The sequence below is a fragment of the Mya arenaria genome, chromosome 12 (assembly GCF_026914265.1).
Source record: "Mya arenaria isolate MELC-2E11 chromosome 12, ASM2691426v1".
NCBI lineage: Eukaryota > Metazoa > Mollusca > Bivalvia > Myida > Myidae > Mya > Mya arenaria.
Genome location: NC_069133.1, coordinates 52779121 through 52892315, shown reverse-complemented (window position 1 = coordinate 52892315; position 113195 = coordinate 52779121). Strand labels below are relative to the sequence as shown.

Here is a 113195-nt window from a genome sequence, read left to right as displayed (position 1 = left end):
CCAGCCTTGACCGGCAAAAACATGTGTTCTTGACGCAAGCCTTTGCCGAGACAAAACATATGTTTCTGACGCCAGCCTTGACCAGCAAAAACATATGTACCTGATGCCAGCCTTGACCAGCAAAAACATATGTTCCTGGCGCCAGTCTTGACCGAGACAAAACATGTGTTCCTGACGCCAGCCTTGCCCGACACAAAACATGTGTTCCTGGCACCAGCCTTGGCCGAGACAAAACATGTGTTCCTGGCGCCCGTCTTAGCCGAGACAAAACATGTATTCCTTGCGCCCGTCTTGGCCGAGACGAAACATGTGTTTCTGACGCCCGTCTTGGCCGAGACAAACATGAGTTCCTGGCGCCCGTCTTGGCCGAGACATAACATGTGTTCCTTACACTAGCCTTGGCCGAGACAAAACATGTGTTCCTGGCGCCCGTCTTTGTAGAGACAAAACATGTGTTCCTGGCGCCCGTCTTGATCGAGACAAAACATGTGTTTCTGACGCCCGTCTTGGCCGAGACAAACATGAGTTCCTGGCGCCCGTCTTGGCCGAGACATAACATGTGTTCCTTACACCAGCCTTGGCCGAGACAAAACATGTGTTCCTGGCGCCCGTCTTTGTAGAGACAAAACATGTGTTCCTGGCGCCCGTCTTTGTAGAGACAAAACATGTGTTCCTGGCGCCCGTCTTGGCCGAGACAAAACATATGTTCCTGACGCCCGTCTTGGCCGAGACAAAATATGTGTTCCTGACGCCAGCCTTGACCGGCAAAAACATGTGTTCTTGACGCCAGCCTTGACCGGCAAAAACATGTGTTCCTGGCGCAAGCCTTTGCCGAGACAAAACATATGTTCCTGACGCCAGGTTTGATTGGCAAAAACATATGTACCTGATGCCAGCCTTGACCAGCAAAAATATATGTTCCTCGCACCAGTATTTACCGAGACAAAACATGTGTTCTTGACGCCAGCCTTGCCAGACACAAAACATGTGTTCCTGACGCCAGCCTTGACCGACACAAAACATGTGTTCCTGGCGCCAGCCTTGGCCGATACAAAACATGAGTTCCTTGCCCCAGCCTTGACCGAGACAAAACATGTGTTCCTTACACCAGCCTTGACCGAGACAAAACATGTGCTCCTTACACCTGCCTTGGTCGAGACAAAACATGTGTTCCTTACACCAGTCTTGGCCGAGACAAAACATGTGTTCCTAACACTAGTCTTAGCCGAGACAAAACATGTGTTCCTGACGCCCGTCTTGGCCGAAACAAAACATGTGTTCCTGACGCCCGTCTTGGCCGAGACAAAACATGTGTTCCTGACGCCCGTCTTGGCCGAGACAAAACATGTGTTCCTTACACCAGCCTTGGCCGAGACAAAACATGTGTTCCTGACGCCAGCCTTGATCGAGACAAAACATGTGTTCCTGACGCCAGCCTTGCCCGACACAAAACAGGTGTTCCTGGCGCCCGTCTTGGCCGAGACAAACATGTGTTCCTGGCGCCCATCTTGGCCGAGACAAAACATGAGTTCCTTGCGCCCGTCTTGACTGAGACAAAGCATGTGTTCCTTACACCAGCCTTGGCCGAGACAAAACATGTGTTCCTGACGCCCGTCTTGGCCGAGACAAATCATGTGTTCCTGGCACCAGTGTTGGCCGAGACAAAACATGAGTTCCTGGCGCCCGTCTTGGCCGAGACAAAACATGTGTTCCTGGCGCCCGTCTTGGCCGAGACAAAACATGTGTTCCTGGCGCCCGTCTTGACCGAGACAAAACATGTGTTCCTGACGCCCGTCTTGGCCTAGACAAATCATGTGTTCCTGGCACCCGTGTTGGCCGAGACAAAACATGAGTTCCTGGCACCCGTGTTGGCCGAGACAAAACATGAGTTCCTGGCGCCCGTCTTGGCCGAGACAAAACATGTGTTCCTGGCGCCCGTCTTGGCCGAGACAAAACATGTGTTCCTGACGCCAGCCTTGACCGACACAAAATATGAGTTCCTGACGCCAGCCTTGACCGGCAAAAACATGTGTTCCTGACGCAAGCCTTTGCCGAGACAAAACATATGTTCCTGACGCCAGCCTTGACCGGCAAAAACATATGTACCTGATGCCAGCCTTGACCAGCAAAAACATATGTTCCTGGCGCCAGTCTTGACCGAGACAAAACATGTGTTCCTGACGCCAGCCTTGCCCGACACAAAACATTTGTTCCTGGCACCAGCCTTGGCCGAGACAAAACATGTGTTCCTGATGCCCGTCTTGGCCGAGACAAAACATGTGTTCCTGGCGCCCGTCTTAGCCGAGACAAAACATGTGTTCCTGGCGCCCGTCTTGGCCGAGACAAAACATGTGTTTCTGACGCCCGTCTTGGCCGAGACAAACATGAGTTCCTGGCGCCCGTCTTGGCCGAGACATAACATGTGTTCCTTACACCAGCCTTGGCCGAGATAAAACATGTGTTCCTGGTGCCCGTCTTTGTAGAGACAAAACATGTGTTCCTGGCGCCCGTCTTGGCCGAGACAAAACATGAGTTCCTTACACCAGTCTTGGCCGAGACAAAACATATGTTCCTGACGCCAGCCTTGACCGGCAAAAACATGTGTTCCTGACGCCAGCCTTGACCGGCAAAACATGTGTTCCTGACGCAAGCCTTTGCCGAGACAAAACATATGTTCCTGACGCCAGGTGTGATTGGCAAAAACATATGTACCTGATGCCAGCCTTGACCAGCATAAACATATGTTCCTGGCGCCAGTATTTACCGAGACAAAACATGTGTTCTTGACGCCAGCCTTGCCCGACACAAAACATGTGTTCCTGGCGCCAGCCTTGACCGACATAAAACATGTGTTCCTGGCGCCAGCCTTGGCCGATACAAAACATGAGTTCCTTGCCCCAGCCTTGACCGAGACAAAACATGTGTTCCTGGCGCCAGCCTTGACCGACACAAAACATGTGTTCCTGGCGCCGGCCTAGGCCGAGACAAAACATGTGTTCCTGGCGCCAGCCTTGACCGACACAAAACATAATGTTCCTGATGCCAGCCTTGACCGTCAAAAACATGTGGTGTTCCTCACGCCAGCCTTGTCCGACACAAAAACATGTGTTCCTGCCGCCAGCCTTGTCCGACACAAAACATATGCTCCTGGCGTCAGCCTTGTCCGACAAAAAAACATCCGGTCATTGGGGTTTAGTGTTAAACTTTGGCATTGATGCATCAACACCCAGTACCCAGCAAACTGAAGAGTTTATAAAAGGCTCAGCATTCACGCATGTGAACACACAATTGCTAAATGCAGCTTAATTCACTACCCAACAAACTTCAAATGCCGTAAACAACACACAGCCTCGCTATGTACAAAAATCATGCATGTTGTCCTCTAGGCTGTACTTTGTACCTAATGCTACTCTATTCACAATTCAGCCACATACAGTTTATAATCAGTGGTAACCATATGTGTCTATTGCACGAAAGCCGCGGGCTCCAAGTTTATGACATGTAAAGGCGGCTTTCCAAATGGTATCGCACGCCCCCTCCCCCAGCCTGACTGACGGTCGGCTTTGGGTGTTAATTATTTCTGAAAAACAATCTCAGTGCTGTGAACTTGTATCGGTGTTTTTGTGTTTTACACTGTGAACGGTAACGAATCAAAAATATTTTTGAAAAGGAGCTATTGTTATACCTACAACCTTATATCTCACACGATCTCCTGTGATATGGTGTCCATTATACATCAAACAAATGAACCCATCGATACCGACAGTGTTTATATGTTAGGGTTACAATCGGTTTTAGGACGAATGCAGACATTCTCTTTATATAATATTCAATACATTTAGACATTTTATCGCAAACTATTCACTATTATCATAAAAGCTCCAATTTCTATTGAACAAATCTATGTATAATGAAAACAAATGCTTTAACAATCATCCTTATCGAATTTGTATGTAGTTTTAAAAATGTGCATTGCACGTGTACAGTATTAGTTTGCTCAATAATAATGTCGTATGGTAGGGCGGGGTATTTTGAATAATAATGATGTATGGTAGGGCGGGGTATTTTGAATAATTATTTGTTCCAATCAAAATACAAGTCTGATTTTAAACAGCCTCGTTTTGAGATGGATAAGGTTGAATATATGTTGTTTAAGGTTTAGTATAAAAATGTCCTTTAAAATACTAGAAGACGGTTGTTTTAAACTGAATCATTATTTTAGACTTACATGATCTAAACTGAGCATACATTTTCATGATAGAGATGAATTGTACATTCGTTACAAACATCATATATATTTTTATTACAAAATATAACATTGAAAATGGCATTGTGATTAGAAAAAAGACAAGAAAAACAAATAAAAAAACTAACTTTCTCTTATGAGGTCATTTTCAACAACTGGCCTAGAAGCAAAGCCACTTAAAACCTGCACTCTATTAACAGATTGAACGTTTTGACGTTTTTTTTTTATTTATTTGTCTTGGAACGAGCCAATTTATGCCAAAATGCATGGAAACCAGTGTTATAAGACTGCTGACAAAAAGATGATCGCAGATTTTTATATTCAAGTTCAAAAATTGATGTTTTATGCCTGTTTCTTAAAACGTTATTAACGCTTTTTTAGCCATACAATATTAATTTTCGAACAGAAATATGAAAATCTTCGATCTGATCTGTTGTTAGCCGTCGTTTATCATTGGTTTGCAGATATACGTGAAGAATTGCTCTTTCCAAGACAAAAAAAAGTTGTATAAATGGTTAATCTGTGAGAGTGCAGCTTTAAAGAATGACATGCGAAACAAAACCAAGTCAATGTTCACAAATGTACAATGGGTATGTTTTACTGTTTGAAACCAATGGGTGGGTGAAAATGAACGCATTTATTAGGACATTAGTAAAAATGTTTGTGTCCTCAAAATAAATTAGCTAAACTATTCAAACTCCATTTTATATCTTAAAACGTAGTTCTAAGTAGTAAAATGCCGTTTATTATAATAAGAGCGTGCATTTTCAGTTCTTCATGAAGTATAACTACTCAACTTAAATATGCATTCATATACATGGTATGCGAGATATTATAATTACTACAGAAAAATGTCTCTCAAAATGAGGTAATTTGCAACATTTGACTTTTAAGTTGACCTTGATCATGGACGTATTGTATAAGTAACCCTATTCAAAATTTAATAAATATTGCTTTGAGTTAGTAACGACAGATTTCCGATACATGAACTACACTAAAAAAATAACATTATTAGTATATTGATGTCAATATGAAAAACAACGGTAGCCATCTTGGACGCCATTAAGGATTTTTGCGAATCCTTAAGAGCAGAAATGATAGTATAAAAAACTATATCATTCCGGACTCCATTTGCTCCCTGGCGAGTTTGGCCTACTTCCAAATATGCTCTCGTCGCTGATTCAACAACTTGAACTACCTCATACATTCTCATAAAATCGTTCGCTTGTTTGTTGTTGCATTCGTTTATCTATGCATTAATTCGTGGTGCATTTGTTTGTTTCTTCATCATCTAAACCATCCATCCATCCAGCCATTCATCCAGCCATAGTTCTCTAAAGTACCAATCTGTGTTAATAATGTTATAGAGGTTTTTGTTTTGTTTGCCAATGTCGTTAGGTCTGTTGCGATGTTTCAACACAAATTAAGCAAAACGCGCAATGAAATAAAAACGCTGCCTTATATCGCGAACATATATGTCCGTTATTATATTTGTCGTCTGTATATGGAATTTAGCGTCCGTGCCTTGTGGATACTTCAAATACCGACATAAATATATACACAAGAGTCAGTCTGTGTATGTCATCTGCTTCATGACATGTTGCGGAACGCGCTTCCGGTCAGTGTCATAAAAAAAGATTAAGGATTTATGTGGTGCTAGCCAAAAGAAATAAACGAATCTACATAAACTCTTTTTAGCTGACTTGAATGCCTTTTAATCATTATATGTCAATATTGAATGCTAATATAATAGATCATATATGCATTGCGTTTCTTTTACGATCAATGATTTAGTAAGATCATGTGCAAAGATTATATGATTATTAAAGCTGCAATTGTATGCGTATTAAGGTTCAAACTGGGAGTAATTTTAAGGTTTTGTATTATTGGTCCCAGGTTCAAACGACAAACTATCTATCTATCTTTGAATACTGCCGAACCCCTCTTTCGAGTATTACTGGCAGGTGACCCGGTCCAAGTCGAACTCAAATGGTGTAAATGAAAAAAAGGCATTTATCCAAAATGCCATACTATTTCTCTCAAAATATTATAATCGTGTTATGCTTTACATAAGGATAGTATTTGTAATCACTGCGACTACATGTATCTAACATTTCAGCCTTTTTCCCAGAGAATGCAATAAAATATTCTTAGCATATATACATATATTATTTAAGCTACTTTTCAAGGTAATATTTCTGTTGAATAAAAATCTATACTGGTATTCATTCATGTACAATACATATAAGTTATACGTGGACCATAAAGTGCAATTAGTCTGACAGTGTTAGAAGAAATATCTGTAAGGTTTAATGGGAAATAATAATTGAATTGTTTCCTAAATTATTTTTTTAAATTCAACAGCGTGAAAATGCTTAAATCACCCTAAGCCACATTCAAAATTGAACACTTTATGTAATATGAATATATAGTCTATTTTTAAGAAGTGTATGATGCATTACACATTTAAATGCTATCGAACTTTTCCGTTTTTTTCCCCTGGTTTTCCTGGATTTCCGGGGAATAAACCTATCGCCTTGCGAATTCTACAACAAAAAATTAACACGGAAAATCCCGATCGATCTCGGTAACTTCCGTCAACATCGTAAATGTCAAAATGGCTGAGAAAAACAAATTAAATACATTTTCAACAAATTTAGACAATTTCCAATTACAAACACAATCAAAACTTATTTTGCTAGTGCTAATTTTCTGTTATTGTGCAATATCAAACGTTGAATGTGTAAACAAATGTGGTGACACTTTGTGTGAAAACGGAAGTTGTGAACAAAACAACACAGTTTGCGTTTGTGAACCAGGTTGGAGCGGACCAAGCTGTTCCCGTTGTGTGGGGAGAATAAGGTAACTATGTGTTTTAAACGGGACTACAGTTGATGATATTTTTATGCTGTCTGGGGCTCAAACCCTCAACTGCCAAAACTCTAGCGCTCTAATCAACTGAGAACTCCGGTTGGCTGGTTCTCCAGCTACAATGATGAGCGACCAGGGATACTTCTTTTATTATTTTGACATTTCTTATGTATCCCTGTAATATGCATTGATGTTGAATAATAATGACAAAGTTGTTCAATTTTTATCCGACAGTGATCTGAACTGGATTTAATTTGTCATTAGAGTTGTTATTTTCACATTAATATATTATGGGTCACGAATACCGTTTTACATGTACACAACCAGTCAGATTTGTCCCAGATTTACCGATATCGGGATACTTGATAAATAATCGACACTTGTAAGTGTTTTATGATAACTTAACATGTTTTTTGGGCATACTGACATAACTTAATATATGTGTTTAATAGTAGGCAATAATATTTTCGTAGAAATTTGAATTTATAACAGAGATAATTTCAAAATTGTGGCCGCGAGGATTCTCTACGCAAGATCCGCTTGCTACTTTTTGCTGGGATGGTGGACGTCACGAGTCTGCCTTTGAATTGATGGGAAAATAAACACCAATTGTGGTAAGAAAGGGTCTTGTGTCATGGCCGTGACTGGCAATGGTGAAGGAGTATGCTAGCTATCAAGTCAGACAAATATAAAAATGAGACAGTTAACTTCAAATAATTCCAATGTTGTGGCAGGGCCTCTGTTAATGGAAGTTTCGGTCAAAACAGTTGTCCCTGAAACCGTTAGATTAATTGTAAAAACAGTATGCTCTTTTATAAAAAATTGTTTTGGTACTGATGCAAACAGATATTTGATATTTTTGGTGCATTTTAAAGTGTATTAATGCCAATTATGATCCTTATCTGTAACTCTCATAATACTCCCAAAGAGAGGGTAAAACTTCCAAAAATACAGTCCTCCAAGTTTTGAAACCTTCTTTATTTTCTATTAGATTTCCAATTTAGTGAAAAAATTGTTAGTTCAAAATCTGGTGTCAATCTTATTTTTAATCAAAAACTTGTGTGAATCTGTCATGAATTGTTTGAATACAATTTTGAAGTTGGAAAGTTTAAGATGCAAATTGTATATTTTTTATCATAATTTTTGGATAGTTATGTGTTCTTGAGACTTAAACTACCACATTTAAGAGAAAAACTTCCAAACTTGATGGCAAGGAAGTTTATACATCAGTTTGAAATTCTAAATGGAAACCCTGATGTAGAGGTCAATAAACTAATGTGTGTGGCACTCAAGGATTCCTTTCTTCTTTGTTAAGATACATATTATGTATAATACATAGTTTAGAATACCCCAGATGTTTGATGTTTACTGAACAAAAATCCTGTGTAGCTGAAATTATTCGGTGTAATCCTGACATGGTCCAGCATGCCTAAATAATTTCCATATGCACTTGGGCACGAACATGCTTTTTATGGTGTGTAGGGCTTCCATTTAAGGAAGTTTGGAAGTATATTACTCCCTAAAAATGAGTTAAAACCTCCTAAATTGATTTCTTGGAAGTACAAAAACTTCCATAATTTTGAAGGAAACCAAAGTTGAATGCCTGGAAGCTCAAAAAATCAAACCCTGTTGACAAAATGACTTTTATAGTCACAATTCTGATCAGTCTTGATGTTAAATGAAGTATTATGATATAAATCTGTGAACTTTTGTATTGTGTTCGGGAGACTTTAACTTCCACATTTCAGTGAAAAACTTCCAATATTGATGGACAGGAAGTTCATACTTCCAGTTTCAAATCCTTTAAGGAAGCCCTGTTAAGTGCACCTTTAACCAGATGTTAATGTGTATGTGTATACTAAAATAAGATGTGTAGTACTAAAATGTAATTTTTTGAAACATTAAAAACAGAATACTTGCTGTCTTTAACCAGTGGTCGAAATTAACACAAGCACGCAAGCCCTGCACTGGTAAAATGTTGTCCAGGCTTGCTCAAATTCTGAATTTTATATTGCTAGGCTTATTCATCCGCTCATATCTCTTTTGCCATCTTTTCTTTGCCTTCCTTTCTGACATCAATTTCATTCGAAGGGCCTTCATCTGACGCTTTGAGCTTACCAAGGCTTTTGCTTTCGCCTTTATGGAACCAGAACTTCTCCGTTTTACAAATGGCATTGAAACTAGCATTTTCTTGCCTGCTGTTCTTGTTTGTACCGTGCCGGATGTAGAGGGTATTGGTGTTTCCGGAGTTCCATTTTGTTCCAAAATTCTGAATTTTATATAGCAGGGCTCGTTCAAAAATTTGATAACAAGCAATAGTATATGAATTCGGGCTTGTTCATCCAAAAGTCTAATTTCGATGACTGTTAAACTGATAAGTTTCATTTGTATAGGTAATTATTTGTCCTATACAAATGAAACTTGTGATGTAAGAGACAATACACCCATGAACAATAATCTTCTCAAAGAAGTACAGTTAAATAACCCCCCATAACTTGGCTTCAATGATTGTTGAGTTATGCCTTCTTTTACTGTTGGTGTTTGCTCTGTGGTGTTGTTGGCAACAACTTCTTGCTATATGGTTACATAAAACAATGCTTGTGTAACAGGTAGGTTTTTTATGTGCTGGTTTTGTTTTATATATATATATATATATGTCTTTGGAATAAAGTAACTTTTCCATAAATAGCTGGCATTTCATCTTGTACCACATTATTAATTATTCATGTAATGGACACCTCCGTTGTATGATAATTACCGTACATGTTACTGTAGCAATACAGCCCTCATGGATAGTCATATGCTGTTAAATATAAAATGCTGATGTCAGCCAACAATTTAAAAACTCAACCAAATAAACATAACAAAACTACATGTATCAGTGAATTTTGAATGAAATGTCTGTTATGTATGTTTTTCAAAAATAAATGAAATATTTCTGATATGACATGTATACACCTATGATAACTATCAATGTTCCTGTAGTAGTATTTTAATTAAATTTTGACATAATTTTATGGTGATGAACATGTTTTATATTTTATATATGATAAAGATTTCTTCCTCTATGGATCATTTATGGATTGAATTTATTTATTCTTATAGATTATGTCTTAAAATGTTGAGACTATTCTCGTTCTTTACATAGTTGTGTATATATATATATTTCAATACTCTTTTTGTCATGTTTTGTGACATGAGTTATACGAAATAAACTTGGAAACTTGGAAACTTTAAACGTAATCATTTTCCATGTTAGAAAAGATTTAAAAACTCTTGAGCATGTTTGCCTGCTTTAAGCTTTCACACATATTATTTATGATCTATAAATTGAAACTTCAGCACAGTATTTGGTTTGGCATTGCTATAATGGGTTATAAATATCCCAGCCAGTTATAAAATTAATCATTATTTTAAAAATCACATTAGAATGTTTCATTAATAGGAGACAATCATTGGTTTTATTTAGAAACAATTAATTTTGAGTAGGTTTTTTAGAAGCTGAAGGGAACGTAATGATCAGATAGTTGTGTCATTGTAAAATACTTAATGAGAGGAACTACAAATCAATGGCAGGTTATTCAAGCCATTAATTAATTCAAGTAACAGTACAAATGTAGGTTCATTTGTAGTTTGGAATTGTTAATAAAAAGTGCCTTTTTAGTGTTCATAGTGTTCATACTATTATGGAGTTAGATGTCTCTGCAAATAAATGTCCTTTCCTTAATTTTTAATACACATAAAGTAAATCATCTTTATTTAGAAAGCTCGGCTAGAGCACTGATGTTCTTTGCCTGTTATTTACATGTAAATGGAAGTATGAAAAAAACAATATTATTTTATCACATGAAATGAAACTTAGCTTGTCTGTTTTTTAAAGAAAAAAAAAGAATATAGCCTTGGTGTTGTTGTCATGGGCATATTTTGAAAGCACATTTATCTTTGCCCTAACTCAGAAAACAATGAACATGTTTGCTTGAAACTTGATGCACATGTTCAGGGCTTATCCTAGACAGAAATTTTAGGGAGAAGTGAGATCCGGGGGGGGGGGGGGGGGGTTTGGGACAGGGCTTTCCTGCAAGTCAGAAAATGTTGAGATTTTAAATGTCAAATGGTGGGTTCTGGTTTGTCCTGGACAACTTTTCTATGCATTCAAATAGGTGTTATTCTTGTTTTAAAATGGTCATATGGGTTCTTTTTGTTTTAGTTGGTATTAAACTGTTGTACATGTATTTACAAATGTACCTTTGAAAATAAAACAATGCAAGTTTCAAACATTGTATTAAATGCAAACCAATCATAGATAATATCCCATTCATAGAATAATATGATAGGGTAATTTTATCATTTGCATGCATTTATATAGCCACATAAATATATCAGATTTTAAATACTGCATTAATAAATCAAATAAGCTCATACAAACAGAACAAGCTCAATATTAAACAACATAACATCAATTGTGAAAAAACAAAACCATTCAATATATTATCACATCTTAGTACACAAGACAAGAAGCACTATACACACTCAATGCCTATGATGGTTGGTTGTTTTTGCTGGTTGGTCATGTCCACGGGTATAAGCGTTGTCTTACAAAGTAGCCCTTCTACACACTCTGCAGTGCCATTTCTTGTATTAAACTCTTCATCATTATATGCATTTACGTGATCTCTATGATTGAAGTTATTAAGTGTTGTTGTATAAAAAATAGTTAATTTTCTTGCTGATTGTGGCTTTCATCAGCCATTTTGTTAAAGATAAAATCTGAACACTTATTAATATATATATATTTTAATTTTTTTCGATGATCGATTATAGCCATAAACAATCGATTGTTGCCAATTTCAGGCCCAACTAATCAATTTTCGATTAAAATTGATCATCTGAACATCACTAGCTGTAAGTCAATCGCATTGAGAGTTGTGAGGCGGAGTCACACTGTTTTGACAAGCGGTAGCTCTGATTGATGTTGGGTGTATTTGAGAGCGATATTGGTTTTTTGATCCCTGAAAATGTCTGCGATTAGACTGCTTTGATCTAAGAAAATATCGAAGTCACCACCGGCAGGGCGATTTAATGGCCTAAGTCACCTGGCAGGATGAGCCCTGCATGTTGCAAGAGACGGATTAATCCGCACATGAATGTGTATCAGGTTCTACTACTCTGGCCTTAAGATATTGTTGAGATATGCTCTTTTTCAAATTAAAAATCAACAGATTTGTCAACAAACAGATTTTGTTTGTGAATGAAATATATTATGAACCAGCATCTAATCAATTTCAGGAATTATAATTTGTTTATTTTATCAATTTATCATTTTATTTCAGACTTACATCAACGAATGGCGTTGTCACCGATGGTTCTGGTAACTACTCAGTGGACAACAAGTGTATGTGGCTTATTGAGCCCAACCCCCCTGGCGCCCCCCTCAGACTCGCCACCCACCAGTTTGCCACGGAGTGTGGCTGGGACCACCTCTACATATTCAATGGGGATTCGGTGTTCTCTCCACTTATTGCTGCATACAGGTGAGCACTTCTCCCTGCCAGGGATGATACACTTCAGGAAAAAAAATAAATCAGGGTTAAAAGCTTTCAATTTCAGTTTGGGTTATTTCGTAATATTAAGTTTTGGCTGGACATTTTGCATTAAGAATGGTAATACAATTCAATATAAATAGCATTTAAAAGCCTGTAAACCCTTTTTGGGACTCGAATCGTACTCAAATAAAATGTTCAGGGTTTGTTATTATCACTATGTCGTATACATTATACTAATTGTGACTTGATCCAGATTTTAATCTTATTGCTTTTTGGTTTCATCAATTAATGTTGTATCAAGGTATGTCAGGGTGTGTTACATTACATTTTACTGAAAGGTTTGATACATGTATACAGCTAAAGACTGCCAACCTAAGGTTTAAAATCCCAACATTTTTGTGATTTAAAAAAAAATAAATATGTTTATACAATTGATCATAGAAATTTTCTGCCTTTGTTCCCATATAAAATACATACAAGTTCTCATAATATTTTGTAATATCTAAATTTTTCTTAGTGGCTGGTTTCTCCATTGAAATCAGCGACTTGGTCTTTCACCATAATGAAACTATTATCATCATCATAGACAACAGGCTGATTGCATCTTGGTGAAAAAATGTTGTTTATATTTCAGTGGGTTGGTATCCCAGGAGCTGGATGTGAACAACAGTTTCACGGAGTTGGTTGCAGACTCCGGGAAAGCCTACATCTATTTCTACAGTGATGCAGCCTATAACATGTCCGGTTTTCATCTAAAATACAGGTACATTGTGTATAGTGTTGGGAATAACACTCACAATTTACTCATGGAAAAAGTAAACGATGAATGATTGAATATATTATGCATGTAAATTACTAAAAAAAATATTTAATAACTATATTTTTCTAATAATTCACTATTAGATTTTCAATCCGAAGTGAACATGCAGGATATAATTGTAATTATTTAATGTCTAACACTCATTCAGACCATTGCAGTCCAAATCAAGCCTGTGATTGTAAATAAATCTTGATGTTATAATCTTCTCAAAATAGAATTTGGGCTTACTGAAGAAAATCTGAATTTCAATTGCTGCAAGACACACAATGTTTTTAACTAACATACATTTTAATCGTGCTTTCTCCACCTCCAGGGTTGGGGAGTGCCCCAAGAACTGTTCGGGCAACGGCCTGTGCAACAATGACACTATGCAGTGCATGTGTTTCCCGGGCTATCGAGGGGATCACTGTCACGTGGAGGAGTGCCCCAACAACTGCTCGGCCAATGGACGGTGTGAGGACTCAGTCTGTGTATGTGAGGATGGGTTTAAAGGTAGGATTTTTATGACCCATTGTAAAAGCAAGTCTGTTTTTCAAAGACAGAAAGTTGAGGTATTGTCCTCAAGCCTTGGTGTCATCGCCGACATTAACAAAATAACTTTAGTCATGACTATAGCAATGATGATAGTAGCAATCTCCTTTCTTTAATAAATGTTGTGTTATGTCTCGATTGAAAAAGGAACAACAGGTGGGCGTATCATCTGCTAGACATTCCCTAGTTCAGGGTTCCAATTTAACTTTGAGGAGCACTCGCAAAATTTTGTGGGTGCTGTTTGAGGCAACTTGCAAAATAAAAAATCAACTTGCAATTTTATTATTTTCTTTATTCCCTTATAATATTGTCTAATTAAAGTAGATATTTACAACTAAGACATATTATGAATATTAAAAGGATCCATCTTGAGTGACTCGACTACTATAAATTGTCGTTGGCTTATTCTTTTGGGGGGGGAGGGGGGGTACAGATGACTCATGGGATGCTGTGGCCGCTTTTTGATAACAAAGCTAAGCTGTCCAATAATTTGACATTGTTCACTTTGAGGGGGGTATATTTACCCTCGCCATTGGGTAATTCCCATTCGGCGAGAACGCTACAGATTTCATTAACTGATTAAGTCTATAAGTATTCAAAACAAAAACAGTATAAATTTAGAATAAATAAAAGCAACAGTAAATGTACCGTGGATGCTTTGGACTATAAAATATATCGGATGTCTATTCACTTTAACTGTTGAGCGGATATATTCATAGGTTGATGGGGTTTACGTATAGTGCGCGAAAGCGCTAAATTTAGCCAATGATTGAGCTAGGTGATTACGTCATGTCAACTCATTTGTTTTCACTTTGTATTATGCACGCCTCGGAGCATCCCCGGAAAGATTCGAGATAAAACTCGGCCTTTTCCGTAATTGTTCTATTTTTGAAAACTTACTAGAGCTTGACTCCATATTGTCGTCTCTTAACTGGTAGTGTAAACATGCCACTTATAGGTTGTTTGCACTCGACTTCGTAGAAAAGTTAAGTTCATGTTTATGCTACTTTCCTTTAAACATATTGTGGTCTAGAAAAAAACCACTCGCTTGCATTTTGCGAGAATAAATGTTGATATACAACTTGTCTTGGTGTCATAGTTGTCAGCATCATCATCCTGCAAAGGTTTTAACCTAGCACAAAACTCAATTACAAGCAAAACTTCAGCAAATAAAGGTAAAAAAGAGCACACTTTTATGACATGAAACACATGTAACAAGTGACAGTACTGATATGTTGCATTCTCATGAAACTTCAATTCAATGACATTACAAATATGTTGAGCACGATCCTTGCAAAAATAATTCAACCTGGTTATGTTGCATTTTGTTTGCCGCAAGGCTCCTGAAAAATTGAGTATTTGGGTGGAATGTTAAAGGGTAAAATACAAAAATATATATGTAATGTCTAGTTTTTTAGCAACTTTTTAAAAAGAACATCAGACCGGCTGTGAAGAATTGAAATATTATTCATTTGACAAAAAATATAAGGAAATGTGTTCAAATTAGAGGTGAAACGATTAATCGCGATGTGGATTGAACCGTGATTTTTTGGCCTCGATTCGATTCGATTCGATTCGATCCGTAAGGTGTCAGTTTCGGTTCGATTTTTTATTGTCAAATAGCTCGCAATATAATTATTTACTTGTCGAAACAAACCATTCAAATTCCGATGTAAATTTCTAGTCGGCTGCCAAAATAAACGGTATCGGGAGTATTTTAATAGAGGCGCAACGATTGGCTAAATACTTCTGTTCCAGCCAATCGTATCGGGCGTAACTCACGACGCTACTATTGATCGTCAAGGCGCTTGCTGTTATCTGATTTGTATTGCGGCGAGCGTCTGCGTGTTCATTCTTGATTACGATGTCGGAACCGACTGTAAAATTACGAACCGCTCCAAAAAAGTATCGTTCCAAAGTGTGGGAATACTTTGGATTCAGAGATGGAACGTCAGACGAAGATAATAAGCCGACGTGCAAAGTTTGCTACGCAGATATTCTGTGTAAATCTGGGAACACGACTAATATGACTATGAGAAGGAGCCTGTGGTATCCTTAAAGTCAGATCCACTCCAGTGGTGGAAAGAGAGAGCTGGTCACTATCCTATCCTCTCCAAGCTCGCCAGCAGCTATTTGGTCATCCCAGCAACATCTGTTGCTAGTGAACGGGTTTTCTCAACTGCTGGGGACATTGTGAATGCACAGAGGGGCACACTGAGCAGTGACAATATGGACATGCTAATTTTTTTGAAAAAAAATCTTAAGATTTCTGACCTAAATGAATAAAGTATTCAAATGGACCATAATGCTTTATTCCTGTAGGTGAAGTGGTTGTTCAAAGAATGTGCCTCTGTCCATTCACTATGTCAGCACTTCATTTGCTTTTGTTACTTGCTGTTAATAAATCTTATGAATGAAAGATATACTGAAGAAAAGGGCTTTTTGATTCAATTTCCTGAGGCTTATTGAGTGAAAATGTGGACATGTAATTGTTTTTAAAAAAGAATTTAAATATTTCAGATTTGAAGGTCTGAAGAATTCAAGTTCTTTTTCAAAAGTTGTTCCTGAATACATTCTGTTTAAGACTGTGACTAGGATACTCTCATTGCTCTGGCTTCTCACAAAAGTATGTTCACACTATTGTTTGTGCATTACTCTACTGATATTACAAAAACAAATAATGTTTACAACTTTGTCAATGCATTTTTTAACTTTAATTGAATCGAACCGAAAATAATCGAATCATGCTAACAAAAATCGAAATCGAATCGAATCGAATTTTTTTGAATCGTTTCACCTCTAGTTCAAATGAAGTAATCATATTAATTTTAAAGTTTAAAAAAATAAATATTGTTTTTAATATCTGAAAGCCCTCAATATTCTGTAAAGGCTGGTCTCCATGAGTGCAGAAACGTAAGACAAATAAGGGCAGTATGCAGCACCCTGCCATAACTCCTGCTAAAACCTTGATATCCAGTTATTCATACATATCAGTCGGAGAATTTTAAACTAGCCGTTCTATATGAGAGGACATGCATTTTAGATTTTTTGACATGTTTTATTTATAAAGTCTGGTTCATATTTTATATTATAAAGTCTGGTTCATATTTTTCTTCTTATTTTCTTGTTGATGATACTTCTAATAAAATTGTCTAAATTGCCACAATCTCATTATTATGATTTTGTGTTGCTTCTATTTGCAGACATTATTTCTTCAATCATATGTACTGGTAAATGTGTTTCATGTTGTATTGTATGACACACCTATGATTGGGTTATATTAAGGCTTTTTGAAGTAACTAGATGAGACTTCTCTGCATCATTATATTAATTACCGCAGTTACTGTAGAATGTCATGGTTTCCATTCTCGGCTACTTGCTATGGGAAATCAATAATGACAGATCTTGGTATTTCTATCATGTCTGCTCAGCAGAAGTCAGAAGTATGGTGTTAACTTCATGATGATTTATATGATGCATGCCTCTTTATTCACACAACGTCACATTGATACGATTTATAAAGAAAATGAAAGCTAAATTATGTTATCCTTGTCCTTGATAAAAGATTGGCTGCTATCCTTATTACATTTATGTCAATGATAACTTCTGTACATTTGTTCCTCATATTTGTCACTAGGAGAGGGTAACAGACTGCTTCATGGAAAACCATTGAAATGGGTCTCTGTTTATAATTAGAACAACTAGACTTGGGTTTCATAATTTTGTGGTAAATTTTGTTCAACCAACCCATGAGTGAAGAATCTTGTGTTTAAAATGCCATTAGAGAATAACATCTCTTTAATATTGAACATGATATTGAATGGGTTTAAACAAATTAACAATAATATGTATTTCTATTATCAAGTGAGAACACTAGCAAGTTCAGGGTGTGTCACTCTGTGTTAGACTCGTCGATGGAGCAGGCGTAAGCTGTCTTTTAAATACACTCATGATATTAAATGCATTATAACAATTTACATTCAAATGTATTTCTATGCTGATGAGTGGACTGAAGCAGTATGTTCAGCATCCTAGGTGTGGCATTTGTGTGCTAGACCAACTGACCGGGCAGGCATCAGCTGTCTCCTGAATAAAAACATAATTTTAGATAAATTAAGTCACCCATATTGCTATATTCCTATACTCAGGTGTGGACTGCAGCATTCCGTTGAGTTCTGAGTCCTGGATACGTCACTCTGTGTTAGATGCACCTGCAGGGCGGGCGTCGGCAGCTTCTATACTGGTTGGAGAGGAGCTGTGTGTTAGTGGCGGGTATGCCTTCGGGAAGGAGGTGGATTTTCTTGTGGGGTAAGTGAAGTATTTTTTAATGGTACTCTGTTGCCTTTAGTTCTATGGGTCAACATGCGTCTTGCTTTGATGTGGAATTCAGAGATGTTGTCTACTTTAAAAGTTTTGCAAATCTTAAAAAACAGACAAATCTTAAAGCTGCACTCTCACAGATTGAACGTTTTGACAACTTTTTTATTTTTTGTCTTGGAACGAGCCTTTTTTTGCGACAATCCAAGGAAACCAATAAATAAATAAGCTGACAAAAATTTAGATAGCATATTTTTATATTTAAATTCAAAAATTGATGTTTTATGCATTTTTCTTAAACCGTTAGTAATGGCAAAAATAAAAAAAGTTGTTAAAATGATATATCTGTGAGTGTGCAGCTTAAAGTCTGTATTCTATATTAAAACGCTTAGTTGATGTAAGAAGTTTGGTATTGAAGTGAGACGTCATGTTTGGTAATTTACTAAGAAATCTGACCAAAGTTTCTATAAATTGATACTTCATTATGGTGTCTTTGGATTTGATGCAGTTAAAACTAACTTGCAGTGGTTGAAATTAGCACAAGCCCGCAAGCCCTGCACTTGTAAATTGTCTTCCGGGCTTGCTCAAATTCTGAATTTTATATAAAAGGGCCTATTCAAAAATTTGATGCCAAGCAATAGAATAAGAATTCAGGCTTGTTCATCCAAAAGTGTAATTTCAATGACTGAACTTGTAAAACTGTTTATCAAATTTATCATACTTGTTTTGTTATTCAATGGAAATTAATATAACACTTAACATGTTTTAGTTACAACATCACATCCCATGAGTGGAAGAGACTTCCAGAATCGTCAACTGTAAATCCAAAATTCCTGTATGGTCATTCCATGGTTCGTTATAAGGTGAGGCTTTCATGTACCAGTCAGCATGTCAAACCATTGTAATTCCTCCTTTTAACAATTCTTTGTTATTACGATATTTTCTGTGAATTGTCTCTATTTTAAGAATATTGTTGATTTTAAATGAAGGCCATCTGCTCTTGCTGTTCTGAAGACAGTTTCGATAGTTGAAAATGTGTTACCAGTGCTATGAGAGGCTATTATATTCCATGTTATGCATCTATAGATAAAACATAGTCTGTTACTTGAGTATTATTACATAATAAATTATATTTATATTGCACAATGTGCTGTTATAGGATGCATCAACAATGTGGTACTATCAAGGAACATGCATTTAGTTTTCAATGAGCAAATCAATGATAAATTTTTAAAGACTTAATCATCTTGTAATAAATGATAGTAGTTATTTGTGCATGTTTAATCATTACAATTATTCTGTCTGTATTTCATGAACAGGATGAGCTATTCGTATATGGGGGTGTATCAAGCAAGCACATAGAGAGTTTTTTATGGACGTACAACATCGCCACATATATGTGGTCCTCACAGGACTTTAACGTGACTCGTGCAGTAGCGGGCCACTCTGCTGTACTCATAGGCTCCAAGATGTACGTTATCTTTGGGCATAGTCCCATTTACGGCTACATGAACAAAGTGCAGGTTATGGATCTAGGTATGTATTGTTGTTTCTTAATAATGGCTACTCAGTGTTCTCAATAAGAACCGACTGCCGGCCAAAATGGACAGTTCAAATGGCAATTGGGCCGGTTCAAATCTGAAAAAAAAAAATTAATATTAAGTAGAATAAGTAGTAGCCGTTTGGTTACTTTACTAATTGAGACAGTTAAACTGAAACTTATTGAGAACCCTGGCTACTGCACCCACTTACCCAGTTCTTGAAATTATATCCCATTGAATGTCTTTATTCAGGAGTTAATTGCAGACTGATCCCAAAGCTGTATATCCCATGTTGTGTGTCTCTATACAGGAGGGTATTTCAGATTTAACCAAATGCTTTTTATTTGTTGTCTATGGATTTATACAAAAGCTTTATATTTGATGTGTATCTCCACTCTGGAGTGTATTGCAGAATGGTCCCATAGCATAAAACAAACCTGAAACCCAAACATTTGCTAATGACCTTTTAATTTCATTTCTCTTCCAGACTCGCCTAACAGAACATTTACCACCGTACAAACACAGGGAGCCAGAATAAAGGGAGGATATGGACACACAAGTGTGCTTTATGGCGGGGAAATATACGTGTATGGTGGATACATTGCTGGAGTCTCCGGTACCCAGTATTCACTCACTGACAGGCTGTACTCCTTTAATCCAGTGAATTCTACTTGGTAAGTATTCCTGAAAGTGTTTGTGCATCACAATGTCAATCACTGCCCAACAATGTTAATCACTGCTCCACAATGTCAATCACTGCTCCACAATGTTAATCACTGTGCCACAATGTTAATCACTCTCCACAATGTTAATCACCGCACCACAATGTCAATCACTGCTCCACAATGATAATCACTGCATCACAATGTCAATCACTGCGCCACAATGTCAATCACTGCATCACAATGTCAATCACTGCTCCACAATGTCAATCACTGCTCCACAATGATAATCACTGCATCACAATGTCAATCACTGCTCCACAATGTCAATCACTGCTCCACAATGATAATCACTGCTCCAAAATGATAATCACTGCATCACAATGTCAGTCACTGCACCACAATGTCAATCACTGCATCACAATGTCAATCACTGCTCCACAATGTCAATCACTGCTCCACAATGATAATCACTGCATCACAATGTCAATCACTGCTCCACAATGTCAATCACTGCTCCACAATGTCAATCACTGCACAACAATGATAATCACTGCATCACAATGTCAATCACTGCTCCACAATGTCGATCACTGAGCCACAATGTCAATCACTGCTCCACAATGTCAATCACTGCTCCACAATGATAATCACTGCATCACAATGTCAATCACTGCTCCACAATGTCAATCACTGCTCCACAATGATAACCACTGCATCACAATGTCAATCACTGCTCCACAATGATAATCACTGCATCACAATGTCAATCACTGCCCCACAATGTTAATCACTGCATCAAAATGTCAATCACTGCTCCAGAATGTCAATCACTGCACCACAATATTAATCACTGCGACACAATGTCAATCACTGCTCCACAATGTCAATCACTGCATCACAATGATAATCACTGCACCACAATCTCAATCACTAGGCCACAATGTCAATCACTGCACAACAATGTCAATCGCTGCTCCACAATGTCAATCACTGCTCCACAATGATAATCACTGCATCACAATGTCAATCACTGCATCACAATGTCAATCACTGCTCCACAATGTCAATCACTGCTCCATAATGATAATCACTGCATCACAATGTCAATCACTGCTCTACAATGTCAATCCTTGGTCCACAATGTTAATCACTGCACAATAATGTTAATTTTTGCAGTACAATGTTAATAACTGCGCCATAATATTAATAATTGCGCCACAATGTTAATCACTGTGCCATAATGTTAATCACTGTGCCACAATGTTAATCACTGCGCCACAATGTTAATTTATGTGCCACAATGTTAATCACTGCCCCACAATGTTAATCACTGCGCCACAATGTTAAAAGAGAGAACATTGGGTGATTGCTTTCAGCAAATTCTGACACATTTCAATTAGCGGCAAAGCAACCAGCTGTTGCTATTGTAAACATAAACCATGTGCGATCAAACTTGATTTCTGCCAGGCAAATAAATTAAATAATAATTTTTATTCAAAATAATTTGTATAATTGTTCCCTTTCAGGAAAATCCTTGCCAGCAGTGGCTCTCCGAGGTACCTCCACTCTGCTGTGTTCCTGGGAGAATTGATGTTGATATTTGGAGGAAACACCCACAATGACACGTCCATCAGCTACGGGGCCAAGTGCTACTCCCCTGACTTCATGGCTTATGATCCCAGTATGTAATGACTATGGGCAGAAATATAGTGCACTAAAGTTGTGCTTCTGTGTTATTTGTCGTGTCTTATTGAAAGATTTTAATTATTGATGTAGTATAAGTTAAATAAAGCTTATATTTGCCTTAACTAAAAAATTTGAAGACATTCGCAGGAAACTTAGTACACAGTATCCATGACTGACGGTATGAATATGTGTAGCATGGCCAATAACACTGGCTTTAATTTTTGTTCATTTAATGCCTTAAAGAATGGAAAACTTTGGCATCCACTTGCAGTGTTTTGGTGTGACTAAGCAATGAAACTTAGATATGATACAACATGAACAGTGGTCTCTTATAGTACAAAAATGACCAAATACTTTATTACTGTTGATCGTTTGAATAATGCATGGGATAAATAGTCATCATTTTGCAAATTTATTAAAACTTTAAAACATATAACTACTATCGACATGCCGATTTTAAATACATGTGTCTAAATATTTTTAAAGGAATTTTGAACCTTGCATTGTTGGACAAAAATAGATTGCACAGAATTGACCTGCAAAGTTAAAAGTAATCTACGGGGTTAAACCAAAACTATGCAAATTACGCAACGTTGAATTTTTTTTGTTATGTTTACAGAGTGTAATTCCTGGTCATACTTGAACAAGGCTGAGCTTCTACCAGACTCTGCAAGATACGGACACATTGCCCAGCCATACACAGAGTGAGTACACAAATATCTACTTGCCATTTAGTTACAAACGATATTTAAAGGGAAAAGAATGTATGGATGAAATCTACAGTAGTAAACGTTAAGAAAACGGAAGGTATTATTTGCTCTCAAAATGTTATTTGTCAAATGTTTGCCTATACTTAAGGGAATATATTTGACAAATGAGCGTTACTTCCATTGATATTATTATTTCCATCCATTGCTATAGGGTCATATGATACATGTGATATTTGAGGATTGATCAAATTTTTCTTGTGTTTATGCCGTATGAAAGCAGCACAGCACTCTAGCACTTCTTGGTCATTTGCTTGCTTGCCCTACTGCGTTCATACAGCATAACGTGAGAAAAAATGTAATCATCACTTATATTTGCTTTTAAAAAAAAAAAATTCATTGTGATTAAACATTATCAGTATCTTCTGCAATTAAGTATTTGTTTTGAAAGAAGTGTAACAGACAAGATATGTTTGTATAAAAGAATAGCTGATTTTGTAACGTCATAAATCATTGGTTAAATGACGTCACAATTATCCAATTGCAGTGCAATATTAAAATAAACAATGATGTCATAACACATTGCGTGTTATACAATATAAACGTCGAGTTTTATCTACAAAAAGGACTAGGCGAACCTGTATAATATTATATTTAAATATATTACAGAACAGAACATTATTTTACTTTATGGCCAACCATAGCAGCAAACTAAGTAGTACATATAGGTGTATTAAAGAAGTTTCAAATCACTATATATAGTCAATTACACACTCTAGTGAGGCCGGTGCGGAGAAGATGCTGATATTCGGAGGGTTTGACGGCGTTATGCTGAATGACATAATGGAGTATGAATCAGGTCGGCTGACTTTGTGTTAGATGTAAAATGTGTAGAGAACATGATCATAATTATGATTATCTTAGAAATAAACTTATTTGTGCTGTTTTGTATATATCCGATAAATGTATAGTGAAAATGTTGCTGCTGTGATTTTCTTCATTTTACTGTTGTACTTCAGAAAGTAAAAAATCAATTTTATATTCTGTTTTTGTACAGGAACCTGTTCCCTTGACAATGGCACTGTGTGTTCTCCCGATATCCGGGGTCGTGTGTGCGTGTGTACCTACAATTCCAGCACTCTGGTCGGAAGAGAGGACAGAAAGATAGCTGAACAGTTGAAGAGCTCAGAATTAATTACTCACTATGTGGAGCCACAATGTACTGTTGCATCAGGTAAGCCTTCTGGTTTGTTTTCTTGTCCGAGTTGTAAGCGTAACAAATGAATTTAAGGAAAAAGCATTTCCTTTTCCCAATCATGTAAATAATCTTAATACGGAACTAAATGTGGTCAAAATTAGCACAAGCCCGCAATCCCTGCACTGGTTAAATGATTTCCAGGCTTGCTCAAATTCTGGGTTTTATACAGCAGGGCTTGTTAAAAAATGTTATGCCAAGAAGTGATATATGAATTCGGGCTTGTTCATCAAAAATCTAATTTCTATGACTGAAAAAAAATGGTGTAAACTCTTTTAAGGTATTTTCAAATGTATGGGCAGAATTAAATACTTTTTTTTGACACTTGATGGCATAGGGTTTACTCAGATTTTATTGTTGTAATTTGATTTCCTGCAGGACGGGAGGAGTTTTGTCGACGCCAGAATCCCTCGTGTGGGTCCTGTCTGTCCTCACCATACGGATGTAAATGGTGCTCTAATAACTGTACAACCGTTTGTCCAGAGGACACCAAGGTATCACTTTCTTTTAGATTGAAAAGAAAAAAAAATCTGCAGGTATTGTCATTGCCTTGATCTTGTTATTGTAAATGGCAATTACATCTTGTCCTTAAAAAACATTTGACGCTGGACGTAACTTGAAAATCATTCAAAGTCTTAATATTGGACATACCTTTAATCATGGACATAACTTAAATATCCTTAAAAGCCTGTAATCTTGGACATACCTTAAAACTCCTTTAAAGCCTTTAACATTTGGTTTACATTAAATATTGGACTTAAAGGTAACTTAAAAATCCTGCAAAATCTTTTACATTGGCCTTAACTTAAAAGTGTTCAAGACATTGACAAAAATCTCTGTTACCAGGACTTCTAAAATCTGACAATGTGAGAAAAATTGATGAGCATCGGCATCTGCATATACTTTATAATTTTTCAATAATATATATCTGCTGTCCAGTGTACAGCCACATTCAGAAACCTGTTTGTAAGCATGAACAACTATCATTCAGGCCAGAAATAAAATACAGGAGCATAGTGGGTAATTGTATGGCCCTCTCTATCTTACACTTAAGGACAGCGCCATTTATACCATGACTGTAACCTTTTCCCTCCCTTTTCATTAATCTATTTATCTTACAGTATGAGGTTACAAATGCGAGCGAGTGTCTGTCCAAGTACAATAACCTGTGTTCAAGTGTGAAGAACTGCCACGCATGTAGCGAGCTGGAAGATTGTCGCTGGAGCAAGGACAAGGACTGCTTTTATAAAGACAGGAGTTCTTTTGAAGGTTGGTACACAAACCCTTGTTAAATTTGATGTGTCACTTTGTCTCCACATAAAAACAAATCATATGATGTAGGTTAGTTATAATTAGGACTTTGGGTAAACTCGCATCAAAAAGGAGGTACGTAATTCAGCCAAATGGCAGTGTACTCAGGCGAGTAATATAGGGCCAGCTTGGCACTCTAATGGTCTAACAAAACATTCCGGCTAGGTATTTTTAATCGGTAATAATTTTTATTTCTAATACAAATTCAATGCTAAAAGGTGTTTACCGTATTTGTGACAAATTCTGCGACCTACATACATGTATTTGCCTTTTAAGTGTTTGTAAAGATTCTTAGAACATTTTGTTGTGCTTGGTATCAAAATTAAATGAACAATATTTTGTGAGCACTTTACTATCTTATTGTGAAAATATTTGTGCTTTTGATATGAGATATGTGTGTACTGTTTTCTGAATGATCCCCTGGTGGTAGTTGTGCCCTTGTTCTTTTGTTGTAGCGTACAGTTAATACTCGCTATGTTGAAGTTAAGGATCTTTGGAAATACTTCGAGACAATGAACATTAGATTTTACCCAGTGGTCGAAATTAGCACAAGCCTGCAAGCCCTGAACTGGCAGAATGTCTTACGGGCTTGCTCAAATTCTGAATTTTTATAGCAAGGCTTGTTAAAAAAAAATTGATGCCAAGCAATAGTATAAAAATTCGGGCTTGTTTGTCTAAAAGTCTTATTTCGATGACTAATAATCGAAATGCAAAAAGTGTATAACTTACCCATCACATTAAAAAAAAGTTCGCCATAAACAGAACATCGAGGCAACAGAATTTGACTAAGCAAGTTTTGACTGTATTTGAAATTCAAGGGCATTACATTTATGTAAGATTAAGTAAGAGCTCACCATAGTAAGTTTAGGTATCCCAAGTTGCAATGTTAAATTTTGGAACCTGGTGACCCAGTATAGTTTTGCTGTCATCTTTATGCACACAACTTGCTGATTCCTGTCGAAACCTATTTTGTCAAAGTCATTGAGACTTAGAGAAATACTTTGAGATAATGAACATTTCACATAATCAAAATACAAAACATGTAGCACCAAACCCCATACATAAGAGTACAAATATATATATACTATGAAATCATTAATGTTCGTGGGGCATTAATGTTCGTGGTTTTCGTGGGTTGGCTGATCCACGAATTCAAGTTCCCATGAAATATAGACCCTTTATTCACTTTTTCAATTGCATGTTATGTACATGCTCAAGTATATTCGTTACAGAGGCCGCAGATTACAGTGTAAATATCCGTCTTACTGTACATCTTACTATCATTGTTCCGTTAATATATTATATCTGCCTATAACAAATAATAGACCAAATTATTTATATGTGTTTTTATGAACGAAATAACAGAAGCACGTGTGCTGTTCATCAAAATCTCCAGGTTTACAAGATGTGAGTGATGAGTGGCGGTTCTCGATTTTTTTCTTTTATGAAATAATTAATCGATTACATTGGAGGTTACTGAGCACCGAATGTAACAATGTACAAAACAACGCAATCAATAGTAAACAAAAACGTGTGAATAGATGAAATGAGATGACATTCAAATGTACCGGTAATTGAATTTGTAAACATCAGCTATCTTTTGGGATTGTTTTCTAAAGATACGGACCTTCTCGGTGTTTTCACAGTTTGCAAATCTTTTAAATGGCATTCAACGGCTTCGCCTATCTGTATTAACGATCAGGGTACATCTTCTTTTTATGGCCTTAATTTCCAATTAAATCGATAGTTGACAAGGGTATATGCACTAATTTGGCATGTCGTTCCACACTAGCAAGTGTCATAAACAGAGTGACGTAGAAGACGGAATCATGGGCCAGCGCATGGAGATATTGCAGACGATCTAGGACGATTGCAGTTTCGATTTGTTTTTTTTTAAATTTAAAAACCACGAATTCAAGTACCCACGAAATTGTAATTTTTTGGCAAACCACGAAATTTCATGCCAACGAATATAAATGATTTCACAGTATATACATACAAAAAATACATTTATTGCAATTTATGAATTTATTTCAACTCCAGTCAGATGCAAAAATGACATATTTTTAGTGCCAAAATCTTATTTGTGATATTTTTTAAATGATATTTTTTAGTTTTTCATCGCAATAAACCCTTTTTAATGATACCAAAATAATATTGGGGTCACAATGCATCCAAAACTCACATACTTGTAGACGGGATACTTTAACATGATTCTACATTGTTGTAGGTGTTTCCACACTTATGGAGTTTCATGAGAAAATGACTGAAAATGGTGAGTCTTAAAACTAGTGCTTACCTGAGCTTTCGGCTGGTAAGGTCTGTAAGGAATGATATTTAGCTTGTCTGATTTTCAAGAATGAACAGTTGAGGTATTGTCATAGAGCTTGATTTTGTTATTGCTCCTTATGCACCAGTCAATTGTAACCAGATTTCAGGTGGCTCCGCAGTGCCGGGTGAATGTGATGGTTTTGTCTTTGCTTTAAATATAGCGGGGAATGGGCCTTACCTACGGTCCCTGGGCTGCGGGGGAATTTGGCAGGGATTTTACCATCTGTTTGTCCCCGCAGGGCGGGGATTTTTGCCTGGGTTGGCTGGACCGAAAGTCAAAGTCCCCGGAACTGGGGGGGGGGGGGGGGTTATAATTGACTGTTGGGCATTATCAGTTTGTGAAAAATTATTGGGGTAAGTCTTAGCACACATGTACCAAACAGGAATAATAAAAATCACGATTAACCCTGAAAACTGGATTGAAAGCTTATTTTCAGTTTACCATACAGCTGTAACTGCTGTTTGTTGGACATTTGCATTTAAATAGTAAGAAATACCTTGAAATGAACATAGAAGGCGTTTTATTTGTTTTCAATGTACAGTAGATCTAAGCCGCCTAAACCCTCATACTGTATTCGCACTTAATTTATGTAAAATGCCCACACAACTTTTAGAAGAAAGCTTTATTTGAGATACCCAACCCCATCCATGTCCAAATACTCTCCAATGGGAGAGAACTCATGAAACAAGTGAAAGCACTGAAAGCACTCATCAGTACAGCATGAACAATTTCCTGGATTGGGATTTTCGTTCTGTTAAAATCTGGGACAAATAACAGTGTGAGTATGTGTAGTAAGTCTAATAATTACCTTGCAATTATTAATTATTTGTTGTGGAATGTCTCTGAAAAAACAACAAGACTGGTGTATTTTGTTTGTGCTGCTGTTTTTTTTTCCTTAGCATTTTTGTTTCATTGGATCAAGCATGTTTGATATTAACCTGGCAAAGATTAGGTTTCAGTTTAGTAAAAATGAATAGAAATAAAGAGAATATAAAACACCAGTTTATTGATTATATCATTAAATTTCTGTGATGATATCTGACTCCATCTATCATTTGCCTGGTATATATGACCAACATTTGCCCCTGTGGTATTTTTTGGACGTATTTATATGACCATTGAAAATTAATACAAAGCCAATAGTTTGTGTGGGAAAAATACATGCAAGGTATTGATAAAACTATTTTGTGATAGAAATATGTATATTCAATACTATTATTTTACAGTAAAGGTAGCACACCTCTAATGAAAACTTCCACTTGAAACTCATCAATTTTAATGCTTTAGCCTATGTTGTTAAGCACAGGACTACAAATTGTTCGAAGATTTCAAGGTGGACCAGGAGGTTTAAATCCATCCAGAAGCACAAATATTAGTTTTTATTTTTATTATACCCCCACAAACGAAGTTTGAGGGGGTATATAGGAGTGAGCTTGTCGGTCGGTCGGTCGGTCTGTCGGTTTTCATGGTTTCCGGACGATAACTCATGAAAGGCTAGACAGATTTGAAAATTTTTTGGTACACAGGTGTAACATCAGAAGATACAGGTCAAGTTCGATATTGGGGCTGGTGGGGCCAAGGTCAAGGTCACTGTTACTAAAAATAGAAAACGGTTTCCGGACGATAACTCATGAAAGGCTTGACAGATTTGAACAATTTTTGGTACACAGGTGTAACATCAGAAGATACAGGTCAAGATCGATATTGGGGCTGGTGGGGCCAAGGTCAAGGTCACTGTTACTAAAATTAGAAAAACGGTTTCCGGACGATAACTCATGAAAGGCTTGACAGATTTGAACAATTTTTGGTACACAGGTGTAACATCAGAAGATACAGGTCAAGTTCGATATTGGGGCTGGTAGGGCCAAGGTCAAGGTCATTGTTACTAAAAATAGAGAAACGGTTTCCGGACGATAACTCATGAAAGGCTAGACAGATTTGAACAATTTTTGGTACACAGGTGTAACATCAGAAGATACAGGTCAAGTTCGATATTGGGGCCGGTGGGGCCAAGGTCAAGGTCACTGTTACTAAAAATAGAAAAACAGTTTCCGGACGATAACTCATGAAAGGCTAGACAGATTTGAACAATTTTTGGTACACAGGTGTAACATCAGAAGATACAGTTTGGTACACAGGTGTAACATCAGAAGATATAGGTCAAGTTCGATATTGGGGCTGGTGGGGCCAAGGTCAAGGTCACTGTTACTAAAAATAGAAAAACGGTTTCCGGACGATAACTCATGAAAGGCTAGACAGATTTGAACAATTTTTGGTACACAGGTGTAACATCAGAAGATACAGGTTAAGTTCGATATTGGGACTGGTGGGGCCAAGGTCAAGGTCAAGGTCACTGTTACTAAAAATAGAAAAAACGGTTTCCGGACGATAACTCATGAAAGGCTAGACAGATTTGAACAATTTTTGGAACACAGGTGTAACATCAGAAGATACAGGTCAAGTTCGATATTGGGGCTGGTGGGGCCAAGGTCAAGGTCATTGTTACTAAAAATAGAAAAACTTAAGTAACATCATTCTGTAGAATATTTAGATAAAGTAATATCAAGGTCCTGTATCCATTCACTTACTGCAATACTGTAACAGAAAAAAATCAATTCTACCTGTTTGCTTTACTGCCGGAATGTTTTGAAAACACAAAAGAATCTAGAATGTTTTTAAAATGCATTAAGTAAATTGCAATTGTCAAAATATTTGATTTTCACAAGAATATCAATTTGAGTAGTTTATTTTCTGCTAGTGTCACCCACATTTTGTGTAAACCTGTTCAACTATGCATGTGTATGTGAAACTCTTTGGTTTAACTGTTTAACCTAAATATATATAAAAAAAAAAAACCTGCCCTTTTTAGACACAGCAGAAAATAGTAATGGTAAGTGAGTGTCACAAATGTATTTAATTTCACATGCAGCTATATAATAATAAAACATAACAAAAATTTAAGCTTACATATCTGCATTTTCTTATGTATTAACCTTTTGTGTCGGCTCTAGGGCAACATATGGTTATTACTTTTGTTTAAATAATTTAAATGCTTGTGATATGCTCTAATAGAAGCTTGCTTTGTGTATATGGTGTAGTGATATTTGAAAATATGCTATATAGAAAATTATGACAGATGAATTAACCATAACACAACTTTATCAGAAATTGAATGTCTATGCCAGAAGGATAATTTAATGCCAGAAGGTAGGTTAATGTCTATGTCAGAAGGTTAACATCTGTGTCAGAAGGTTAATGTCTATGTCAGAAGGTTAATGTCTATATCAGAAGGTTAATGTCTATGTCAGAAGGTTTATGTCTATGACAGAAGGTAAACATCTATTTCAAAAGGTTAATGTCTATGTCAGAAGGTTAATGTCTAGGTCAGAAGGTTAATATCTAGGTCAGAAGGTTAATGTCTATGTCAGAAGGTTAATATCTAGGTCAGAAAATGTTTAGGTCAGAAGGTTAACGTCTATGTCAGATGGTTAATGTGTAGGTCAGAAGGTTAACGTCTATTTCAGAAGGTTAACGTTTAGGTCAGAAGGTTAATGTCTAGGTCAGAAGGTTAATGACTAGGTCAGAAGGTTAACATCTATGTCAGAAGGTTAATGTCTAGGTTAGAAGGTTAATGTATATGACAGAAGGTTAATGTCTATGACAGAAGGTTAACATCTAGGTCAGAAGGTTAACGTCTAGGTCAGAAGGTCAATGTTTAGGTCAGAAGGTTAATGTCTATGACAGAAGGTTAATGTTTAAGTCAGAAAGTTATTGTCTAGGTCAGAAGGTTAATGTCTAGGTCAGAAGGTTAATGTTTATGTCAGAAGGTTAATGTCTAGGTCAGAAGGTTAATTTCTATAGAAGAAGGCTTGTGTCTATGACAGAAGGTTAATGTCTAGGTCAGAAGGTTAATTTCTATAGAAGAAGGCTATTGTCTATGACAGAAAGTTAATGACTATTTCTTTGACAGAACATTAATGACAAAGGCAGGTTAATGTCAATGACCGAAGCTTAGTTATTATAGCAGAAAAGTAATAACTATGACAGAAGTAAATGGCTATGATAGAAGGTTAATGTCGTTGTCTTCATCTCTAATCTTAAATATTTTGAAAGCTTAACACTTGTTCGTATTTGAGATACCACTGTCTGTCCAATTTAAACTGAGACTAGATTTGGAATGTTTGATAATAGGGTGACAGATTTTAAGACAGCGGTACTATTGTTGTGTTTTAAAAGAAGATTCACCTAATTTCTTTCTTTAGATGTATCTGATTATGTGTTTAAACGCCGCATTATCCTTGAAGGGCTGTAAAAACTGAACCAGTTATCAATATATTTGATCTATTTTTCAGACACACTGTCGGAGCCAGTTTGTGATGCCCCATGCTACACGTACAACTCGTGTGAGAACTGCACAAAGAACACCTGTATGTGGTGTGGTTCACAGGAGCGGTGTGTAGAAACAAACTCCTATGTGGCCTCGTTCCTGTACGGCCAGTGTCAGGAGTGGGTCACCAGCAGCGTCAAATGTACATGTAAGTACTGTATATATTTTCTATGAATTGAGTGGTCTTTCATTCATCATGTGTTGAAACAAACTCCTATGTGGGGTCCTTCCTGTACAACCAGTGTCAGGAGTGGGGCACCAGCAGAGTCAAGTTTACATAAGTACAGTAATTTTTTCTTTTGATTGATTTCTTTCATGGTGCGTTGAAACAAACTCATGTGACTTTCTTCCTGCACTAAGGGTGTATGAGGTGTCCTCGTAAAGTTATTTGGAGAGTTTACTTTTTTCTGTTTTAGTCAGCATGTGCTTGTTGACTAAGACATGATTAATATACCCTTGTTCATGAAGGTGAAAACAAGTGGTTGGTGGTTAAAATTCATGCAAAACACCAGTCTGTGCTTGTAAAGTTGAAATAAATATTCCTTATTTTCTTCATACTGCTTAATATGAAGAGTTTTAACTACAAATGAGTGTAAAAGAATGAAATACTTTGATAAAGCCTTTAATGGCCTCGCAAATTCTGTGAATTTACAAGTATTACAAGTAAGAATTTATAAGTATCGACATAAAAATGATTTGAGTATCCAACTGTGGGTTTTGCTTTCCCCAGCTACACGGTGCTCAGACCTCCACACGTGTGAGGATTGTAAGACCAACCCGGCATGTGGCTGGTGTAACGACGTCAGTAACACCGGGCTCGGCAAATGTGTCCAGGGCTCTGCCCGTGGTCCTGCCACCCTGAACAATGTTACCCTAGAGTACGAGCTCAACAGCAACACTTGCCCAGCTGAGAGGTGGTTCTTTATTGAATGCCCATGTAAGTGTTCATGCGATGGACTAGTTGTATGTTTGTTTTAACATTTCACATCTGAGGTTGTAAATCATGTAAGAAGAAGTATCTTTAAGAATTATCTTTGTAGGTTAAAATGTTTTAATGACAAATGTTGATTACCTGAAATTTTCTGAGCAAGACAGCAAAACATTTTAAAGGACAATTTTTATCAGGGAATGATTTACCCATTATTAAGCATTTGCGGTGAAATAAAAACTAAATCGTTTTATGTGATTATATTGTTTTAGATATTTCATTCAAAGGGAACAAGCATAACATAATTTCAAATTAAGGTCAAAACGATACAGCTAAGGCCACTCCAAGTTGATTATTTGTTAAGGGTCATTGGATGGGTTATGTTTTCAGCCTTTTCAGCAGCTAATTGTATAAAACTAATCAATTGTCCACTGGTTATTGTTTGGCTCATTTACATATTAAAATGATTTGATTGGTTAGTTGTTATTATCAGAGAAATATTGACCAGTCAATAAACATTTTGGATAACTTTGACTAAACTGAAAACTTAACTGGTAATACATAATTGGTTACAGAAGGATTCAAATTAAGCTAAAAGATAGCTTTTATAGGACTAAATCATTAGTGGTATTAGAATGGTTTGAGTGCAGGAATGTATGATGTTATAAGTTTAATGTTGTGTATGATGTTTATGATACATAATGATAATTATTGGTGAAATCTAAGATCAGGTTTATTTTCTAGTGGGGAAAGGAGGTTTTGAAATTTAATTAGAACCTGATGCTAAACAATAAAACAACTTTGTATCTGAAAGTCTTATTTAGAAAATATTTCAGAAAGATTTTGTTTTTCATATTTTAGTATGTCAGTGTAATGGTCACAGCTCCTGTACAAATGTTTCTGACCAATGTGACGCCTGCCAGAACCTCACAACAGGAGACCACTGTGAACAGTGTATCCAGGGTTACCATGGCAACCCAAGGAATGGCGGAAACTGTACTGGTATGACTAAACCTATTTTGCTCCAATCTTTGTGTTTTAGAATTTCATACTTGTTTGAGTCAGTTTTTCGAAATAATCATTTGGGATTAAGTTTGTTAAACAAATTCTCTTTTATACTGCCAAAACAGTTTTAATACATGCCAAAAAATGGATTTATTTCATATTTTCTATATCCAATCTTATTTACACACAGACTTTTATTCAGCAATGAAACACCTTATTGAGTTCCAGGAAATTATTTTAATTTTGCGTAATCAAATGACCTGGTTAGTGGGCGTTGGCAGTGTTGCACATATCATAAAGAACTGATAATGAACAGTTTCACTGGCAATGAATCCTATGACAATGAATCTCGATCCAACTGTCAGAGACTGCTGATTATTCCTTGGGTGTGTTTTATGCAATATTTAGTAGAAGATCATATAGTAGTTAATGCTACAATTCTGTTTCCAGCTTGCAGTTGTAATGGCCAGGCAGAAAATTGTAATTCAGAAACTGGCGCTTGTTTCTGTCGCACACGAGGAGTAAAGGGACATAACTGCAATGTGTAAGTTAGGGAATATTGAAATATATTTATTTTTACTGCTTTTTGAATGACTTATGAATGAGAGGGTTTGAATAAGAGGTCATCGTGTGCATTCAAAAATACAGCTTCACTTCATGTCACAAACAAGAATGCTCTATTTTACCGAAAAATATCAGTTTCCAGGATGATATTTTTCATTAAAATCTAGCTATTTTCTTAAACTATATAAAACAGCAAACAAGTAATCCAGCGGGGACATTATACTGAGAGGACAGTGATTATATCAGACATGAAGGTGAGGAGGGAGCATAGTATATTATATTGATACAGTTTTTACGGTTTAGTTACTCTTTTTTGCAGATGTGATACAGACAACAACTACTTTGGAAATCCCAACAATGGAGGCACTTGTTATTGTAAGTTCTAACTTATTATTTCATGTATACACATATTTGAAGTCCAAATTAAAAAAACAAAACAACGAAACATCAACAATGAAAATTAAACCAGTCTAAAGATGTAAATAATGGAATGAGAAAGGTATTCCAGTCTCTCAGCTTTCCCTTATATACAATGTATTCTCTGTACATGGTAGAAATGAATAAAATGGAAATTTTGTCCAATTAAAGGGAAAAACATGCTAAAAAGCTTCAATTCGTAAATGAAGAAACTGTTCCAATCATTATTGACTTAAAACATTATTGCTTGTGCATATATCATGTCCATTGTAACCTAAATCTTCAGCCTAAAGTAGAACATATCGTTACCTTAGTGCAATAACTCAATAACTGCTATATGACATATGAGGGCGCTTGATGCTAACTTTAACATATACGTGTACTTCATTGTTCTAGATGACCTCAGAACGGACTACCAGTTCACCTTCAATCTGTCCAAGAATGATGACAAACATTACACTGGAATCAACTTCATGAACATACCTCAGGCTGTGAGTATTATTTCATATGAATCAACTTCATGAACATACCTCAGTCTGTAAGTATTATTACATATGAGTCAACTTCATGAACATACCTCAGGCTGTGAGTATTATTTCATATGAATCAACTTCATGAACATACCTCAGTCTGTAAGTATTATTACATATGAGTCAACTTCATTAACATACCTCAGGCTGTAGGTAGTATAACATATGAATCAACTTCATTAACATACCTCAGGCTGTAGGTAGTATTACATATGAATCAACTTCATGAACATATAACATATGAATCAACTTCATTAACATACCTCAGGCTGTAGGTAGTATTACATATGAATCAACTTCATGAACATACCTCAGGCTGTAAGTAGTATTACATATGAATCAACTTCATGAGCATACCTCAGGCTGAAGGTAGTATTACATATGAATCAACTTCATGAGCATACCTCAGGCTGAAGGTAGTATAACATATGAATCAACTTCATTAACATACCTCAGGCTGTAGGTAGTATTACATATGAATCAACTTCATGAACATATTACATATGAATCAACTTCATTAATATACCTCAGGCTGTAGGTAGTATTACATATGAATCAACTTCATGAACATACCTCAGGCTGTAAGTAGTATTACATATGAATCAACTTCATTAACATACCTCAGGCTGTAAGTAGTATTACATATGAATCAACTTCATGAACATACCTCAGACTGTAAGTAGTATTACATATGAATCAACTTCATTAACATACCTCAGACTGTAGGTAGTATTACATATGAATCAACTTTATGAACATATTACATATGAATCAACTTCATGAACATATTACATATGAATCAACTTCATTAACATACCTCAGACTGTAGGTAGTATTACATATGAATCAACTTTATGAACATATTACATATGAATCAACTTCATGAACATATTACATATGAATCAACTTCATTAACATACCTCAGACTGTAGGTAGTATTACATATGAATCAACTTTATGAACATATTACATATGAATCAACTTCATTAACATACCTCAGGCTGTAGGTAGTATTACATATGAATCAACTTTATGAACATATTACATATGAATCAACTTCATGAACATACCTCATGCATTGAATATTATTGACAGCTGACACATCTAGAAAAACTATTTTGTTCGCCGCGAACTCTGTTTTGTTGGCCAATGACACATGCAGTGAGGTCTGTTCTGTTTTGTTGGCTGACGACACATGTATATAGTCTATCTTCCTGTTTTTTTTAACAGAATGACAGAGATGTGGATTTCACATTGAATTGCTCTGGAGCTGCATACATCAACATCACATACAAGTCAAGTAAGTCATACTTGCGGTATAAGGTGTATACTACTTGATTTAAGTAGTTTTTAGAACATTTTTACTCACAATGTTAGGTATTTAAGCATTGGGGATTTTGTCTGTCCATGCAAAAGCTGGGGTGGGGGATGGGGGGGGGGGGACATCACAGTAACCTGTAGGCAACCTAATAGAATAATTTCAAAATTCTGCCATAATGAAAACTTAAGTGTACACTCATTCTATGATGAACACTGGTTGTGAACTTGTCTTTAAATAATTTGAGATGGTACTTTAACTGTGTTTTGGTCAAACTGAGGGCAAGATTTGAAGCCTGGCTCAAAGATGCTGTTTTAAAGTGAAATTTTATTACCAGTACATCAGTAGTAATGTGCTACATGTTACTATTCTTGCTGCTATTTTCGGAGTCTAGTTCAAGGTTTGATGCAAATCCATTCTTGATGACTGATAATGGCAATCAGGGCTTCTAAAAACCGGCAATATGCCGGTCTGGACCGATTTTGACCAAGCCAGACCGATTTCAGTTTCAAAATGTGTAAAAAAATCGGTCCGAAATTTTCTCATTTGTTTTTAAATTTCGGTCCAAAACGACTAGGTCAGTAAAAGTTGTAGAAATTGTAATACACAAATATTTATGGGTCATTCACCCATTCAAAACTGCCCCATTCAAAACTGCCCCCAAAAGAGGGTCCGGACCAATTGAGGTTCCAAAATTTTAGAAGCCCTGATGGCAATGCTCCTCTTTTTAGGGTCACTTTGGTGATTTGGCCTACAAATGATATAATTGTCTTTACAATATTATGTTATTCCTTTAACCATCATGTTGAATGATTATTATACCTGGTGACCACATACAAATTCTGGTATCATTTGAAAAGAGTATTACATACTGATATATACAGATAAAGTAATTGGAGTTTCGAATTGTGTACTATATTAATTAAACTAAAACCAAATTAGAAATTACCTATTTTGTAATCTTTGAGTGAGTGTTGGTAATAATATATCTGGGTATTTATAACATATTCTTTCTCTTCCTGTTTAAAAAACAAATAATACTAGTATAATATGGGGTTTCCAGGCATCCAAAATTGACATAATTGAGTATTAGCTGCCTTATTGAACCTTGTTCTGTACTGCAGGGTCCCACCCCCAGGAGCAGTTCCTTACCAAGAACTACATGTGTACGCTGTTCCGCTCCAAGTTTGAACACAAGGATTACAACTTTGGGCCTGACGATAATGTCACCTTCTACGTCTATGTTTACGGCTTTGCCACTCCCTTCTGGCTTCAGGTTGGTGGATTAAGATATATGCCTTATTTCTTTTCGCCATAAATTGGCATGATCCACTTCGAAAAAGCGGGGTAATGCTTTGCACATGATTACTTAAGTGTTTTTGGGACTTAGGTCCCTAAAATTTGGTAGGGAGGTTGGTCAGGACCAGCAGATAATCCTTATTGATTTTAAGGTCAGTATGTCAAAGGTCAAAGTCACGGTGACCTTGGACACAAAAAAGCTTGTCAGATTTATAACCAGAATCTGCTTGGTCTAACGGACCTCATATTTGGTAGGGAGGTTGGTCATGATCAGTAGATGACCCCTTTTGAAAATGAGGTCAGTAGGTCAAAGAGGATGGTTGTAGTGACATTGAGCACAAAAATTGTCCAATTGATAACTCACTAAAGTATGCTTCGTCCTATGGTCCTTAAACTTGGTAGGAGGTTGGTCGTTACCAACATATGACTCATTGGTTACCTTTGACACAAAAAGCTTGTCTGATTGTTAACTAGAGTATGGCCTACGGTCCTCAAATTTGGTAGAGTGGTTGGACATTACCTCAAGATGACCCCTATTGATTTTGAGGTCAGCAGGTCAAAATTCAGAAAAGGTCCAAAAGACTTATTGGCTGCCATTAGGGGGTCATAGATGTTTTACAAACATCTCTTGTGCTTTAATAGTGGCTATCCGTCTGACAATGTCCCATCATGGGAATTTGTCACATGACTGTGATAGCTCTTGTTAATTCTATATTTTTATATAATCCCAAATTTGAAGACAAATATAAGAGTATATGAATCACTTTTGAGTCTGTTTCTTAGCACACACCAGAACCAGTCCTCATTCTTAAAGGCAGTGAGAAAGATCTCCTGGTCACATGTTGGGCTTGAACCCATGAATTTGAGATGAGAGGCAGACATCTATTCTACTAGACCTCCCTGACTTTCTTGCTTAAATTGAAATAGTTAAACATGTTCTAATTACTTCTCTTTGATAATTAAACCAATGTCTCTTAAAAAAAAAATTGAAATGTCCCTGAAAAGAAATCCGAATCGTTATCATAACATTTCTTATGCATAAACATGTGGTTTTTTTAACAAAACAAAACACCTGTTATTGTTTTCATAATTTCATAATTTGATTTTGTTCCTCTTTCAGATTTCTTTCTCCCAGTTTCCAAAAATAGATCTGGTCCATTTCTTTGTGACTTTCTTCAGGTAAGTGACATTTACACAATGCAAGTGTGTTGATGACTGACAGTTTTAAATGACAAAAGGTTAAAAAGTTATGTGTTAGTGGCTGACCATAATTTTTAGCTCGACTATTCGAACAATAAGGAGAGCTATACTACTCACCCAAGCGTCGGCGTCGGCGTCACCCCTTGGTAAAGGTTTTGCGTGCCAGCAGACATAGGTTAATATCTCAGCAACTACTTGAGGTATTGCATTGAGACTTTATACAATGGTACTCAACCATCCAACCTACTTAATTAACCAAGTTAGATAACTTTAGTTTGCATTTAATGCCAATAATAGGCCTTTATTATTTGACTTAAAAATACTGGTTAAGGTTTTGCGTGCAAGCACACATAGGTTAATATCTCAGCAACTACTTGAGGTGTTGCATTGAGACTTGATACAATGGTACTCAACCATCCAACCTACTTAATTAACCAAGTTAGATAACTCTAGTTTGCCTTTAATGCAAATAATAGGCCTTTATTATTTGACTTAGAAATTCTGGTTAAGGTTTTGCGTGCAAGCACACATAGGTTAATATCTCAGCAACTACTGGAGTTATTGCATTGAGAATCGATACAATGGTACTCTACCATCCAACCTACTTAATTAACCAAGTAAGATAACTTTAATTTGCATTTTATGCAAAAAATTGCCCTTTATTATTTGACTTAGAAATTCTGGTTAAAGTTTTGCATGCAAGCACACATAGGTTAATATCTCAGCAACTGCTTGAGGTATTGCATTGAGACTTGATACAATGGTACTCAACCATCCAACCTACTTAATTAACCAAGTTAGATAACTCTAGTTTGCATTTAATGCAAATAATTGCCCTTTATTACTCGACTTAGAAATTCTGGTTAAGGTTTTGCGTGCAAGCACACATAGGTTAATATCTCAGCAACTGCTTGAGGTATTGCATTGAGACTTGATACAATGGTACTCAACCATCCAACCTATTAAAATAATCAAGTTAGATAACTCTAGTTTGCATTTTATGCAAAATAATTGCCCTTTATTATTTGATTTAGAAATTCTGGCTAAGGTTTTGCATGTAACCACATTTAAGTTAATATCTCAGCAACTACTGGATGTATTGCATTGAGACTTTATAAAATGGTACTCAACCATCCAATCTACTTTAATAACAAAGTAAGATAACTCTAGTTTGCATTAAATTCCAATAATGTCCCCTTTTTTATTTGACATGGAAATTCTGGTTAAGGTTTTGCATATAACCACTTTTAAGTCAATACCTCAGCGAATACATCATGTATTGCATCGAAACTTTACACACAGGCTCCCAACCATTTAACCTTCTTATTTAATCAAGTTAGATAACTCTATCTTTCATATTATATATTTTTTGCCCCTTTATTATGCGACTTAGAAATTCTGGTTAAGGTCTTGCATGTTAGCACACATAGGATATTATCTCAGCAATTACTTGATGTATTGCATTGAACCTTTATACAATGGTATTCAACCACCCAACCTAATTGAATAACCAAGTTAGATAACTGTATTTTGCAAATAATGGGCCTTTATTATTACACTTAAAAATTCTGGTTAAATTTTTTCATGTAAATACATTTATGTTAATATCTCAGCACATCATGTATTCCATTGGAATCTAATCTAACAGTGATCCATGCATGTTTCGCCAAAACTTTTCAATCCTTACACTGAAAAGCGGCGGAATAGTCGAGCGCGCTGTCTCTGTGACAGCTCTTGTTAAGGTTAAAAATGTGTGTAATTGTATATGCCACATACATATTATGTTCATCATCCATTTTGTTTGAAGAATTTTGTAAGACAGGAATTGAAAACTTGCATTCTTTTGATTTTTTACAGGGGACTACTTAACTTTTTCAAGCGATCCTGAAGGGACACCAACATTTGAACTAAAGTGTCCCCTCCTGAAATCAAGAGTCCCCTTCCACTTTTACCTTTTTTTTTTACATGTTTTAATGTTTTAATATTAAATTCAACATACAAATGCTTTTTTTTTATTATTTAATTTGAAAATCCACTATACCGGTACACCATATTATACATGTTACATCAAGTAATGTCTTCGGTAGCTCATAGCACAATGTTACTGTAACATCTCTAAGGTCACATCATTAACTCATCATAGTTGGCTACATTTTTGGCCGATTCTGGCACATAAGCGAAATAATTCCACATATTGTACCAATAATAAATCGATGATGTGAACAACAAAATGTAAGTGTTAATCCATATGCATGCCCACAATTCTTAAATACAATGCCTAATAGTTAGCATGGCAACTTCAATATTGCGCACTGTGAAATGACCTGTCTATTTATAGATTCATGATGTAACTATAGTCACAAACAAAGTTAGCCATGCTTTTGCTTTGGTGTGTGCAGCCTATTATTAATGATAATATCATTTTTACATGCACTTTCAAGAAATGTAGACACTATTTCTTTATTCATATTAAGATTTATCGGCCAGAAATTTATGTGTCCCAACAGAATACCGGACTGAACCGAAGTTCAGGTGTCCTCTCTGAAAAATTGGTGTCCTCGGGATCCTGGGAACCCTTTAGTGTCAAACACTGTTATTTATTCACTAAGCAATTTTTTTGTGTGAGTTTTCCTGTGAACATATGTTTTAAATGTTTCTTTAACATCGCATCTGATGTTATGACAACACTTTCTGTGAACAAATATTTCTATGACATTGAATCTGATTTAATGACATCACTTCCTGTGAACATTTGTTTTTATGACATCATATTTGAACTATGACATCACTTTCTTTTTATAGCTGTTTCCTGTCACTGTTGATCATCGCCGCTGTGCTGTATAAGATCAAACACAAGTATGACAGCTACAGGCGAAGACAGGTTGGTTCAGTATTATATATGAGCTGAGGTTAAGTCCTATGCATTAAAACACCAAAATGTGCTTCAGAAACAGTAAACACAATAATATATCTGTGACTTGAGATTTTTCATTAACATAGTTCACAAGCACAAAATATTCTTTCCTTCTTAAGGTAATTGTCCCATAAGCATTTTTTTTGAGATGGTGATGCTAGTTGCCTTACTCTTCTTAGTTTTCTATAAACAAAACTCACAAGCTTGTTCAGTTTCTCATGGTTTGGATGTTAGAAATGGCCAGCTGTCAGTTTGCGACTTCTCTGCTCCAAATCAAACAGACATTGTATAAGCCCATTTCCATATCTATCAATATACATGTATCTCAAAGACCTTTGTTACAATAATGTTCACCTATTGTTACACTAATTTTAGCGCCTGATGGTTGAGATGGAAGAAATGGCCAGCCGTCCATTTGCCGCCACTTTGCTCGAGGTGGAGCAGAAATCAGATCAGGCCGTGGCAGAGAAGAAAGACACAGGCACTGAACTCAGGAAAAGGAAAAGGGTAACACAGTTTTCATGACTTGAAGTTTATTTCAAAAATTGTTGTTAGCATAAAGTTTAGACAAGTTAACTTTATTATAGAATATTAAGTGTGCTTAGGCCTTGGGAGTGGAAGATTGCATGAATATGAACAGTGTGATTAGGCCCTGGTAGTGGAAGATTGCATGAACATGAACAGTGTGATTAGGCCCTGGTAGTGGAAGATTGCATGAACATGAACAGTGTGATTAGGCCCTGGTAGTGGAAGATTGCATGAACATGAACAGTGTGATTAGGCCCTGGGAGTGGAAGATTGCATGAACATGAACAGTGTGATAAGGGCCTGGTAGTGGAAGATTGCATGAACATGAACAGTGTGATTAGGCCCTGGGAGTGGAAGATTGCATGAACATGAACAATGTGATTAGGCCCTGGTAGTGGAAGATTGCATGAATATGAACAGTGTGATTAGGCCCTGTGAGTGGAAGATTGCATGAATATGATCAGTATGATTAGGTCGTGGGAGTGGAAGATTGCATGAATATGATCAGTATGATTAGGTCGTGGGAGTGGAAGATTGCATGAATATGATCAGTATGATTAGGTCGTGGGAGTGGAAGATTGCATGAATATGAACATTGTGATTAGGCCGTGGGAGTGGAAGATGGCATGATGTTATCAGTGTGATAAGGCCCTGGGAGTGGAAGATTACATGAATATGATCAGCATGATTAGGCGGTGGGAGTGGAAGATTGCTTGAATTTGATCAGGATGGTTAGGCAGTGGGAGTAAAACAATGCATCAATATCATCAGTGCTAAAGGGTAAAACACAACAAAAGTTGGTAATTTGATTTCTAATAGTAAGAGGTGGTGTAGTCATGAAGTGACTGCTTGTTACGGAAGGGGTCATGAGTCATAGTCTCTCAAAATGGACAGCAGTACTAGTTTAGACCCAGGTCCACACATGAACCAATCAGCTTAAGACTTTTATAGCTGGAAAATCAGTATTAACTAGGGATGGCAACGAGTACCCGAGTACTCGATCGAACCTCTGAGTACTCGAGTACCAAATCACTACTCGAGTACTCGGAAAAAAAAATCTATAAAAATCACCAAATACACGATTTACAGATAAAATAGATCTGGTTAGTTGCCAAGAGGACAATTTACGGTCCCTCTAATCCCCGCTGTGTACACAATTGACCTCAATAAATTAGTTGACAGTTGTTGTGATAGTTGCAAAATGTCAACAAAGGACCCCTATTTCAAATTAGTACTGATGTCAATTAGCAAAGTTTTGATAGCGGTACTTTCACCTACACAATTCTATTGTATACCAATTAGTGACCTATCACCAAACAATGGACGCTAACGAGCGAAAGAGCATCGACCGTTACGAGAATTGATTTCTTAATGGGCGTATTTTAACTATTTTTGCAATGATTATCACAATTAATTGGTTGATATTTTAAATCAAGAATTATGAATATTAATGAGGTAAACAACAATTACACAGTACGAAAAACTATCATTTTAAAAAAATAATTTGTTGAGTAAACAACTGAACTTGAATTTCGTTCACTATTTTTATGTATGCTATTAATTTCCGTTCATTGTAATTCTGATTTTTGCAGTGCATACTTGTATATAGTAAAACGAATAAGCCTGAAACAACATTTGGTTTCTTTTTATTAGCTCACCTGTCACTTTGTGACAAGGTGAGCTTTTGTGATCGCCTTTTGTCCGGCGTGCGTCGTCCGTCAACAATTTACTTAAAAGACATCTCCTCCTTAACCGCTGGGCCAATATTAATAAAACTTCATAGGGATGTTCCTTGGGTGGTCTTCTATCAAAGTTGTTCAAAGAATTCAATTCCATGCAGAACTCTGGTTGCCATGGCAACCAAAAGGAAAAACTTTAAAAATCTTCTTCTCCCAAACCACAAGGCTTAGGCCGTTGATATATGGTAGGTAGGATCACCAAATGGTCCTCTACCAAGATTGTTCAAATTATGGCCCTTGGGTCAAAATTGGCCCCGCCCCGGGGGGTCATGGGTTTTCTCTATATGTTTATAGTGAAAACTTAAAAAATCTTCTCCTCTGAACTTACTTGGACTAGAGCTTAGATATTTGGCATGATTCATCGTCTAGTGGACCATTACAAAGATTGTTCAAATTATGGCCTTGGGGTCAAAATTGGCCCCGCCCCGGGGGGTCATGGGTTTTCTCTATATGTTTATAGTGAAAACTTCAAAAATCTTCTCCTCTGAACTTACTTGGCCTAGAGCTTAGATATTTGGCATGATTCATCGTCTAGTGGACCTCTACCAAGTTTGTTCAAATTATGGCTCTGGGGTCAAAATTGGCCCCGCCCTGGGGGGTCATGGGTATTCTCTATATGTTTATAGTTAAAACTTAAAAAATCTTCTCCTCTGAACATACTTGGACTAGAGCTTAGATATTTGGCATGATTCATCGTCTAGTGGACCTTTACAAAGATTGTTCAAATTATGGCCTTGGGGTCAAAATTGGCCCCGCCCCGGGGGGTCATGGGTATACTTGATATGTTTATAGTTAAAACTTCAAAAATCTTCTCCTCTTAACTTACTTGGACTAGAGCTTAGATATTTGGCATGATTCATCGTCTAGTGGACCTCTACAAAGATTATTCAAATTATGGCCTTGGGGTCAAAATTGGCCCCGCCCCGGGGGTCATGGGTATACTTGATATGTTTATAGTTAAAACTTCAAAAATCAAAAATCACCTCTAAACTTACGTTGCTTAGAGCTTAGATATTTGGCATGATTCATCGTCTAGTGGACCTCTACAAAGATTGTTCAAATTATGGCCTTGGGGTCAAAATTGGCCCCGCCCCGGGGGGTTAGGGTATTCTCTATATGTTTTTAGTTAAAACTTCAAAAATCTTCTCCTTTGAACTTACTTGGACTAGAGCTTAGATATTTGGCATGATTCATCGTCTAGTGGACCTCTACAAAGATTGTTCAAATTATGGCCTTTGGGTCAAAATTGGCCCCGCCCCCTTGGGGGGTCATGGGTTTTCTCTATATGTTTATAGTGAAAACTTCAAAAATCATCTCCTCTGAACTTACGTGGCTTAGAACTTAGATATTTGGCATGATTCATCGTCTAGTGGACCTCTACAAAATTTGTTCAAATTATGGCGCTGGGGTCAAAATTGGCCACACCCCGGGGCTGATGGGTTTTCTCTATATGTGTTATAGTGAAAACTTAAAAAATCTTCTCCGAACTCACAAAGACAAGTAACGTCTTAATTTAAACTGGATAACATATTTAGTACACAACCAATTTTCAATATGGGCCACATACAACAATTAATAACAAATATACATATATAGATACACACGTAAAATCAAGTAGTGACAAGAGCTTAGATATTTGGCATGATATATCATCTAGTTGACTTGTACCAATATTGTTCAATCTTTGGCCCTGGGGTCAAAAAATGGCCCCACCCGGGCGGACATCGGTTTCCTTATATATGTATATGATGAAAACTTAAAAATCTTCTTCTCCGAAACCAAAAGGCGAAGGCCTTAGATATTTGATATGAAGCATCGTTTATTGGACCACTATTAAGATTGTTCAAACTTTAGCCCTGGGGTCAAAATTGGCCATGCCCCATGTTCATAGGCTTAGGTTTTCAATATTTGTATATAATAGAAGCATTAAAAAAAATTCTCTCCGAATTCACAAGGACTAGAGCTATTTGGCATAATACATCATTAAGTGGACCTCTACCTTTATTGTCCAAACTTTGGCATTGGGGTAAAAAATGACCCAGACTTCTAAAAAACCTTAACTACTTTGAACCATCCAGATTTCTTATCAAACCAATGTGCAATATATGACAGGTGAGCGATTCAGGGCCATTTGGCCCTCTTGTATCATTTATTGTTAAAATACTTAATGAAAGTTTACATAAAAGGTGAAAATGAACAAAAATAAGACCAACGCACAATATATGTCATTAACGATACATGTATACACAGTCATGTCTTCGTGAACACATATTCAATTTTTCGGAGTAATCGAGTACCCGAGTACTGGATCGAACGATCGTCCGAGTACTCGAGTATTAATTTTACTACTCGTTGCCATCCCTAGTATAAACTAAAGTTATCAACTAAAGGCTGTTTTGTTTGAAACACTCTTAGACTACTACCGATGTTTGCCATTTGTATTATGTACTGCATAGAAAGATATAAATAATTCATTTTCAGGGAGCAAGTAAACCCAGCCAGATAGCGTTAGAGCCCTTACACAACCAGAAAGCAGCAGTCTTGTCCCTGTTTATTCAGCTTCCATGCGGGGATGAAGAGTGGGCCCCACCTGGAATTTCTGGCCTTTCCATTGGCAGTACTCTAATTTCAATAGGTAGGTTAAACCATCTCAGTAAGTGATAGTGTTGTCACTGGTTTATACAGTTTTAGAAAGGAAGACTGAGCTCCTCCTGAGAGCATAACCAAGGTGCTGTGTACAGAGCTTGACTGGCCACCTTCGAGTGAGCTGAACCAAGGTGTTGTGTACAGAGCTTGACTAGCCTCCTTCAAGTGAGCTGAACCAAGGTGTTGTGTACAGAGCTTGACTAGCCTCCTTCAAGTGAGCTGAACCAAGGTGTTGTGTACAGAGCTTGACTGGCCTCCTTCAAGTGAGCTGAACCAAGGTGTTGTGTACAGAGCTTGACTGGCCACCTTCGAGTGAGCTGAACCAAGGTGTTGTGTACAGAGCCTGACTGGCCTCCTTCGAGTGAGCTGAACCAAGGTGTTGTGTACAGAGCTTGACTGGCCTCCTTCAAGTGACCTGAACCAAGGTGTTGTGTACAGAGCTTGACAGGCCTCCTTTGAGTGAGCTGAACCAAGGTGTTGTGTACAGAGCTTGACTGGCCTCCTTTGAGTGAGCTGAACCAAGGTGTTGTGTACAGAGCTTGACTGGCCTCCTTCGAGTGAGCTGAACCAACGTGTTGTGTACAGAGCTTGACTGGCCTCCTTCGAGTGAGCTGAACCAACGTGTTGTGTACAGAGCCTGACTAGCCTCCTTCGAGTGAGCTGAACCAAGGTGTTGTGTACAGGGCTTGACTGGCCACCTTCGAGTGAGCTGAACCAAGGTGTTGTGTACAGAGCTTGACTGAACCAAGGTGTTGTGAACAGAGCCTGACTAGCCTCCTTCGAGTTAGCTGAACCTGACTTGCCTCCTTCGAGTGAGCTGAACCAAGGTGTTGTGTACAGAGCTTGACTGAACCAAGGTGTTGTGAACAGAGCCTGACTAGCCTCCTTCGAGTTAGCTGAACCTGACTTGCCTCCTTCGAGTGAGCTGAACCAAGGTGTTGTGTACAGAGCTTGACAGGCCTCCTTTGAGTGAGCTGAACCAAGGTGTTGTGTACAGAGCTTGACAGTGAGCTGAACCTGACTTGCCTCCTTCGAGTGAGCTGAACCAACGTGTTGTGTACAGAGCTTGACTGGCCTCCTTCGAGTGAGCTGAACAAGGTGTTGTGTACAGAGCCTGACTAGCCTCCTTCGAGTGAGCTAAACCAAGGTGTTGTGTACAGAGCTTGACTGGCCTCCTTCGAGTGAGCTGAACCAAGGTGTTGTGTACAGAGCTTGACAGGCCTCCTTTGAGTGAGCTGAACCAAGGTGTTGGGTACAGAGCTTGACTGGCCACCTTCGAGTGAGCTGAACCATGGTGTTGTGTACAGAGCTTGACTGGCCACCTTCGAGTGAGCTGAACCAAGATGTTGTGTACACAGCTTGACTAGCCTCCTTCCAGTGAGCTGAACCAAAATGTTGTGTACAGAGCCTGACTAGCCTCCTTCGAATGAGCTGAACCAAGGTGTTGTGTACAGAGCCTGACTAGCCACCTTCCAGTGAGCTGAACCAAGGTGTTGTGTACAGAGCCTGACTGGCCTCCTTCAAGTGAGCTGAACCAAGATGTTGTGTACAAAGTCTGACTAGCCTCCTTCAAGTGAGCTGAACCAAGGTGTTGTGTACAGAGTCTGACTAGCCTCCTTCTAGTGAGCTGAACCAAGGTGTTGTGTACAGAGTCTGATTAGCCTCCTTCTATTGAGCTGAACCAAGGTGTTGTGTACAGAGTCTGACTAGCCTCCTTCGAGTGAGCTGAACCAAGGTGTTGTGTACAGAGTCTGACTAGCCTCCTTCTAGTGAGCTGAACCAAGGTGTTGTGTACAGAGCCTGACTAGCCACCTTCGAGTGAGCTGAACCAAGGTGTTGTGTACAGAGCTTGACTAGCCTCCTTCGAGTGAGCTGAACCAAGGTGTTGTGTACAGAGCTTGACTGGCCTTCTTAGAGTGAGCTGAACCATGGTGTTGTGTACAGAGCTTGACTGGCCTCCTTGAGTGAGCTGAACCAAGGTGTTGTGTACAGAGCCTGACTAGCCTCCTTCCAGTGAGCTGAACCAAGGTGTTGTGTACAGAGTATGACTAGCCTCCTTTAAGAGAGCTTTACCAAGATGTAGTGTACAGAAGAACCTGGGGGACCTCCTTTAAGAGGGCATTATCAACATGTTGAGAATAGAGCCTGACTAGCCTCATTTAAGAGAGTTTAAATAGATATTGGTGTCAGGCAATAATGCAGCCATTGGGAATACAAACCTTCTTAACCTCTTGTAGCCAACAAAACTGCTCACAGTCAAAATGGTGATCATCGGATGTCAGTGGTCTATTCATCATATATTCATATACACATTCTAATATAAATCTGTTTACATTTTAATAAAATGGGAAGGATTTAGTTTGCTGTCGGTTTGTGTATTGGATCATCTTAACACCCACTTAACTTATTTTTTCAGGTCACCAGAGAAAGACCAGCGTAGAATTTCCAAAAGGAGATAAAACCAAACATCACAAGAAATTCAACATACATGACACCAATGTCTAGTACTTACTCATTCGTTGCTGTGTATATATGTATATTGTTATAGTTATTTTGTTCACATTCCTTTTGATATAATACAAGTTTGAAACTGTCTCAAGTCAAGATGGAACGATTATATGTTTAAGAGCTGTTTAAGCCAAAATTTTGAGATAAAGGTCTTGGTTGGTATTCCATTATGGTTTCAAACTTTCAATTTAAACTAGACCAGTGTAGCTTATAAGATTGTTTTGATTAAGTACTAGACATTTACAGAGAGTGCAGACTTTAGCTCATGGAATGACAAACACCCAGTTTGGAGAATTGTGCCTTCGTCACTCTGTAAAATATAAAACACAAATCTGAATTGGAACAAATACCTCAGAGGTAAAACAACATCAGGCTAGACTTTTCTTATATTATGATACATAAACAACAACAACAACAACAACATGTTTTCATTCAAGTTGTTTAAGGAGTATATACGAAGATTTGTTGTTAAGAATGAGAATATTTTTGAGAAAATAATCATGAAAAAAATTAAAAGAACATTACCGAGTATATATAAGTTTTAAAGAGCTGTACATTGTTTAAATTTCACAACGGTTTAATTTTCATGATTTTTCACTCATCCACCATGTCCTGAATTAAAACCTAACGAAATGTTCAATTTACTGCTGCTTTCATTTGTATAATTGATGGTGTCACTAATTTAAAACATCACGAAATTGGTCAAATCCATAAAATTGCGAAAAAAGGACCTTGAAATGAAGGAAATCTGCAATTTCATGTATTATCAGTAGGAAATATTAATGTATAAAATATCTGTTCATTTGATTTATCTTGGTAGCCTTTTTGACAAAATATCCTGTCATGTCTGTGTGCATTCTCTGTGTAACTGGTCACATTAGCTTGGGTGATTTTCGCTGGTAGACTTTCAATACTTGTTTTGAAATGTTGTAAATTTATTCAGGTTATGATTAAATGAATCAGTCCCACTTGATAATATGTCAATATCTCAGTTCTCATATACATACACATTTACATATGTATCTATACATCAAGTGTTTTAAGGCTTTATTCTGTTAGAACACAGCATGTATGGAAAACTAGTTTAATTTTAAAAGAATTTTTATGATTTAAACTTATAAGCCATTGTGACATAATGCTGAAAGGAAGAAATTCTTGCAATATCGCATGAGTTATTTTAAATATAGGCTGAAAAACTCCAACTATTAGAATTCTAAACAACTCTGGCATGAACTTATATCATTGCTAAGCAAATAATGAAAATTGTTTTTATTCATAAATAATTTGTTAAGCATTTCCAATTTTGAGTCATTGAATACATTTAAATACAATCAATGAATCTTATGAAAGATTTTTCAAAGCAATGTCTTTATTTCAACATCTCACTCATTTATCAATGAAATGAGCATGTATAATGGCATTTGTGTCAAATGTGGGACCCAAACTTCTGAGAACACCAGGGGTTAGCTGATCTGACAGAATATGACTTCACTTACATACTCATGAACAACCTTTTTACAATTAGTGTTTTTCACTCATGTGCTGTTATTCAAATACATGATTTATGTTGTGTGAGCTAATGCTTACCTTAATCAATTTCACACAATTTTCATTTTTGTTCAAATATAAAATTGTTTTGTATAATATATGTATATATTATATATATTTTTGTGTACATATTTTGCTGATATGCACAGATTCATAAATTATGTTACGACACTAAATTGCATTCTATATGTAACATGGAGAAATCAGAAAGCTTATTTTAAATTGAATAATTTAGAGCAAGTTAAAAAGTGTACTGTATATGTTATGACTACATGTACATGACCTTTGCATTGCTATTGGAAGTGCTACACAATGTGTATTTATTTAGATTTATTTACAGATGTTTGATGTCTATTACAGCCATATCATTCACAGTATCATTTCATATGGTTGTGATTTGACTCAGAATGGTTTTCCCCATGTTATTATACATGTAGTATTTACTAATGTAGACAAAGAGCTTATAGATCTATTTATAGTTTCACATATGTTTTTTATTATATGGCTTTAGTAGAATATCAGGTGTGTGCTTCCAAGCCATGTGTTCAAATATGATTTATGAAAGCATTTCATGTTTAGACTTTTTTATCTTGTGTGAGAAAAAAAAACTTGGAAGTTGGTAGTTTCATGATACTGTGAAATCATTCGTGGGACATTAATTTTCGTAGATTTCATGGGTTGACTTATTCACAAATTCAAGATCCCAACGAAATCTTGACCTGTAATTCTAAAATCATGCGGTCTAGTTAAAAGGCATACATGAATATACTTGGTCGCGATATACAATTTGTAAGTACCTAAATCATTGGTTATATTTAAGTTAAAGCCAATTATTAGTACTTGCATTCAGTTTTTTGTATGACATTGCCGGAACATTAAAACAAGCTGATTATCAACTTTAATTGGTTATTTCTGAGCTGAATTAATATTACATGCAAAGATAACGAGTGAAGGTAAAAAAGCAATCCAAGAATTTAAGTACCCACTTTATTTTTGGAAAACCACACAATTTTAAGCCCACGAACATAAATGACTACACAGTATAAGATTAAATGTACTGTAGTGGAGAAAAGTGACTGTGCATGATACCAAATCTATCTAAAAAAGGTCAAAAATGTAATGTTTTAAAAAAAAGGATCTTTTTAATGAAGCATTTGGCAATTTCCAGACTAAAATTATGTCAAAATGTTATTTCTGTGAGAGAAACAGTATTTTTAACTGTCACAATTACTTTATTCTGGAAGTATATATTTGTTAAAAGAATTTACCATCTTTCGATGGAATTCATGGCTTTTAAAGCATTAGTTTACCAGTTGGAAATGTAAGGGTATAATATTGAATGTATATTAAGCCATAGTGTACTGCGACATTCTACTACTGGTATAATGATAAAACACTCCATACAATTCTCATTCATATCCAAACTTAATTATATGGCAATATAATAAAAAATTAGCTTTGCCCTTAACATATATTTGGTATGATGTGTTTTGCTTTGTGCCGCCCTGGTATCAATGATGTGTACAATTTGTATTTTCATGTTATTTATCTGTAATTAAACACATATCAATGAATTTAAAAATCTGTATTAATTAAAATTGTATATTATGTGTAAACTCAATATCTTGATTATTGTCATAGTGTGAAAAAGCAGTATCGCTAGAAGCCTTAAATTCAACATTTTTGCAGAACCAGTTTCGTATGATATACTAATCTCAGCCAAAATCATTGGAAAGTTCATATTTTGTTCAGATAATAATACTAGGAAACTCAAATAAGACTAAGTTATCATTATTAAGTGTCCAAGTGATAAGTTAAAATAGTTATTTCATGTTATATTTTGTGTTAAACGTTTATAATGTGCAATTATGTAAACAAAAAATAGTCACACATGTTAGTTGCAAGATTGGTACCTTTGTATGTGTTGAAATGTATCTAAACGAAATTGCCTGTTGTTATATTAGTACGGTCGAACTCTGTTGGCTCGAACTCTCAGGGACTAGCAAAAATACCTTGAGCCTCGGAAATTCAAGCCAAGCAGAAATATTTACCTCGATAAAAAGAAATTTATCCTTCACATCTATTTCAAGTCAACGAGGAATTTGAGCCAATGGAGTTTGAGCCAATGGGGTTCAACTGTATTATCATTGTGTGTGCACTCTCTAGAACTTAAATTCTGCATTGCTATGTCTTTATAAATATAACTATTTTTTTTGTCAATCATATACCAATAGAATTCAGAAACATTATACTGCTCTGTTAAAATTTTAAGAAAGGTTCCTAGCTGCTGGTCAGCTGTGTTCTGATAAGCTTGTCTGTTTCTTGGAGGGAAAGTTGAGGTATTGTCGTAGCCTTGGTGTCATGATGGTCAGCAGAAGTGTGCAAAATATTTAAGCTTGCCCATAATTCAAAATCATTTAAGACGATCAAATGAAACTTGGTATACATGTTGCCAGAGACAATATGCTCACGTTTATCAAGGCTTGTAACTGCTACCAGTAATCATTGGCTCGATTGTTCAGAACTTGTTAAAGTTAACAACATGATTAACGACATCGTTGTTAACTTTCAAATCGTTACTACTCTGGAAGTTTGATGGATACACCCGTGATATGCAGTGTTCTCAACAATGTTTGAGATGACTTGTTTAAGATGAACTTGTTTTATTTGAATATATGAACACATCATGAAATAGTTTGAGTTTAAACTTTAACAACGATGTCGTTATTCACGTTGTTAACATTAACAAAGTTCTGAACAATCGGCCCAATAATTACAAGTTATTTCATTTTTTTCCTTGTTCAACTACAAAACAAACAGACTTGTGATGATGTTTACTCTGCAGTTCTCTTGTTGTATAAATACAAAAATGAAAACTGTCATTCCTGGAATTACTTTTGAGCAGTTTTCCCACTTTATTTGGTATGCATTATTTTTATTTTAAAAACCAATAAATAATGAATTGTTGATATCTTTCTTACATGTTTTAATAATTTCTTTGCTATATATTGTAAATTGTTATGTTGTTTTGTCAGGGAGAGTGTCTAAAAAGCTTGGCATATCTGTGACTTAAGTTGTTATATGGAGCATGAATGAACTTAAACTTTTAGCTCAGCATATATCTATGACTGATGTTGTTATATGGAGCAGGACTGATCATTTCAGCTCAGCATACAAGTTGCTTGTGATGATTAAGTGTTAGCTGAAACAAGTTTGAAATCCAAAGACTGTATATGAATTGGCATACAATGCAAGGATCTGAATAAAAGATAAAAAAAAGATTGTTTTGTGATTTATGCCTTTTTTTTGGCTCGATATCAATTCAGTAGCCTTATGAATCCAATGCATGCACATTTAGTGGTAGGACCTGTAGTAATATCAATTTCAATTTTTGCTTAAACTAAACAATGGGGCTCGACACCATTATTTCCACGAAACAAGCCTAGAATTGTCAATACCAGGTAGTATGAGGCCGACAGTACATCATTATACATGATTTAAAGAATATTTTGTCGATGTCTCAGCTGAGTTAACCCGTTTAAATATAAGATATAATGGTTTCCTAGTTTATCGCCATTTTCACGAAAAAAAAATCACTGTAAACAAACATGGTGGCCAATGGTGGCAGACGATTTTAACATTTTTTCATTGAGTTCTATAACAGATTAAAATGTTTTAAGTTTTACAAATATTTTTTGGTCTGCGTTTTATATTCACTAGCATCTTATAACCAGTCATTTACGGGACTCAAAGATTTTGAAATTTTACAGAAGTATTTGTTGTACATTTGTTTCCTTCATCTCCATGAACAAATGCCGAGGAAAACACATCACAAAACAGCACATGGGGGGGTTTCACATTTATTTCATCACAATTCATAATATCAGAAGTATACACTAACAAGGGGCAGTATAAAATAACTTTACTGGGACCATACATCTACAATTTTCATAATTCTTTGTTAATAACATATCATTGATTTCAAAGCTAAAATAATTACCAGAAAACAATTCAATCTAAATATTTGTAATTCAAATCATGAAGAAACGATATATAATATTGACAAAAAACAAAAGCTGTCGAAACACTGCATGCTGGTCTTACCCACTGCTTAAAGTCAATAATTATGCAAATTTAACGAATTTATTAAAACAATCTTTTTTATCGACAAACACATGGTAAATGCTATACATCTTTAAAATTTAAAGCACTGAATTGTTTACAAAAATCTGCAACTACAAACATATTGATCAAATTTTGCATTTGATGTTACTTGTAAACTCTCTTACATATAAACAAACACATGGTAAATGCTATACATCTTTAAAAGTTAAAGCACTGAATTGTTTACAAAAATCTGCAACTACAAACATATTGATCAAATTTTGCATTTGATGTTACTTGTAAACTCTCTTACATATAAATTATATTAAACCTTGAATATTTGAAAGTACCATGTACATTACGCAAACTATTCTCAGGGTTCATAAGTGTAAATGTCTTACAATGTGAGTATGAAACTACGAGTAGAAAGATATATCATAAAGCATGATCAGAACAGCAAAACAAATCAAAACTCTTTAACTCATAGTATTTAATATGTTTAGTTACATACGCATACATGTACATTGAAATTGAACTGGAGTCCACTGCAGTAGCCAGTTTTATAAAGCAAAAATTCAGACGATATGCAAATAAATTTGGCACTTGATGTTTTATGCAAAAAGGTAATATCTTAGAAATAAATAAAATATTCATAAAAAAGTATACCATAAATACAAACAGTTGGTATTCGGAACTCAATTTTTGCAGTTTTTTCCAGGATTTTAGCGTGGGGGCCCAGTACAAACCAACCAGAGTCCATTGACTCCATTCTATAATTATATTCTACTACATTTGTATTTTACTGAATTCATGATTAAAACCGTAAACACATTGTTTTTATGAAATGGCAGGTAGTATTATGAAAGTTCTATTGATTTAATGCAATCCCACCGAATACATTTATAAAAGTTTTCTAGCATGTTCAACCTGTATTAAACATATAGTAGTTTTTCATTGTACGGCTTGTGCTGTCTTAGTGAGAAAACCTGGTACAAATGAGTTCTGAATAACGTCTATGTCTAATGAGAATATGTCTCTTTAAGACAAAGTGAACATCTTGCATTATTTCCTGAGTTCTTTATGCAACAAAGCAAAATGAAGTTAGCACTTGACTCCACCAGCATATGAACCATTTAAATTATATGTTTACAAATAAAAGGCATTTAAGGCTCTTACAATGTGAAACTGTATTTGACGCAATATGCACATACCGGTAATGAGTGTAATCAATTGGTTGCCAAATAGATGTTTTCTGGCTACATGTATTTGCATAGAAATAAGAGGATTTACTTTTAAAGTACATGTATGTGTTGTAATAACTAGTTGCATATAATCGTTGCAAAATAAATAAGTTTAAAATAAACATATTTATATACATGCAGCGAGAGGCGATATTTATAAAACATCTTAATATTAAGTCTTTTCTTAATGTTAGTTGATATAGTTGTAAAATTTAAAGATAATATTTTTTATAGAATAAAAGTATGTACCGGTATATAACATAAAAGTAATAAAAATATAAAAATTGAGATTTTATAAAGTTCTTTTATGAAATGACGAACAATTACCTATCTTGGGTAAATGACATTAGTTAGGTAATGACTTAAGGTGATTCACAATGGTTTAGACATTCAGACATAATATATTAATTGGTAAGGAGACAAATAGCTTTATCAATACTATTCCATATCATTTTCAAAAGAAATTCCCATGATATCCCTGTATAATAATAGATCCTGAGGAACACTGAGTCACAATGGGCTGGGCTGTAACGCTATGTCCAGACCCCCCGGACCAACTGACACTCACACCCTCCTGCTTTGCTTCCTGCTCTTCTGGCTTCAGTTGTGCAAACATAGGCTGGACAACTGTAGGAATTGTCATAACATTCCCTTCTACTGATTTTGGTTGAGGTTCGCTCACTGCTGTCAATGTAAGCAGACCACCTTCATTAAGCTTTGGTAGAAAAGATGCAAGTTTTGAGTAGTCCGTAATTTCATCATCTTTGAATACCCACTGTCTTTGTAAGTCATCTGACTTGTCAGTATCAGCGTCTTCAGGCTGGTTATCCGGGAAGATAACCTGGATCCCAGCCGCAGCAGACGCACTGGCGAGAACGTCACAAGGGTTGATAGTGACTGTTGATGTTTGTAAGTTGCTAGGAGGCTCCATAGTTGTGTAGACAGATGTCTCCGGATCAACGTCGTCTGGCTCAGGACTTGGCTCACGCTGGGATATATTCACAGTGCTCGGTATGGGATATGAGGATATTGACACTGTCTGGCCATCGTTTATGAGCTCTATACCTTTCAGCTGCCACTGGTGTATTGTCTCAACAGCAGCTCTCTCTTGTGGATTCATAGATGGAATGTGCCAAACATCACTGCCTGCATCTGGTACCAGTAGATTACAGGGCTTTGACCATTCCACATCTTTTGCTGAACCAACTACTTGCTTCTGCTGTCGAGACGCATTTGTTGCTGATAAGCCATTATTGGCTAGAAGTTTATCTGATAGATCTATACATGAAGGTTCTCTATTTTCCTTCTTAGTCTTTATTGGCTGTTTAACTGTCTTCATGTTTGTATGGACTTTCAAATGCTTATCTAAATTACCTTTTATTGTAGAAGCGTATGAACATAAGCCACATTTAAATGGCTTTTCACCCGTGTGAATTCTCTGATGGTTTTTAAGCTCACTGTTCCGATAAAACACTTTATCACAGGACTCACACTGGATCCGTCGGTCATTCTGATGTCTACGCATGTGATGCTTTACTTCCGACCTCAACCTGAAGCTCTTACCACAAACTGGACAAATCTCATTTGCAGGGCCGTGTCTAAGCTTATGAATTTTCAGAACCCGTTCCGACTTGTAGGACTTATTGCATATATCACAAGTAAATGATCTGTCGCTCGAGTGAACGGTTTTTCTATGTTCATCATATGAGCCTTTGGATCGGAAGACATTTCCACAGAGATCGCACTGAAGACGTTTGACTCGCCTGTCTGGATGTGCAGTCTTTATATGATCATACAGCTCTGGACCTGAAAAATACACACTCAGTTTGAAGGAAACGAGACAATAACTCAGGAACATTTAAAATAGATTTGCAAAAATAACAAGATTGTATTTAAATATTGAAGGTAGATCTGCTCTACTCTTCCCAAATGTCAAATACAGAAAATCCTTTTAAATATCAAGTGAGCATTTAATTAAATTCAAGGGATGAAATTAGATTCAAAATTCAAGCTATATAATATCTTTCTCTTTTACCCCTTAAAGTAGAAGAACAGTTATTAGAGGTCTGTTTCAAGAAGGGTTTGAGTCTTCACTTCAAATCCTTAATTTGTAGAAACATGAATTATGACAAATTTTGATTTTTCCCATTTCCTCTTCTGGACGGTTCATTTTACACAAACGTTTAGCAAAACTACAACAAGAGGGCCCTGAAGGCCCTGAACCGCTCACCTGATCCAATAAAGATCATCAACAATAACATTCTGATCAAGTTCCATGAACATATGGTCATAAATGTGGCCTCGAGAGTGTTGAAATACTTTTCCAAATATTTGACCTCATGACCTAGTTTTTGACCACACATGACCCAGATTCAAACTTTGCCTAGAGATAATCAATATAAACATTCTGACTAAGTTTCATGGACATACAGTCATAAATGTGACCTCTAGAGTGCTAACAAGCTTTTCCTATGATTTGACCTAATGACCTAGATTTTGACCGCACATGACCCAGATTTAAACTTAACTTAGAGATTATAAATATAAACATTCTGACCACTTTTCATAAAGAAACATTTATAAATGTGACCTCAAGAGTGTTAACAAGCTTTTCCTTAAATTTGACCTGGTGACCTAGTTTTTGACCACATATGATCCAGATTCGAACTTGGCCTTGAGCTAATCAATATAAACATTCTGACTAAGTTTCATGAACATACAGTCATAAATGTCACCTTTAAAGCGCTAACAAGCTTTTCCTATGATTTGACCTAATGACCTAGTTTTTGATCACAATTGGCCTAGATTTAAACTTGCCTTAGCGATTGATAATATAAACATTGACCTCTAGAGTGTTAACAAGCTTTTTCTTAAATTTGACCTGGTGACCTAGTTTTTGACTGCACATGACCCAGATTCGAACTTGGCCTAGAGGTAATCAATAAAAACATTCTGACCAAGAGTCCGGATGATACAGTCATAAATGTGACCTCTAGAGTGCTAACAAGCCTTTCCCATAATTTGACCTTTTGACCTAGTTTTTGACCGCACATGACCCAGATTTAAACTTGACTTAAAGATAATTAATGTAAACATTCTGACAAACTTTCATGAAGATACAGTCATAAATGAGACATCTAGAGTGTATACAAGATTTTACTTCAATTTGACCTGGTGACCTAGTTTTTGATCGCACATGACCCAGAATATAACTTGGCCTAGAAAGTAATAATATTAACAATCTGGCCAAGTTTCCTGAAGATACAGTCATAAATGTGACCTCTATAGTGTTAACAAGCTTTTCCTTTAATTTGACCTGGTGACCTAGTTTTTAACCCCAGATGACCCAATATCGAACTCATCCAAGATTTTATTGAGGGTAACATTCTGACCAAGTTTCATTAAGATAGTGCCCAAATTGTGAACTCAAGAGTGTTAACAGTCAAATTGTTGACGACGATGGACGACGGACACAGGGCGATCACAATAGCTCACCTTGAGCACTTTGTGCTCAGGTGAGCTAAAATAGGACATTTAGCTAAGTAAAGTTACTGTACACCAGATTGGCACCCAATTATTTTTTTTCTGTAACGAATCTCAGGACATTTATATAATAAAATGTTTTACTCTTTGATATCATAATTGTAAAAAAATACCAAAATGTAAAAAAAAAAATGCGTCTGAGTCCGGGTTCAAGCAGTGTCGCCAAAATTGCAGTTCAGTGTTGTATCCACTGTGCTACCAAGGTTGACCCTATATGGTTGGAATATTTAAGCTATATATATATCTAACTTGGTAATATCACGTGATAACATCGACTAGCCAATCACACATGAGGAATGAATTCTATTAGGTAGACATACCTAGTAAAAAATTTAATAAAAAGATACGAAAAAACTGCGAAAAATAAATTAATTGTAAACTATGTGGTACTTCAGTCAGTAAGTTTCAATGCACTGGATACATCGATACCAAGATTATGTCAGTTTTCGACAATTTTTTCTTTTTTTTGCCATTTCATCATACGGAGTACAGTCCCTTTAACAAACAACTTATATCTTTATTTAAATGGGCCTTGGTCCTGTAAAAAGAATACAATAAAATAGTTTTTATTGTAGGTATTTATGTTAAAACTTACGCCTCTTGAAGTTAGCAGAACAATATTCGCAGAACATTCCTATGAATTTATTTGGATGAACTCTGTTGACGTGTTTCTTCAGATATTTTTCAAATGCAAACCGGCTATCACAGTAGTAGCATTTTATCGGCAAATCTTCATTCAAGAGCACAGGGTGTTTTCTTCTTGGAGATTTCTCGGGACTTTGTTCAATCTTGAGATCACTGAATCGTCTCAATTTGGTATAACGTGATGTTTTGTTCTGAAATAATTGTTTTGGGATTAACTGAACGCTTCAACAAGACGATCATTAGCAGAATCTTTTTTGTTATTATCAGTCAATAACGGGGCATAACTCAATGACTATTAAATCCAGTGTTTTGGGTCTTGCTACCAATGTGATGTTGTGCGAATTCTCTATTGCAACATGTGCACCATAAATTTAAGTTTCATGTAAATATTTTAATAAAATAGTTTATAGTTATGGCCAATAGTAAAGTAAGCAAGCTAACCATGATACCAAGGCCATACAAATTATATTCGAAGAAAAAGGAAAACTAAGAGAGAGAGTCACTTAAAAGGTTGCGGAGCATGCTGACTGTACCTTCATAACCACTGAGATTTCCTTATATGTTCCATCTCTCTCATCCAAATGTCCTCCTACAGGCAAACCTGAAATGAAAAATGAAAAAATAAATCTGTAATTTTCTATACAAAATTTGATTCATATACCTATATCTATCCAAACATGTAATCCCTTAATAGAATGTAGGCAATCTATCTAAACATTTGTCTTCAAATTGTTAATTCTAATGCAAAAGTTTATTTACGTCCACCGAGTTAGCTCAATTGGTAGAGCATTGGACCGTGAATCAGACAACCTGGGTTCGATTCTCGGGCGGACCAGGTCACTTGTTATGATTGGTTATGAAATCCTTTCTATGACCATTCACACTTTTACCACTGCCCCTGGCATGAACAGAAGTTGTCAGTTCCTTGCAGAGGTGAAGGCACCTAGTACTGGTTAACCCCCAGATAGTATAAACCACTAACACCACCACAAAAGTATATTTTCCACACATAACTAATGCAAGCCCAAAAACCCTGCATAAGTAAAATGATTGCAGAGCTTGCACACAATATAAGTTGTACATTGAATCAATACAACTTATTTGAAATTATCTTTGTTTTCCTTTTTTTTCAGTCCGGACAAAAAAATCTGCCATGCTGTGTGGCAAAAAACTCGGAAAGCCTCGTTTCCGGCTTACGCAGCGTGTCCTCGGGTCAGAATTTTCAATCCGTAACGGAAACACATGACATATACTTATATAATATATAAGTACCTGTCATGTGTTTCCGGAACGGATTGAAAGATAAGTTATATTTCATCATGTCATTTACCTTGTTTTTTTAATCTGAATCATATTTACCTTGATCTTTCTGTCCAACAGCTATTGAATTTTCCAAGTCTGAAATGAGGTTATCCACTGAATCAATGACTGTTGGCAAGTTCATTGAAGAGTGTGACTTTTTTATTTCACTTTCCTTCTTGATGTTTTTTCCTTTCTGAGATTTATGCCAACCAACATCGATTTCTTGCCAGCCATCCTCAGATTCCATATCTTCATCTTCCTCCTCCTCCTCATCACCTGGTTCAAACGATTGATCATTTACATCACTTTCTTCTTTGCATTCATCCATGTCATTGTCAATCAAGCTTTCAGGAAAATTCACCGGGACTGCTACCTGTATTTCAGCAGTAGCAGATCTTCTAGGTTCAATGTCTTTTAAAGTGATATCAGTAACAAAATTATTGTCTCTTTTCGCCTTTTTATGCCTAGCAGACCTTCTGTAGGGTTTTGTAGCTGCCCCAACATCTCTGGTTGCACTTTGTTCAGTGTGTTTACTTTCTGTTTCAGCTGCATCAGTAAGTGTTGTTTTAGAAAGTGTTCCTGCTAATACATCTTCAACAACTGAAACAAAGAACGTTTTTATTAAAAAGGTTTACGCCCATTTGCACACAGAAGTTTAGCTGAGTTTTGTAATGTTAACATGTCAGAGAACTAGCAGTGATTTTTTGTGCAGATTTTTGCCTTTAACTCCTGTTTCTCCTCACAAAAAGTGTCCATAATTCCCTAGAATTCATAAAAGTACAACACTGTGATGGACACTGTGTAAAAAATAAAATGTATTTCATGAAAAACAAGCAAGATCTTCACAAGACCAGCGATGACACAGTATTTTGTTTAAATAAAGTATATTTCCTATAACAACGCTTTAATACAAATTCCCTTACAGCATTGATAAAACGAAAGCGTGTTAATGGATGGAGCATTTTTTTTCCGAACTCTTAAAAGTATATAGATACCATAGAATGTCATTGTTTTGTGGACAAATGTAAAAACACTAACACAACTGTCGCCATAATAATAACAAAATGATGTTTCTGATTTGGAAAATTATGTCAATAAATGATAAACTAAAGACTTTTCGGCCATGTACTCGGCATCGTATCACAAAAGAGTTGCCATAATAGAAAAGAAAACAATACAATAATATACGGCTATCTATAAGCAAAAATTTAATACTAAATTTAACTATTAAGTTCCTTTGAATAATAAACACAAAATATTTGTTCACTTTATTTTTGGTTAAAATAAAGTTTGTTATAAACATGAACATCACTGCAAATTTATAACTAACAAAAAGAAAAGTTCCTTATATCCCGACAATGATATATCTGTTTGGGGTTTTAACATTGAATAAAGATGGACGAAAATCTGGTCAAAGATATTTGAAAAAAATAACAGAAATACTAATACTGAATAAAAACAGTTGTTCGGTTTATTTCTTACCTTGGCAAGAGAACGTCCATTTATTTTTATTGAAGAGTTTTCTCACAGCGTCTTCCTGCCTTTTGTTGACCTTTAGCAGAATGTGGTATTGACTTCCCATTGCAACTCTCCAGCTCCCTTTTCTGTGGTAAGATGAAAATATTAAATTATTTTGTTATGAAATAACAGCAAGAAAAGGCTTTATGTATGAACAGTACTGTATAAAAATTGAACAACTGCAACTGCTTTCGTGGATCCTGTATGCTTCTCCCTAAACTATGTTAATGAATATCACAGTTGATTCTGAATTGCTTCTGGATCAAGGTTAAAAACTGTAACCCAGACATCATAATGATCATTCCAAGATTTGTAATGCATCCTTATTGATTTACCAGCGCACGTATCTGTTATGCGGCACATAAAACATGAAGTCCCTGCCCACATATGGCCAGTTCCAAATTAATTGAATCAGGAGCTTGCTTTTGTACTCTCCAAAACATGTCAGGCCTCACCTCTACCTTCAATACTGTGTGCTAAGAGATGTTGTGAACATTTGGATTTTTATACATATATGTTTTTTAGAGTCTGTCAAAGAAAATCAGCAAAACAATCTTGATGGCAGCTTTTTAAAAGGACTTGTTCATGGTTTGTTAAATGCACTTTTTACTGATTTTTTTTACTACGACATAAAATGTGCCAAACCATTAAGAGTATTTAAACTAAGATACAGTACCCTTAATAAGTAAGACCCACTTTCCATTTCCCTCCACATATTTGCGCTGCCGCGGCCAACACAATGAATTTATAGACTATGTGTTCTGTCACTAGCTATTTTTAATCACCAATAGTAAATATGATATAATTTAACGCTTAATTGTATGGATCACGCACATTGCGTCAGAGGTCATGGTTCAGAATTGTGTAAAATGTAAATGATATTCAATGTTAGATTTTATCAAATTAAGATAATATTTATTTGTTGTTCACACACACAATGTGACATAAAGAAATAAACTGCTGGTAAGAACATAATGCAACAAACAATGTACATAAGGACAAAAAACCGAAAAGCTTATGAACAGGAAACAATATTTCTTGCTTATCTCATTGGACATGGCTTTCTGCGGGGTAATAAAATTGGACAAATTTCGATGCTACCTTTCATATTGAACTCTGCAAACCAGCAAGAGGAGATACTCAAAGGGTTTTCAGAGAGGGAGACAGTTTTACCCTTCAGAATGAGCAAGGACAGTGGGTCTTACACTGTAGAGGACGCCTAAAACCCTTCAACAAATGTTGATATATGCTCAAATGTAATGTAAAATTTAAAATTTTACAACAGGCAACAATGACAAATTGAAAGTATATGAGTGAAACTGAATGTAAACAAACAACTCCACAAGGGAGAAAATAACTTCATGAATATCAATGAATAATTTTAAAAATATTTGATAAATGCCAACAGCAAAGTTTTACAAGAACTTTTTAATTTATTTGTAATAATGATCAAAGGCAAACAAATATTACTACTTGGGAAATGGAAGAATAAATAATATTTCTCGTTTTGTCTGAGTCATTGCTGATAGTAAGCAATTCTTTTTAATTGACTTTGGGGGAAGGAAAGCCAATCAAAATGCATCAAACACATATTTTTCCTATGATATGTTGTTCTGCATACCAGTATGACATGACAGTGTAGCATAAGAATATGATGATTAATAAAATACTTCTGTATGTTCAAAAAGGTAAAGGTAGTCATAGCAATAAATACGTGTGAATACAATTTTTCGTACTTGCGTCCTACTCCCAGATGTGTCTTAATTTATTTGGATATTTTGCCGAAATAAACCCGCTAAAAAAATCCCCCTGAATACTACCAAAATTTCCCAGATTTGCAGCCTTTCTGAACAAATCCTCTTGAATGGTCTCCAGAAATATGGCATGTATGCACCACCATTGTCATTTCCTCTATAATATAATAAGAAATAACCATTTTTAGAGAACCTTTCAAGGCATTTCCCACAAATTTATGCAGACTATGATTACCATACATGTTAGTACAATTTTCAATTACCTTTTAAGCAAATATAAAAGAGGGGGGGGGGGGGATGTTTTGGCTGAGAAGTCCCTCCACTTGAAAACAAAATCTAAAAATTGCACAGTCCGCCATGAAAGTTCTGCAAAAATGACATATCAACTTTAGGGCAGCAGTGAATAATTTAATCTCTACTCTTAATGATACAAGAGCCGTCGTAAGACAGCACGCTCGACTATGCCGCTTTGACTTAGAATACAATAACGATGTAATAATACCAAGTTTGGTCTCTTTATGTGAAACCTAACTAATATTAATCGATACATAAGGTGACTTTGATGCTGCCCTCCCACCAGCCCGCCCAAACAATGACGCAAGTCATTCAAATAACTTGATTTCCAATTATGAAAATGTGGTTAAGAATATACAAATATGCCTTTCAAAGGAAATAAAAAAAATAAAAAAATCAAGGGCCATAATTTGTATTTAGGCCTAAAACGGAGTTATGTTTCTTGTTGTAAGATGGTCATAAATAATTTTGAATATTATTAAGTGCATTTAATGAAGGGTATAGAAGTTTTTTTATTAAAATCCCAACTTGCCCTTAACTTTTACTTGCCTTAAACTTTAACCTAAGTCAATCAGGGGCAATAACTTGTATAAAGGATATGGACCCTGCATTGGGTGATGGTCCTGAACAATTGTGTGAAGTATTAAGTCAATTGAATGAAGGGTATAGAAGTTATTAAACAATATCCCAACCTGCCCTAAAACTTTAACCTAAGTTCCATAGTCAATCAGGGGCCATAATTTGTATAAAAGATAGTATGGAGTTATCTAACCTCATTATGTGATGGCTTTGAACATATGTGTGAAGTATTAAGTCAATTGAATGAATGGTATTGGAGTTTTAAGTGAAAATCCCAACTTGCCCTAAAACTTTAACCTGCCCTAAAACTTTAACCTAAGTCAATCAGGGGCCATAAATTGTATTAAGGATAATATGGAGTTATGTAACCTCATTGTGTGATGGTCCTGAACAACTGTGTGAAGTATTAAGCCAATTGAACAAAGGATATAGAAGTTATTAATAAACATTCCAACTTGCCCTAAAACTTTAACCTAAGTTCCATAGTCAATCAGGGGCCATAATCTGTGTAAAGAATAATATGGAGTTATCTAACCTCATGGCCCTGAACAATTGCGTGAAGTATTTAGTCAATTGAATGTAGGGTATTGGACTTATAAGTGTCACTTATAAGTCCAATGCTCACTGTGAAAATCCCAACTTGCCCTAAAACTTTAACCGGGTGCCGACGCTGACGCTGGGGCGAGTAGTATAGCCCACCTATTCTTCAAAAAGTCGAGCTAAAAACCAATCAAGAATAGATACTCAAGGTATAAAAGTTTGAGGGATGATTTCATTTTTGATTTACAGTGTATTGATGTAACATGGTATTATATCCAAACAACGGAAATACACATGACAAATGGTGAAACCTGTCGCATCATTGATTGATTGTTTCACATCATCACGTGATGCTACCAAAGTTTTCAATAAATATCCCTGATCTTAGTTTGTATCTTTTCTATTTATTGTTTTTTTCTAAAAAAAATTACTGTAGCGCTGTTCATTCGCTCCCCACTACAACCTGCCATGCATGTGTTCAGTAAGCACATTTGCAGCGAATGTTTGCTGTTTAGTTCCTCTCTTGTTGTGTATGCCCTGCATAGCCACAATAATACTCGTACAGGGAACTTTTTTAACATTTGCATATTCATTTTGTTCCCTAAACGCCACAAGTCGACTGATTCATACTTATGTAAAACATATTCTTTAACTGTAACTCCACAATATTTAACGCTGCTGTAATAACTTAAGATTTCATAAGCTTTCCACACATTTATTCTCGACAAGCATCACAGTACAACTGAATACATTTAGACAATGCAAACCATAAGTAATATCAACCTATATATTTCACATTACTACATCCTTCCCCCCTAAATGAAGAGTTCATTCATGAATCCATTTAGAAGTTTTCCCTGAATTCCCATGAAATAAAACTGTCTTGTTTTGATAACCTTTGATAACATTTGTAAGTTGAATCCTGGGTTTGGCAATTATACTCCAATAACAGAACGTTATCAAGTTAATGTGGTTGTTGACTGATTAAAATGTCAAACACTCTGTAAATGTACATGAAAATAATAACCCAATAATAACCCTAGATTAGCTTTTTGTGAAACATAGTGTTTGGACATTCCAACGTTAATTTAAGTAGATAAACAAAGAAATGTTGATCCTTTCAAGCAATCATTCACAAACAAAATAAACATATACAGATGAATACATAGTTATTAATTATAATAGCATATACTAGTATATAAATATTGATATATACTAATTTTCTATCAATTTATGTAAGAAAATATCAGCTAAGTATTATACTTGACACTAACGGATGGTAAGGGATTATTATGCCCTTTTAACTCACAACCATATTGTAAGAATCTTTTAACACACGAATCCTTGTAACGAATTGGCGGTTTGCTCTCGTGTTGTGGTCGTTGATACTGCTGTTGTTGTAGCTGTAGATTTAGTGGTTGCTGTGGTTGTTCCGCTGCTATTGAAGTATCGGCGATGGTTGACGAATCCTGCACTTCTGGCATACTCTCGATTGTATCCTGCTGTTGCATGAGCATAGCTGGATTTGGAATTGGGTGTATAAATCCTCTGTAGGTCTCGGCAATTGACTTAGACCATCAACTTTGCCAATGCTTGGTCCTGCCTTGTATTGCAAAATATACTCATAACCCGTGCCAATGTCAATGCCCATCGCTGTATTCTTGTGGCTACCGTTGTTGGAATTTGTTTGTTTTCCTTCAGTAAACCCAGTAGCGGTTTATGGTCAGAAAGCAATACAAATTTGTTTCCTTTATACAAATATTGGTGAAATTTATTCACTCCAAATACCAATGCTAATGCCTCCTTTTCAAGAACTGAATAGTTTTTATCTGTACCGGATAGAGTTCTAGAAGCAAATGAAATCGGCCTCTCGGAACCCTCTTCCATATTGTGTGACAAAACCACTGCAACTCCATACGGCGATGCGTCACAGGCTAGCGGTAGCTATTTTTCAGGGTCAAAATCTGAAGATGCCAAAAGCTTCTTTGATTGCAGAAGTGCCTGATTTTCCTTCTCGCCCCAATGCCATGCATCTGTGATATGTTCTTGCGAAACATATGATAAAAGTTAATTATTCCCAGATAACTTTGTAGCTGCGTCTTGTCGCTGGCATTTCCTGTATAGCCTTTACCCGTTCTGGTAGTGGTACAACTCCCTTTTCTGTGAGTTTGTGTCCCAGATATATAACCTTGTTTGCTAAGAAGACACACTTGTTTCGGTTCAGCCTGACACCATTCCTTTAACCATTGTAACACACATTCCCAGTTAAAAAAGGGAACAAGAAAACAGAACTTTGTGGATGTAGCTGACGACACTGGTGCTTCAGCAACGATAGTTAATGGGGAGACTTGGGAAAGGTTGAAAAAATCTTCATCTCTTAAGAAAACTAAGGCAAAGTTGAAAACATACTCTGGAGAGTATTTAACAATTCTTGGGAAATGCAATGTCAACATGATTTTTTTTAGATTTTTGATATGGCAAATCCTTCACGTACAAATTGTTTAGTATCAAAAGTGGGTAGTTGTTCCAATCAGGATTCCGGGTTAAAGCATAAAGCGTCTATAAAATATCATAAAAACAAGAAATATTACCAGATAATGTTATTTTATATTAGTTCCGTACACAAAAAATAAATATCCAACTCATAATTATGAGTTGACGGCTTTTCTTCATTTCATTCTGTCAAAACATAACGATATATACATGAAGGGCACTGCAAGGCTCTAGGGCACAGTTTTAAATCGCTCGGAACATTTCGGCCATGGCCGAGTTGTTACGATTGTACGAGGTCTATCTCGAAGCTTTGTAGGAGGAGGCCGAGTTATTACGATTGTATCGAGTTGTTCCCTTTCGCATAATTGTTGTCTGTGTCAGTCAACTTTCGTTTTATTGGAAAGGTAAACAACTTGTTTTAATGCATTAAATGCTTGTTTAGTGCAAAATAACATTTCACTTACATGGTGAAATATGAATATAACTCTTTATGATCAATTTCAACCATAAAATACTTCACTTAAAACAATTTCAATATACCCCCGTTTTTTGCACATTCCCGTTTAGACGTTAGGGATTGGAAGAATCCCGTATAACACGTCTTATTATTTTAGACTATATGGACTAATGCCCTCCATTGAAACGAGGTAACAAAACAAAACAGTTTCCTAACGTTTGGTAAATGCTCGTCCTACTGAATGCATAGCAGATTGTCTTTTAAACCTCAATCGCTATACAAAAATAAATTGTAAACCTTCAAAAACCGGTTTACCCATTCACTGTCACCAGAAAGCAAATGTCAATTAACATGATTAAAGAACGATATGTTATCAAATTTCAAATTAATGTAACAAACTCCTCTACTTACAGTATGCGTATAAAGATTTTTGAAAGAGCATTTGTTTAGGGAGATTTTAGAAAACAATCTCAGATATGTTCATTTTTGAGCATAGAAGCATCGGTTGTTTTGATTAAGAATTAATCGATTAATGGTTAACAAAATACCGGCCGCACTACACTATTAGTTACAGGGGAGGAGGCAATCGGAACTCCTCGGCTAGTATCAAGATATGGCTCGAAGCTTGCCGGAGATGGCCGAGTTGTTACGATTGGGGAGGAGGTGCAATGTGTACACACCGGTCTCAAAAATAGTCAGTAAGACCGGTGTGTACACAATGGGAGGAGGTGAACTTGCATTCGGATTTCCTCGGCCATTTTCTATCGAAAACACCCTCGGATGTCTATGGCAGACGGTTTAAAATGTCAGAAATTTTTACATTTTAACTCTGCTGCAAGTACGTAGTAATTTCAATTAAGCTGTTAAACTTAATGACTTTACTCAGTCTCTTATGAATATTTATGCAATAATTCACTTCATTAATGAAACCAGTTTAAACGTATATCAGTACAACGAACATGTTAAAACACTACAATTAATTAATACTAGTATTCAAAAATTTACGAACTACTACTACTGATGTACCGGCATACATCCGAGGTTGTTTAACTTATCGAAGAAAATGGCCGAGGAGTTCCGGAAGGGGAACTGCACTACTTTTAAAGGGGCACAATATATAGTCTTGATGCCATCGATATTTTTTTTTTCAATTTTAATGCGTTATCGTGTTTAACTCATTTGACTTAATGATAAAAATATGCATACGACTAAGGTACAGATAAAAAAAATATTAGCGATGTTAAGGCGCTTTTTTAACTGGGGAATTCGTGTCTACGTAGCTTTCTTTTTTTATAAAGGCTATTTTTTATCTGTGCTTAAATCATATAATGGGTTTTATATCAATAAATTCAATTGAGTTAAAGATGATGATGCATTTCAATTGATTTTTTTTATCAACATATACTATGCTCCTTTAAAGTTTAGACATCTTAACAGCAAAAATGTAATCATGTTCATGATGCATACGATTATCAGTATTCAAGTTGTGGTTTTCAGTATCCTGTGGAGATGAATCTTTGAACTATACAAACCGAACAAAGTAGACGTGCAAAGAGCACGCCCGGTCTGTCAAAGTCACAGAAACAGAGGCTGATCCATCTTTCTTTCTTTTAACTTCACGTTTGACATTATTTAGCTGTTTATATACCATTCATCGTTGTGACACAGGCAGCAGTTACGTTGACAGGACCCACCCTATGGCCAACCCCCTTTAAAAAAAAATAGTAAAAAAAGTAAAAAAAAAACAAACAAATATTTAAAAAAAATGATTTCAAGACAAAAAATGATTGGAACATGATCATTTATCATAAAATTATAATTATGAACCAAAAACTCCACTATTTTTTTTCCAATATTTACTATTATTATAAAGTAAAGGTTGACATGTCAAGGCCCTCGAACTTAGGGTTGTGTTTTTGAAAAGCACATAACTAACTTATTTTTCAACCAATTGTCCCCAAATAACTTGTTTCTGTCACAGAACATAATAAAGTTTCAGTAAATGTACTACTTCAATATGATTTTACCAACAAAATAGACATTTTTAGCCCAAACTTCTTGAAAGCCCTGGGTAGGCAATTCATAATCACCATCTAAATATGTGTTTTCATCATAAATTCGCTCGTTTCGTCAAGTAAAACTAATGAAAGTGCATGAAAACTGAAGCAAGATATAAAACAAATGGTTACATCTTACCCACTGGTATAAATAATTCCTGATTCGCAACCAGGTAGGTATCCTGATATCCGTATCCGAATATGAGTATCCGAATTCAGGACAGTTAAGGTCGAAAACAAATTGACATAATACTGACCTGGTAGCGATTTTTGAATTATTTTTGCATGTGAGTAGGTTGTTACCGTTTGTTTAATTGCCTCCGACCGCTTTCATGCCCTGTCATCTGTTATATTTGGCGAAAAGGGCGATTTTTTTTTTATTGAAAACACAGATTCAGATGGTGATTATGAATTGCCTACCTAGGGCTTCTCGAAGTTTGGGCTTTAACTGTCAATTTAGTTGATGGTAATATAGTGATGCTGTACATTTTCTAAAACTTTATTATATTCTGAGAAGAATGCAAGTTATTTGGAGAAAATTGGTAAAAAATAAGTTAGTTGCATGCTTGACAAAAACACCACTGTCAGTTTGAGGGCCTTCACATGTCAACCTTTCTATAATAATAGTAAAATTTTGAAAAAAAATCATTGAATTTTTGGTTGATATTTAGTTTTTGTGATAAATATTCATGTTTCAATCATTTTGGTAATGAAAATAAAATCGAATTTTTTTTTGGGGGGGGGGCGTGGCCATAGGTTGGGTCCTGTCCACGTAACTGCTGCCTGTGCGTTGTGACACAACATCTTAATTGACTTTATTTGCAGCTTATGGACTGGAGATCATCTTATAAATATTAAACAATTAAGGAAATTTACACACCAACTTAAATTTCAGTGTTCAAGCGGAACCAACCTCGTCTCAGAGACGATTATGAGCTGGGAGCACACGGGCCGTGGTCGCCAATATTCTGCTCAGCAATGACAATTTGGGGGCAGGAAGGTTTTTCTCCTCTTTTCTCAATTTATAATTATAGTCTTTGAAAAGTGGTTGGTAATGCGCCAGCATTCTTGATACTGTCCAAAAGCGATGCAATCGAATACATATATATTTATGGTAAAATGGGAACCCCATTGTCATGCATGATTCCATCACGGGTTTCCTGTCATGTAACTTTCGTCGCATCGGAGTTAAAGAATATTGAGGACATGTAAGGAAATAAATAATAAAGACGACAAACACTGGACTTTTTGCAAATGTACATGCATTGTTATACATCAGTAAGAAAGTAGACTTTTTAATAGCTCCAGTACAAAAGTCCTAAGCAACCTTCGAGTGAGCATTTAACACATATACATATAGTTCTAACGCATCGTCAATATGTCAGATTCAATGTATTGTTTGTATTTATTATAGATAACCTTATATCAAGTGTCCATGCTTTTTTCTATATATCTATACTATGTCTGGTGCATATATATGTATTTGTAAAGCTATACTTCTCTTCACCTATGGAGGATAAACGGAATAAACTTACTACAACCAGAACGGCCATGATCATGTACACTTAGTCTAATAAAAATAAAACGGTAAGATCAAAACTCATTCAGTAAACCACAAAATTAAAAGATGAAGCTTATTCTGTCTTCAATGTTTATTTTATTTATGTTTTTAATTGAAATGGATGTAGAAATTAATTTCTCATAAATTATCAGATTACGGTCCTTCCCAGTTATTCTATGTATTTTAGGCTGGCGTTACCGTTACCCACATAAAGTATTACCGGCATCTTTGAAAACAGGTGCTTAAAAGAGCATGAATTTGCGTCTTTTATTACCAACTTATGTAATTGTTTCTTGGCTAGAGGAGTTAAGCCTCACTGAAGAGATTTAGTTTCGCCTCCGCCAAAGGTGATCGTTACATAGTTTAAACACTAAAATATGGCTCTTCAGTCCTTTTGACACTAAAATATGGCCCTTCAGTCCTTTGATATTTGTTCAAAAAGTAATAATATGACATTTCAATACAATTCTAAGAATTCTACTTGAAAAAAATATAGCATGTATGATACTTGTACTATGGCGATAGATAGAAGATATGTGTTGATTTCAGTGTACCGTCGTATTTCATTACATGAGTGTCATAGAAAAACATTTTTTTTCACGGGTGGCGAAGTGTATATATAAATGTATCAATAGTATAACAATATACAAATAGTGATATTGTGTTCATATATACGATCAGAACACCGTAAACTGAATCCCCGAGGGAAGACTAACTTCTTTATTCTCTTGAAATGTTGGATTCAGTGCTGCATTCGCCGGTTTCAGATTGCTTTACCACTTGCAGGGCCATGCCACAGCTCTTTGGCACATCGGTATCTGCAAATATCAGACACATAATAAAATGTATAAAAACGAATACAACTACCATCTACTACCTGTTGACAATCATTTGAGGCATACCCAACTACATTGTATATGTGTAGTCAGTCATAAATTAAGTTGATAACTAGTGCAAAATTCATGAATTAAAAGATTTTGAGGATAAAGTTGAGGAAAAATATAATCATGAATCAGCTTGAATTTTGTATCTGTATTTTTTTGGATATGTTGCAATGAGTTTCTAACAACTCCAATATTAAATCCCACCATGGACCTGTAAGATATATAAGGTTTAAAGGTCCGTGACCCCACTAATTGACTACAAAGACATATTTTGGAGGAGTCAAAATAACACATCATAGGCTATAAGAATCTCTTCTTACATAAAGACCAAATTCTAATTTTCGGAAGCGGTATGGAATTCCGGACATAACCAATTCTTTGAGCAGCACATATTCTTGTCTTTAAAAGTTCATCTAGAGATTCAGCAATCAGGCTGGCTACATTTTTTCAAATGCATTTAAATTATTATTCATACGGACTTAATTCCGAGTCGGAAGTCCGTATGAATAATAATTTAAATACATCACTAAAATAAATGATGCGAATCATAGAACAAGGAAACTATATAGTTCAAGGTAGATTATGCTATTTAAAACATAATAAACTGTATCCACGGTAATGATCTTTAGTAATTATGCAGTTAGCGGGCATGAGTCATATAGTGGGGGTTATAAATAACCGTTTCATCAGAATCTCTCGAGACTACACGCGCGAAAGCTGCACGATACTTAGTTTGCAATAAATAAAAAATATGTTATTTTTATGTACGCTGTCACAGTGCCGACTTCTCAGTTGTAAATGAAAAATGTCGGGCGTCCATCTTCTCTGTAACATTATCCTAATATTTTATGGTTGCTTGTAACCCACAGCTTCAGTACAGTATGGGTTTTCCCCCTTATTTACAAATTATGCAAAACATTCTTACATATAGTATTCGTGTTTTTGCAATCTTGGTCTTTTGCTGCATGCCCTATAATCGATCAATTTTATCGACGGTAAAGGTTCAGATTAATTAAGTTTTATTTTCTCGTCTTTTGCATTCACTTCAGAACGTAAATTCGCGAAGGCATGCAATTTTTTATTAAAATTTCTAAATTGAGCCTGCAGTGCTGCACTAAACAAATCAGAAGATCAATGAAAGATTCACTGGCTTAGCCTTTGACACAGGGGCAGGTTTCGTTGTTATGCCACCTCCTCTCCCTATCAATTTCCAAAAATGATAAAAATATCCCCTAGGCTTAAAGATGATGATTACAGAATTCATGGAATCTGAATAGATGGATGTTTAGAAGTTACCTTGACTGTTGTGTTAGTTTGATATTTAACGTAATGTTTAAAATTACAATCCAGTTAAAGGGATATTCTGTTAAGTAGACCCTTCATTACATATGACTATGTCATGTCCAAAAGGAATAGGATTATTGATTAACTGAAATGTAAGCCTAAGAAATAGCTAGATATTTTATTTTATCCCCAAAATTAAGTGTTTTACACGAAACAATTTGCGAACGCTATCAGGTTATCTTACGGCTGTACTAGCCACCATAACATCTTACCCTGGGTTATTGAAGATTGTGATGGCTTTGTTTGTGTTTCATGAAATACTTTTTCAAAGTCTTTAAAAGGCAGTCAATTTTACCAAGAAAAATCACTCCAGATATTCCTTTTGAAGATTGAAATAATGTACAGGGAAAAAGAAGATATAGTAGGAAAAAACCCATCTTATATAATAACGCATGAATATTTTATTGTTTTTTAGTTGAGCTGGACATTTAAATGATGAGCATGTACCTGATGATGCTGTATGTCACTGTGGAACAAGAGGTTGCTCTCAAGTCTTACTTCGGTGAGCAGGGCTGGTTCTTCAAGAAACCAGGTATTCTTTCAAAGATAAATTAAGAAAAAAATGTCCCAGTTTCTCGAAATAAAGTGTATACTCAACTGAGTTTATTATTTAAGGTGGTGGGATATGGTGCTCAACACATTTCGACGTCAAAAATGAAATATTTTCTAAATGTACTGAAAATTGGTCAGCATAAAGTGCTAAGCTTCTTTTAATTATTTATGTGAAATAAAATACCTTTCCAATGAAGGTTAGTGCAAAAACCGGCTATCTTATAAGACACCGTAATTTCTTTAATTTCGTCGTAAATCGCGTCATAAAATATTTAAATTTCATCGAAAAAACATGTAAATTACTATATATATATATATATATATATATATATATATATATATATATATATATATATATATACAATGAAACAAGCAGAATACATTTTCATTTTGATATTTATACACAAAAGAAAGATAAATTTGAAATATTAGAATAACTTGCAATTTTAACTTTCATTTTGTTTGTTTTTTAACGTACTCTTGCTGTATTCAACGTCAAAATAAGTGTTTTAGACGATGGTGGTCCCCCTGGCTATTTTTTGATGTATTATAGCCAAATGTTCAAACTTTCGAAATGTAAAATAAAAAATTGGGATTTTCGGACTAACTTTTGCATTATTTTTTCCTTTAAATTAATTAAATGTTGTTTTCTTACTGAAGAAAGTCACTATATATTCATAAACAGTTGAGTAGAACTTTGAGTCATAACTGTACTCAAGTTATTTCTTGCTTTAAAAGTAAAATTCTTTAAATCAACATGATTTATGGATATTCATTTAATATTGTGTGCATATGATTCAAACAAAGGAGTTCCAACCTTGCCAGGCTGTTATATGAAAAGACAATCACTTTTTGTTTTGTTTTGAATTATTGTCAATAACATTAACATAATACCAATTATGAATTTGTTAGTTTTGAACTGTATTATTTGAAAAAAGAAGCTACATTCTATTAAAAACATCTAAACAGCCTATAGATAGATGACTTCATTTTAGTATAGCTGTTGAAAGACTTGCAGGTTTGTTTGTCTCTCATATGTTTGTTCTATTACAGACATGTCAGTACTTACAGAGAATCTGGGTGGATTTGTTCAGACCACAATGAAAAAAGACATAACATGGCCAGTGGAATCTGACCAACATCCGATAGAGAGAATACTTAACCCAACAACAGGTGCTGTAGAATACCCAGAAATGTCATCCGTTAAGCGTAAAGCTCAAGAGGAAAGTATATCAACTCTTCAAGCAGCCAAACAAATTAAAGTTACCAATTCTAGTTCTACTATGACTTTTGAAGACAATTCCCTTCATGATGTTACAGAAAGTTTTGTTGATGGCCTTGTTCCAAAACTTGAACAGGAATTAGAGGAGATATGCAACAAAAATGATAGTGTTATGGACAATACAGTTGACAAAGCAAGTGATATAAACAATGGGTTCAGGACAGATGTAGGATTAATACAAACAATAAACAAGGAAGGAAAAAGGGTTACTGTTAAGGAAGAGCCAGATATTTCAGAAGATAATGACAATGTTGATGATAATGACATTCAAGTTGAAGTGATGCAAGGTGCTTCCGGTGATACCAATGATGAATTTGGACGGGCAAAGGAAAAACACACTAGCAATAGAAAAAAGAAAGAAGGGAGACCAAAGGTAAAGGTCTAACTCTTTTGACATTTTTTTAAATACAACATATATACAACATATACGGTGGCATATATATAGCATATAGCATAGCAAATAGCAGTCCCTTAAATCAATGGTGGAAACAGTTTAGCTAAAAAAACCTGCTCCTCAGGTTAAATGTTTGCTTGCACAATCTAGAAAGTTTGTCCTAGCACCAGGTAATTAATTAGATTAAGATTCAATATTCTATGAAAGCAGAAGCTCAAAAGCATCATATTATATGTGTTTATGCCATCGAAAGTGGGCACATTAATAACACCCTGTCTTTCAGTCCGTTCATGCTTTTAGTTCATCTGTTTGTCTGTCCTTCCGTTTATTCCGTGTCCGCGGCGTAACTTTGTTAGCATGATGTGATTTGGAAATAACCGGGCACAGATCGTGAACAAGAACAACCTCCCTACCCAGAATGTTAAAATCACTTTTAGAGGTTAATAAATATGTATTACTGTATTTATGCACATGAAGAGGAAGTGGTCATGTCTGGGCTGCAACTTTGAAATGCTCACGGGTATTTCAAAATATCTTTACACTGATGTTTGTCACATTAAGTCAACGTGTGTTGTACAAGACCCGATAAGCCCATGACTAGTAGGTTGTTATGTCCAGGCTGCAACTGTGTCGTGCAAGTGGGGATATTGAAATACATTTGTAACATGCCACATATGTTTGGCTCATAAAGGCGATATGTCAGGTGCAAGACACAGGTCCTTATCTCTGTACGTGTCTGAGATCCCTAACTCTTAGATTAACGCCCTGTCGATCATGAAGTTAACAATCATGGATCCTGCATATATGCCTATAGTTTATGTTAGCTCTTCTTGGTCTGTCCTGCACCTTGGGGGCATTCTTCATTTGCTCTTGTTCTATCCAATATTCTGTAAGTTCGATGATTGTTTCATAGAACTACCATGCTTTTATTATAATTCTGACATAATGATCATAATGCACCAGTCAATTGTAACCAGGCCCCCCCCCCAGGTCCGGGGGTATTCCGGGGATAGCCGGGGAAATGGGCCGTGTTTTTACCTTTCAGGTGGCCCCGCAGTGCCGGGTGAATGCGGTGGTTTTGTCTTCGCTTTGAATATAGCAGGGAATGGGCCTTACCTAGGGTCCCTGGGGTGCGGGGGCATTTGGCGGGGATTTTACCATCTGTTCGTCCCCGCAGGGCGGGGATTTTAGCCGGGGTTGGCTGGATTGAAAGTTAAAGTCCCCGCTATTCCCCAGACCGGGGGGGGGGGGCGTGGTTACAATTGACTGGTGCATAATTCTAGGATGTTTGTCTTTACAATATCGATACCTGATTTTTCATAATTTGTAATAAATCTAAACTTGTAGACGGTCGTCACTATACCTTGGAATTGAAAGGTTATTTTCATTTGTCATACTTAACGATTCTATTGCGCTTCTTTAGATTGACGCATATCCTTTAAATTGCATTCATTTTCCGACGAATGCAAAATCTCGGAATACCTTTAAAGAAGTTTGTGATTGGTCAAATGACGTTTATTCGCGGTAAAATGTTTGTGATGTCGAGGAAAAGAGCTATGTCATTAATGCCACATCGGTTCAGATAGCTTAATCAATGAAATGTAGCTTAATCTATGAAATGTTCTGTTGTCTTAGAAGCTTTTTTTAATATTGTTCTTTGATTGTCCTAGAGAACATTTGCAAATAATACGTATAAATATTATTTAAAGTCAGATGAACTTCAATACTAAAATGTTCAAGCCTTAAATTGATATATCCTAGAAATCATACATATGCTTCAGAACTTCATCATATATCAAACAATAAGCAGATAGTTATATGCATATACAAAGATGTGATAATGTTGTATTTTCTGACTTGAAACTAGTAAACATGATTTATTGGCGGGTTTCAGTCTGGTTTGGTGTATTGAAATAAAGACACTATCACTAGTGCATACAATTTACATGGCCAGATTTGGTCGACTCCTGGTGTCTACTGTGAAAGATATAAAATCAAGAATTTCAAACCATATGCAGGCATATTGACCATACATTAATGAATGGGCGTTGCATAATTCATTCATAACATAATGTATTACCGGGGTACATTCGTAATTAAGATAAAACTTCACATAAGAACATGAACTTGTTATTTAATGGTTATTTGGCTTACAGATAAAACCATTTCGGTTATTTTATTGCCGTATATATTGCTTTCCGTTTATTCCCCATACGGTAAGTCTGTTTTGTTTTGTTTGATTTTAGTGAATCCCGTGATACCATCGGTGGAGGCACAACTATGTGTTTCATACCTGGCAAAAAATACAAAACACCTAACTCCTACTTCCCAAATTTTCTCCAGTCTTATTATCAGCTTTAAATCTTATTTCATGAACGGGTTGAACATGAATTATGCAACGAAACAACCCTTAATGAATATAAGAAGTAAAATTATTTGTGATTCCAATTCACCCATGATTTTTTTCATGGTGAGAGATGTATGATTCTGATACATACACTGCACAGCTGTATTTATTGTTCAGATGATAGTTAGAAGCTAAGCTGTGTTTGCCATGTTAAATCTTATTTTCTTTTTTCGTTTTATCATTAGGTTAAAATGAGCAAGGATGATGCATGCATATGTGGATTTTGTGGCAAGAGACTGGCATCTAAGTCTAATCTAAGACAGCATGAGGCATCACGCCATGTTGCCAGCACAAAGGGATATCACTGTTGTGGGAAGACCTTCTATAGCAGGAGTAACTTTACACGGCACAGGTAAACAACTCCCTCTTTCAATCATTCGGAAATATCACTGAACAATTTTCATAGGTTGGGTGAAATGCATTTTTCTTTGATGCGCATATTATTTCTGAAGTTATTTTTTAATCGCGATGGTTTAAATGTCCGTGGGTTTTACACATATCAGTTCTAATATTTGGGTTTAATCACGGAGCTGTAATGGTTTAAAAGTCCGTGGGTTGTACACATATCATTTCTGATGTATGGTTTTAAATTGTAAGTAAATGTATATATTCATTACTCAATAAGTCTCACCCTAATTAAATATTTATGGCAGTGAATTTTATGATAACGGATGGAGTCATATAGTAGTAGCACTATCCGTCCATCTGTATGTGTGTATGTTGGTCCGTCTGTCCCTAACTATTGCTCCTCAGCTGTTACTTCAAAGAAATATACAATATCATCAGAGAGTGTGTCATGCATAGCATTTGTGCTCTTGTCTCAAAGGTCGAGCTAGCACTTGAAGTTAAATAGGCTATCATTCCGCCACGGCGAGACTGGTGCCATTCAGACTTCGAAATCTTTATTTTTATGAACGTGCCCAATTGGCAAGCATCTTCTAAAATGTACATTCCAGAATCCTTTTAAACTTGCCATAATAATATTAGGCAATAAAGATGTGTCAGCTTTGCTCAAAAGCCAGAAAGTGCGTTACAATGGATTTTTAAATCCAGGACTGAAATGTAAATTGCCTGCCCTGGAGGACATGATGTAATAACGGGGTGTTAACTTGCCCGACAGTTTTTCATTGTCCTGGGCTTTGGGAATGTTGTCTACTTCGAAGACTGGGCATTTGTCACATCATGTTTTATAGAAGAGGAATGGTAAAATGTAGTAATAAATATTTGATAACACAGAAACAATGCCATAACATGTAAGAAAGCGTACCATACATTGTTGTAGATGTCGTTGCACTGAGCTAAGATTGCAATTATTGTATGAAGAAGTAGGAATTATAACAGCAAGTGTTGTACTGTATGCAGTTGTAAAGTTATTTAATATAATTAATCAATTGAAAAGTTTCTTCGTTGTTTAAGATGCAGTCAGCATGGAGAAAAGAAGACTCACGGCTGTGCTAATTGCAGCAAATTGTTTGCAACAAATGCCGACCTAATGAGACATATGCGGAGGGAAGAGCGCAGGAATGACCAAGTATGTGACATCTGTGGCGCCGCTTTGGTTGACAAGGCAGACTTTGACGCACACATGGACAAACACAAAAATAATAAAAGCCAGATGTGTAACATTTGTCGAAAAACATTCAGACACAGGTCAAGTTTGTCAAGACATAGAAAAACACATGAAAGCAAATACAGTACAACTCCTGCAGAGTCAGATGAAACGTGAATTGACTGTGATGAGTTGCTTGTATTTTCGTAGGTAATGTGGTGTGTGATTTTAATGAATTTGAAGATGAGTATCACTTTAGTTCTTTTTGGGTAAGTGAACACTAGGCCCCAATTTCTCGAAACTTCTTAATCTTAACAGGCTTACGTAGCTTATTTCAATTACTCAAAATACATACTTGAATGGAATTTTGATAAATGAAAAATGGTTTAATTTAACTAACATTTAAAAAATTCTTATCTAAAGTATAAAACTCTTAATGAAGTAAATATTATCCAAATTTTTAAAAACAAAAATAGTGAGTTTAGCTTAATCCTGTTATAAGGGACTTGAGAAGTTTCGAGAAATTGAGGCCATATGTTAAAGCAAAATGATAATAAACGTTATTATAGAGTTATGATATAAAAATATATATTGGAATCATTAAGGATTCTATGTACTTCATTGATGAATATATAAACCAGATTATTATTTGGGACATTGTAATAAAAGTTGTTACCTTTAACATTTAGAATATTTAAGTCATGTTTTACGTCATGTTTAGATATTAAATACTATATATGTATGCAATCTGCATTAAAGTTATTAAACAATGAGTCTCTTGTTTTCAATGATTATTCTTAGAAATAAATACGCTTATGTAACTAGTACAATGTACATCGTGTATAACATATATATCAAGTTTTAGTGTTCAACGATTTTAACTGTTAATAACTTCTGCCATTTACGATTAATTTACTGCATACTCTAAACTAATATTTCATTCTTCACATATACCTATGTATATAAAGAGGATATCTATCAAGTTCACCATAGATACAAGTATTACATGTTTTTGGCCTAACATTGAACAGTCCCTTGCAACTTTCAGGTGTATTCTCTCTATTTATTTTGATTTAGAATTCCCCATATTTCACATGCATAATTTAAAACAGACAAAACAAAATCATCAAACAATTGGCAAAAAGGCTTTTTGGACTATTTTCATAATCTTTGCATTTCCAATTATATGTTCTTGATATATAAGGGGGAAACTTCCCTGTATAGTTGATAACAGTTCGAAGGTAGTTATCGATGACGTTTCCATTGTTGGCCCAACGTAAGGTGGCTTATAATCCACCACGTTTACGAAAACCCATATATTTTGTTTTATTGGTATTTACTTTAAGCCCCCATGTATTACAACAGTCGTAGTATGTGTCTAAATGATCTTGCACTTCTTTAGGTGTTTTACCGACAATTATCATGTCATCTGCAACAACATTAACATTAGTACTATATCAACCAGATTCAGCATTATTTTGTATATACAACTCAAAGTCTTCAACAAAGACAGAAAACAAAAGAGGGACCAATAACTCCCATTGGCTGAAGCCAACAACATAATTAAACTACTCAGAATAATTGCAACATGATTTGATACAGGATTTAAATCGTTGCTACATATCGGTATAATTCTAAGAAGCTTGCCGTATATTCCACACTCATACATGTAAGCCATACTGCATTTTTATATATGGAAACAAAATATTTCATCAATATTCAATAAAAGGACGAAGAACAATAGGCCAACTTTGAAACATATTTGAAGATATTCAGTTTTCAGTTACTAAATGTCTTTCTCAAACTTCTTATCTTTTTTGAGAGTTTGACAACATTTTTATTTTTTGTCTTGAAATGAACTAATTTTTTGCATTAAAATCAGCAAACCAGTGATATAAGACTGCTGACAAAAGATCAGATCGCAGATTTTCATATTTCCGTTTGAAAATTAATGTTTTATGGCTAAAACCGGTACTATCGGTTTATGGAAAATGCATAAAACACAATTATACTTAAATATAAATAAAAATCTGCTATCTTTTTTTTGCCAGCAGTCTTATACCATGAGTACAGTTTTGAAAGCAAATATTTTCCCCTGATGAACTTTACTTGGCACATATTAAAACAGTTCATGCAACTATCTGCTTACAAAACTTTATGTCCTCAGATGTTGAACCAGCTAACCCAAACACAAAACGTGAACTATATGTTTGTTGCCTATTATCCATACATACATGCTCTTGATTGAAAATGACCACAAGAGCCATGCCAGTAGAGCATAGGCCCTCATGGGCCTCTTGTTGTAAACGCACAAGTATTTGTATGACGATACAAAGTGTCGCAAATCACGAGGAGTGTTAAAACTAAAATACCAAAAGCTGAAACCCACCAACAAATTGTGATATTGTGAAGACCCCACTTTTCATTAGCGTAAATAACGCGATTAACGGCATGTTGTTGGGTGATTGGTTGATTGAAATTATCACGTGTGATGTTATCAATGTATTGTAAAAATGTCAAAATCTCACTTTTGTATAAATCCTGGTGGCCTTACGGTTAAGGTGCATGTTTATATTTTCTGTTTTTCTTGACTTGACTGGCGTTGTTTCGCACCCCAGTTAAACCAAACTACTTTTTGGGATTTTGTTACGACATCATAGAGTAAAATGATGTTAAAATATGTGTTTTCATATACATTACCGAGTAAAATAATCTTTGGGTCAAAATCATGAGTGAGTTCCCTTAAATGATTTGCAATGGCAGCACATTCTTCACTATATGACTGGCATACTTTCAGGCTCCATCGGAAGCGTTCTGTGTATGCCGCTTTTGTGGGAAGCAGTTTCGTAACAAGTCCACGTTTCGCCAACACGAGGCAAGACACGCAGGGACAACCCCATACAAGTGCGAGATATGTGGGAAACAGAACGTCTCAAAGACAGCTCACACACTTCACATGCAGAGGGTTCATATAAAAGAGAAGAAACATGTGTGTGATAAATGCGGTAAAGGCTTCACTACAGAAGTTGGTCTTAAACTTCACAAGGACAGGGAGAATAAAGTGTATAAATACAAGATATACAAATGTGATCTCTGTAAATTTGCAACTGAGAAGAAGTCAGACCTTGATGATCATTCGAGCAAGCATACAGGGGTCGGACATCATATGTGCAGAATGTGTGCAAAAACTTACCACTTCCGGGCAAGCCTGCGAGTTCACATGACGCGTGCTCACAAATTGGACAAAAATAAAACTTGACTTTTATGTTTTCCAAATAACTGCTTAACTTCAGGGGAGATTTGATATGTTGGTTGACTGTACAATGTATTCATTACTGAATAGTGATACAATACTGCTATTAAAATATTAGCTGTCTAGTACCTTTCCACGATCCATCATAGAAGTTGCCTTTACAAAAAAGGTTTATGTGGATATAAATCATATTTCAACGTTTTTAAAAAAGTACATGTATTTATAATCGATATAACAAACATTAACACTGAATGTTAAAGCTGCACTTTCACAGATGAAATGTTTTGACAACTTCTTTTATTTTTGTCTTGGAACAGCCAAATTTTGCGAAAATCCATGGAAACCTGTAAAATAAGATTGCTGACGTAAAATTAGATCGCAGATTTTTATATTTCAGTTCAAAAATTGATCTTTTATGCATTTTAGCTCTACTGGCCAAACAATTGCTTGTGGACACGATACAGTCTGCAATTTTGATTGTATCTCGATAATACTTGTACAGTATTTAGATATCTATTAGAGCTTGGTTCCTTTCGAAAACCAGCCAGATCCGCCCATGCATGCCTAGATTATGGGCCTTGTAAGTTTTAAAGAAATGCTCTTTTTAGCTAAACTATTTTTAGCAAAGTCTGCATGAGCGGACTGTGTATTTTTGGCCAAGTTTACATGTAATGTCAAGTCTAGTTGTAAAGGGAGACAACTTTCTTTTTTGGTTCTGCAGTTGATTTTGTGAATTACTCTGCCTTGTTCTTGTTGAAAGGTCGAATGCCATTATTTTAGCTGTATTGGCCAAAGCGTCTGTAGTTCGCATTTATCTAAACAAAATTGGTTGCGAATATTTGTTCAAATTATGCCTCCGGGGTCATTACTGGCCACGCCCCAGGGTTCACAGGTTTGGTATACTTAAATTGGGAAATGTTTGAAAATCGTTTTGTGTGTTTGCGCATCCATCTAAGCACAGAGTTTGTTCAAATTATGCCCCTGGGGTCATTCTGGCCACTCCCCGGGGTTTACAGGTTTGCTATACTTAAATTGGGAATGTTTGAAAATCTTTTTGTATGAACCAGCTATGCAGACACTTAGTATTTCGAATACGGCATAATATAGTGGTCGGCTACCATGGTTGTTCAAATTATGCCCCTGGGGTCAAAACTGGCACTGTCCCGGGGGGGTCACAAGTTTCATAGAGACTTATTTAAGAAATATTTAAAAAAAAATCCTGTTTCAAACCACAAGGCTCATACCTTTGATATTTGTTGTGGAGCATCATATGATGACTCTCAAGCAAAACAGTGCCCCAGAGTCCAAGCTGGCCCCACCCATTTTGACCTTTTATTTTTATTTTTAAAGCTACAGCAATGATATTTGGACCATGTGTACAGTTTTGCAAACTAGCATCAATGTTGTCCTCGGATGACCTTGATTTTGACCTTTTGACCAACTTTAATGCCCCCGAGGGTGGGCATATTAAAATCGCACCGTCTGTCCGTGTGTCTGGCTAAATAAATCGTGTCCGGGCTGTAACTTTCTCTGGTATGAACAGATTCTAAACTAACTTGCCACATGTGCTCGACATACAAAGACGATGTGTCGCGTGCAAGGCCCGTGTCCTTACCTCTAAGGTCAAGGTCACACTTAGTGTTTATTCACAATGGAGTGCTGCATATAAGGACATAGAGTATAGGTTGTCGTGTCCGGGCTGTAACTTTCCCTTGTATGGACAGATTTTAAACTAACTTGCCACATGTGCTCGACATACAAAGACGATGTGTCGCGTGCAAGGCCCGTGTCCTTACCTCTAAGGTCAAGGTCACACTTAGTGTTTATTCACAGGAATGCTGCATATAAGGACATAGAGTATAGGTTGTTGTGTCCGGGCTGTAACTTTCCCTTGTATGGACAGATTTTAAACTAACTTGCCACATGTGCTCGACATACAAAGACGACGTGTCGCGTGCAAGGCCCGTGTCCTTACCTCTAAGGTCAAGGTCACACTTAGGTGTTTATTCACAATGGAATGCTGCTTATAAGGACATAGAGTATAGGTTGTCGTGTCCGGGCTGTAACTTTCTCTTGTATGGACAGATTTTAAACTAACTTGCCACATGTGTTTGACATACCAAGACGACGTGTCGCGTGCAAGACCCGTGTCCTTACCTCTAAGGTCAAGGTCACACTTAGGTGTTTATTCACAATGGAATGCTGAATATAAGGACATAGAGTATAGGTTTTCGTGCCGGGCTGTAACTTTCTCTTGTATGGACATATTTAAAAATAACTTGCCACATGTATTTGACATACCAAGACGACGTGTCGCATGTAAGACCCATGTCCCTACCTCTAAGGTTAAGGTCACACATGTTTATTCAAAATGGAATGCTGCATATAAGGACATAGAGTGTAGGTTTTCGTGTCCGGGCTGTTACTTTCTATGGTATGGACAGATTTTAAAATAACTTGCCACATGTGTTCGACATACCAAACGACGTGTCTCGTGCAAGGCCCGTGTCCCTACCTCTAACGTCAAGGTCACACTTACATGTTTATTCACAATGGAATGCTGAATAAAAGGACTTAAGAGTGTTGGTTGTCAAGTATGGATGGTATATTTTTAGGTTCACAGGCAATTTAAAATAACCTGCCATATGTATTTGACACGTAACGGCAAGATCAACCTTTCATGTACTGACCTTGTTCATAGGTCAATGACACAATCGGGGGCATTCGTCAAATACTGTGACAACTCTTAGTTTTTTTAAAGCTACAGAAATGAAATTTTGACCATGAGAACAGTTTTGAAAGCAGTTTGTTTTTTGTCAGATGACCTTTACTTGGCACATATTAAAATACAGTCGAAACTCGTTGGCTCGATATCTCATGGCTCGATATCCTCGTTGGCTCGAACCAAATTAAAAGGACCGATTTTATTTACTCTTTGTTCATATAATTTTCGATCGGATGGCTCGATATCTTGAGGGTCGATATTTCTCCACGCTCGAAGTCGTTTTCGCGGTCCCAAACAAGAATTTCACACTTTGATTTGTTTGCTTGGGTCGATGTCATTTTCGCGGGTTCAGTTAAGAATCTCACACCTTGATTTGTTTGATTGGCTTCATTTAGCACAAGGCGCTAATCGATTAAAATTGCTTGACTGATATTATAATTATTATCGAATTTAAATGGTTTAACAGTTTGAATAAACATGCCATCACTTTAAGTTCTGTCTCTTATTGTTATCCATCCCTAAATTACTATGCATTTTGAAATAACTTTTAAGCTATGTTTGTGTTACCCACTATTTACAATTGCATAAATGTATTTTTATTATAAATAAAAAAATAAAATGATGTTTTTTAATAATCGAATAAGTCATATTACGAAATTAAGGGTGCCTTCCTTCTCTTGCGGAGATAGCGTAGCCAATAACAAACGAGGTAAATAAGACTTTATGTAACAAATGAAAAAATAACATTCTGTAAGCAATACCGCTTGGCTCGATATTCTCGAGGCTCGAAGTACTTTGGCCGGTCCCTAGAATATCGAGATATCGAGTTTCGACTGTAGTTCATACAAGTAATCTGCTTACAACACTTCCTGTCCTCAGATGTTGAACGTGCAACGTTTTCAGATAACTCAAACACAAAATGTGAACTATATGTTTGTTGCCTTTTACCTATACATACATGCTCTGTATTGAAAATGACCACACGCTAGTAGAGCATAGGCCCTCATGTGCCTCTTGTTCTTATACCGTTAGTAACGGTTAAGGCCATAAAACATAAATTTTTGAACGGAAATATGAAAATCTACGATCTGATTTTTTGTCAGCAATCTTATATTATTGGTTTGCAGATATTTACGCAAAAAATGGTCTTTCCAAGACAAAAAATAAAAAAGTTTTAAAAAATGGTAAATCTGTGAGAGTCCAACTTTAACATAAAGTGACCTGAATTTCTTTAATGGATCGATAACTCCGTCATGTCTTATGGAATTCAATGTACACTTAGCCTTTCATTTCATCAGGCCAGTGGAAGAAATGCTGAACTGGGATGCCTGGTGAACCCACCTAGAATTCTGATGTCATTTATTAGCTTGTTGACTGCAATAACACTTTTGGTTGAATTTGTACAGATTCCTATAACCTGCACAAAACCCTTTTACTTAAATCATTTAGAATGAATATCGGGGTCGTCCATAATATATGACATGAGTGTTTATCGGATACTTGTTACATATACCAATGATTTTTCTTCAAAATATCATTCGGAGCTCCTCGGCCATTTTTTCAAAAACAACATCGGATGTATTTGGACGGTTTACATACTAAAAAAGAGGAACGTTTAAGTCCGCTGCAAGTAGATCGCGTAGTGATTTTATTTAGCAGTTAAACTTTATGACTTTACTCTTGGAAATCTTAATTATGTTTGCAATAATATACTTCAATGGCAATCAGTTTAAACTTAGATCAATAAATACAATTATAAAACACTACATTTCTAAAATGATTTAATTAAAAAAATTACGAACTACTTTAACTGATGTACCGGCATACATCCGAGGTTGTTTTCGATAAAAATGGCCGAGGAGTTCCGAATGTCAAAATATGTGTTAGAAGTTACGGGTATTTAAATAATTGAATGACACTCGGCAGACCATATTGTCATCAACATTATACAAAACAAACACAGTACCATTGGGTCAAAACCCTTGTAAGAATTCATGCCTTCGCCTGTTTATCAAATGTTCAAGTAATCCACTTGGAAACGGCAGTTAACAACCGATTAAATGAATTGAAGTGTCAAGTATGTTATCTAGAATTACGATAACCGTCTTCCGGACTGCTGAGATGTACTAGCGAGATGGTTACATCTGTATGATCTCAAGACTTTTATTGAGTATACATGTTGCGCATGTCAATTATGTAACAGACAGTTTTAAAGCAACTCTGATTTAGATAACCATCGACATTTCAAGCCAATGAAATCGACTGTTTTGTGTGTGATACCTAAGCAATCACTGATAATAAAGCCAGTATGTTTACTACTGAAAATAATTATGTCAATGCCAAACACAGCGGATATATTTGAAAAGCTTTTTATTTAAGCTGTGAATGAGCATGACTGTTTAACATAAAATATTTTGGCAATGACAACCCAGTGCATTATGATTTAATGGTTTTCTCGACTGCTGTATGGGAAACAAGTCTGAGCTAAGATTTCAAAACTTCAATACACAACGGGAGTATTGTAATAACTCATCTGCGGTGCCATACCCAGTATATGGCCTGTGTATGGGGTGTGTATGGAGTGTGTATGGGATATTGTAATAACTCATCTGCGGTGCCATAGCCAATATATGGCCTGTGCATTGAGTATTGTAATAACTCATCAGCGGTGCCATAGCCAGTGTATGGGGTGTGTATGGGGTGTTGTAATAACTCATCTGCGGTGCCATAGCCAGTATATTGCCTGTGTATGGGGTGTTGTAATTACTCATCTGCGGTGCCATAGCCAGTGTATGACCTGTGTATGGGGTGTTGTAATAACTCATCTGCGGTGTCATAGCCAGTATATTGCCTGTGTATGGGGTGTTCTAATAACTCATCTGCGGTGCCATAGCCAGTGTATGGCCTGTATATGGAGTATTGTAATAACTCATCTGCGGTGCCATAGCCAGTGTATGGGGTGTGTATGGGGTGTGTATGGGATATTGTAATAACTCATCTGCGGTGCCATAGCCAGTGTATGACCTGTGTATGGGGTGTTGTAATAACTCATCTGCGGTGCCATAGCCAGTATATGGCCTGTGTATGGGTGTTGTAATAACTCATCTGTGGTGCCATAGCCAGTGTATGACCTGTGTATGGGGTGTTGTAATAACTCATCTGCGGTGCCATAGCCAGTATATTGCCTGTGTATGGGGTGTTGTAATAACTCATCTGCGGTGCCATAGCCAGTGTATGGCCTGTGTATGGAGTATTGTAATAACTCATCTGCGGTGCCATAGCCAGTATATTGCCTGTGTATGGGGTGTTGTAATAACTCATCTGCAGTGCCATAGCCAGTATATGGCCTGTGTATTGAGTATTGTAATAACTCATTTGCGGTGCCATAGCCAATATATGACCTGTGTATGGGGTGTTGTAATAACTCATCTGCGGTGCCATAGCCAGTATATGGCCTGTGTATGGGGTGTGTATGGGGTGTTGTAATAACTCATATGCGGTACCATTGTCAGTATATGGCCTGTGTATGGGGTGTGCATGGGGTGTTGTAATAACTCATATGCGGTGCCATAGCCAGTATTTGACCTGTGTATGGGGTGTGCATGGGGTGTTGTAATAACTCATATGCGGTGCCATAGCCAGTATATGACCTGTGTATGGGGTGTTTATGGGGTGTTGTCATAACTCATCTGCGGTGCCATAGCCAGTATATGGCCTGTGTATGGCGTGTGTATGGGGTGTTGTCATAACTCATCTGCGGTGCCATAGCCAGTATATGGCCTGTGTATCGGGTGTGTATGGGGTGTTGTAATAAATCATCTGCGGTGCCATAGCCAGTATATTGCCTGTGTATGAGGTGTTGTAATAACTCATCTGCGGTGCCATAGCAAGTATATGGCCTATGTATGGGGTGTTGTAATAACTCATCTGCGGTGCCATAGCCTGTATATGGCCTGTGTATGGGGTGTGTATGGAGTATTGTAATAACTCATCAGCTGTGCCATAGCCAGTATATAGCCTGTGTATGGGGTGTGTATGGAGTATTGTAATAACTCACCTGCGGTGCCATAGCCAGTATATGGCCTGTGTATGGGGAGTGTATGGGATGTGTATGGAGTATTGTAATAACTCATCTGCGGTGCCATAGCCAGTATATGGCCTGTATATGGCCTGTGTATGGGGAGTGTATGGGGTGTTGTAATAATTTATCTGCGGTGCCATAGCCAGTATATGGCCGGTGTATGGGGAGTGTATGGGATGTGTATGGAGTATTGTAATAACATATCTGCGCTGCCATAGCCAGTATATGGCCTGTATATGGCCTGTGTATGGGGAGTGTATGGTGTGTTGTAATAACTCATCTGCGGTGCCATAGCCAGTATATGGCCTGTGTATGGGGAGTGTATGGGATATGTATGGAGTATTGTAATAACTCATCTGCGGTGCCATAGCCAGTATATGGCCTGTGTATAGGGTGTGTTTGGAGTATTGTTATAACTCATCTGCGGTGCCATAGCCAGTATATGGCCTGTGTATGGAGTGTTCTAATAACTCATCTGCGGTGCCATAGCCAGTATATGGCCTTTATATGGGGTGTGTATGGGGTGTTGTAATAAATCATCTGCGATGCCATAGCCAGTATATGGCCTGTGTATGGGTTGTTGTTATAACTTATCTGCAGTGCCATAGCCAATATATGGCCTGTGTATGGGGTGTTGTAATAACTCATCTGCGGTGCCATAGCTAGTATATGGCCTGTGTATGGGTGTTGTAATAACTCATCTGCGGTGCCAAAGCCAGTATATGGCCTGTGTATGGGGTGTTGTAATAACTCATCTGCGGTGCCTTAGCAAATATATGGCCTGTGTATGGGGTGTGTATGGGGTGTTGTAATAACTCATCTGCGATGCCATAGCCAGTATATGGCCTTTGCATGGGGTGTGTATGGGGAGTGTATGGAGTATTGTAATAACTCATCTGCGGTGCCATAGCCAGTTTATGGCCTGTGTATGGGGTGTGTATGGGGTGTGTATGGGATATTGTAATAACTCATCTGCGGTGCCATAGCCAGTGTATGACCTGTGTATGGGGTGTTGTAATAACACATCTGCGGTGCCACAGCCAGTATATTGCCTGCGTATGGGGTGTTGTAATAACTCATCTGCGGTGCCATAGCCAGTATATGGCCTGTGTATGGGGTGTTGTAATAACTCATCTGCGGTGCCTTAGCCAATATATGGCGTGTGTGTGGGGTGTGTATGGGGTGTTATTATAACTCATCTGCGGTGCGATAGCCAGTATATGGCCTTTATATGGGATGTGTATGGGGTGTTGTAATAACTCATCTGCGGTGCCATAGCCAGTATATGGCCTGTGTATGGGTTGTTGTAATAACTTATCTGCGGTGCCAGAGCCAATATATGTCCTGTGTATGGGGTGTTGTAATAACTCATCTGCGGTGCCATAGCTAGTATATGGCCTGTGTATGGGGTGTTGTAATAACTCATCTGCGGTGCCTTAGCCAATATATAGCCTGTGTATTGGATGTGTATGGGGTGTTGTAATAACTCATCTGCGGTGCCATGGCCAGTATATGGCCTTTGTATGGGGTGTGTATGGGGTGTTGTAATAACTCATCTGCGGTGCCATAGCCAGTATATGGCCTTTGTATGGGGTGTTGTAATAACTCATCTGCGGTGCCATAGCCAGTATATGGCCTGTGTATGAGGTGTTGTAATAACTCATATGCGGTGCCATAGCCAGTATATGGCCTGTGTATGGGATGTGGAAATGACAGTGATGTTTTATTTTAAAGCCGGTCAGTCAAACTGAATGTTATGTGAACAGAGCATTATATTTGTAAACATATGTTTCACGTTGCAGTAAACTGAATCTTATTAATTTTGCTAACCTTGGACTCATAAAGTTTTTCATTAGCCAACATTGGAAATGGGTGTATACTAATGTAAAATGGGCGTTAAAGATCCATTTTTGCTGTGAACATTGGAAGGTTGTTAGAGATTCCAACTGATTTAACTAATATATTTATAGACCAAATTAAATCTTATTTGACATGACAGCTCTTTGTTACCAGTTGAAAAGATATCTCTGTTTTCTTGTCGACTCAAAAGTGAATAGATTATATTTAAAGCAAGCGGCTGATCTGATTTCAATTGTGAAAAAATGAAGATTAATTAATTTTCATTCAAAACCTTTTAAAAATAAATCTTTTTGACTAAATCAGCCATTTTTGCGTTGTTACCTGGAAACCAGTGATACAAGGCTGCTGACAAAAGATCAGATCGCAGTTTCATATTTTCGTTCAAAAATTGATATTTTATGTCTAAAAGCGTTCCTATCGTTTTAAGAAAAATAAGTTTTTCGGCAGTTTTCCAAACAATTGAGATCTATTCTATTGTGAGTTATCATTTGTAACTGAATTGGGCACAGTGATACCAATATCAGTTGATTATGAGACAAAACTAAAAAAAACAACAAGGAAAATGTCTTTCTTCTTTTATATACATCGACAATGTCACAACATCATTTATATAATATATCTTACTGAATACGTCGTAATTAATGAAAATAGTCCAATTGATGTTGTTATGTAGTGTTGATGAATTATCGCCAAAATTATATCACTACCTCGATGTTGATTAAAAAAACGTACTTTTAATGTCAAGAGAGTTACGGACAATATTACCACTGTCATTTTATAATATGAATACAATTTTATTGGCGTTATTTTGAGATATTGATGTTTTATTAGTTGATAATTGACAATGCTTTTGTTTTTGCTTTATAAACATATTGCTACCACCCTATAGATTAGCCTACAATACTTATAATGTTTGTATGTATTTTTGCATTACCTTTGTCAATCATTATGATAATGCCATTAATGAATATCATCACACATAAAACATACTACAAGAGTAACGTAATATACATATAGCACGTGTTAACAAATGAACATAACTGCCGATCTAATGAGTTTCCCAAGTTTGTAAAATGGAAACACAAGTAGTATCATTAAACATTCGAGGTTTAAGTAACATAGAAAAACGGAAACAAATAATCGAAAGGATTATTAGTAATAAGTATGATATCACATTGTTGCAAGAAGTACATTGTTCAAAATTATCTAATACAATATCGAAACATGATTGGAGTGGACCCTGTTTTTCAGTAGTACAAACACTAAAAGAGTTTCAATTCTTTTAAACCCAAAAGCTAATATAGACATACACACATATAGAGAAATTATAGAAGGTAGAATCATAGCTTTAGACATTATATCAAATTAAAAGAAATATACCATAATAAATGTATAAGGACCTAGTGATGACGAACCCACACCTTCTGAAACTTTTCAAAAAACACTGCTAGAGAATGATGAAAAAACCTTTATTATTGGTAGTGATTTTAATACCGTTCTACATTAGACAAAAAATGGTAAGATTGACACTCACAAAAAATGAAGAAATACTTTAACAAATATAATAGATTCTTGCGAATTAGCCGAAATATGGCGTTTAACGCAATTTACATGGAACTCGAGTAGTAAACCTCATATACACTGTCGACTTGATTACTTCTTAATATCAGACAATAAGTTAAATTACATAAAGAAACGTTATATAAAACCAGGGTTTAGGACGGACCACTCCGTTAATATTTTAACGATATATCATTTAAAAACTGAAAAAGGCCCAGGGTACTTTAAACTGAATAGCTCTCTTTTATTAGATACAGAATATCGAACACATATAAAAAAGTGCATCCGTGAAACGATAAGCTTAAATAAAGAAGCCAATCCAAATACACTATGGGAATAACAAAAGGTTCAATCAGAAACGAAACAATAAGATATGCATCACATAAGAAATCAATACTACAATCTAAAGAAAAAAAACTAATAAACTAAATTGAATCAAAACCAGACAAAAGTACACCTGACAATATCGACAGCATCACACAAGAAATGATACATAAAAAGAAAGAACTAGATGATGCTCGCAGCAATCAAAAAAATAATATATATTAAGGGCAAAAGCAATACACGTTGAAAAAACAAACAAACACAAAATACTTCGCAGTCCTTGAGAAAAACATGCAGAGAAGAAAACAGTTTTTTTAAATTGAAGGTAAACAATGAAATAGTGACTTTTTTATAAAAAAAAAACTTCATAGAAAGAACACAGCCTTAGATGAGAATAATAGATAATTCCGAAACTGCAGAATTTTATTAGATTTTTTTGGAACGATATTCAAGATATTTTAATTGACTCTTTAAACTACTCCTTTAGAAATGGTCATACAACACAACTTCAAAAACAAGGTATAATCTCTCTTATTCCTAAACGAGATAGAGATTTAGAAAACCTTTCAAATTGGAGACCAATCAGCTTAATAAATAATGACTGTAAAATAGCAACGAAGACAGTTTCGAACAGAATAAAACGAGTTTTACCTGAAATAATTGATTACGAACAAACAGGCTCTATCAAAGGCAGATATATTGGTGAAAATATTCGTCATGAAAAATAAATGAAAAAACAAACAAACTTATATTAAATTACATTTTAATAAATGTCATCAACTTACGTATACTAGTATACAAGCATTTGATTAATTATCTACATTGACAAACTATATATAATTACAATGCAAGTGACTGCAAAAATAAATGGCACGTAAAATACCGTGGATTTATATACTGGCTAGGTACACGTCATAATCAGATCAGGCTAGGTGAGTTGCTATAAAAATGCAAAGGCAAAACATACGACATAAATCATGGTGTGTATATCATGTAAACAATATATTCATAAATTGATAACCATTAAATACGCTATTTAATGAGATTACAAAATTATAATAAATCGAATACTAAATACTGAGGACTAGCGTGGTGAAATGCAATTGCTACATGTTACAGAACCATCTAAAGTTTCTATACGAAGATGAAGGCTTTGAAGCGTTAAAGAGATAATTAAGTAAAGTAAAATCGTAAATTTCGTTTAACCGCGCATCTATGCTAAAAATGGCATTTCGAGTTGAACTGATTGTTTAAATATTGTTGAAATATTGTACATTATCCTAAAATTCAAGTCAACTCCGACAGAAAAAGACAATCATTAAGAAGAGATACTATCAAATACTACAATTGTTTTTATAGGTTGATTATAGAATATTCATATTATTTCTTTGATCATAAAACATACTAGATCAACAGATGTATTATTCCAGCAATCACTGCTTACAACGCTGTTATATCAAGACATGTCATTGACACAGGTAATAATATGAAGAATAACAATAAAAGTGGTTGAATGTATATGTATATATGTTATGTCATTCTATTCGTGCTTTTAGTTTTCACGTTTTTTTTATTTATATCTTAATTTATTTATAACTTTAGAATTGCTTTATATCTGCTAACACCAAATAATAAGCAGCTAAATGTGCTTCAAGTGCATTACAATCAAATTCAGATCTGCTTAAAAAATCTGCTGGAGTATGTTAACCGTTTAAGAGAACTATGTATAAAGTATCAAAAGTCTTGCCCGGTCGAAGGGTGTTTGCTTGAAACAAGTAAACACACGAACATAAATTGCTCTTTCATGACCAGTCAATGAAGTTTTTAACATGGAATCTTCCCTCTCGTCTATTCAGATAAGACTTGTACATAAGTACTGCACATTCACAATTAATCAGTAGTCAATCTTCTTTGTTTGTTTTCTTGAATAGACAGGCAAGACAAAAGTCCAGGGATCTGTTGTTTGGGCGCCAGTCGGTTTCCCCAAGTCTTGCTTTGGCCTTAGCGACCACGACATCAGGCTTGTTGCATTTTGATGGATGACATCTATAAATCTGAATTCTATCCCTCTTGAGATGTAGAGTAATCTCGTCCTCTATTATGGTTCGAGTAGCAAAGAGGTGTTTCGCTCCATAATGAATGACCTTTATCGTTTCCCGAGTTTCGTCCACTGCTGACAGAATGCCCTGGTGCGTTATCCAATAGTAATTGTATTGAACAATTGATCCCTTTTTTAAATCAGACCATGCGTGAACTTCGAAGATCTGGAAATCCTTGTAGACTTTACCGGCCCTCGGAAGTAGTACGATTTCCTCCCTAGAACTTTCATTTCCGCCGTTAGCGAAAGCAACACGTGCTGGACTTTGCACGACCATTGACCAGAAAACGAAATGAGATGATCTGTTACCCCATCTGTTGAATCGCTGTTCTCCCAATCTCGACCTTGCTCTTTTTATAACCCTGTCCGCTGGATACGTTACGTAACCTTCAAAGCTTTTCCGGAACACGTGGTCCTTATTCAGAGACATTGTAATGGACTCCTCTTTGATTGTTCGTGTACCGAAAATACTGTCGAGAGCGTAGTGTATCACTCTTACTTTGCCTATATCATTGGCTTTTGAATCACCTTGTTCAATTGCAGTTGCAATTGCGTCGTGTTTTAAGCCCCAATAATAGAAAGTGATTGCATCTCCGGGTTTTAGTTCATCTATTTCTTGAATCATTTGATCTCGATCCTTCTTCACGACTTCTTCCGCAAAATGAACCGATCTGTACGCTGGCAAGTTATACTTTCCTTCACCAATACGCGACCTTGCTCTCTTGATCACTTCTTCCTTCTGAAACCTATACATGGGGTGGAACATGTATATCCATATGTCCTCGTATCGAAGATCAAATTTGAAGGTTTCTTCAATAACGCGGCGCGGCTGATTAGCCCCGTAGTGTACCACTTTCACAGCGAGCTTTGAAATACAGTCACGAACAGGCATTACCTCTGTGCTTATCGCCTTGTGCCAAAATCCTCTCCATTTGAATTCAATGATCTGTCCAGGCTTCACATCGTCTCGTATTTTGGCCCACTGTTTTCCCATTCCCTTTGAAGAATGTTTCCGTTCCATGTGGTGATCAATGTTGACTTGTCGCATGTTTGAAATTGTTTCCATGGGATTTATTGACCGCAAGAAGATCAGTTTGTCTGGCACTTGTGTAGTTTCAATATCCATGTTGATGTCTTCATCTAGTTTTGCCCAATGGCAAAAATGGCAGGAGCGGTTTGATAGCAGACCAAACTTGGTTTCGCCTATCCTTTGCTGGGCTCGTTGTACAACAAGTTCTGGAGGGTGCGTTTTGTAGCCGCTGTAATTATGGCCAACTAGTCGATCTTTACTTAAATCGATTAATATCTCATCTTCGGTAATAATACGACGACCGAACAGACTTGGAGAAGAGTAGTGAATCACCCTTAATTTTCCTCGTTGCTTTCGTGTTCCTTTGTAAATTACCACTGAAGAAACGATTCCTTCATGGGAAATGTTTTTGTGGTCGAATGAAACAATATCTCCGATCCATACCTTTTTAAGTGAATGAACTTTGTGCTTGGATCCTTGGAATGGTGAAAAGAATAGCTTTCGCATCTTCGGAATTAAGTGTGTAAAACAAATGGTGAAAACTCCACAGACAACCATGGCTCCTACTACAATGCCCGTTGACGCTCCTGCGGTTATAACAGCAGCCAAAAGGGCTAGACCTCCCACTTGAAGGCCGCAGTAGGATATAAACTTTGCCCATAGAACACTTCGTTGCCGACGACAACAAGATGCACATATTTTACCGGCAGCTCTCTCTTCACCTAGCTGTTTGTGACGAAATACTGTGTAAATAAGAAATACTACAGCGACAATTGCCAGAACGCCCCAAGGAGTCCAAACAAGGGCCGTTCTTGCTGCCATAGCCGCATCATCTAGGGAAAGGGCTATTAGTTTGCATACCGATCTCAAAACCTTTCCGCCGACATTTATGACTCCGGATGCAATATCATTTATCACCTCTTTCGCCCCGTGCATCTGGAAACTTTCCTCATTGCCGACCGAACACCAGTTGCAGAAATGTTCACAGTTGCAATTCAGAAGTGAATACTTAACATCCTGGTGTTCCTTGACGATATCCTCTGCCCTGTCCACGATTTGATCAGGCGTGTATGGCGTTTTGTGATAGCACACGAGATAGATTTCATGGTACAAAAGATTCAGTAGCTCTGTAGTTTCAATGATTTCCAGTTCTTCACTGAAAGGCGTGCTGAAGAAATGGATAAGAGTTACAGAAGCGGTATCTTCTTGTAGCAGCTGAACGTTTTTCACTATTGCATGGTGTGTGTATGGTGATATTTGTCTATCCCCAATGTTGAACATAAAGTGTTGACCTCCGATGGTGATGTGATTTCCTCTCCCAATCTGTTCAAAATGGGTTATTCGTTTTCTGGTGGTACAAAACACGCAGGCGATGCCCTCTCTGTCCTTGCGATCTAACTGAATGTGATCGCGCAGCCCATTATACAACTTGCTGAATACCCCTGTCATGTTATTGCGTTGATATATTCAAATCACCCTGAAATCGAAACAAGAATTATGTTTTTAAAGACTAGTTTACTTTCGATTTAATTGTTAAATAACACATAGTGATCAATGCAATTACCTGAATATATTATAAATCCAAGCAATTCATTCACACGTCCACCGGTGCATCTTCCTATGTTTTCCTGTGAGATTAAAGTGATAACATTATGCTACGTTTGACTAAAGATCTACTTTCGATTTGGAACCTATTACTTTACAGTCTTTATTGAATGTCATGTTTATGTTAATTCTAATGCAAAACGCTGTCACAAACTGCCTGATTTAATAATATTGAACGTACGCTTAAAAATACATAATACCTGATCTATTAACGTATGTTAATGCACATTTATTATACCAGCTATCCATTGACTAATCTAAAAATAGATTTCCGGAATTCCGGAGACAAGTCGTTTTACATTTTATATTATTTAACCTCTCATTTTGATATTATTAAGAGTGTTGCAAGTTATCCCCTACACATGCGAGTGACAAGAGCGACAGAAGTTAATTTTCATAAAAGAATTTTATCCTCAAAAACCGGATTTGTTCTGAAATAGAAAATAACTCACTGTGCATCCATGTAAACAGGTTGTCTGGTTCAATAAAATGACAGGGGCAGATAATAGCAGGCAACTCACACTCTAGAACAATTACCGAGCAGAAGCCGGAAAATGTGCATAATTAAATGCTGTCTTAAATTTAAGTGTTCTCTTGTTATATACTACAATGGACTAATTTTGATCTCCCAAATTGGTCCTAGCTACGAAGGTTTGAGATTTATTTCATAAACCTGTGCATAGTTATAAAACGTTAAATGAATAATGAATGTTAAAATTTTAAAAGAAATAGTGTGTTTTAATAAATTAATTTACAATAAAGGATGCAGAAGATAGCAAGACAAGACAAATACGTAGCATAGACATTATTAAAGATAACCTAATAATAATTGGAAAAATAAAGATAATGAATAATATAGCAATAAAGAGCATATAATATTCTCTGACGGAACACTGTCAAAACATTGTTTTGGAAACAGGTTTGTCGAAATGTTTAATGAAATTAATCATCTTATCATACTTCTGTAGTAAAACGATTGCGGGGCTCTTTAAGCGGCATAGACTGCCCTTTGTTTCATTTAAAATGGTGCAGATAAAAAGTTATCTTTGTTTTAAGTCCATTTTAAGCAACATGCTGCCTCCCGACATAGCATATATGACGTAATGTATCACGTGGTATACACACACTGCGCATATGCGCGCATGTTATACTTGAACATCGGTTGTATTTGAGCGTCTGCTGTATGTGAGCACTAATTGTGTATGAACTTCTGTTGTAGGTGAACGTCTGTTGTATTTAAACACCCCTTGTATATGAGTGCCTGCTATATGTGAGAACCTATTGCGTATAAGCAATGTTGTGTATGGACGTATTTAGTTTTTAACGCCTGCTGTGTTTAAACGCATGTTGTATATGAGCATATGTTGTATTTGAGTGCCTGCTGTATATGGGAACCTGTTGAGAATGATCGCCTTTTGTAAATGAGCACATGCTGTAAAAGAGCGCCTGTTGTGTATGCGGACTGTTGTAAATGAGGACTTGCTGTAAATGAGCCCCTGTTGTAAATGAGCGCCTGTTGTATGTGAGAGCCTGTTGTATGTGAGCGTCTGTTGTAAATGAGCGCCTGTTGTATGTGAGCTTTTGTTGTAAATGAGCGCATCTGGTATGTGAGCGCATTTTGTGTTTGAGCACCTGTATTATATGAGGGCCTGTTGTATTTAAACTGGTATATATATGAGCATCTTTAGTATGCGAGCGCATGTTGTGTATGAACACCTGTGTACATGATCTCCTGTAGTATATGAGCGTCTGTTTTATGTAAGGGCCTTTTGTAAATGAGCGCATGTGGTATGTGAGCGCATGTTGGGTATAAACACCTGTTGCATATGAACGCCTGTTGTGTATTAGCGACTGCTGTATATGAGCGCCTGTTATATATGACCGTCTGTTGTAAATGAGCGCCTGTGTATGGGCACCTGTTTTATTTGAGCGCCTGCTGCATGTGAGCACCAGTTGTGTTTGTGTGACTGTTGTTTTTTAACGCCTATTATATATGATCGCCTGCTTTATTTGAGCGCCTTTTTTGATCTCTTTCTGTATATAAGCGCATGATACTGTTTTATTTCAGCGCCAGATGCTGTCGTTGTTGTATATGAGCGCTCGTTGGTGTTGTTGTTGTATATAAGCGCCTGTTGTATATATTTGAAAAAAGTAAATTTTTGACCTTTGTTGGTGTTTTCCTGTCTCGGAAGATTGTTTTGAAATAGGAACTAGACAATAAACATCCACATTATAATTTTCCATAACATTTCATAACATTCCAAACATTTTTAATTTACCTAAAGGATGATAATAGAAAAATAATGCATACATAGTTTTGCCAAAGACGGGATACTGTAATCAAAATTCACTCGCGTATAAAGCAAGTGGTTTCAAAAGAAATTGTGCCAGCTAAAGCATCTGGCTCTTTAGTTCTTATATATATATATCTCATTTAGAAGAAACATACTGCTCAAGGCAGTCATACAGTTTCTGGAACCAATGCTGCAACCGCTCTCGGACTCAGCATTACTTGCACTGCCATGTTAATAGACAAGCACCTTACTGCATTAGACAGGGTGTAACAATGAATTACACAACATCAATGCCATGTTACGACACCCAGAGCGAATCTGATACCGCAGGTCAAATACATACATTTGAATTGGTATGGCCTTACCGGAAATTAGCAAAAGTTCGACTGGAAACAAACCAACAGTGACCATGAAGTGAAGCCTATTCACCCGAGTGTATTTAATAGTGAACACAACCTTGACTTTTGACCAACTGATCTCAAAGTCAATAGGAGTTATCTGCTAGGCATGACCATCTAGCATACTAAGCATGAAGTCCCTGGACCCAAAGTATCTTCAATTATTGATCGGAAACTGTATTTCCACCTCAAAGTCACCGCAACCTTGACCTTGGTCCTTTTAACATAAAAATCAATACGGGTCATCTACTAGTCATAACCAACTGACATAAAGAGTATGCCTTCCTCAAAATTATCGTTTTCAAGATATTGAGCGGAAACAAAGTGTGACGCACGGATTGACTGACGGACGGACGGATTGACGGATTGACGGATAAGGGCAAAACAATATGCCTGCCCGTGAATGGGGGAGACATAATACAACTGTACTACGCTTATTCTTTGATACCATTATAAACATTGATAAACATACAAATGGGATTGTACAAAGCGCCCTTCGACTTTTAACGACACGAGAAACATCCGGGTCCACGGGCCATTGAGCACTAACGACCTGCACAAGTGACTTTTAAAATACTCTTATACAAATAAATTTCAAACTTGATCAATTACACAATTTGTTTTTTGTTTAACGTATACGGAATGCATTTTAATTATTTAATTTATGCATTGTGTAGTTTTTGTGAAAACTCATTCTTTTTTTGTCCCAACAATAACTTCTAATTGTTTTCATGGAATTAATCATGACTATTTCTAACCAGATTAAAAAAAAACAAAACAAATAACATGGCTTATATATTTCGATACTACATTATTTGGAAAAGACGTTTATGGGATTGTATTTGGTGTCATTTTTAGATTGAGGGGTAAATATCAATGTAGCTGTGCTGATAAAATAAAACAAAAACAACATAGTTTTCTCTCACTGAATTAAGATAGGAATAACTTATAGGGTATACACCAAGCTTATTAGAAGACGCACTTTGGAATTACATTTGGTGTCAGTGTTGTCTAGGCAAAAATACTTCAAAATGTCCCCCACACTCGTATGTCAACTGTGCAGGAACCCACATCCGCTCACGATTTCAAGTCACTGCACCAAGGCAGAAAGAAATCCTCGCAGTAACACGCGTACGTGCAGCAAGAATCCATGAGAAATACCAGAGAAAAGCCTGCCGATGATATTGAAAAAGCTAGATTGGTACTTCTCATTTCAGTTTCAGCAGTGTTGGAGATTTCGTGCGGGCAAACTGATCACTTTTTGCACTATATGCAAGACTCAAAGTGCCACCACTCTGTAAAACGTTACCTGACCTGATCATGCCGATGTCTATGCTTTTAAAGGATTGGTTCTTGAAATTCCTGTGAAGTTTCATCAAATCCCTCCAGCAGTTTTGGGAGATTTCGAGCGGACAAACTCTGTAGCATACAGACCGACAGCTGGCCAGCACACCATGAACATGTCTTTGTGAAACTTATTGGAAGCTTATATCCATATTCTGTTCAATAACATTTGTTTGCAATATATTTCGTCTCTCTAAATAATCTTATTTAACCATGACAACCAGTGATCCAACTAAGTTTATAGAAAGTATTGTGCCGTGAGTTTTTTTTACTTTAAACCAGTATTGTGCCGTGCGTTTTTTAACTATTAAACCGTTATTTGGGCACCAGTGGGGAATTAGCTTTCCAAAACAAATCTCATGTTCACGACATTAAGTTCTTTTCACGATTTTATTCTGTTGTTCTTTCCTTAACAAATAATTGTTGCAATAACACGGTATGTGCAGTCCAAAAATTAACATCAAATATATTGTATAACAGCGACAACGCTAAAGTTTCTGGACTGTGGTAAAACCACCTCCGAGCTCAGACAAATTTCAAGTGTCCGTATTCTATTAAGCTACTCCTCTCTACATTTAAAAATCTGTTACCTTATATTATGCGGCCCGGTCATGCATTACATAAATTTAACCAATAGAAAAACAGAAAATACTTCATAAACACTGACAATTCAGCTCAAACTAATTACTTCTGATTTCAAATAGTTCTATATCTAAAAGGTGCGAAATTAGATACAAAGAAACAATAAAACAGTTAACTTAAATCAATATGGCTGCGATTGACACCAGATCCTTTGTTCGGTTATTAGCTACATCCTAACCTGTTGGCGTTTGCTAACCTGTTACAAACAGAGTTGCATATTTCAAATAACAGATGTAAAAACATCTAACAAATAATTTGCAAATAGGCAAACGCTGAAATTATGAAACTGGTTTCAATTATCAGAAACATTTTTAACACAAGAATGGCATAACGTACAGCATAACAAAAGCTCCTAAAGTAGTATTTAGAGTTGGTAAAAACAAAGTGAAGTTCATTTCTTGTTCTCGTATTTAGATACCCAAAACTGAATTGTGCCAAATTTCAGATTATAAAAAATAATCAAAGTGTCGAACGCGCTGGGATATTCATTACGGTGTAACATAATTGACGATGCAAATGAATGAAAGTGCGGTATTCGGTGGACAGGATTTCCGTATTCATAGTCCGCATCTGTACAACTCAACTTCATATCAAATCGGAAACCGATTTAATTATATAATATGTCCGTAGAGAAAGGAATCGTATTCATAGTAAGGTATGACCTCTTATAACATTTCAATTGTCTAATTGCTTCTAGAATTACACTCATTCATATTTAGTATACGATCATATGAAATTGGCTTTATTACATTTCATTTAGAACAAAAGTTCGAAGCGACATTGAGCTGACAAGAAAGACAGTTGAAGAGTTTCATAAGCCGCATGTTTTACTTTACTGCATCTCAGTTCTTTACTTTGTTCGTAACTGAGTTTTTCCCCACTGTCCTCCATGATTTTCAAGTCAAATTCAGTGTGACCTTGTTCACTATTCACGAAATTTACTTGTGAATGTTGATGCAGATACACGGAATAGATCAACTTTATCTAACATGTTTATTTTATCAATGCGGACAGTGGACGTGGGCGGCGTGCTCACGGACTATTGGACTGTATGGCCATACATTTCAAATTCAGACAAATGATATTGATATGTCCACTAAGAATACGTTCTCTTCGTCGTGGCAGATCAGTAATATATTGAGCACATGATGTTTAAATTCTTCTTTCAATAGATTGAATACCTTAATATTCATTTGCCATTAGGCCGAATGAACAAACTGATTGATGGTGTTAAAATGGCATATGCTACTGGTAATAGAAGCAATCTGATAAATAGTAACCATTGTTGATAAACATTGATAGCAGGAGATTTACGTATAACGTAACTTTTTGTGGCAGTTTTCGCAAGTTTTTGTCCCAGAAAATCTGATTCTCAGTTCAATGTGTACTTCAGACGTATTCAGGATATTCTGTACAATTTCATATTTTGCGGACTCAAATCAAGACACATATTATGATTCTATGCTTGATATTTCGCGAAATGGAATACAAAACAATAACGCTGTTAAAAGTGCTTTTATATTTTTAAATATGGTCTTGTTTTGATGGTATTGTGAATAGGGTTTCTGGTTTCCCTGGTTTCAATGGCATTGGGCGTTCTTTCTGAAGCGAAGCATAACAAATAAGCATAGATTGCCGGATGTCACACTCTCATCTGACGATTTATATGAACTATTTAATAGAAACCATGCGACCTGCATTCAACAACTGCCCTACTAATTGCAGTGTGTTTTGCTCAAATGGAAAGTTGCACTACTTTAAATACTGTGAAAGGTTTTGATATGGAATAGGGAAGGCGAGGCTCATTGGGCTGCCGCAGAAACCTTTTTTTTTTTGACAAGTTCAACTTCAGCTTCTCTTCGCTTCACATTGGCGTTTGACAGTACTTTTTAACTTTTATATGGACTTTTAAGAAAATAAATCATAAATATAGTAAATGTGCTTTTAGATCGTTGTTTCATCATGATGGAATTTACACTTTGCATTTACTGAAATAAAATACTGGAATTGAATATTATTATTACTGTGTTTAGGACGAATTCAATAATTGCTGAGTTGTCAGAGCAAAATTTTATATGTTTATTTGCTTCAATTGATGATTTGTTAAATGTTGATTGCAATCGTTTAGGGAAGGTGGCCCCATAGTTTGGTAGGTTAAAAATTGGCTAAAGTCGGGTCAGAAATAAAGAAATAAGGCGTCGTTAATCAAACAGCTGACATTAACTTTTTTATCTACTGATGTATATCTTGCATTATATTTTGAAAAAAAATAAATATGTATCGAACAATCGGTGTTTCTTCTCTTCTTTCTTGCCCCTCCTACACTGATTTTAAGGAATTCGGGTTAATAATTAACTAAATAAAGATCATAAGCAGTTAGTTTTGAGCATACACTATTTTTACCGTAGATAATTTGATATGATATGTTCTGCCTTAAGATACAGTACAGGGACAATATGGTTAACTTCATATTGCGTATTTCAGAAAAAATACATATGTTTTGAACAATCAATGTTATCATTGTTAGGACGAATAACTCATATCTGTATTCTGCGTCTCGATATGGCAGTTAGTTCGCTTGCCAAGTAGAGCTGAGGCCCGTCCTGCCGTTTTCATCTTAATAAATGAGTTTGCTTATCAAATATCACGATGACACTGTATAATACATAATAAATGAATGTGTAAACCTACCTTAAATTGGCGCCCCTTTTTGTGGACTGTTTGGCTTCAAGTAACGGGAATACAGCCACTTCTTGCTACTATTATGAATATGCTGTTTACACTGAATTCTACAGGCCTTTCGGGTCAATCATTTATATCACATTGTTGTTATTACTTGTGACGTTATTGGCTATTTTTCAGATACTTGCTAGTTATTGTAACCAATTTGACCAAATTGAAAGAACTAAGTTTCAATGGAGCCTCAGTATAGGTTCAAAAACCTTGTAATATCTACTTACCAAATTATACAGCGAAAATGATCTGTTGTATATAAAACAACTGTGAATTTATATTGTAATACGAGATAAGTAAAAATCAGTTTTGACAATATTTATGCAAAAAGCTACAGAAACATGCTCAGTAGCAAAAAGTTTAAACATAATCCCACCTTAAGGTTTATCAATATAGAAAAAATGAAACAATGAGAACGCAAAACCTTACGTGACATTCCAATTTCAAAACTGTTGTATTTTAGGTAGTTATACCAATATACTGAATACTTTGAGCTTACATAAAACAATGTACATATTTTGCCACATAGCTTCATGTCACATATCTTTGCTGGTGATTGGGAACACTGATTTCAGTGTTCAAATATTAAAAGTATGGTTGTCTTATTGCAATATTAGTTAAGCACACATCAAAATTTATAAGCTACAAGGTTTATGAAAACGGACATTTGTAATGAAAAACAAAGGCAAAGCATACGCAATAATTTAGAACTTGACAATGTGTTATCTACTTATATCTTTAAACACTCATATACACACGCACACACGCACGCACGCACACACCTATGCTCGCACGCACACACGCATACATGCATGCACGCACGCATACAAACGAAATGGAGAGCTATTCGTTGCGTCTTGGTATGCATAAGCTTCCAACATCAAAACAGTCGTAATTTACAAACGACAATCAATCATAAACTTACTTATTTTATCCAATAGCTACATGAGCATAATTTTTATAAATAAAATGAAGGTGATTGCGCAAAGAGAACGTGGATGTTCGGCTATGCTTACTAAAACACGTCAACATTTATGCTTACATGGCTTGTTATTATAAAAAAAATGTAAAAAAAAATGATACAAAGACATACTTCACTAGTAGATAACTTCACTAGTGGATATAATCTAACGAAACCTTAATAAATGTACTACCCTGTATAGAGCACTGTATAATGAGATTACAATGTTATAATCGAATACTAAATACCATAAACATGCATAATGAAATCGACGCATGTTGATTAATTGCTACATTTCACAAAACCAATCTAAACTTTCTGGTCTTTGTGGTAGGCAGCGGGAATATCAAGGTTTTGACACGTTTCGTGTGTAACTGGTTGCTTAAACATTGTTCAAATATTGTACATTATCCAAAAATATAAGTAAAATCTTTACAGAAACTGACAATGCTTAAGATGAGACATCCGAATAAAATTAATTTAAAAGCTAAATTTTAGATAATATCTAGCACAGTATTTATAAATGTTTGATCATTTACAAAACTATACAAAAACTGTCTATATGTATGAATCCAACAAAAACAGCTCGACAAATTACATTCAATTTCAAAATTTGTTACAAACACATGAGATTATACCAAAAATAACAATAGAAAATCAACATGTTAATAATTGTTTTATATTTGCTTTCAACGTCACAGCACGGTGAGCGTTATAGTTCTAGATCTACTGAAAATAATCTACAGGGATATGCAAACCGTTTAAGAGAACTATGAATAAAAAGCATACATAGCATAAGATAACATAAGATAACATAACATAACATAACATTTATTGTAGTGAAAGGCCTCCAGCCAAAAATACAACTATCAGAGAATTACACAATAGTGGTGACAAGTTACGCACAAAATCCCGCGGGTTATTTAAACATTACAAATGCTCATATATAATAAATGACTAAACACGGACATTATTTTTCTCTTGTCCAGTTTAAGAAGGTTTAATGGATTTTTTAAGATGTTAATTTCGTCTTTTCTGACATGACTTGTTTGATTGTACACGTGTACCGTACACTCGCAAATAATCAATAGTCAAGCTTCTTTGTTTGTTTCCATGAATAAACAGGCCAGGCAGAAGTCCCAGGATCGGTTGGTTTTCCGCCAGTCGGTTTCCCCAAGTCTTGATTTGGCCTTAGCGACCACGAAATCAGACGTGTTGCACCTAAATGGATCACATTTATAAATCTGAATTCTATCCCTCTTGAGATGTAGAGTAATCTCGTCCTCTATTATGGTTCGAGTAGCAAAGAGGTGTTTCGCTCCATAATGAATGACCTTTATCGTTTCCCTAGTTTCGTCCACTGCTGACAGAATGCCTTGGTGCGTTATCCAAAAGTAAGTGTATTGAACAATTGACCCCACCTTTAAATCAGACCATGCGTGCACTTCGGATATCTGGAACTCTTTGTAGACTTTACCGACCTTCGGAAGAAGTAGAATCTCCTGTCTAGCAATATTACTTTCGCCGTTAGCGATAGCAACAAGTGCTGGGCTTTGCACAACTTTTGACCAGAAGACGAAATCAGTTGATGTGTTACCCGATCTGTTGAATCGCTGTTCCCCTATTCTCGACTTTGCCCTCTTTACAACCCTGTTTGCTGGATACGTTATGAAACCTTCAAAGCTTTTCCGGATCACGTGATCCTTGCTCAGAGACATCTTAATGAACTCCTCTTTAATTGTTCGTGTACCCAAAATACCATCAAGAGCGTAGTGTATCACTCTTACTTTGCCAATATTATTAGCTTTTGAATCACCCGGCACAATTTCAGTGGCAATTGCGTCGTGTTTAAAGCCCCAATAATAGAAAGTGATTGCATCTCCGGGTTTTAGTTCATCTATTTCTTGAATCATTTGATCTCGATCCTTCTTCACGACTTCTTCCGCAAAATGAACCGATCTGTACGCTAACAAGTTATACTTTCCTTCACCAATACGCGACCTTGCTCTCTTGATCACTTCTTCCTTCTGAAACCTATACATGGGGTGGAACATGTATATCCATATGTCCTCGTATCGAAGATCAAATTTGAAGGTTTCTTCAATAACGCGGCGCGGCTGATTAGCCCCGTAGTGTACCACTTTCACAGCGAGCTTTGAAATACAGTCACGAACAGGCATTACCTCTGTGCTTATCGCCTTGTGCCAAAATCCTCTCCATTTGAATTCAATGATCTGTCCAGGCTTCACATCGTCTCGTATTTTGGCCCACTGTTTTCCCATTCCCTTTGAAGAATGTTTCCGCTCCATGTGGTGATCAATGTTGACTTGTCGCATGTTTGAAATTGTTTCCATGGGATTTATTGACCGCAAGAAGATCAGTTTGTCTGGCACTTGTGTAGTTTCAATATCCATGTCGATGTCTTCATCTAGTTTTGCCCAATGGCAAAAATGGCAGGAGCGGTTTGATAGCAGACCAAACTTGGTTTCGCCTATCCTTTGCTGGGCTCGTTGTACAACAAGTTCTGGAAGGTGCGTTTTGTAGCCGCTGTAATTGTGGCCAACTAGGCGATCTTTACTTAAATCGATGAATATCTCATCTTCGGTAATTATACGACGACCGAACAGACTTGGAGAAGAGTAGTGAATCACCCTTAATTTTCCTCGTTGCTTTCGTGTTCCTTTGTCAATTACCACTGAAGAAACGATTCCTTCATGGGAAATGTTTTTGTGGTCGAATGAAACAACATCTCCGATCCATACATTTTTAAGTGAATGAACTTTGTGCTTGGATCCTTGGAATGGTGAAAAGAATAGCTTTCGCATCTTCGGAATTAAGTGTGTGAAACAAATGGTGAAAACTCCACAGACAACCATGGCTCCTACTACAATGCCCGTTGACGCTCCTGTGGCTATAACAGCAGCCAAAAGGGCAAGACCTCCCACTTGAAGGCCGCAGTAGGATATGAACTTTGCCCATAGAACACTTCGTTGCCGACGACAACAAGATGCGCAAATCTTACCGGCATCTCTATCTTCACCAAGCTGTTTGTGACGAAATACTGTGTAAATAAGAAATACTACAGCGACAATTGCCAGATAGCCCCAAGGAGTCCAAACAAGGGCCGTTTTTGCTGCCATAGCCGCATCATCTAGAGAAAGGACTATTAGTTTGCATACCGATCTCAGAACCTTTCCGCCGACATTTATAACTCCGGATGCAATATCACTTATCACCTCTTTCGCCCCGATCATTTGGAAACTTTCCTCATTGCCGACCGAACACCAGTTGCAGAAATGTTCACAGTTGCAATTCAGAAGTGAATACTTGACATTCTGGTGTTCCTTGACGATATCCTCTGCCCTGTCCACGATTTGATCAGGCGAGTATGGCGTTTTGTGATAGCACACGAGATAGATTTCATGGTACAAAAGATTCAGTAGCTCTGTAGTTTCAATTATTTCCAGTTCTTCACTGAAAGACGTGCTGAAGAAATGGATAAGAGTTACAGAAGCGTTACCTTCTTGTAGCAGCTGAACGCTTTTCACTATTGCATGGTGTGTATACGGTGATATTTGTCTATCCCTAATGTTGATCATAAAGTTCTGACCTCCGATGGTGATGTGATTTCCTCTCCCAATCTGAGCAAAATGGGTAATTCGTTTTCTGGTGGTACAATACACGCAGGCGATGCCCTCTCTGTCATTGCGGTCTAACCCAAATCGATTTCGCAGGTCATTATACATCTTACTGAATACCATTGCCATGTTATTGTGTTGATATATTCAAATCACTCTGAAATCAAAACAAGAGTGTTTTTAGTCTACTTTCGATTTGACTAATTTTTGAATCACCTAAGTATCAAGAATTTTGCGAAGTTTGATTTTACTGTTTGATCGATTTCTGAAAACAATATTCTGATCAATATAATAGCCTAAATATAGTATGATTTAAGCTATCCATATACACAAAGCGATCATCGGCGCATGTGCCCATTATATAGCTGACTATCCATAACAATGATCTAAAATTAAATTTGCTGAATTTCATCGATAAGTCATTTTCCAATTTTTATTATTTCAACTCTCATTTTAATATAATCCTGATTGTTGCAAAATATTTTACACTAGAGTGACAAACGAAAAAGATAAATTTTCTTACTCCTAAAATGTTTTCCTTCAGAGACTTAATCTATTTTGAAAAGAAATATAAACTTCTACTTCTACAATCCTTTTAACAGGTAAACAATAAACAATAATGGTCGGTAATGGCAGCAAATCACAGCGGATAACAAATCGATCCGGAAATTACCGAAAAGTTAGCGGGCTGTAGCAGGGAAATTTAAAATGCACATTCGTTTGTGTTTAATTTATAATTTCTGATGTAATAAACCACAGTTAAATCAATGTTGCAAATTTTAATTATACTTAT

At 36.2% G+C, this 113195-nt stretch overlaps 4 protein-coding genes across 12 annotated transcripts; 2 read left to right on the top strand and 2 right to left on the bottom strand.

The window, feature by feature from the left end:
* Positions 1-6829: 6829 nt before the first annotated feature.
* On the top strand, positions 6830-54629 carry LOC128211183 (attractin-like protein 1). 5 transcript variants are annotated; one of them, XM_052915640.1, is made up of 29 exons: positions 6830-7108; positions 12448-12648; positions 13295-13423; positions 13794-13972; positions 18160-18319; positions 19098-19191; positions 19648-19864; positions 20357-20543; positions 22061-22215; positions 22840-22924; positions 23707-23786; positions 23985-24161; positions 24561-24676; positions 25304-25451; positions 27724-27768; positions 30695-30715; positions 32178-32360; positions 32943-33149; positions 34002-34142; positions 34596-34689; positions 35029-35084; positions 35523-35617; positions 36887-36956; positions 38099-38250; positions 39394-39452; positions 42276-42354; positions 42763-42894; positions 47136-47289; positions 49717-54629. In XM_052915640.1, the coding sequence occupies exons 1-29, from the start codon at positions 6864-6866 to the stop codon at positions 49803-49805; spliced, it is 3750 nt and encodes a 1249-aa protein (XP_052771600.1). In that variant the 5' UTR covers positions 6830-6863; the 3' UTR covers positions 49806-54629. The 5 variants fall into 5 exon arrangements, with proteins under 5 accessions (XP_052771600.1, XP_052771602.1, XP_052771601.1 ...); XM_052915642.1 differs by lacking the exon at positions 27724-27768; XM_052915641.1 differs by lacking the exon at positions 30695-30715.
* A 579-nt stretch (positions 54630-55208) lies between these two features.
* On the bottom strand, positions 55209-70338 carry LOC128210250 (zinc finger protein 236-like). Its single transcript, XM_052914467.1, has 6 exons — positions 70238-70338; positions 63674-63795; positions 62249-62791; positions 61423-61490; positions 60840-61080; positions 55209-58507 (listed from the first exon to the last, which is right to left on the bottom strand). Exons 2-6 carry the CDS (start codon positions 63771-63773, stop codon positions 57156-57158), a joined length of 2304 nt encoding a protein of 767 aa, XP_052770427.1. The 5' UTR covers positions 63774-63795; positions 70238-70338; the 3' UTR covers positions 55209-57155.
* Positions 70339-75248: 4910 nt separating this feature from the next.
* On the top strand, positions 75249-88459 carry LOC128210987 (zinc finger protein 484-like). 2 transcript variants are annotated; one of them, XM_052915353.1, is made up of 5 exons: positions 75249-75323; positions 76088-76204; positions 77278-77879; positions 80493-80659; positions 81724-82545. In XM_052915353.1, exons 2-5 carry the CDS (start codon positions 76105-76107, stop codon positions 82031-82033), a joined length of 1179 nt encoding a protein of 392 aa, XP_052771313.1. In that variant the 5' UTR covers positions 75249-75323; positions 76088-76104; the 3' UTR covers positions 82034-82545. The 2 variants fall into 2 exon arrangements, with proteins under 2 accessions (XP_052771313.1, XP_052771314.1); XM_052915354.1 differs by lacking the exons at positions 80493-80659; positions 81724-82545 and adding an exon at positions 84654-88459.
* A 5888-nt stretch (positions 88460-94347) lies between these two features.
* On the bottom strand, positions 94348-100878 carry LOC128212178 (uncharacterized). 4 transcript variants are annotated; one of them, XM_052917488.1, is made up of 3 exons: positions 100845-100878; positions 100352-100415; positions 94348-100264 (listed from the first exon to the last, which is right to left on the bottom strand). In XM_052917488.1, the coding sequence occupies exon 3, from the start codon at positions 100234-100236 to the stop codon at positions 97561-97563; it is 2676 nt and encodes an 891-aa protein (XP_052773448.1). In that variant the 5' UTR covers positions 100237-100264; positions 100352-100415; positions 100845-100878; the 3' UTR covers positions 94348-97560. The 4 variants fall into 4 exon arrangements, with proteins under 4 accessions (XP_052773448.1, XP_052773449.1, XP_052773450.1 ...); XM_052917489.1 differs by lacking the exon at positions 100845-100878 and adding an exon at positions 100593-100633; XM_052917490.1 differs by lacking the exon at positions 100352-100415 and having other exon boundaries at positions 100845-100865.
* Between the last annotated feature and the right edge of the window lie 12317 nt (positions 100879-113195).

Coding starts and splice junctions, on each gene's coding strand:
- LOC128211183 (XM_052915640.1), top strand. CDS start 6,864: ATGGCTGAGAAAAACAAATTAAATACATTTTCAACAAATTTAGACAAT. Junction 19,865..20,356: donor AGTGCAGGTTATGGATCTAG/GTATGTATTGTT, acceptor TTTCTCTTCCAG/ACTCGCCTAACAGAACATTT. Junction 34,690..35,028: donor AAGGGACATAACTGCAATGT/GTAAGTTAGGGA, acceptor TCTTTTTTGCAG/ATGTGATACAGACAACAACT.
- LOC128210250 (XM_052914467.1), bottom strand. CDS start 63,773: ATGGGAAGTCAATACCACATTCTGCTAAAGGTCAACAAAAGGCAGGAA. Junction 62,792..63,673: donor ATGGACGTTCTCTTGCCAAG/GTAAGAAATAAA, acceptor TCTTTGTTTCAG/TTGTTGAAGATGTATTAGCA. Junction 58,508..60,839: donor TTCTGCTAACTTCAAGAGGC/GTAAGTTTTAAC, acceptor TGTATTTTTCAG/GTCCAGAGCTGTATGATCAT.
- LOC128210987 (XM_052915353.1), top strand. CDS start 76,105: ATGATGAGCATGTACCTGATGATGCTGTATGTCACTGTGGAACAAGAG. Junction 76,205..77,277: donor CTGGTTCTTCAAGAAACCAG/GTATTCTTTCAA, acceptor GTTCTATTACAG/ACATGTCAGTACTTACAGAG. Junction 77,880..80,492: donor AGAAAGAAGGGAGACCAAAG/GTAAAGGTCTAA, acceptor TTTTATCATTAG/GTTAAAATGAGCAAGGATGA.
- LOC128212178 (XM_052917488.1), bottom strand. CDS start 100,236: ATGACAGGGGTATTCAGCAAGTTGTATAATGGGCTGCGCGATCACATT.